The 144179-nt window shown below is 31.7% G+C and overlaps 1 protein-coding gene and 2 long non-coding RNA genes across 4 annotated transcripts; all 3 read right to left on the bottom strand.

Moving 5' to 3' along the window:
• Positions 1-1321: 1321 nt before the first annotated feature.
• Positions 1322-6994, bottom strand: LOC143080124 (uncharacterized). Its single transcript, XR_012979631.1, has 2 exons — positions 6923-6994; positions 1322-3203 (listed from the first exon to the last, which is right to left on the bottom strand). It is a non-coding gene; the product is annotated as an uncharacterized LOC143080124 (long non-coding RNA).
• Positions 6995-24964: 17970 nt separating this feature from the next.
• Positions 24965-28424, bottom strand: LOC143077403 (uncharacterized). The gene is made up of 2 exons (XR_012978944.1): positions 28268-28424; positions 24965-27389 (listed from the first exon to the last, which is right to left on the bottom strand). It is a non-coding gene; the product is annotated as an uncharacterized LOC143077403 (long non-coding RNA).
• Positions 28425-38217: 9793 nt separating this feature from the next.
• LOC143077377 (uncharacterized) lies at positions 38218-137880 on the bottom strand. Of its 2 annotated transcripts, XM_076252969.1 has the most exons (8): positions 137763-137862; positions 137223-137266; positions 136212-136305; positions 57397-57467; positions 56492-56632; positions 51004-51118; positions 46582-46654; positions 38218-38980 (listed from the first exon to the last, which is right to left on the bottom strand). In XM_076252969.1, exons 3-8 carry the CDS (start codon positions 136302-136304, stop codon positions 38712-38714), a joined length of 762 nt encoding a protein of 253 aa, XP_076109084.1. In that variant the 5' UTR covers position 136305; positions 137223-137266; positions 137763-137862; the 3' UTR covers positions 38218-38711. The 2 variants fall into 2 exon arrangements, with proteins under 2 accessions (XP_076109084.1, XP_076109085.1); XM_076252970.1 differs by lacking the exon at positions 137223-137266 and having other exon boundaries at positions 137763-137880.
• Between the last annotated feature and the right edge of the window lie 6299 nt (positions 137881-144179).

The raw sequence follows: 144179 nt of genomic DNA, 5'->3' as shown, positions 1-144179 counted from the left end.
GTTATAGGCCAAAATCTACATTTCACCCCTATGTTCTATTTTTAGCCATGGCGGCCATCTTGGTTGGTTGGCTAGGTGACGGGCCACAATTTTTAAACTAGATACCCCAATGATGATTGTGGCCAAGTTTGGTTTAATTTGGCCCAGTAGTTTCAGAGGAGAAGATTTTTGTAAAAGATAACTAAGATTTACGAAAAATGGTTAAAAATTTACTACTAGTATAAAGGGCAATAACTCCTAAAGAAATCAACAGACCATTTTGGTCTTGTTGACTTATTTGTAGATCTTACTTTGCTGAACATTTTTGCTGTTTACAGTTTATCTCTATCTATGATAATATTCAAGATAATAACCAAAAACAGCAAAATGTCCTTAAAATTACCAATTCAGGGGCAGCAACCTATCAACGGGTTGTCCAATTCATCTCAAAATTTCAGGGCAGATAGATTGTGACCTGATAAACAATTTTACCCCCATGTCAGATTTGCTCTAAATGATTTGGTTTTTGAGTGATAAGCCAAAAACTGCATTTTACCCCTATGTTCTATTTTTAGCCATGGCGGCCATCTTGGTTGGTTGGCCAGGTCACAGGACACAATTTTTTAACTAAATACCCCAATGATGATTGTGGTCAAGTTTGATTTAATTTGGCCAAGTAGTTTCAGAGGAGAAGATTTTTGTAAAAGATGACTAAGATTTACGAAAAATGGTTAAAAATTGACTATAAAGGGCAATAACTCCTAAAGAAATCAACAGACCATTTTGGTCCAGTTGACTGATTTGTAGATCTTACTTTACTGAACATTTTTGCTGTTTACAGTTTATCTCTATCTATGATGATATTCAAGATAATAACCAAAAACAGCAAAATTTCCTTAAAATTAACAATTCAGGGGCAGCAACCTATCAACAGGTTGTCCGATTCATCTCAAAATTTCAGGGCAGATAGATCTTGACCTGATTAACAATTCAACCCCCATGTCAGATTTGCTCTAAATGCTTTGGTTATTGAGTTATAAGCCAACAACTGCATTTTACCCCTATGTTCTATTTTTAGCCATGGCGGCCATCTTGGTTGGTTGGCCGGGTCACCGGACACAATTTTAAACTAGATACCCTAATAATGATTGTGGCCAAGTTTGGTAAAATTTGGCCCAGTAGTTTCAGAGGAGAAGATTTTTGTAAAAGCTAACGACGGACGACGACGGACGACGACGGACGACGACGGACGCCAGGTGATGAGAAAAGCTCACTTGGCCCTTTGGATATCTACAATAGGGCCTATAAGTAATCAATTTACATATATAGAAATAACAATTTCTTCCTATAACGTATCTGCATTTTCTTCCAATAAAACTGTACGTTTTTATCCAATTTTCCATCCTCTGACAGCCCATAAAAATTCTTGCTGTAGTATTCAATATACAAATGCGACTTGAACGAAGCAATTTTCCGAAAAAGATGTTGATCACCTCTTAAATGATATTGTTTAAACAATTTAAAGCTTTCCTACCGACACAAAATATATCAGAACAAAGTCATAGCACAAATTCGCAGATGTTGTATTATTTCTGATTAAACACGGATATAGTGCGTCCTCGTGAAAGAATCATTTTTGTAAATTGAATATTAAAGCAAATTCCAACAGAATAACGATGGTTTTTATCCTTGATAACGATGTCCATTAATTTACCGTCTGGCTTAATTCTGTATACTCCTCTCTTCTGAACAGCAACATAAACATAACCATTGTTGTCAACTGCTAACTTCCACAGATTATCGTTATCTGGTGCGGAGTATGTATAAACTTCTGTACCATCGCTTCTTATACAACACAGTTTGTTTTCGCCGGTGTAATAGATGTTTTCAGATTTATCCAATGTCATAAACCAAGGTTCCACTTTCTCATTTTTTAATTTTATTGACCGAATAAATCTTCCCTCAAGATCCAGAATGTTAATGTTCCCTTTGCATCCAACATATATGTTTTTATTTAAGACAGCAACGCCTCCCTGACTACTTTTCTTTATTGGCACTGTTCTAGAAATGTTTTTCTTATCAAAGTCAACAAACTCCAAGACGTCTTCATGCTCAGATGTCAGAACACCTAAGTTTTTTCCAGGGATTAGAGCTATATCCCAAGGTTGATGTTTGGTCTCAATTTGATACTTGAAATTATCATTTTTGTCATATACTAATATTCCACCCAATCCGAATGGGTCAACTAATATGACTTCGTTATTATCATTTATTGTCATTCCGTAAATGCGTGTGTTCTTTGTGTCTAAATCTTGTTTATATACAAATTGTGGCATACTCTGAGCTTGAACAATTGGCATTTGAGATTGACATTTTTTCTTCTGAACAAATTTTACGTTGGAGGGTACTTCGCTAAGTTTTATTGACCCGATAGAATGTATACATTCCTGTAACTTCTGCGGATTTAGATTTATTGTAAATCTGGTCGACTTTTCTGTGATACCAGTTACTCTTTTCTCTAGATCTGTGAGATCTTGTTTGTACGCATGAACAGCAATAAATGCTTGCTTATCAGAACCATGTTTGTTCACAAGATCAAATATATCTTGTTTGTCTTTTGTACTCTTTTTGATATCTTCCGTTTCTTTTATTGTTGTCTTTGATTTTTGTATTATCTTGTCTTTTTTTAAATCTAAATCATGAAGAAGTGACTTTTCTAGTGCTTCAATATGCCCGATTGCTTCTTCTTTTACTATCCTAACAGCCGTTTTGACTGAATTAGTTTCCTTCACGATATTTTCAATAAAATCCTGTTCGTCTTTATCAATAGTATGTGTTGTTTCTAAAACATGGTCTACAAGTTCCGTTGCATCTATAAATGACTGAGATTGTTTCGCACCTTTACATGCTATATCAACTGACATTACTTTCTGACAAGAACGATGGCTTTCTGCAAGACATTCTTTACAAGATAGAACATCATGGTCGATACAAAAATATTCAAATGACAAGTTATCGTGTTTAAAACAGCATTGTTCTGCGATATTTGTTTGTATAGGCATTCGGTTGATATCGATGAGTTCATGATTTCGCGATATTTTCATAGAGCGATGGTTTTCTGTGCAGTCTGAACATAAAGACTCTTCACAAATTACACACCAATGAATAGAAACGTTATTTCTGTTACGTACTTTGCATGGTTCACACTTAACTTTCTCCATTTTCTAAAACAGAAAACAAAATGAAATGGAGAAAGTTAAAATTGCAGAATTATTTATCGTTTGGAATTGGTTCGCTGCAATGCAGACCAATGGTGATCACTAAATAGTAAACTGTGTACTTAATTTACTTTAATTTACAAACATTTCCGGCTTTGATTACAAATAGATCTACCTTCAAAGGCAACAGTCCATTTCCAATTAATATTAATCAAATAATACCTTTAAATCAACCGGTGCGCCTATAGTAGAAGGTCCGCTGTTTCGCATGTATCACCCAATATGCGAATCAAAATATTCAGTCAGAGTTTCTTAATATATAATAGGGCATAATCGATAAAATTACATATCATAATATATTTTTTTTTTAATAACATAATAATTTTATTCATCAAATATTGCTTGTTACAAAAACTATAAAGATTCCAAGCTTCTCTTGATGTACCCTGTTACACTCCACTGACTACCCATAATATATTGGGTATCTGATGATTAATTTTTTTGTGTAAAAAGCACACATCTTATACACGGGTGTCATTCGGTTTAATGAGAAAAATGATCGTGAAAGAATATCTAACGGTGGTCAAGTATTGCGAGACGATCGTGAAAGCTCTGGTACCGGATCGTGAAAGATATTTAATCGAGAAGACATATGAAAGGTCATTTAAATAATCTAATTTAACTTATTACACAGACAAATTTACAACAAAATAAAACTGTCTGTCAAAATGGTTCAACATTATGATCAGTATGTGATAAAATCCCGTTTTAAAAGTATATAGTTTAATTTTACAAAACAACAAAAGGCAGGTTGCTTCTCGACATTTCAATGACATAAAAAATGTAAACAAACATGATTTTTTCACAAATTCGAATAAAATAAACTACTTCTATCCGAATAAGAGCATTCTATTTGAATGAATCAAATGGTTCTCATAGTTATTTTGTATAAACATAATCTGAAACTTGGTAAAAAAAGAAACATTTACACAAAATTGATTTTTATGATCGTGAAAGATCAAGTTCCGCTTTTTTGAAGATCGTGAAAAGGATCGTGAAAGATCTGATGCTATAAAGACGTTCAAATTATTCTTCAATCATATGATAATTAACATTTGTTATGGGTATTTAGAAAAACTAGATAGGCCAAGATCCTTAATAAATTGAAGCATATATTGCTATTATCCTGTAAGTTACTCCCGGCACTTGAAACTTTTGTTCAAACATAGACCTCGAAGAGGAGCCAAAAATGAATTGATACTCATAAAGACAACCCATATTATCGCTTGCTCAAGATAAAAGCGGGGTAACAGGAGATTTTATTTGTACAAGTATAGATAATGCAAACAAATTATTATTTGTGCATTTGTTAACAAGTTTTTTGTATAATAATTGGCTGATTGTAGGATGAAGTTTTTATTGTCATGTAAAGTACTCACTTATCACGAGTTATATGATAACTACATTTTGTATATTAGATCCTATAATCTACATGTCCGTCAGACAAGATTCACCTGACCTCGACTTTGCCTCATTTCATGGATCAAGATTTAGTATCGTGGTCAAGTCCATATCGCGGATTCGTTGAGCTTTAAGATAACTCTGCTATTATGATTGTAAGGTGTACATTTTTTACTTCTGCAAGGTTTCAAATAACATTGACCTCATTATCATACATCATTTGACAATGTTCGTTTTATGTTGTTTGGCCTTTTATACCTGTATGCTATAGCGCAACGGTATTTTGGTGTATGTTGTACATGTCTGTCTGCATGTTTCATATATGACGTCAACTGTATTTGATATATTGAATGATAGTAAGATGTCTATGTCCGGCTGTCTGTCAGGGTTTATCTACTTTCGACCTTATGTTCCGAATTAATTGGCCAAGCATAACTTTTACATTTGTCAGTTTATAAGGTACTGTGAGGATCGGAACACCTATATTTGGTGTATGGGCTGTTTGTAGATATCTGTATGGCATGGTTCATCTGACCTTGACCTCTTTTTATGAACCGTTGACAATCTTAAGCGTATTTGACACTTCTAGTAAAACCCTTGATATTACAGACGTTGAACAAATATACTATCATAACTAAAGCAGACGAGACATTCCAGCATTTGCGCTCTGGTATTCTTAATTAGTCTGTAGTATATAGTTATCACTTTGGAAATCAATTCACATCTGCTACGTTGTATATAAAGACAAATAGAACTTAAGAAAGTACTGTTGCACACAATGTTGGTTATCGGTCAATCTCAAATTGTGCATGAAAGATGCTGTTTTTGCTGCAAGTTTTTGGTTGATGGTTAATATTTTGGTTTAAACGTTGCATACCCATATTATTGGCTAAATAGTGGCGGTCTGCCTGAACTGTAATTGACCGATTCTCAGAGCCGAATTTGTCACACTAATTTAGACACGTTTTTAGTTGTTTTTTTTTTTTTAACTTTCGATGTTAAGTGTTGAATTAAAATAAAATAATAGCTTTAATGTTCATTCTTATCAAAATAGTTACAGGTTTCAACCAGTTGCAGGTATATAAAATGGTAAAAGAAATATTGATTTTTTGATTACTTGTATTAAGTCTGGTCACGCATTATCTTTCACGATCAAAATAATGCGTTGTCTGATCTTTCACGATCATGTTTAATGAAAATTCAACAAAATTCAAGGTTTTCGTAAACAAATTAACGCGTTTAAGGGAGGAACATACTTTTAATTTACTGTACTATCAGATACACCAAAGATTAAATTTCAAATATATCATGATATATTGAAATATGACCATTATAGGTACAAATAGCGTGTTTTTTCTAATTATTTCCATAGACATGCATTGCGCCTTTTGTGGTTTTTTTTGTAAAGTACTGCATATTTTCTTTATCTTATTGCACAGTAATGTTGAGGAAGTTGAACCATTTTGACAGACATATTTTTTTGTTCCGATTCGTTCCGCGTTTTGAAAATTAAGCGAATTTTTCACAGATTCTGACCTAGAATTTACATAAAAATTCTTTCACGATCCGGTACCAGAGCTTTCACGATCGTCTAGCAATACTTGACCACCGTTAGATATTCATTCACGATCATTTCTCTCATTAAACCGAATGAAACCCGTGTTATAGTACATACAGTGAACATTCACAAGTAAAACGTATAAACTGATATGACAAGTTAATGCCAAATTGGAAAAGTAAAAAGTTGAAAAATCATGTTTGTCATTGTTTCTAACTTAAAAATCACTAATCGTTTACTATACTGAGCGTCAGTGCATCGAAGAATATTGTCAGGTGATAAAAAAAAAAGAGAAATATCAACATGATCATGATCAACATGATCAAACAGGCGTTTTAAAATCGAAAATCAAAAGTCCTTTGAAATAAAAAAAAATATTGGCGTAATTAGTCTCTTGCAACTACTTAATATTAAATTCATAGTTTTTACAAGTATTTGTTGAAAATGGATGTAATGTTAAAAATGTATATCACCTGTTGGGTGTCCAATAACAGAACCAACTTAGTATAAGGTTCAAAGTCTATTTATTACATTTAAACCCAACCCATAGATATGTGTGTTTACTTGTATGGTGAATAATAATTTATTCATCTATATAGATAGGGCTTAGTTGATGAAAACGAATAATGTCACAAAAAAAACTGACAATATATAATCATTATTGTGTGGTATGACATAGATATTTATTTAAAGTTATCAAACTTACCTAGTAAGCTTTATCAATTTTAAATATGGCTACCAGGAAAGAAAAACAACAAACCTACCAGTTGTCATGTATGGTCGATCAATTCTAAATATAGAGGAACATATATTAAGTATTGCCAATTTGTCGTTCTTTATCATTCATTGATTCATGTTTCGTTAATCGTGTTAATCAGGTGAATTGAGCAAATTTTCTTATTGTAAGTGAATTAGCAGTCACGTAAATGAAAATCATATAAAAAGTCTTAAAAAATATATCATTGAAATGGGATACGTTTCTGTGTAACAACATGAACAATATTATTAACTTTTTCAACAACAAAAATATAACTAATATGAAAATTTGACAGATTTTGAAAAATCGTTAATATGTATTCCAAAAATGAAGAACATCGCTTATCAACATCCAAGTTATTTTCGAAGTTTGACAAAATGTGCAGCTTTCGGATAAAACATTAAATTTATTTCAGTTTGCAACATCTTTAATGCAAAGGGATAACGCCGATATTTTAAGTCAAGCGCTATAGATTTAAGACAGACAGCTAGATACCATAAACATACTATGTATACACATGCCAGAGTCTGAGCTTGATTTGCTATATGATATAAAAACTAAACTGACGAAAAAAGGTCATTAATTTTATTCAAAATCATAAAATGCAAAAAATACATTTTGCAAATAAAACATTTGACATAAAAGTTCATATTTAATATGAAATAATAATACATAATTAATACGAAATTACATCAACTAATATCATGTCAATTGAATAAATGACAAAGAATAGCAAAGGTGGGGAGAAAAATCTGCCACAAATCCACTCTTAGGCTGAAAGAGTGGATCTGAAATCCACTCTACGGCTGAAAGAGCGGATCCCCCACCCGAGGACTCTGGCGACGTGAATACATTTATATATACTTGAAAAAAAAAATACATTCACATACATGTACACCAAACACATATCACTTTATTATGTAAATCGTTTCCACATTTAGCAGAAATATTAAAAGTTCATATTATCATATACCAAGATATTACTTTAAAAATAATTAAAGGTGTAAATCTTATTCCGGCCAGTGAAAATTCAAACAAAACTAAAGTACATTTTTACGAAGCCCTGGATCCTTCCTAAATACGAAGTTTTATATCTGACTATTTCTGTAAGGGATCATGAGTAAACTTAAGGATTCTCATACTACACTTGACATTTTTCAATCGAAGATGTATAAATATAAAAAAGAAGATAGTATGATTGCCAATGAGACAGTTCACCACAATGACCAAAATGACACGGAAATTAACAACTATAGGTCATCGCACGGCCTTCAACAATGAGCAAAGCCCATAATTGCATAGTCAGCTATAAAAGGCCCCAAACTGATCATGTTAAACAATTCAAACGAGAAAACTAACGGCCTTATTTATATAAAAAAAAAATGAACGAAAAACTTAAATGTAACACATAAACAAACGACAACCACTGAACTACAGGCTCCTAGCTTGGAACAGGCACATACATACATAATGTGGCGGGGTGAATTCCATAGGGTTAAAGTTTTTAAATTGAAATTAGTAAATAAGTATTTAGTGTAAACCTTTTTTAACTCTCAGTTATTTTTGTTGTCATCCGAATTGATATGAGACTATAGAAATAATTTTCGTAACTCATGATACGGTAAAAAGAAAAGTTTTAGTCACAATTTTTTTAAATACAGCTTTTTAGAAATTTAATGACTGGTGAACATCATCAATATCAATAGTATTAATTTATATCGATAATATCACTATAAAAAAGGGGGAATACACCAAACTTACTTAAAACTTACATAAAATAAATTCATTTCTTCCTCGCATGCTACAGAACTTATTTTAACAAACTGTTATTCCAATGCAATACATTTAAAAGGTTTGTATTGTATGGTAGTAAATAAAGTTGTTAAATGAAAAATATAATATTCCAGCTTTAAGTGATGTTTCATATATATTTTGTTTGTACCTTAATTGCGATAAAAGTTAAAAGATGTAAGTTTTAACCGAGTAAATATTTCTAGCTTTTGACACATACTATAATGCCCACGTCACACTGTCCCGATTTTTATATACGATGGACACCCGAATGCGAAAATTGTATGTTCGTACGAAGTTGGTCCCGATCTCGTTAAAATACCAAAAAGTGACCGAAGCAAGTACGATGAATAACGAAGTCTATACGATGGTGGCGAAATTATATACGATAGCAAAAGATGGACATACGAAGGTTAACCGAAGACGGGTATTTAAGCTTCATATCTCAGCCGAAGCCTACACGATGGATCACGAAGGCTACACGATGGATTACGAAGGCTACACGATGGATTACGATGATGGCGCGATGGCCATACGATGTCTAAAAGACGTCGTGTACAGCTTACGATGCATTTAAATTATATGCCGAAGGCATCACGCGTTTTAAATTGTTTGATCAATATTGAATATATATTATATGTACATTTCATTTCTGGTTTAATCATAAGACGGAAGACCGTTGGCTTGAAGGGTAAAACTTGACTCTGAGTCTCTGCATATAATGCCAACTGTACAAGTCTGCCATACATGGCGGGAAATCGATCTTTTTGTCTAATTCTTATAAAACTTAGTTTATTATCCCCTCGCCTACTACATGTAAGTTGCGTGTAGAACCAAAATGCTCAGAACTTGGTATTGTGTTACTCTTTAAGAATATCTTAAGCGCTTTAAAATTCAAGGGTGACAGTGGCAGTTGTAATACAAGGCAATATCACCCTTGTGGACACTCTAAAACCACTATGCTTCAAAAGATTTTAACCACATTTGGTATATTGTTCCTCCTTGTAATAATCTGACGTTTTTTACGTTGAAGGCCGAAGGTCAAGGTCATGCAGATGGACTTGTTTTTTCTCCTTCAAATAGCATAATACACAGCATAATACACAGGCAATTGGTTGCTCATTTTTTACCTGCTGGTTCTAAAGACAATATTAAAGGTATTTCCAGTTACTGAATGTTTTGGTCGATTTCTAAAAAAATAGTTTATGTATCAAATATGCATATTCAATTTACCATTTTCTGCATGTGTCATATACAAATATATAGTGTCCATATTTGTCCCCAATATGTTACATACGAGGGGATGCCACGCTCGGCATTGCCTTGTTTGAACTGTAAAATGTGTGCACTAGTCTGAATAATTACCCATAATTATGCCCATGTTTACTGATCTATCTTAAAGGTAAGGTAATGGGTTCGTTGATCCCTTTTATTCAAAAAGAGCTCTTTTCATGAGAATATCATAATAATATACTAGACAAAAGGAAGGATGTGGGGAAAGCAACAAATGCGGCAAAATATGACATATAGAAAACAAAATGGTTATGGAGTAAACATTCGTGTGACAACAACTCAGACGATACATAAAAAATCAGAATAATGAAGAAAAAGTTGGTTTCCCTATATAGGTGTACCTGCAGTGTTGGTGTACGAGGCGCGTTTATGATTTTCATTATGTTACTTGATATGAAAAATTGACACAAAATAATATTTTACTTGTAAAAGAAAATCCTGAGCCTGTAATAGCTGCTCTTCTTGTTCCATTTGAATTAATAGAAACAACGCTGTCGCCTTTCTTGTTCTCATAGAATCATATGAAATGAGCTCCATGTTTTGTGAACGTCTTTCTTAACTGTCGTATTACACTGACCAGTGAATATCGCGCATGCCACTTTAAATGTATTTTAGCGCGAAAATTAACTTACATTTAGCTGGATTTATTGCCGTCGTAGTTCCATCTTGTCGCCTTCGTACTTTTATTCGATGGCAACACGACGGGATTACGAGGTCTTCACGAAGTCGTGTTGCCATCGTAAGACCTTCGGGTAGCTTCGTGATTCATTCGTGTAGACATCGTAATGTCAAAACTGCCCGATGGAAACACGAATGCAATACGATGTTCAAAGATGCATTCCCGGTGACATTACGATGGTGAGGATGGTGATACGAGCTCAATACGAACCCTCAACATCGGACGCACCTTCGGGGATTTTTTAACATGTTAAAAAATTTAGAACCCTTCCCGAAGTTGTCACCGAAGGCTAGAAAAAGTGGCCGATGGTTAAAGATGGCACTACGAATTGCCCGATCTGGATACGATCAGTCCCGATTTTGAAAATTTCCATAATCGTGTTGCCATCGGCGTAAAAATCGGGACAGTGTGACGCGGGCATAAACATTTAACCAAAAGAAAAATTCAATTTAGTTAATAACCAGTTTAGTTAAAAAGAAAAACTTTGGTTTGTGATGGATTTACCTCTAAAGACCATAGCATTTAGACAACATTGGAATAAACCATCAAGTCTTTTTATATATATAATTTGAATAATTAATATGAATTAGATAGGCAACATTAAAAACCATAACATGATTTACGAACTATTCATGTATACAAACAGGAAGTTAAACCGAGTCATGAAATTAAAAAGTAATTTTAAGATAGCCTTTCGAATGATCCCATTGACACCCCGACAATGTGTATAGACAGCATCGACAGGAGGGCGGCAATAAAAACACAAATCGTATGAAATAAAGATCACAAACGTTTAAACAGGCTTTACTGACCCAAAACTAGATACGGTTGAAATTATGTGAAATAAAGATAAAAACCGTTTTGGCAGCCAATGCTGGCCCAAAACAAGACAGTTGTAATTATATGAAATAAAATCATAAAATGTTTTGGCAGGCAATGCTGACCCAAAACAAGACAGTTGTAATTATAAGAAATAAAGATCATAAAACGTTTTGGCAGGCAATGCTGACCCAAAACAAGACAGTTGTAATTATAAGAAATAAATATCATAAAATGTTTTGGCAGCCAATGCTGACCCAAAACAAGACAGTTGTAATTATATGAAATAAAAATCATAAAATGTTTTGGCAGGCAATGCTGACCCAAAACAAGACAGTTGTAATTATAAGAAATAAAGATCTTAAAACGTTTTGGCAGGCAATGCTGACCCAAAACAAGACATGTACAGTTGTAATTATAAGGAATAAATATTATTAAACGTTTTGGCAGGCAATGCTGGCCCAAAACAAGACAGTTGTAATTATAAGAAATAAAGATAATAAATTGTTTTGGCAAGCAATGCTGACCCAAAACAAAACAGTTGTAATTATATGAAATAAAGATCATAAAATGTTTTGGCAGGCAATACTGACCCAAAACAAGACAGTTGTAATGGTATGAAATAAAGATCATAATGTTAGTCAGGTAATACTGACCAGCAACAGCTGAAGTATAAAGTTCTGATACTAAATTTATTCTTTTTAGCTGTAAAATTCCATAAACGTATTTGGCTTCAATCCTTGAATCACGGATACTAATAGGACCATTCCATCCATGAACTGCGGCAGAAGTCTTTGTTTGTTTTATTTTCCTTCCTCTAAAACTAAGTGCTGTAATTAAGTAACGAGAGTCCTGGACAATTAACGACATAGTCAACTTTAAAGAGATGGTGGAATAACAATAGGTGCTTTGAGCTTTCATTGTAACTAGCCTAGGGTCTAGTTGTCATGTTGTGTATCAAAATGCTGATCGAAGTCGTATTTTGTAAATTTGTATTTATAAAACAGTAAAATTAGGCTTTGGTTAGTCAATTTTGATACGACTCGCACTTCTGGATCAAAATTCGAATCTAAATTAGGTATGTGTCATTAATGTCAGTGAAACAGCAACCCATCAATATTCGTATGTTTGTATTATCGGACTTATGGCATCTCGCTGACAAATGAAAGTATATGTAAGTTGTTGATATCACGCTTTATTGCACATGTCCTTCAATGGGGAAAGTTCTTTCGTAGATGAATACCATTCTTAGCGCTCTTCGTCCATAGTTAAGGCATGAAATATCCAAAAACAAAAGAATATAAAATAATGGATGAAATTTAATTCCCATTAAAAAACAAACTTGGTCTTACTCAAGGACCACAAACATAACAAATGTTAAGGAATAATATGCGATAATTAAATAATCATGATAGTTTCTCTTCTTTTATAATCAACCAATAAACAGAAAAGATGTTTTTATCATGTATTAAAAAAAGAGTATGAACATATATACATATGACTTGTCCAATGTTATGTTTATTAATAAATCTAGTATATAGAAAAAAAGCGAACGACCTTACAGTGCATAAGTATCGGCATAAAAATTATCAATTACGTTCATCGCATCCCAAACTATATCATGTACATGAATTATACTAGTAAAGATAAATAAAATAATACATTAAAAACATGTATTACAAACTGACAAACATGTAAATCTGGCTACATGTCTCAAAATACTGGCAATTTTGTATGTAGCTAAAGAATTGATTACAAAATTAATTTATTCCAAACCAATCACCATGACGAAAAAATAATTAAAAGTAGTTTAGCATGAGTTTCATGACGAAGCATAAAACAATACACAGATCATAGACCAAGCTACTACGACCTCTGTAAAAATATAACATGCGTTTCATGACGAAGCATAAAACAAAACCCACTACATATTAACTTTACAAAAGCAAATACACAGAGGTCATAGACCAAGCTACTACGACTTCTGAAAGAGTAGCATGAGTTTCATGACGAAGCATAAAACAATACAGAGATCATAGACCAAGCTACTACGACCTCTGCAAAACCAAAGCAGCATGAGTTTCATGACGAAGCATAAAACAATACCCACTACATACTACAATATTTGCAAAAGTAAATACACAGAGGTCATAGACCAAGCTACCACAACCTCTGAGAAAAATACTACACAGAGGACATAAGTACAAGCAACCACGCCCTCTGCGAACATTTAAATATCGTCCACATTACCCAAACAGGCAAAGACAGGTAAATTGGTTCGTAATAAATAAGCATTGGGTTGCGATATAGGTAAGAGACATATCCTTTTTATACCGATTACATAAAGCAAACAAGGTACACTTGCATAAATTAAAATACTAACAATTATAGCGATAAGGCTAACTTGCAAAATTATAATAAGCTCAAAGCAAACTGCCGTGACGAGATTTACGAAAGTAGCATGAGTTTCGTGACATAGCATAAAACAATGAACTCTACATAAAACGTAATTGAAAAAGCACATACACAGAGGTCGTACGTACAAGCAGTCAAGTTCACTGCACCAATTGAAATATCGTCAACCTTACCCAAACAAGTAAGGCAAATGGGTTTGTAACACAATAGCTTAGCATTAAAACTTAAACTGTCTTGCTCTTTCATATAAGAGTACTTATAATGTATGGAACCGTTAATAACATCGTATAAATTATAAGTGTATAATTTTGCATTCTATCATATATGGTATTATTATCGTTATACAATAATCCAATTTTTAATTGTAGTTAAATTTAAACGAATCATGTATCTTACAAAAAAATAAGGCAGATATACGTTCTCCAAACATAATGATGCTGTAAAGGATTCAGTCCCCTGTAAAATTACAGCATCAGGTTAATCATCAGATAAATGATAAATAATTACATTTTGATCGCAAACGCACAGTGTCGCCACCCACATGAAAATCAATTTGACCCACTATCTCTTTGACAAAGAAATGAATTTGACCAACTGCTCATGTTTGGCATAAATCTAAATCGTGAGCTCTATCCGAATGGAATAATGTTAAAAAAATAATTAACTGTACGTTTGTTCACAATGTAAGCATAGAATAGCTTAAAAATATAAGTATAGTTCGATTTTACCTGAAATAGCTAAAATGAAATAACTCCAGTCCAAAATTATCCAAATAACAAACCAGATGCTCGCAGGGCGCAGCTTTATACGACCGCAGAGGTTGAACCCTGAACGGTTGGGGCAAGTATGGACACAACATTCAAGCTGGATTCAGCTCTAAATTTGGATTGTGATTAAATAGTTGACAAAGCATAGGTTTCTGACACAGAATGAATGTGGTCTAATGAACTTAAAAAAAATATGTTTGCCTTTGAACAATTCACTATGCTGTTGAATATTAATCCTCTCAAAAAAATGTTTGAAGAAATTTTCTTTTTATTTATGAAATCTGAAATGAAAAAAATTGACCCCCAAATTTTTTTTTTCACATCCCCCTTTCCCTTATTTCAAAACTGATCTCAATTCAAATTTCTAATGAAGTTTGCAACAATAACTACTCATTTAAATACATCATAAAATATTAAAATGTAAAAAAAGTGCTAGTTATTACTAAATGGTAAAGATTGTTTTAATCTATCAGTTGGTAGTAAAAGTGAATATACATTGTATATTGTATAAAACAATGATTTAAGTTGATTCAACTACTATTCTGGACAAAGAAAGATAACTCCAATTGAAATCCAATTGGAATTTCTTGCTATTGCACAATATTTTGCAATTATATATTTCTTGCTATTGTGCAATACTGTGCAATTGAAAATATTTGCTATTGCACAATACTGTGCAATTGAAGATTTCTTGCTATTGCACAATACTGTGCAATTGAAGATTTCTTGCTATTGGTGAATACTGTGCAATTGAAAATTTCTTGCTATTGCACAATACTTAATATAATAATTTTGGATCCTGATTTGGACCAACTTGAAAACTGGGCCTATAATCAAAAATCTAAGTACATGTTTAGATTCAGCATATCAAAGAGTCCCAAGAATTCAATTTTTGTTAAAATCAAAATTAGTTTAATTTTGGACCCTTTGGACTTTAATGTAGACCAATTTTAAAACGGGACCAAAAATTAAGAATCTACATACACAGTTAGATTTGGCATATCAAAGAACCCCAATTATTCAATTTTTGATGAAATCAAACAAAGTTTAATTTTGGACCCCGATTTGGACCAACTTGAAAACTGGGCCAATAATAAAAAATCTAAGTACATTTTTAGATTCAGCATATCAAAGAACCCCAAGGATTCAATTTTTGTTAAAATCAAACCAAGTTTAATTTTGGACCCTTTGGACCTTAATGTAGACCAATTTGAAAACGGGACCAAAAATTAAGAATCTACATACACAGCTAGATTTGGCATATCAAAGAACCCCAATTATTCAATTTTTGATGAAATCAAACAAAGTTTAATTTTGGACCCTTTGGGCCCTTTATTCCTAAACTGTTGGGACCAAAACTCCCAAAATCAATACCAACCTTCCTTTTGTGGTCATAAACATTGTGTTTAAATTTCATTGATTTCTATTTACTTAAACTAAAGTTATTGTGCAAAAACCAAGGTTATAATGCTTATTTGGGCCCTTTTTTGGCCCCAAATTCCTAAACTGTTGGAACCAAAACTCCCAAAATCAATCCCAACCTTTCTTTAGTGGTCATAAACCTTGTGTCAAAATTTCATAGATTTCTATTAACTTCAACTAAAGTTATGGTGCGAAAACCAAGAAAATGCTTATTGGGCCCTTTTTGGCCCCTAATTCCTAAAATGTTGGGACCAAAACTCCCAAAATCAATCCCAACCTTCCTTTTGTGGTCATAAACCTTGTGTTTAAATTTCATAGATTTCTATTCACTTTTACTAAAGTTAGAGTGCGAAAACTAAAAGTATTCGGACGCAGGACGACGACGACGACGACGACGACGACGACGACGCAGACGCCAACGCGATAGCAATATACGACGAAAAATTTTTCAAATTTTGCGGTCGTATAAAAACAAAATCACATATAATGTTGAACAAATTGTTTGATAAGAATCACAAGTTAACACATCAAATGCTAATGATAAAAGGAAGTCACCACAATACACTTACACGTGAACTCGTACTGACCCGCAAGATCATTGACCAATAAGAAAGATGATATCCAATCATGCATTGGTCATAAGTGAAATTTCTCTGCACGTTAAAACATGTTATCTAATTTCAACAATTTATCATTTAATTAAGTAGGACACTCTGACCCTTTGACCAGACTAGAGACATCATACATTTACAGTATTAAAAGCTGACTCTTTTATTTAAGTCGGTTACAAATAACCAATTAAAACAGAATTATCTTCTCTGCCGTCTTAAATTATTTTATTCCGTTTAATTTTCAATTAGCAAATAAAATTGGTTATTGAGTCAACCGCTAACATTACATGTCAAGTGCATGACTTTAAAAAAACATACATGTAACTCTTTATCTGTATAATATATACCAACGAGGCTCTGTTAAATATTAAACATGAGTCAACGACTCGTCGATTGAGTTGTTTATACATGATACAAACAATATATAGATTGTCTAACTATGTAATTTTAACACACTATAGAGTATGTAAATATAAGAATGTTTAAAATATTTACAAAATGATAAAACTAAACCAATATTTCGCTAGACAAACTAGCTTTATCAAGCGTGCATCTATTCAGATGAAATCGGATGTAGATGATAAGAAACTTTTGCAGCTCAATGTACATGTTGCACTTGAATTTAGCTGCCCTGAAAATAATACATAATTTGGATGAAATTCAAGATTATTTACAAACGTGGTGGTTGAAGTTAGCAACGTCCATTGACCAATTTTACAGGATAAACAGAACGATGCTGTGAATTAAATTATTCTTTATCTTTCCTTTATCTTTTCTCGTCTTTTTCAGTAAGACCACCAGGTTCTCAAGTGTGGAGCTTGTGGATCCAAAAGTTTTCTCTTCTACTTCTCGCCGTGGTGTCCCACTCAGTGTTGACTTCTATGATTTGGAAAGTAACATTATCAAAAGGATATATCTTTGAACGAAGATGTATTGTGAGAGGACATATTTTACTGGTTTTGTACTATGAACGATGGTTATTGAGCCGATATTGAATTTGTCCATTGTTTCTCCCACACACAAGTGTCACATTTTAATATATAAATTGAGTTCTCCTTTTTACAGTTGGAATTTGAGTAAATGATATAATTTTGTTTAGTAACGGAGTTGATGAAAGAACTACTTGTATTGGCAGTTTTACAAAATAAACACTTCCATCGACAAAATTGTTTGTAGGAACTGGGAGGCGGAGTAGGCTGCTTTGCTAATAAAGACGGCATTAATTTTTCACGGATTTTTTATGTCTTCTGAAGGCCATGACTGGTGACGAGGAAAATACTTTCTTTAGATTTGAGTCATTTTCTATAATTTCCCATACTTTTGAACAATTGATGACACATTTTTAAAATCAGGATGGTAAGTGAGTACAAGAGGTATTCTGTTGACTGTTTTATTGTTATCCTTGACCTTTAGGAGTTCTTGTCGACTAGTTCTGTTTGCTCTTTCGAAAAGTATGTGTCAATGATGTTGTTATTGTATCCTTAAACATCTAGATGTTTACGTAGTTGTCCAAGTGTAGCATTTTGCTTATTTTCGGTAGAGCATATTCTCTAGATTCGCAATGCCTGACTGAATGAGATACCACGGGAGCTGTGTTTAGGATGGCAACTTTGATGATAAAGGAATTGATGTGTGTCTGGGTTTTTTGGTATGAAGGTCCGTTATAATGGTTCCGTTCTGGATGTAACACATAGTATCGAGGAAGTTTATTTTCTCCATAGATGATTCATACGTAAACTTTATTGAAAAATGTCTACCTGGCGATAGTGTTTGTCATGTAAAGAGAAGTTGTTGTTCTCCAGCACAAGTTTCAGAAGTGTAACAAAGCACTCCGTTGGAGGATTTTTTTCACTAAGAGTGTTCCATGCCTCTTCACACGCTGCATATAAAGAAGACACGTCCATGGATGGAAGTATAGTATTGTTTCGTGGAGTATAGAGGCTTTCCATTTTCTTTAGATAATCAGTCATATGAAATTTGAAAATGCCTGTACCAAGTCAGGAATGTGACAGTTCTTGTTCATTCGTTTTTTATGTGTTTTGTTATTTGATTTTGTCATGTGATTATGGACTTTCCGATTATATTTTCCTCTAAGTTCAGTATTTTTGTGATTTTACTTTTTTTTTATATCCTGAATGTAAAAGGGTAGTTCTTTCACATGAAGTCTTAGATGATGGTCTACAAATCCTGATATCTTTTCAGTTGGGTGACTTTTCGCTGAAACAATTGGTCGACCTGGATTGCCCGTTTTGTATATTTTAGGCAACATATAGAATCTTCCAGTCTTTGCTTCGTTCTCAAGAGGTCGAAGATAATCAAAGGTATCATTGTCTATCATGCTTTTGGTCGAACATCTCTTGAAGGATGGTGTTGATCCTTCGAAAAGTATTTAGTGTTGGGTCTGTGGTTAATTGTTTATAAATAAAATGAAGTTTGAAAGTTTGGGATTCCCCTCTGCTTTGTTATCTGTTTTATTCATGACAACCATAACGCCCCTTTGTCGGCAGGTTTTATTACAATATCCTCTTCTTCTTTTGACGCTTTCAAAGCGATGCTTTCTGACTTGGATAAATTATAATTTCCTTTATTTGTTATACAGGGCTTTATTTCAGACCTCACGTAGTTAATAAATGACTCCAAGTTATCGTTTTTACTCTTTGGTGGTTTCCATGAACCTTTTTTCCTCAATTTTTGGATGGGTGTGACTTCTTCATTTTTGTCAGTATCTGAATATGTTAATCCGGCTTTTTTAATGTTTTTCTTGTCCCTATTGTAGAACAAATCTTTCAAGCGTAAACGTCAAGCGAATTATTCTTTAGTTGTCGGTGCTTCAATCGATGACCTCCGGCTTATTTCACCAAAACAAGTGGCCGCCCAAAAAAATATAACATTTTTGATAGAGGAGTTAAGCACCAAATATATCTATCAATCAACTTTTCATTTGCAGTTAAACAAAACCGGGTTTTTTTTTTTTTATATCGAAAATGTTTTTAAATCTACGATAGGTTCTTGTCTCGTTTACAACAGCGGAATGCTTAGAAGTATTTTTTGGATGGAAATATATAGAATGATTTAAAAACATGTAGATATATAAAGAAAGGTATATAATCTGTAATACTAAAATTACGAGGTCCAATTTGTCAGTCGTCATCGGGTAAAAACGACAAATCACAGAATTCAACTCTATATATAACTAATATAGGACAATGGTGAAGATTAAAAATTATACCACTCCAGACCCTTTTATTTTCAGCATAATTAATATTGCCAATAATTAACAAGTTCCGGGTCGAATCCGATACCGATACAAATAGTATATTCAGCTATTACCTTATCTGTACGTTCCGCATTTGACAGGCGCACCACCAAACGGTGTATTTAGGATTTTGCTGTATACACGGGTCATAATCAAAGGACTGACACTACTAAATTCAATCATTGTCAAATTGCTCCCTATTGTAGTTTTATTCAGCAATCAGCAAGACTTTCTAAGATAACTAATATAGGACAATGCTGTTGATTAAAAAATACTCCATTCCTGGATAGCCAGGACCTTTTGTTTACCAAATAATTAATATTTCCAATAACTGATAAGTTCCAGGTCGACGGGTTCAAACAGAAAGATTTGAAAGCAGAGAAAATTGTGTATCTTATAATCGACATGACTTATCAGATGACAATACCAATTACTAAAATAAGGCTTAGGCATAGTTATATACTTTAATTCAGTCACGGACCCGCGATATCACGGGTGTGTACTTGTATGTTTAAAGATTTTGTAAAATACAACTGCCTTTTTAATTTGACCAGATTCATGTTTTGGCTCTCTGAATGGAACAAATACATTGGATAAGCATTGTTTCTATATATAGCGTTCAGTCAATTGGTCTGAGCTGAGTAGTCCGTCCTTCTCGTTAATCATAATTTTTATTTCTAAATCTTTTTCAGACAAATGCTACTTTAGTAGTATTTTTGTTGTAAGATACCTCTTGGTCATATAGCTCGTTAGCATGTCATGTGCAAGATATCTTTTTTCTCCTTTTATTTTTGTTTTCCCCTTTTTTTTAATATAAATTCTAAGTCAATACCGCTGCTTATGGACTGTTAATACCATATATCGGTTATATGATTGATACCAGACATTTCCTTAATTTTCCTTGGATGACTTTATAAATTATTATTGGTATAAGATTACAACTCATTCATTAAAATCTATAAAGAATTGGGGTTTTGGTTTTGTTTTAAAATAATAGCTTTATCTGAATAAGTAAGAAACGCAAAATAACTGTTTATTTTCAATAAAAATAACTTAATTAAAGTTTTATAACAAAACATATGTTCTGTTTATATAAATGTATTTCGAATAAAACATTTCAGAAAAGGGGTCCAAATGTGTATACAATTCAGACTGGCGAAGAAATCATTTCTGCTTGGTGTAGTCGTATCTATATAGATGTTCCACTGTGTCCAGTCAAAATCTGTTAAAATCATTGGCATAGGAAAAATCAAAAGCAAACTTATAATTAAAATAAAATTATTATGAAAAAGAAGCTGATATGATATATAATGCCACCACTACATGTATGTAAAATGAGGCTAACCTGATGTTCAGTGGTTGTCGTTTGTTGGTGTGGTTGGTACAATGTAAGTGTTTCTCGTTTGTATATAGATGAAACCGTTCGTTTTTTTCCGTTTTAATGGTTTTAAACTAGTCATTTGTTGGGCCTTTTGTAGCTTGTTATTCGTTGTAATCCAATGCTCCGTGTTGAAGACCGTACTTTGACCTATATATGATGGTTAATTTTTACAAATTGTTACTTGGACGGAAAGTTGTTTCATTGGCAATCGTACCACATCTTCTTATATCGATTAATAAATCGGACAAAAACGAATTCTAATACTAGTAGTATATCCTTTTCATGTAGCTCTGAATATGCACGACCCGTCCTTTAAGCAGGGCACAGGTCTTTTCCGCTTTTATACTTGTTTAAAGCCCCAGTCCCACTAGACCACGATCGCACCACGCTCACCGCGATCTAAAATGAATTCAGATCGTGGTAAGGTCGTGGTATGAGCGGCATGAAAATGTAAAGTTTCGTTGCTTTCACGATGCTACTACGTCCTCATTACGCTTCTACAACGATCCCGCTACGTTTATACCACGTTTATTCTGCGACCTCACTACGATAATCTCGATCTTTCCAGGCTCATCACGTCCTCACTACGACCATACCACAATTTATCCGATTGCAACACGATCTTACCACGCTTTTACTGCGATTATACCACGACCGTACCACGTTCATATACTGAGATCTTACTACACTCCCTGTAATATATCGTCAACATCGTGTTTCATATAAATACTGTATCATTCCTTCTATTTCTCATTGATGCGTAAAGTTTTTCGGAAACAACGTAGTCATGCAACAAAAATCTACCTGAACTCGTGGGCGTAGTGGTAGGGGTAGAGGCAGAGGCAGAGGCAGATCTGATAGTAACGAATCATGATCCAGTAGAGATGACTAATCAACAAATCCAACCAGAATTTATTGCTGGTCCATCAAGCTCAAATGATGATGTTTTAGTGAACGATAGCAGGGATGACACAGATGTGTCAAGCATGGTTGAACCGTTGGATAAAAAGGACAAGAGGTCCAAATTACATGTACATACAAACAAAATTTAGAGAGCTTTTATGTATTTCATGTGAAAATGATAATGTGCATGATTGTCGTAGTATGAACGTAGTAAGGTCGTAAGAAGAGCGTGATGAGGACGACATGGGCGTGTTAGAATCGTTCTATGGTCTTGAAAAGCGTAGTGTAAACGTGGTATAGTCGTAGTGGAAGCGTAGTTAGGTCGCGATGAGAACGTAATGGTCGTAGTGAGGTGGTAACGTCGCTGTGAGAGCGTAGCGAAGTCTATCCGAATAGAATCACGCTTTCGCTACGCTTTCGCTACGCTCTCGCTACGCTCTCGCTACGATGGTACAGTGACCTTTGCGATCTTATCACGACCGTACCGCGCTCTCACTACGCTTCTACTACGACCTGATTTCTCCACGACCGCACCACGATTGTTTTGAACATGTTCAAAGTTGACCACGCTCATCACGATCTTGAAGACCTCACCACGACCGTACTACGACCTTACTGCGATCTGCATCATCGCGCTACGACCATCAAAATTTTCATTTTATTCACATATCGTAGTGTGATCGTGGCCTAGTGGGACTGCGGTATGCCAACGACATTTGCGCTCACAAACTATGGACATTTGCGCTTTATAATTTGATACACCTATGTGAAGTTGAAGGGAGATTTGCGCTTTTTATCTATAAAATTAATGAAAAACGGATTTATAGATTTTACACATACGACAACCTAAGTGGTTACTGTTTTTTTTCAAAATTGGTTGTTAATAATTGTATATTAAGGTTGCTGGATATTTTGTTTGAAAAGATTGTGGTATGTTTCAGACTTTATGTGTGGAATATTCAAATAATGCCAAGAACTCTACAAACATGTTTATGCGATTCACGGAATGAAAAATGGAAACTGTACTCCGCTTGTCTTTATGCAGAAAATAGACTTTCAAGAATGATGTATGCCTCGTTCACACGTACATTTAATTCGAATCGAATGCGAATCGAATTCGCTAATCGCGTTCACACACTCTTTTATTTATTCGAATTAATTCGAATTGGCTAATTCGAATTATCCAATTCGCATTTGAAAAACGTTTTTGTTAATACGCATTAAAAGTTAACGCAATTAGGACAGTAAGCGAATTTGACGCGCATTGCAATTCGCATTAGAATTGACGTAAGGACGTAAAGCGTTTCGAATGCGAATTAAACTAATTCGAATTAGTTAATGCGAATCGAATTCGAATTACGTGTGAACTCAGCATAATGGTAGTTTTAAAAAAAAAAGACAAACCTAGACATTATAAAACATTCAAAAATTAAATTGTTTTTAACTACATCTTTGCCAGGGAATATTTCGATAAATTTTCCTTTGATAATGGTTTCTCGTCTTGGTTGGGCATTAATAATACATATCAACCCAATCAATTTTTGAAATAAAACTTTATGACGGTGTTTCGGCACTTTTCCAAAATATTCGTTGGTTGGTTACTAAGTTAAATCAAGATAAATTCTAATTATTTGAACCGTTTTCTTTTATTTGAATATTTTTTTTATCCCATCAACAGTTCGACTTTACAATAAAACCCAATTTTTTTTCAATATTTCGTTTCTATTGTTTAACACCAAAACTTTCTATGTAGTAACATTATTCCATTCTGGACAAATAAGAATTATACGAGGACAGTAGACAAGGTCATGAATTATACATCAGTACTATGAGTAGTAGTACTACGTGAAATATCATGATTTATCGACAAATTTTGATAATTTCTGTGAAACCGGACTTTTTCCTACTGGAACAACTCTAGCAGGGGCGGAGCCAGCCATTTTAAAAAGGAGGGTTTCCAACCCAGGATAAAAGGGGGGTTCCAATCATATGTCTCCATTCAAATGCATTGGTCGTCCAATAAAAAGGGGGTTACAACCCCCGGACCCCCCCCCCCCCCCTGATCCGCCATTGTCTAGCATGGAAGCGTATTGTGTATTTTGATGATGACTTTGCTGCTTTTAAAACCACCAAAAAACATATGTACCTCACTCTGCATGGACTACATAGCATTGAAGCATCCAACCCTACGAAAATATGCACATTATTTGATTTCTGTTTGCTGTTAAGTAAGAGACAATGCCAATGGGCAATACATTCTCTGTTACAGGTGTGGTCAAATGTTTTTGGATCCACAAGTTCTCGCTCATGTGACTATCTCGACGAAAACCCTGTTATCTTTTGGTGCGAAATTATAAATATAAATGCAATAACTTTCAGTATCTCCGTAGCAAACATGTCTGATGCAGAACTTTTTTTATAACTTACTATCCTACAATTCGGACAATATCCCACTAGAAACTGACCAATTAGAGACATTCCAAGCAATATGCGTTCGTTTTATTTAGAAATTTGGAACTTTACTAAGAGATTAAAATCACTGTAATATCCGTTACTGAAACTCACTCATTTCAACTGATCATGACATTCTAATTTAACTTGCCTATTTTGTTCAATTGTTAAATTTGGTGTTGGTAATCCGAACTTTTCAGATATATGCAACAAAGTTTTTATTGAACAAAACTATATATTGAAAACTAAGAGATTCACATAACAATTCTTAAAGACTTAACTACAATTTCTAATCCTTGAATCGTATAATGTAATTGGTATTTTTAAATTTTTTTCTGAATAAATATTGATTATACTATAAATGATAAGTTAATATTGACATAAAAATACATCTGAACTAAAATAAAAAAATAAGGTAGTTTTTTTAAAAGCAGCCTCATAACTTCTTATGAACTTTACCATTGTTTACTATTGGCACTAGAGCTATCAAGGTTCAGACACAATTTATTTCAAAAATGAAATTTTAATAAATTATTCTTCAAGTTGCAGCATACATTGTAGGCACACCGTATCTTCTTATAGCGACCGGGTTCAATGGCGAACTTTTACGTTTACTACAATGGCATGCAATGTAGTTCATTTTTTTCTAAATTACAATTATTTTGAATTTTAATCAAATTGGCAAATGACATACAAAAGGAAGATGTATTATTGCCAATGCAAACTCACCACTAGAGACCAAATAACACAAAAATTAATAACTATAGGTATTCAACAATGAGCAAAGCCAATACTGCATAGTCAGCTATAAAGTTATTAGTATTTTCTGTGTTTACATCTGGAAGATAAAAGTATATATTGTATAGAGTATCTAAACATCCAAATTATACTATTATGACTATGAAGCCCTTCACTTTTTAGAAACCGAAAACAAAAATATGATATAACAACAAAAAACTCTTCAACTACTTGATCATCTTTTTCATGTTTTTTTTTTTACAGGAAACACAGACATGTTTGGAACTATTTCTATTCAAAAACAGAAAAACTACTGCATCGGTATAGGACCATTTTTGTGCAGGCATTATTAAAGCAAATAGCAGTATAGGAAAGCGACTCTTCATAACTTTCTACGACGTCCAAGAATGTTCCATCCGGCTTCAGTCTATATATACCTTTCGAATCTACACAAACGTAAACGTAACCATTGTTGTCAACTGCTAGCTGCCACAGAGTATCGTCATCTGGTGCGGAGTATGTATAAACTTCTGTACCATCGCTTCTAATAAAACTCAAGACTTCTCTGTCGGTGTAATAGATGTTTCCAGTTTTATCCAAAGTAATGAACCAAGTTAGTTTCCTATGATGTGCTTCTATTAAACGAATAAATTTTCCTTGAAGATCCAGAATTTTAATGTTACCTCTGGTTCCAACAAATATGTTTTCATTTGAGACCGCAACTCCTCCTTGGTGAATTCCTTCAACAGTTACGGTTCTTGATATGCTCTTTTCTTTAAAGTCAACAAATTGTAGGAAATCGTCATGGTGCGATGTCACAACGGCTTCATTTATACTTGAGATAAAAGCAATATCCCACGGTCTATATTTAGTATCGATTCGGTACTTGAAGATATCCTTATTATCGTATACTAATATTCCACCAGTTCTTCTACCATCAACTATGAGTACTTCATCATTATCATTTACTGTGATGCCGTTAACACTATGATCGTCCTTTATGATAAAATCACTTTTATGAACAAATTGTGGCAAATTCTTAGGCTTCTCACATGGCGTTAGGGCAGAAGGTACTTCGTTAAGTTCTATTGACCCGATAGATTGTATAGTTTCCTGTAACCTCTCTGGAGTCAGTTTAATTGTAGCATTTGTCGACTGCCCTTTCATACCAGTTATCTTTTTCTTGAGATCTGTCAGGTCTTGTGTGTACGCATGCGCAAAAAGAAATGCTTGCTTCTCGGAACCATGTTGATCTACAAGATCAAAGACAACTTTTTTGTCTTTTGCTATCTTTCCAACATCTTCGGCTTCAATAATAGTTGTCTTTGACTTTTGCATTATTTTGTCTTTTTTTAGATCAATGTCAGAAAGTAGTGACTTTTCTAGTGATTCAATATGACTAATTGCTTCTTTCTTCAACTCCCTTATTGCATTTTTGACTGAATTGGCCTCTTTTTCAAAGTTTTCAATAAAACTCTCTCTGTCAATGACAATGGTATGTGTTGTCTCTACTAATTCACCCACAAGTTCCAAGGCATCTATAAATGACTGAGACTGCTTGGCACCTTTAGATACCGCATCAACAGACACTACTTTATGACAAGAGCGATGACTTTCTGCAAGACATTCTTTACAAGAAAGAACATCATGATCGATACAAAAATACTCAAATGGCAAGTTTTCGTGTTTGAAACAGCATTGGTTTGCGATATGTGTATGCATCGGCTTTCTGTTGATATCGACGAGTTCTTGGTCTCGCGATATTTTTTGGGCATGATGGTTTTCTGTGCAGTATGAATAAAAAGACTCTTCACAAAAAACACACCAATGAGTTGATTCGTGTTTTTTGTCGCGGGTTTTACATGGTTCACATTCAACTTTCTCCATTTCCTGCAATAAAAACAACATAAATAATGTTTTATCTGCCGTGGAATATTTGAAGATGAAAACCTTGAAGGTGAACATTTGATTTCATTAAGGAGTTCCTCCATATTGACTTAAAATAAGATCTTGTCCTGGTGATATTTTTTTTGCTTATTCAAGTTTCGATACATCTATAATTATTATTTTGAAAATATCAGCTTCTAATTCTATGATCGTATATCTGGTCAATTCCGGTCCTCAATTCCTTTCAAAATATGTTTTCTTTTAAAGATGTTTAAAATGAAGCATTTTTTTTTAATCCAAATTCGTAAGAATTTAGAAATCTTATAAACAATAAATATTACAACAAAAAATGTGTACGATTAAATAAGTCTAACCGTATAATTATAATTCCATTCAGGCCTTTCCATATTATTCTCATTCAGCTCCTAGTTTTTGGCGCATTTTCAATTATTGTATTTCGATTTTAATACTTTTCCTTTAAACGAACGAATGCAAATTTAAAAGTATTTCCTCTATTTATATACTTTCGAGTCATTTCAGGTACGCGTTCCAGTCTTTAGTGTAACCCTATTAATTTCGCTTTCAGTTCATGTTTATTTATAGCAACAATCCAATCACGAATCCCAATATGCGACTGTTTTTTATACAACTACACTAAACTATTATCAAGTTTTGACATTTTTGTTCATGTAAAAAAAAAAGTTTATTTAATTTTTACGTGTGCATGCATGCAGACGACGAGCAACCAAGAACTGAAGAAGTTGTGTAAAAACTTGCCACTCCCAGTAAATAATGGCAGTATACGCGTGTATTTCTTAAATTTGGCACAAAAAAAGTATACTTACAGTCGCTATCCAGTTAATAGAATGCATTTAATTTACCTCTTTAACTTAGGCTATCACTAATATATCATATCAGGTTAATCATAAGTAGATTAATGTAGAAAGATCACCAAGGTCATCCTTCATGGTCAATGAAGCACACAATATGACAACAGTGGTCAACAGCCTAATGATCTCCGATCAGGACAGTCAACGGATAGTAGTTATATATATGCTCGGGGGGGCCACTTTAAACTTTTTTTGGTAGGGGTGAGCAGCTGAGACATCAAGTACCCCACCCTTTTCATATATTTTGTTAATCAAAAATATATACCTTGTCATATATTAATTAACAAAAAACAGACCTATAGATATATTTCAATATTTTTCCCGCTCATCATCACGTCCTTGTTAAGAAGCAAAATAGTCGCAATAATATCACCTTCTTTTCCAATAAATTTGTCACATCTTAAACACTTTTTTCTTATTGCCCATTTTACATCTTTCATTATGAAGATATTTCAATTCCAAAATACAATACATATAAAAGACGTTTGGTCAGATCATCTATGGTCAGATAACTGTAATATCACCCCAGAGTGTAACACCTTCATTGATTTTAATATGTTTAAATATTAATTAAAAACTGATAAAAAAGTTCATTGCCGTTCCCTCGTAAAGGACGCTGTCACAATGGAATTTCTTTAAATAATTGTTATCATGTTTTATGTATACAAACCCTTGAATGTTAACTAGGTGCAAATGTCAAAATAGTTAGATTTATTGCATCTATCACTGGCGTCAGTGGCAATACAACATCAGAGTTTAATTGGTTTGACAAATAACTGATGCATTTACGACTGTGGTTTAACCGCATCAAGAATAAATACGGACATCTGATTAGTTTCAGATACTTTTGATATAATCAAGCAAGTGATAATATCAACCTATTGATATATATTTAATCTGAATTTCTCACCCTTTTCATATATCATAGAGCATGAAAAAGTGACCTATTCCAGCGGCTCATCCCTACCACTAATTATATAGGAAGTGGCCCCCCCGAGTATATATGTCGAGTTATCTCGCCTACAACAATGTTAGTATTTCGCATTTATATTATTTTTGTAAAAACAAGGATTTGTATCTCGGGGGGGCCACTTCCTATGTAATGACTGGTAGGGATGAGCCGCTGGAATAGGTCACTATTTCATGCTTCATGATATATGAAAAGGGTGAGAAATTCAGATTAAATATATCAATAGGTTGATATTATCACTTGCTGGATTATATCATAAGTATCTGAAACTAATCAAATGTTCGTATTTATTTTTGATGCGGTTAAACCACAGTCGTAAATGCATCGATCAGCTATTTGTCAAACCAATTAATTCAATGTGGTATTTCCACTGAGGTTAGCTATAGATGCAATAAATCCAATCATTTTGACATTTCCACCTAATTAACATTGAAAGGTTTGTATACATGAAACATTTAAAGAAATTCCATAGCATAGTGTCAGCGTCCTTCAAGAGGGAACGGCAAATCAGTTTTTAATTAATGTTAAACTCAGTAAAAGTGATACTATCTGAAGTATTACTACATTTATCTGACAAAACATATGTTATTGTCTTTTGAAATTGAAATTTCATCATAATTAAAGATATAAAAGTGGCAAATAGCACTGGCAAATAGAGGAGTGAAGAATTTATTGGAAAAGCAAGGTGTGATTATTGCGACTGCGTTGCTTCTAAACAAGAACGTAAAATGAGCGGGACCGCAAAATTTTTTGTAAATACTAAAGTACAAGAAGATGAAAAATATCCAAATATATCTATAGGTCTGTTTTTTGTTCATTAATATATGACAAGGTATATACTTTTGATAAACAAAATATATGAAAAGGGTGGGGTACTTGATGTCTCAGCTGCTCACCCCTACCAAAAAAAGTTTGAAGTGGCCCCCCCGAGATTTGTATAGTACAAAATATATATACAAATTGTAAGAATAAATAAATTATAGTTTCTATCATAAAAAAAATACAACTGAAATATTAAAGGATTAAACGCCTTTTTAAAAAGAATTCATTGGTGTATAAACTCTACAAATTCACTCACCTTGAAACGCGAAAAAATCTTTCGGACTTTTACATTGTTTTATGATATGATCTGATATGTTTGTGACTGACTAAGTCACGGGGGGGGGGGGGGGGGGGGTAACTTCCTATTATTGGGTATACGGGGATGTGCCAAAAATATGGGTCATAATTTTGCGAGATTTTATATAAAAATGACCCTCCTTTTTAATGACATCCTATATTAAAATGCATTTACGTTTGATAACTGTATATTGATTTGGGGTATGATCTACGTATCATATATAAATATCTCACACCCACTTTAATATGCAATTTATCCAACAATCCATGCGTATATATAACGATAAACTACATGTGCACCAAATGATGTCAGTTCTATGATGCTTTATTTCCATAAAATGGGCTCACAAGGAGCATAATATGATATCATTGTAATATTATCGAAATTCTTTTACAAATATAAACAATTATACAGTATACATAGTCACAAACACAAATAAGAAACAATACTTTTCACATATCAGTATATATATAAAACCTTTGTCTCAGGCAAACCTCTAGAAAGTAACATCTTTTTCGATTCATGCAAGTTACTTTAAATATGTTAAAAGTTTTTGTTATTATCAGTCAATCTTAGGAAACTAATTGAAAGCGAGATAACTATGACACATTTCAAATATATAATACAGACACAGTTATCTTTCCTTAGCGTCCTCTCCGTGGACTAACGTTCTCAGCGATGACGTTCCCAGCGATGACTACGCTGTTGACCCCTTATCCAATATGAACCATTCTGTTTTTGGTTCAGTGATTCAGTCAATATTTAAATATATATAAAATATCGATGGGCATGTATTATATTTCGGTATTTTAAACGTTAATAATTTAATTTAAATAATTACATAACAAAAATGAATATAAATTAAACCATGGATTTATATAATAAGATTATAATAAGATTATAATAAATCATAAATCATATACACCTAATCGCTATTTATTCCATTCCGGATAAGTTCTAAAATTACACAACTTTTTCATCCAGTTGAAGCTATCTGGGACCCTGTTTTAACAATTCACCATGCATGATACTTTTTAATGAGACCTGTTTAAACTACTGTAAATACTTCAAACAAAAATTTTTTACTTCAATTTTAATTTCGAAAAAAGTGGATCATACAATATCAAAGTTTCTTGATGATCACTTTCTAAAGTTTTTTCTTCCTCAGCTCACTACTGATGACCTCCATTTTTCGGCCGGTGACCTCAAACAGGAAGTTGTATAAATGCCTGTTTTTCCCGGAATGGACTAAATAGCGATAAGGTGTATTGATCGAACAATCGAATAAGAAGTAACAACTTTTTCAAAAACATAAAGTACTGGAACTTTTAATTCAAACCGTTAATGCACACACACACAAAAAGCATAATTATATTTTGTTGTATAGAATTACATAACAAAATGCCAGGGGACAGTTTCACGAAGCTGTCTGACTAAGACATGTCTTAGTATGGTCTTACGACATATCTTAGTCCTAAGTTGGTTTCACAAAGCGGTCCTAAATTAGGACATCTCTGTCACAAAGTTAGGACTACATGGGAGGTGTCTGATGATGGTCTTAGGATATATAGTCGTACGTTTATTTATACAAATTACACTCATATTTATATTAATTTTACCAATTATCTTATCAATTTTCTATTCTCCTTTTCCTGCTTATACCTAAATATTTATAGGTTGACGAATTATATATCATGATTGTTTAACAATGAACAGTTGATTTATTTATATCACGAATGCACGATTTTATCCTTTAACCTATTTTATAACCAATGCAGTGACAAATTCAATTCAACTCATTGGTACAGGTTTTTTTTCTTCATTTTATTCTTTTTTCATAATTTTTATATTTAAAGTTTTCTATGTATATTGGTGTACTATTTGTAGATTATTTATATCGGTTGCACTTATTTTTCATGATACTTTGTAAACTTTCGGATTATATTAACCAATACGTTTAGTAATTAATGGGAAAGACATTCTACATTGACATGAATTTGTCTATACATCCATGTTTTTCCATCAATCCATTTGTAAATTTATAGAACTTGCGACAAGTTTCGGATTTTTTTTTAAGATCATCCTAATACAGCTTCGAGACGAGGTCAGAGATATGTCCTAGGATAGTCATAAGAGGATCTTAAGACATGTCCTAAGACATACATATCTTATGACATGTCTTATATAGGACAGCTTCGTGAAACCGGTCCCAGAACTTTTTGTTATACATTTTAGATCTTTAACTATCGTTTATATACAAATTCCAGTAGGTTTATAAAATTGAGAATGGAAATGGGGAATGTGTCAAAGAGACAACAACCCGACCAAATAAAAAACAACTGCAGAGGGTCACCAACAGGTCTTCAATGTAGCGAGAAATTCCCGCACCCGGAGGCGTCCTTCAGCTGGCCCCTAAACAAATATATACTAGTCCAGTGATAATGAACGCCATACTAATTTCCAAATTGTACACAAGAAACTAAAACTGAAATAATACAAGATTAACAAAGGCCAGAGGCTCCTGACTTGGGACAGGCGCAAAAATGCGGCGGGGTTAAACATGTTTGTGAGATCTCAACCCTCCCCCTATACCTGTAACCAATGTAGTAAAGTAAACGCATAACAATACGCACATTAAAATTCAGTTCAAGAGAAATCCGAGTCTGATGTCAGAAGATGTAACCAAAGAAAATAAACAAAATGACAATAATACATAAATAACAACAGACTACTAGCAGTTAACTGACATGCCAGCTCCAGACTTCAATTAAACTGACTGAAAGATTATGATTTCATCATATGAACATCAGGCACAATCCTTCCCGTTAGGGGTTTAGTATCATTCCATCATAACATATATGAGAAGAACATAACCCGTGTCATGCCAACAACTGTTTTTAGAATAAATGTGGTTAGTTCCGATGCAAAGACCTTATCAGTGACTCAATATTAACGCCAAAATATGCAATCTTTAATGACTTGACAACAGTATCGTAATTATATCCCTTCTTAATAAGTCTATTCAAAGGTTTTGTAAGTTTCTGAGGTGAATACTGACACCTTTGTGCTTTATAAAGAATATTACCATAAAAAATTGGATGTGAAATACCTGAACGTATTAGAAGTCTGCATGTTGAGCTATATTTACGAATGATGTCTTTATACCGATGATAAAATTTAGTAAATGTTTTGACTAGTTTGTGATATCGTAAACCCTGGTGTAATAATTTTTCAGTAATACATAAATTTCTCTCGTTAAAATCGAAAACATTGTTACATACACGAGCGAATCGTACAAGTTGAGATATATAAACACCGTAAGATGGTGACAAGGGAACGTCACCATCTAAAAACGGATAATTAACGATAGGAAATGAAAAATCATCCCTTTTATCATAAATAACATGTATAACAAGTATTTGTATTGAAACTTTGAGAGATACAAACATTTTTTTTTATCAATTTAGCCAATCATTCTCTATTCTTTGTAAAATGTTACCCCAATATGCTGTATTCTTTAATTCTTTTGCCTGATTTGAGTTTGTTATTTTGCCTTTTATTTTACACTCTTTGTCTATTAATTTATTCTCTATTCTTTAGAACCCAAACAGTTTATATCGCGCAATTGTTCATTTAATATAAAGGGAAATCAGTAATTACTAGTATTCATTTCCATCCATTGTTAGTATTATTTTCTGTGTGCTACTCAACTGAATAAATTGTTGATTCATTGTTTACTTTACGTCCAGTGTGAAATATTTCAGATAAAATTGATAAAATTATTATTTTGTTCCGGGGGTTCGATTCCCCCTTTCAAAATGATTGGATCCTCGCCTGATCTGAAATTTTCAGTATATCAATCGGCTAATTTACAAAAACGTACACAAAGAACATATAACAACAAGGACAGGAGAAGCACTTTTGAAATTAAAACAACAGCGCAAGTTCAACGCAATTATTTTTTTCACATCAAATAGCATTTTAAACCCCGCTGATAAAACCCTTCCGTCTTGAAATATAATTTGCTGTTCTCATACAGCAGTGGGTGTTTTCCTCCTATTCCCACTTTTTAAAAATCACTTTTTCTTCTATTCCCACATACAAAGAACAATAGCTGTTTTGATCATTAATTTGTTTTTATAACAATCAAGGTTTATTAAAAATTCACCTAAGTTTTACCTGTATTTTTAAAAGAAAACATATTCTTACACTCTTAGTATACTAGTATATTATTCAATAAATTTAAAATTAATTCACTGTTTATTTGTAAGATGAGTTTTCTTCGTCATAGGATTACCTTAGAATAAAGAAGAAGTCAGATAAACAGAAGTAATATCAGACTAAAAAGTCATTGAATTTGTAAACATAAAAAATTGCCATCCGAACACATAAATTGAGGATAGATAATAAAATAACAAACTTCCCATCTTGCAAGATTTCCATGTACAAGAAATGACAAACGAACATAGTACCAGTTTTATCAAAAAAACAAAGGTGGCACATTCTTTCTAATAGACGACAACACAATTTGGTGTGTGTTAATCCTCAGTACTCGAAAGAATCTAACACATTAGCAGCAGCAGCAGATATCATATACTAGTATGGTAAAGGTACATTTTACTCCTGTTCAAGCCTATTTTTCAGAATTTACACATATCACGCAAAGGTTGACGGCGGTATATGAACGGATATGAACACTGATCGACTTAATAAAAGATTTTATAAGGCAGCAACCATTTGATTTTCTGGGGGGGGGGGGGGGGGGCTATGGTTTTTTTGGGGAAAAAAAGTTTGATTCCAGTTTTTGGAGAAAAAACTAATTTGTTTTTGATTCTGAGAAAAAAAAAATGTTTGTTTCACCCTCAGCTGCCACTATATGTAATGCTAAAATTGAAAGAAAAAAATTATTTCGACTTGTCGCGAAAAAAATTGATTGTTTTTCGCCGTAGGCGAAAAAAAAAATTTGTCCAGAAAAAAAAACCATAGCCCCCCCCCCCCCTCCCCCCAGAAAATCAAATGGTTGCTGCCTAACTGGGCTGAAAATAGTTTAAGACGTTATAAAGCATGTAACAATTCATTTTACAGACTTTTTAAATCGTCACTTCGAATCGTGTAATATAAGTGACTGGTATAATGACACGAACATTCATAAGACTACAGTGTTAGCTAAAATAGAATATAAACTTTTTACTAATTTTAAAAATAAATGGTCGGTTTATCTACTACTCGAATGTCAGTTTTAAAGCATAAACAATACAGGGAATCACTTTCTTGCCCAAAACAAACTATTGAAGGTCTTACTTCTTACCTATTAAAGTTGTCCACTTAAACTTAATTTGGTCTTTGGTGGAGAGTGATTTCATTGTCAACCTTATTCCATCTTTCTAACTTTTATATATTGAGAAAAACAAAACAAAAATTACAATTTTTACAAGGCCAAGTGTCTATATCCTTATAAAACACATGCATTTGACTATCTGTTTACACTTCATCTTGGTCGACAAAATGTTCAACTTACCTATTGGATTTATTTATTGTCGTCCTGAATATGCATGATTGAAATATTTGCTATTTGATATTAAGCTAACAATCATAAAACAAATTTTAATTTGACATATTAAAAGCACATGAACAATCAAACATATAAAAAAGAAGATGTACTATGATTGACAATCAGAAAACTCTCCACAAGAGACTTCACTTGTTTGTGTTAACATGTCTTTTGATTTAAATTGAAATTTTACAGTGGTTCTTTCTATGTTGTAATGGTATACTATAATTGTTTCAATTCAGGGTGAAGATTGGTACCTATTTAAACTTTTATCAACCCTGTGCATTTTTTGCACCTGTCCGAAGTCAGGAATGTGATGTTCAGTGGTTATCATTTGTTGATGTGGTTCATAATTGTTTCTCGTTTTTTTATATAGATTAGACCGTTGGTTTTCCTGTTTGAATGGTTTTACACTTGTCATGTTGGGGCCCTTATCATGCAGCTTTCTCTTTGATGTGAGCCAATGCTCAGCAGTGTTGAAGACCGTACTTTGACCTTTAGCAGTTTACTTGTGTGGCTTTGATGGAGAGTTGTCTCATTGGCACTCATACCACATCTTCTTATATCTATAAAGTACTATCAACAATCTCAATATGCACCATATCCTTGTGGTACATGTAAGTGTCACGCTGTTGACAATGTGCACAACGGTAATATTTTCAAATGGATTTTTAACGGACTATAAATGTACATGCAGTGCATTTTATCATTTAAAGGATACCTTAAATTCTAAAACAGTTTTGAAGGAACGTGGTTTGTCTATAATTATATTGTGTTCGTCTGATTAAATTTTTTAATGAAAAGTGCAAATCTTTATAAGAGACATTTCATATTTCAGGTTGTTGCAAAATATTTGTTGAACTGCACTTTGAAGATTAATATAATAAAAATACGGAAGTAAGGTCCAAAATTATTCATTTCACGCTTTCCAAAAATTAAGGTGTCTTCCTCCATCTTGGATTTTGAAAAAGCAGATCTGAACAATCGTTCTGGATTTTTAATGAAATGGGCTAGAGTAGTATGTAATTCGTTTACAAGACTTTTTGTGTTAATATAGAAAATCAAATATTTCATCATATTAACGGGTGTATTCTACAAAAACAGAAACCAGAGTTTGATTCCCATCTTTTTAACTTTGCAACATAAGGGGAGGTAACTCAGATATAAGGGAAGATAAAAGAAATTGTGTTGTGAATTAATCTTTTTCATTATGTAGGAAAAACACGAGTCCGTTGACCCCATTTTTTTTCTTTTTCTTATCTGAAAGCATATCATTTTAGCTATCTCCTCATATTTTATCTTTAAATTCTATGGTGAAGTTTTCTTTTTATCATACAAGATTGGGTTTTCCAGGCATCTATACCAAATCTGACAATTTTGCAACACCTGTAGCTTGAAAAAAGCCCGATGACCCATACTTATAAATTATATTTTTGAAAAAAAACATTATTTAAACTACATTTTGACAAAAAAAAATAAAAAATCTATGGATTTTAATTAATAATTTCCCCATCTACCTTAATTTCCCTTCAGTGATGCCCGTGGCGTGAAAGCAAATTTCAACAAACCTTTACAGGTAAACTCAGGTAAAAAAGGGTATATAATCATGATAATGAAATATGAATAATATAAAATTTCATTAACTTTGAAAAATATATTTTAATCAAATATTGTTCATATTGTATTCTAAGACAAAATATAAAGTGTGCATGATAAATTCTGTTATAACTTAAGGCATACATGTAACTTTTTTCAGGGTGCTCAAGTACCCCGAATAGTGATCTCTTTAAAATTCGAAAATAATTTATTGTAAGTTAGATTGTAAAGTTTTGTTAAGTAACGAACATTTGAAGTTTTTTTTTATAGCAAATCGGGGGAGAAAATCATTAGTATGTGATGAGTATAAAAATTTCCGGATTGATAGAATATAATGCAACCGACTTATCCTGCTTGTATCCAACTTCTACCTCCTCGTGGGTGAGTAGGTGATTTAGTCTAACGGAAAGGGTACTTTTAATTAAAATAATTGAATAAATTCATAGATAAATAAGAGTTATTGCCTAAGCTTGCCTGAGTTTACCTGTCAAATAAATGCGCGCAATAGTAATGAAAAGCTGCGCGCAAATGTAATGGTAATGCGCGCAAACATAATGCACCGCCTTTATCAATATTTGTCGCAATTTGTCAGTATCGAATTCCTTGCTACTTTGCTGGTGATACAACCGAGGATTATCAATTAACAAACAGTTTGATACACTATTGTGGATAGCGGCTACGCTATACTAAATTGAACAAATGTACTCATTTTCTTTAACTTTAATATAAAGCAATAAAACATAGTTTAAAATACATCTACTTAAATATATTAAATTTGATGGAGGGTTAAAAACAAATGAAACGAACATATACTTAAATATCACATAAAAAAATAACACAAAATAAAAAAAAACAATTTTGAGCTTATAATTAATAACAACATCATGAACAACGAGTAACATTAAAAAGATTAACATCATATAATTGAATATCAATTATGAATTATTTAAACAGTTGCAAAAACATAACAAAAAAAAATACAAGATGTATATATCACGGATACAAAAAGAATATGAATGTACTTTGAAAAGATAATACTATCATCAACATCATCAAAAATGGCGTTTCTGATCGCTTTTTATATTGCATACCCCATGCGCCAGAAGATTCAGACAATAACCATACTCTTAAACCTGAACAAATGAAGAATGAAGAAGGGCGAATATTAAAATCACAGTAGCTTTCTATCACAAAAATTTCACCCAAATAGTTTACTAAGAAAATTCGACTTTTTCTTAGTATTTTCTGTTGTTGAAAGATCCTTCGACGTTTCACTTGATTGAACACTCTCTGTGGTTTGTGAATGCTGAGTGTCTGATTCGCTTTGGACTGTCTCTGTATCTGTTACCTTCCTTGGCTTTGATATTGTAGCTGAATACATAACATCAGTCCTTATTGCATATTTTCTTCCAGCAATAAGTTCAGACCCTTCATGGAGTATAGGATGTTCAAAGACAAGTACGGAACCTAAAACAAAAACAAATTAAAAACCAATTCTTCAGAGAACAATTGAAGGTCTTTCCACCTCGATAATAAGAATGAAATTGAAACTAGAGGCTCTCAAGAGCCTGTGTCGCTCACCTTGGTCTTTGTACATATTAAACAATGGACACAAATAATTCACGACAAAATTTTGTTTTGGTGATGGTGACGTGTATGTAGATCTTACTGTACTGAACATTCTTGTTGCTACAATTATCTCTATTTATAATGATCTTAGCGCAGTAAATACAGTGGAAAATATTTTTTTTAAATTTACCAAAATTTATGAAAAATGTTAAAAATTTACTATAAAGGGCAATAACTCCTTTTAAAAGGGGTCAATTGACAATTTTGGTCATGTTGTCTTATTTGTAGATCTTATTTTGCTGAACATTATTGCTGTTTACAGTTATCTCTATCTATATAAATATTCAAGATAATAACCAACCAGATGCTCCGCAGGGCGCAGCTATATACGACCGCAGAGGTTGAACCCTGAACAGTTGGGGCAAGTATGAACACAACATTTAAGCTGGATTCAGCTCTAAATTTAGATTGTGATTAAATAGTTGACACAGCATAGGTTTCTGACACAGACTGAATGTGGTCTAATGAACTTAAAATATTTTTTTTTTGCCTTTGAGCAATTCACTATTCTGTTGAATATTAATCCTCTCAAAAAAATGTTTGAAGAAATTTTCTTTTTATTTATGAAATCTGAAATGAGAAAAATTTACCCCCCCCCCCCATTTTTTGTTCACATCCCCCTTTCCCTTTTTCCAAAACTGATCTCAATTCAAATTCCTAATGGAGTTTGCAACAATAACTACTCATTTAAATACATCATAAAATATTAAAATGTAAAATAAAGTGCTTATCACTGAATGGTAAAGATTGTTTTAGTTGATTCAACTACTGTTTTAGTTGATTCAACTACTATTCTGGACATAGAAAGATAACTCCAATTGAAAATTTCTTGCTATTGCACAATATTGTGCAATTAGATATTTCTTGCTATTGCGCAATACTGTGCAATTGAAAATATTTGCTATTGCACAATACTGTGCAATTGAAGATTTCTTGCTATTGCGCAATATTGTGCAATTGAAAATTGCTTACTATTGCACAATACTGTGCAATTGAAGATTTCTTGATATTGCTGAATACTGTGCAATTGAAAATTTCTTGCTATTGCACAATACTTAATATAATAATTTTGGATCCTGATTTGAACCAACTTGAAAACTGGGCCCATAATCAACAAGAGGCTGTCACAACGACAGCAAACCGGATTTATTAATATTTATTTGTGTCCTGGCAATATCACAAGAACCATTACTGATGAATGGTGAAAGTGAAAATCGGCAATATCAAATTTGACCTCCATTTTGTCATCAGTATCAACATCTTAAAATTTGAAAAGCTTAGATTGAATGGTTCATGAATAAATGCAACAACGTGAATGAAAACGCCATTTCACAATCTTTCAAGAACCATAACTCCTGAACAGTAAAAGTCAAAATCATCATAATTGAACTTGACCTTTTTAAAATTTGCCATCAGTAACAACATATAAAAATTTTAAAAGCTTTGGTTGAATGGTTCATGAGAAAATGCACGGACACGACTGGAAACACCATTTTTCAATCTTTCAAGAACCATTACTCCTGAACGGTAAAAGTCAAAATCGTCATTATTGAACTTGACCTCCATTTTGTCATCAGTAACAACATATTAAAATTTGGGAAGCTTAGGTAGAACAGTTCATGCATAAATGCACGGACACGACTTGAAACTCCATTTTTCAATCTTTCAAGAACCATAACTCCTGAACGGTAAAAGTCAAAATCGCCATTATTGAACTTGACCTCCATTTTGTCATCAGTAACAACATATTAAAATGTGGGAAGCTTAGGTAGAACAGTTCATGCGTAAATGCACGGACACGACTGTAAACTCCATTTTTCAATCTTTCAAGAACCATAACTCCCGAACGGTAAAAGTCAAAATCGTCATTATTGAACTTGACCTCCATTTTGTCATCAGTAACAACATATTAAAATTTGGGAAGCTTAGGTAGAACAGTTCATGCATAAATGCACGGACACGACTTGAAACTCCATTTTTCAATCTTTCAAGAACCATAACTCCTGAACGGTAAAAGTCAAAATCGCCATTATTGAACTTGACCTCCATTTTGTCATCAGTAACAACATATTAAAATGTGGGAAGCTTAGGTAGAACAGTTCATGCGTAAATGCACGGACACGACTGTAAACTCCATTTTTCAATCTTTCAAGAACCATAACTCCTGAACGGTAAAAGTCAAAATCGCCATTATTGAACTTGACCTCCATTTTGTCATCAGTAACAACATATTAAAATTTGGGAAGCTTAGGTAGAACAGTTCATGCGTAAATGCACGGACACGACTGTAAACTCCATTTTTCAATCTTTCAAGAACCATAACACCTGAACGGTGAAAGTCAAAATCGCCATTATTGAACTTGACCTTCATTTAGTTGTCAGTAACAACATATTAAATTTTTAAAAGCTTTGGTTGAACGGTTCATGAGTTAATGCACGGACAACATATGATTCCCGCCCGCCCGCCGTACATCCCCAAACCAATAACCGACATTTTTGTCACAAAAATCCGGTTAAAAATCTAAGTATATGTTTAGATTCAGCATATCAAAAAAGCCCAAGAATTCAATTTTTGTTAAAATCAAACTTAGTTTAATTTTGGACCCTTTGGACTTTAATGTAGACCAATTTGAAAACGGGACCAAAAACTAAGAATCTACACAGTTAGATTTGGCATATCAAAGAACCCCAATTTTCAATTTTTGATGAAATCAAACAAAGTTTAATTTTGGACCCCGATTTGGACCAACTTGAAAACTGGGCCAATAATCAAAAATCTAAGTACATTTTTAGATTCAGCATATCAAAGAACCCCAAGGATTCAATTTTTGATAAAATCAAACTAAGTTTAATTTTGGACCCTATGGACCTTAATGTAGACCAATTAAGAATCTACATACACAGTTAGATTCGCATATCAAAGAACCCCAATTATTTAATTTTTGATGAAATCAAACAAAGTTCAATGTTGGACCCTTTGGGCCCTTATTCCTAAACTGTTGAGACCAAACCTCCAAAAATCAAACCCTACCTTCCTTTTATGGTCATAAACCTTGTGTTTAAATTTCATAGATTTCTATTTACTTATACTTAAGTTGTGGTGCGAAAACCAAGAATAATACTTATTTTGGCCCTTTTTTGGCACCTAATTCCTAAACTGTTGGAACCAAAACTCCCAAAATCAATCCCAACCTTCCTTTTGTGTTCATAAACCTTGTGTTTAAATTTCATTGATTTCTATTTACTTATACTAAAGTTATTGTACGAAAACCAAGAATAATGCTTATTTGGGCCCTTTTTTGGCACCTAATTCCTAAACTGTTGGAACCAAAACTCCCAAAATCAATCCCAATCTTCCTTTTGTAGTCATAAACCTTGTGTCAAAATTTCATTGATTTCTATTTACTTAAACTAAAGTTGTAGTGCGAAAACCAAGAAAATGCTTATTTGGGCCCTTTTTGGCCCCTAATTCCAAAAATGTTGAGACCAAATCTCCCAAAATCAATCCCAACCTTCCTTTTGTGGTCATAAACCTTGTGTTAAAATTTCATAGATTTGTATTCACTTTTACTAAAGTTAGAGTGCGAAAACTAAAAGTATTCGGACGACGACGACGACGATGCAGACGACGACGCCAACGTGAAAGCAATATACGACGAAAAATTAAAATTTTTGCGGTCGTATAAAAACGGCAAAATTTCCTTAAAATTACAAATTCAGGGGCAGCAACCCAACAACGGGTTGTACGATTCATCTGAAAATTTCAGGGCAGATAGATCTTTACCTAATAAACAATTTTAATCATTGTCAGATTTGCTCTAAATGCTTTGGTTTTTGAGTTTTGAGCCAAAAACTGCATTTTACCCCTATGTTCTATTTTTAGCCATGGCGGCCATCTTGGTTGATTGGCCGGGTCACCGGACAAATTTTTTAAACTAAATACCCTAATGATGATTGTGGCTAAGTTTGGATTAATTTGGCTCAGTAGTTACAGAGAAGATTTTTGTAAAAGATAACTAAGATTTACGAAAAATGGTTAAAAATTGACTATAAAGGGCAATAACTCCTAAAGGGGTCAACTGACCATTTCGGTCAGGTGACTTACTTGTAAATCTTACTTTGCTGAACATTATTGCTTTTTTCAGTTATCTCTATCTATAATAATATTCAAGATAATAACCAAAAACAGCAAAATTTCCTTAAAATTACAAATTCAGCAACCCAACAACAATTTGTCCGATTCATCTGAAAATTTCAGGGCAGATTGATCTTGACCTGATTAACAATTTTACCCCCATGTCAGATTTGCTCTAAATGCTTTGGTTTTTGAGTTATAAGCCAAAAACTGCATTTTACCCCTATGTTCTATTTTTAGCCAAGGCGGCCATCTTGGTTGGTGTGTCGGGTCACCGGACACATTTTTTTTATAATAACCCCCATGATGATTGTGGCCAAGTTTGGTTTAATTTGGACCAGTAGTTTCAGAGGAAAAGATTTGTGTAAAAGTTAACGACGACGGACGACGGACGCCAAGTGATGAGAAAACGATGTTAGAAAATGTCACTCCGTGTTGATAGAATGTGGTAAATCAAACTGATATAAAAATAAACAGCTATGCCATGAGCGCATGATACGCCCGACGTCTTGTGTGGAAGTTTTATGCAATAATCATCAATAGTTTCTGAGAAAGTTTTAAGCAATAACCATTTATTGTTTTTGAGACACGGCGGGACATGTGACCCCACCTCCCCCCCCCCCCAAACCCTGTCTTTTTTTTACAAAAAACTAAATATCACTAAAATAAAATTTTGATTCAAACCAAAAAGTATACAGATCTTTAGATTAACATAACAAAGAAGTGTGTACAGTTTCAAGCAATAATCAAAAAGTGTTTTCGAGATACGGCGCGACATGTAAAAAAACATCCCCTTTTTTACAAAATACTCAATAACTCAAAAATAAATGTTATCACCAAAAAGTATACAGATCTTAAGATTAATATAACAAAGAAGTGCGTAAAGTTTTAAGCAATGATCATAAAACGTTTTTGAGATACGGCACGACATGTAAAAACTCCCTCCCCTTTTTTACAAAATACTCAATAACTCAAAAATGAAATTTTGAATCATCACCAAAAAGTATACAGATATTAAGATTAATATAACTAAGAATTGTGTGTAAAGTTTTAAGCAATAATCAAGAATATTTTTTGAGATACGGTGCGACATGTGAAAAAAAACACACCCCGGTTTTAGTTAAAAAGTGCCGTAACTCAAAAAGTTTAAATATTATATTCACCAAAAAGTATACAGATCATTTGACCATTATAAGAAACAACTATATTAAGTTTCATGAATTTTGGATAAGTCGTCCTCAAGTTACGGTGCGACGTGTTTACGCTGGACAGACAGACGGACAGACGGACAGACGGACGGACGGACAGACGGACGGACAGACGGACGGACACCGGACATTTGTATACCATAATACGTCCCGTGAAAATTTTGACGGGCGTATAAAAATATGATTAATAGGTTTAAGCAGAAGACTTTAATTGTTTAATAATCAACCAGAAAGAATTTTTAGCAAAGGTCAAAATCTAAAACGTTCAATTGACCTTTGACCTTGACCTCATGACAATTTTGAGTTCATTTGTCAGTGATCTCAAATGAAAAGATTCCAGGTCAATCACTTGTATGGTTGTTGAGAAATACTGATTTCAAATACATATGTAACAAAAACTCTTCGTCTTAAATAGGTTGAAGTTGCGCCTTATTGTAAACAGTTTTTTGGCGAACACATCATATCATTTACTGAAACAGTTTTTTTTTTTGTAAGGATAACAAGCAAAATTCAAAATTTATAACATGACCTTGACCTTCGACCTTGATCTCAATTTCAAGGTCATAGGACAGTGAACTCAAATCAAAAGACCCCAGGTCAATTATTTGCATGGTTGTGGAGAAATACTGATTTCAAATACAAAAGGGTCAACCAAAACTCTTCGACTTAAATAGGTTGAAGTTGCGCCTTTTTGTAAACAGTTATTTGGCAAAGACATCATATCATTTACTGTCACAGTTTCTTTGGAATAACGATAACAAGCAAAATTCAAAATTTATTACATGACCTTGATCTTTGACCTTGACCTCAATTTCCTTCAAATGGACCAAAGACTTCATATCAAAAGACTGTAGGCCTCTACGACTTATAACGTATGAATTTATCCAACAAATCGCCTATCGTAAATTTTCAAAGGGAAATAACTCTCATAAGATGTCTTCTGATCACTCAAGTCAAAACTAACCAAATCATTCTTAAGAGTAGACGAACAATTTGGTGAAAACAGTATGCTAAAATCTTTTACGGTTTTAGAGAGATATAGCGATAACAAGAAAAAGGGGACATGGGGAGATAACTCCCATAGGAATAAGTGTTCGGTCACACAGGGTGAGTTTTGAATCCCCATTACTGTACAACATCATTGGCCAAAAATCCATTTGATATGTTGTAAGACAAAAAAGCATCTCAGACGGCAGAAGACGAAAGAAAGAAAAAAATCAGAAGAAACACAAAAGGTCTTTCCACGAAAAGTGTAAAGACCTAAATAACATCAAGTTCAAAATCTAGGACAGAATATAATTAATTGCTTCGCCGGAATACGACTGCAGAGGTCCAACCCTGAACAGTTGGGTTGAAAATGGACACAATATTCGCACTTGTTACAGGTCTGAATTTGGATAGTAATTAAATATTTGACACATAATAGGTTTCTGTCACAGAATAACTGTAGTCAAAGAACTTGAATTGATTATGCTTTTATGCAACACACTTTTTTCCCCAAAAATATATATATCTTGCCCCCCTCCCATCCCCCCCCCCACCCCTCTCCCTTTTTTTTGGCAAAAAAAAATATGTGAAGAAATTTTCGTTTTGAATTTTAAAATCTTGAAAACACAAATTGTCCCTAGTACCCCAACTTAAACTTTCTTTACCCCCACCCCCCTTTTTGCAAAAAAAACCACCGTCTTTCCCTCAAGATATAGTGAATTGGATTGAAAAGAACATTGCAAAACATCTAATTCATGTTTGGGGGTAACTTATGCATTCATTTTTCAGTTGTTACTTGCTTTTAGTTACAATTTTTATGATTTCTAAATATCTAGCGAATGCAGTGGTGGATTCATATGAAAAGGCGTAGAGGACAAATGCCTTCCAACACCCCCACACCATCCCATCAATCAATGAAAATATAATTTTATAGAATAACGCCCTTTTCAAAAGCCTGTATCTGCCCCTGTACTGTATGTCTAGCTCAGCCGTTTCAAAATAAATATTTCTGAATATCAGGTGCATAATATTAAAAGCTGGTGTTAAAAGAATAATCTTATAATTTTGTCATTTTTCTTTTCTTGTTTTCATTTTATTATAAAAGTTACCTGTTTTTGGTACAACTTCAACTCGTTCTTCTATATGATTTCCTATAAATGTGGTACTTCCACCTTCAAAACCCTGTAAATCAAAAAAGTACTTAAACGAATCTTGTTAAAATATTACTTGCATACCAAATTGTTCTAGCCAACCATTTTACATGGGTGTTTTACAATAATGTTTTGTTTTATTTGATTGCATCATACATGTACATAACTGAATTTGATCTCATTTCTTTAAGATGTACAGCTGATTATAAGCATGCAATGTATCGTTTTTGTACGACTTTGCCCCCCGCAGAGCTATAGAAAAACAGTACATTAACGGGTGTTACACGGACTCTTTTTAGACGATACACGAACGGGTGTTACACGGACTCTTTTTAGACGATACACGGACTCTTATTAGTTGTTACACGGACACTTTTTATGAATAGAATCACTCCATGATTAGTGAGTTCATGGGCACTTTAACTTTCAATTAGATGTGAACTTTTTGGTTCACCGACTTATTTCCTTTCTTTTTATTGAACAAAATATTTACATTAGCATCAATATCTTTTTTCAAACATTTCCAGTAAATACTATTCAATTTCATATCAATACACTAAGGGATTAGACATTTAACTTCAAAACGGGGGGCGGGGGTATGGTTTTCTCCTAATAGATATTTGGATCCCAAATTTTATGAGAAAAAATATATTATGGTAAAGCAGATGACAAACTAATGTTTTGCATGAATCCTGATTTTCCGAAGAAACAAAAGAAACAAGCCGGTTACAACCAGTCGAACAGTTTTTCTGCACTTGTAGTCAGGGTAAGGTCCTGACCTGACTACTCGTGCAGAAAAACTATCCGGCAACGGTTGTTACCGGCCTGTTTCTTTTTTTTTCCTCTTGATTTTCCTCTGAGTTCAGTATTTTTGTGATTTTACTTTTTGTTACCTTTGTATTTTATCTAATACATGAATATACGGTTTTACCTTATCATTTCTATTAATTAGACAGTTGTTATCTAAAAAATGTACGGTAGATATACTTCTGCATAATCATCGTGTAGAACGCCACATGCGGGGTGTCGGCTATGTTTGACATGGGGTGGCAATTTTGAAGCGACGAAAAAGTAACAAGGTAAGTTCAAGCATCAAAATTTCTTATTTTTAGAACTCTCAGTACCATATAATGTATTGCACGGAAGGAACCGCAACATAATCTATTTCCTGAAAGCAGAAGCAGTCGTTTTCAGTGCTCAGTATTCTCAAACACCTCGCCCTAGTTTTCCGTGTTGCAAATTTTGAGGCTTCATATGCAAATTTCGGTTAAAAAAAACTACTTTACACAGCTACCCTCCGTATCATTTATATAGAATTGTATTCCTCTCATTGATTTATACCAAATACCAGTTTCTTAGTTAAAATCAATTGGTTTTAAAACTGTTATTCATCAAAATATAAAGTGTCGCTCGGGGTGTCAGATTTTGCGTCGTATTTTTATCAGTGAAATCTGTTGTCTCCTTTTGTAAGATTTTTACAATTTCTTATGAGCTACTTTTGATGCCCATTGAATTTGAACCTCAAATTAGTACCTATCCATTAATACAATTTAAATGACATCTTTCACGGCTTCTCCATTTTAGGTAATATCCTTTTGGCGTGACTCGGTATTTATACACATTTTACTAAAGTCATTTTTTTTTTTTTGTTCTTGTCTTTCATTTTTGCGTATATGTCATTTAGTTTATCTATGTTTTATAGTGATTAAGGTTATTACACAGTATTTACTGCTGTACCCTAATTTATTACATTTTTACCTATTAATGTCTGTTTTGATCACAAATTGATGTCAGTATAATGAAATTTTATGCGACTGTCATACAAGTGAGAGGTTTAGCTAGCTATAAAGCCAGGTTTTATCCATCATTTTCTACATAAGGAAATGCCTGTACCAAGTCAGGAATATGAGTTGTTTTCCATTCGTTTGGTGTGCTTTTGATTTTGCCTTTTGATAAGGGACTTTCCGTTTTGAATTTTCATTGAGCATGTTGAGTTCGGTATTTTTGTAATTTTACTTTTTTCTCAATATATAAAAAAGAAGATGTGGTATGATTGCCAATGAGACAACTATACACAAAAAACCAAAATGACACAGACATTAACAACTATAGGTCACCGTACGGCCTTCAACAATGAGCAAAGCCCATACCGCATAGTGAGCTATAAAAGGCACCGATAAGATAATGTAAAACAATTCAAACGAGAAAACTAACGTCCTTATTTATGTAAAAAAAATGAACGAAAAACAAATATGTAACACATAAACAAACGACAACCACTGAATTACAGGCTCCTGACTTGGGACAGGCACATACATAAATAATGGGTCAAGACTTCTTGCATTAAAGATAAATTTTGCCAAAAAATATGTATGAATTGGAAAATTTTGGTCAAATATGCAATTAATGATATGTTGTTACTGTGACAATACAAATTGAATTCGAACTCCCGACCTCGATGTTGACAGGGTAAAGATATATTAGTTCGACTACTTAGAGCACTCGGACATACAGTGTATGGGTAATTTATAATTAACCAGATGCTCCGCAGGGCGTAGCTTTATACGACCGCAGAGGTTGAACCCTGAACGGTTGGGGCAAGTATGGACACAACATTCAAGCTGGATTCAGCTCTAAATTTGGATTGTGATTAAATAGTTGACACAGCATAGGTTTCTGACACAGAATGAATGTGTTCTAATGAACTTAAAATTTTTGTTTTCTCTTAGAGCAATTCACTATGCTGTTGAATATTAATCCTCTCAAAAAAATGTTTGAAGAAATTTTCTTTTTTATTTATGAAATTTCAAATGAGAAAAATTGAACCCAATTTTTTTAATCACATCCCTCTTTCCCTTATTCCAAAACTAATCTCAATTAAAATTTCTAATGGAGTTTGCAACAATAACTACTCATTTAAATACATCATAAAATATTAAGATGTAAAAAAACTGCTTGTTATCACTGAATGGTAAAGATTATTTTAATTTATCAGTTGGCAGTAAAAAGTGAATAAACATTGTATATTGTATATAACAAAGATTTAAGTTGATTCTGGACAAAGAAAGATAACTCCAATTAAAAAAAATCTTGCTATTGCACAATATTTTGCAATTAGATATTTCTTGCTTACTATTCTGGACAAAGAAAGATAACTCTAATTAAAAAAAAAATTGCTATTTCACAATATTGTGCAATTAGATATTTCTCGCCATTGCGCAATACTGTGCAATTGAAAAGACTTGCTATTGCACAATACTTAATATAATAATTTTAGATCCTGATTTGGACCAACTTGAAAACTGGGCCCATAATAAAAAATCTAAGTACATTTTTGGATTCAGCATATCAAAGAACCCCAAGATTTCAATTTTTGTTAAAATCAGACTAAGTTTAATTTTGGACCCTTTGGACTTTAGTGTAGACCAATTTGAAAACAGGACCAAAAATGAAGAATCTACATACACAGTTAGATTTGGTATATCAAAGAACCCCATTTATTCAATTTTTGATGAAATCAAACAAAGTTTAATTTTGGACCCCGATTTGGACCAACTTGAAAACTGGGCCAATAATCAAGAATCTAAGTACATTTTTAGATTCAGCATATCAAAGAACCTAACTGATTCATTTTTTGTCAAAATCAAACTAAGTTTAATTTTGGACCCTTTGGACCTTAATGTAGACCAATTTGAAAACGGGACCAAAAGTTAAGAATCTACATACAAAGTCATGACAGTTAGATTCGGCATATCAAAGAACCCCAATTATTCAATTTTGATGAAATCAAACAAAGTTTAATTTTGGACCCTTTGGGCCCCTTATTCTGTTGGGACCAAAACTCCCAAAATCAATACCAACCTTCCTTTTATGGTCATAAACCTTGTGTTTAAATTTCATAGATTTCTATTTACTTAAACTAAAGTTATTGTGCGAAAACCAAGAATAATGCTTATTTGGGCCCTTTTTTTGCCCCTAATTCCTAAACTGTTGAAACCAAAACTCCCAAAATCAATCCCAACCGTTCTTTTGTGGTCATAAACCTTGTGTCAAAATTTCATAGATTTCTATTAACTTAAACTAAAGTTATAGTGCGAAAACCAAGAAAATGCTTATTTGGGCCCTTTTTGGCCCCTAATTCCTAAAATGTTGGGACCAAAACTCCCAAAATCAATACCAACCTTCCTTTTGTGGTCATAAACCTTGTGTTAAAATTTCATAGATTTCCATTCACTTTTACTAAAGTTAGAGTGCGAAAACTAAAAGTATTCGGACGACGACGACGACGACGACGACGACGACGACGACGACGCCAACGTGATAGCAATATACGACGAAAATTTTTTCAAATTTTGCGGTCGTATAAAAAGTATGCTTTACCTCGTTCAGATAGATCTGTACCGTTACATAACTTCTCTCTCCATTATTTCGTTTGTACATGCCATCATAATGGGGCCTGAAATATTCGCCTGGATCATATCTAAGAATCCTTAATCTAGAAAATAAAAAGTAAAATGATTTTAGACCTTTGCTCCGTGTGTTACTTCGTCTTAAAATTGACAAAACAAGAATGTTTCCATAGTACACGGATGCCCCACTCGCACTATCAATTTCTAAGTTCTGTTGACCGTAAAATAGGGGTCAAAACTCTAATTTAGCATTCATATCATAGGCAACATTTTAGTCCGGCGGCTACAAGCATATTTCAGACGAATTGTGCACATCCTGTTACAAGCATGAAATTTGGCATAGACCTTCCTCAACTATTACTCTTTTATTTCAGATAGGGAGGCATTTGAAAAAAATGTCTCATTTCCGGTAAAATCCAAAATGGTGGACGTCATACTTAAATCAGCCCAATATCGAAGGCTAGCGTGTAAAAATGTGTTATTATCATGCTACTATCATAATATTTGGTACAGACCTTTGTTTTTTACTACTTTTGGATAAATTAAATAGATTAGATGTCTTCAGAAACCCCACTTTCGGTTAAAATCCAATATGGCTGACATTGTACTTAAATAAGCTTATTTTTTAGGGAGGGTAACTGAAATGTGTTTTAACGTATTGCTACTATCATTACATTGTGTATGAACCTTTCTTTGGTGTTTCTGATGGATACAATGCATAAGATATATGTCTTAAAAACCCTTTCTTCCGGGTATATCCAAAATGGCGGACAGAGAAATATCAATTTTTTATTCAAATTTTCATTTTTTTCAATATGTAAAGAAATGATTTTATTTTGTGCTGGTCATTAAACTTTTGGCTTAAAGTTATCCTCAAAACCACTTATTCTAGCATGTTGTAAATATTTAGATATAAAGTTGACACTTCCGGTTAAAAATATGACGTAAATTTCAAAGATGAGTCCTCAATCTATTTCTTCGATTTAGAGTTTTGGATAGATTGATTAAAACAAAATAAAATCACTATAGTACTAAAAATTATTTAAAATTATTACTATTTGGCCAAGAATACATGTTTATTCACAGTCACCATGACATGCACACATCGCAGTGCACGGGATACCCGATTTTCCACATTAAAAATGACCGCGGAATCCTTTCTTACATCCACAATGTATAAGCTTTTGACAAAATGATGAGGCCTCAAAAAGAGTTTTTCAAAAGTTATCCTCTTTGTCCCCGTCTGGAGTGGGTAGCATAAGAGCCAATCCCAAGCTCGTCTCCCTAAACACCTGCCTAAGTATATTGCATTATTTACATGCTGGAAAAGACTAGACCAAGTTGAAGGAATAGCCTCGAAAAGCCGTCCCTGTTGCGCAAATAGTTATTTTCTTGCTTCGTTAACCATGTTATACCCATCTGCTAAGTTTGTGCCATCTTACAGTAAAACCCTGGTGATTTAGTCTGATTAATCATCATTCTTTTTGTTAAAGTCACATCTTCAAATGCAATCAATGTCTCCCACATAGTCTTTTCCTCCCTTTCAAGCAAAGAGAGAACCATATCACAACAGGTAAAGACATGGATAACAATAAGTGTTTCAGATCACCCAGATCACTCATTGCCTAGTGCATTTGAAAGGCCATTGATAGATATTAATCCAAAGTCTTTTGCCCTCCCAAACACAACGTCTACCCCTATGTCACGGAATAGCGAAACAGTATTGACAACATCATCATTAACGACTGTTCGAATCATGACTCGTTTAAGTGCGTGTTTCACTGCATCAGACACATGCACCATGATTTTAGTGTCTGCCTCTAAATGTGAACTTGGTGCTGAACTTGAAATACATTACGTGGTGGATAAGATAGAATATCCTGACCATTTGTTGCTATAACTACCATACGCATCCAAGACTTCATCCACTCGTATTTCAGTTTCAAGGTATTTTATTTAGGTAAGGACATAATACCCAATCAGCATACTCAGTAGGCCGCAATTCACAATCGGAGAGCAGATTTCCAACATTTACAAAGACTGTGGTATTGTTTCTCACATCTTAATAAATTCTGCAAAAACACATATTTTCTTGCCTTGTTAACCTAATCTGTTTCTTTTTTTTTTTTTTATCTTCCAACAAAACCACGTTTCGTTTTCAATGACATTAAACATCAAATCCATATGGTGATGTTGGCTGGTCAATCATCATTCTAAATGCTATAGTCACATCTTCAAACTCCATTAATGTCACCAACGCAGTTCCTTTTCCAGCGAACATGTTATCTTTTAATGCCTAGTGCATTTGAAAGGTCATTGATTGATATATTTCTTATACTTTTCCCCTTCTAAATGCAAACCAAAGTTTGTCTGCCCTATGTCACGGAATAGCGAAACAGCAATGACATCAGTATCGACTGTTTGAGTCATGACTCAGTTAAGCCTATGTTTCACTGCATCAGACACATCTATCTTGATTCTAGTGTCAGTCTCTTCGTGTAAACATGGTGCTAAACTTGAAACATCATCAAGTGGTGGATAACACTAAACATCCTGAGCATTTGTTGCTTCAACTACCTTGTACTCAAAATTGTATTGAGCAAGCTCCTGTGAATGAAAACTTAAAAGTTCTTTCTTACTGTCGTCATCTCTCAGAAAACTTTCCCATCTTTGAGGATGTTTTTAATCCTGGGTTCGTCTGTGTATTCCCTTTCCCCTAAATGTTGCCCTTGCTTCTTTTAGCAGCTTTAAAACTACCAGTATTTCGCTATTCCGTAACAAAGGGGCAGACAAACTATTGATTGTATTTGGGGAGGCAAAAATCTTTGGATTAATATCTATCAATGGCCTTTCAAATGCACTAGGCAATGAGTGATCACACACTTTTATTTCTGACCAATACCTTATGACGGGTTGTGATACTGTTCTCTCTTTGCTTGAAAAGGAAAAAAAAGACTGCGTGGGAGACATTAATGGTATTTGAAGATGTGACTTTAACATTAAGAATGATGATTGATCAGCCTAAATCACCGGGGTTGTACTGTACAAACTTATCAGATCTAACATGATTAACAAACCAAGAAAGTCAATTTTTGCACAAAAGGGAAATCTCATTTTAAGTGAGGCTATTCCCACGACTTGTTCTAGTCTTTTCAAGCATGTAAAACGTGAAACATACTAATGCAGGTGTTTAGTGAGAAGAGCTTTGGATTGACTCTTATGCTACCTAGTCTTGTCACTAATGGATTGCGAAGGGACAAAGAGGGTCCCTTTAAAAAAAAACTCTTTCTGAGACCTCATCATTTTTTCAGAAGCTTGTACATTATGGATGTAAGAAAGGATGCCGCGGTTATTTTTAATGTGTAAAATCGGGTCTCCCGTGCACTGCCTTGTGTGCATGTGGTGGTGATTGTGAATAAGCATGTATTCTTGGCCAAATAGAAGTAGTTTTAAATATTTTTTAGTACTATAGTGATTTTATTTTGTTTAAATCAATCTATCCAAAACTCTACAGCGAAGAAATAGATTGAGGACTCATCTTTAAAATTTACGTCATATTTTTACCGGAAGTGTCAACTTTATATCTTAGCATTTACAACATGCTAGAATAAGTGGTTTTGGGGATAACTTAAAGCCAAAAGTTTAATGACCAGCACAAAATAAAATCATTTTCTTTACATTTTGAAGAAAGTTGAAAATTTGAATAAAAAATTGATATTTCTCTGTCCGCCATTTTGGATACTTCCGGAAGTAAGGGTTTTTAAGACATATGTCTTATACATTGTCTGCATCAGAAGCACCAAAGAAAGGTTCATACACAATGTAATTATAGTAGCAATACGTTAAAACACATTTCAATTACCCTCCCTAAAAAATAAGCTTATTTAAGTACAATGTCCGCCATATTGGATTTTAACCGGAAGTGGGGTTTCTGAAGACATCTAATCTATTTAATTTATCCAAAAGTAGTAAAACACAAAGGTCTGTACCAAATATTATGATAGTAGCATGATAATAGGACATTTTTACACGCTAGTCTTCGATATTGGGCTGATTTAAGTATAACGTCCGCCATTTTGGATTTTACCGGAAGTGAGAAATTTTTTTCAAATGCCTCCCTATCTGAAATAAAAGAGTAATAGTTGAGGAAGGTCTATGCCAAATTTCATGCTTGTAACAGGATGTGCACAATTTTTTACAAAGCCGCCGGACTATTTGTGCTAAGTTTCAAGTTGATTGGACTTCAACTTCATAATAAAATACATTGACCAAAGACTAAAATATAAAGCCGGGCGGACGGACGGACGGACATACAGACAGAAATACATAATTCCCCTAGGTTGGGCATACAAATGACTGTATAACAATATTAATACATGTATACACTCTACGCGTAGAATAAGAGTTCAGGTTATGTCGTCAATTTATTTTTTTCAATACAAGTAAGAGTATTCCAATTCAAGATATCAAAGTATAGACGGTCCCAATGCGACCTTAAATATGCGTCACACGACAAAAACTGGGCGGTCCAAAAGTGTGTGAATGTTTCGGTATTGAACTTTGAATTTTGTCATACTTTTTTTTTTATTAATTTTACATCTGATTAACTATTAAAGTTTTGTAAAATCTTAAATTTTAAACTGCTTCCGATTTTTTACTTCTAGTTTTTACTTTTTCTTACTTTGTATTACAATTGTCGTTCTTTAACAGAGCTTCAACTTTGACCCGTAATGACAAACAAAAAATAATCAGAAAAGAACATTTGCTTTTGTTGATTAACCTCGTCATAGAAATTGTCATTAAAATGAATTTTATCCGTGTTGGGTTGCGTTGTTTAAATGATCGCGGTACCTACTTGTGACATTTTCTATTTTTAAAGGCATCGGCCGAACAGTCAGTCTTGTGCCTCTTTCGATTTTAACTAATATATTAACATATTTATCATTCTGTTCAATTACAAAATGGTCTTTATATGATATCCGATATCACAATAGTATAGATAAATATTCTAGCAACAGTGGCGGATCCAGAAATTTTCATAAGTGGGGGCCCTCTGACTGACCTAAGAGGGGGCCCGCTCCAGTCACGCTTCAATGATTCCCTATATAAGCAACCAAATTTTTTCCCAAAAAGGGGGGGCCCGGGCCCCCTGGGCCCCCCTCTAAATCCGCCTCTGAGCAATGTCTTTATAATATCAGTTATTATAGTTTATTCCAAATTTAGTCATGCAATTACATGTGCAACTTTACATTCACGATAAAGTTTTGATCGTCAGAATTGTATAGTTTCAAAGAACGGATATAAAAATTCGACCACATAAAATTAAATTAAAAAAGTTCAATGTGTGCATGCAAAAGATTCTCATAGGCAATCATACCACATCTTTCCTTTTTCAAATATATTTTTTGAGAATAAGAAAAAAGTTGTTTCGAATAATAAATTTTCCTAAAATATTGCACCTTTCATTCAATCCCATGACCTCTCTGTGACACCATACATCAGGAACATATTCTTTGATTCTTTTCCATATCTTATCAACCTCTTCTTTGGTATCCCATATACACCTTGAACTATTTCTTACATCTGTGGCTAATACTTGTCTGTAAATAATCACTGTTGTATTTTTATACATGTTATTTAACAAGACAGTTTGCTGTGTGGATGTCCCCTTGAAGATTTTGTCAAATCTCTAAATAATACAAAATGTGTATTATACGATTTTATGAAGAAAGATGTATATAGCCATGCACTTTCCCTGTAATCTGTTTTATACAAGATTGTGTACTTTTGACGGAAACGCCCGACCACTATTCAGAGGATTACAGTAATGCTAGATGTCAACATGTTTTATTCCTGCCACATTTCTAATGAGACTGTCCAAAGCCAGCTAGAGCCTCACACAGTTGTTCAGGGGTTCATGTCTGTCAAATTTTGTGGGCGTAAATTGTTTTGTTATAAATAAGACCATTTAATTCTCAATCGAATTGTTTCAAATTTTTCATGCTGATGCTTTTTATAGCCTACTATACGGTATGGGCTTTTCTCATTGCTGAAGGCCGTGCGATTGCCTATAATTGCTTACGTCCACTTCATTTAAACTTTAGTGGATAGTTGTATTATTTGACAATCATACCATATCTTCTTATTTTTATGTCAGCTATATATAGAATGACATCATGACAGACTTCATGTTAACTCGTTCATCTTCTTCTACCAGACTAATTTACTTTTTTGTGCAACATTTGATGAATATTTTCGAATTCAGATATTACGGTTCAAAAAGTGAATTTCATCTATCAATACCCACTATTTGTAGAAGAAAATCACATGTCAATCACAGCTATATATTACATGTGTATTTTACCTATCTCCAGCATTCAGAAGTGCAACTTCAAAACCTTTTTTCTCTGCAATTTGTATGTATTCTTCGCATTCCTGAAAATGAATATGTTTATATAGATAATTTATTATGTTTATGTGAAATGCCACTGAATCTCCGTGCGGATTCACAATTGAATCGTGTGAGATTGGTCCAAATTCTTTAATAAAAATTCATTGTTTTACACTGAGCCGCAACGTGCAATGTCATACTGAGATATACATATATATATACACAACTCGTCTAAACATCAACCCAACAATGTTAGATCTGTAAAATTGCTTTCGCATATATATATATACAAATAGACTAATCTAAACATGCAATCATTTTGTTACTATGACAACCTTAAATCATTTAAAACTAATATTCCCCCAAAAGATTCACTTTCGCAAATAATTTCTTCTTAAGTGATGTTCCCAATGTTTTATGGTAAAGAATATGGTTATATTAACTTCTTCAACCTGGTAATAAAATCTATAGTATAAAGAAGGGCATCGTATGAATTTTCATTGCGGTTTACATAAACACACAGTCACAGCCACTTAAATAATTGAGCTGCTATTTCGAGACTCGTGCAATCAGAACGTCGCGCTCTCTGCACGTTTAAAAACATTTACAGTGGTAGGCGGAGTTTTTCATCAGTAAACCAGGTCCACATTAATCGAAAAGACCACCAATTGTTTTCGCCCTGAATATGCCAGAACTATTTTCCACTAGACTTGAAGATGATAACAATTAGTCGATCACATAATACATGTAAAAATAGCAATCAATGTAACGCGATAAAGTATAATTTATAATACTTTATCGCTTTACATTGATTATATATATTTAAGTACAAGAATTTTGAAATCTAAGTTAAGCTGCCGGGATTTAAGTGGCGTTTTTCTGGTAATGAAAAAAAAAATCTGACATTAATGTATGCAAAAGTATTTCTACGTAAACAAAGATGAATTTGCTCATACATGTAGTATATAAATTAAACCAGATGCTCCGCAGGGCACAGATTTATACGACCGCTGAGGTCGAAACCCTGATCAGTTGGGGCAAGTATGGACACAACATTCAAGCATGACACAGCTCTGAATTTGGATTGTGATTAAATAGTTGACACAGCATAGGTTTCTGACACAGAATGAATGTGGTCTAATGTTTTTGAGCAATACGCTATGCTGTGGAATATTAATCCCGTCAAAAAAAGTATTTGGAGAAATTTTCTTTTTAATTTCTGAAATCTGAAATGAGAAAAATTGTACCCCCCCCCCCCTCCATTTTTGTTTACGTCCCCCTTTCCTTTATTCCAAAAAGAATCTCAATTCAAATTTCTGGCCCAAGACCACAATTAATGACCCCGCTTTTCGTTGTTCACGAATATAGTTCCCTTTAATTATAGTGTATTTTTTCTTTATTTTTTTTCTTTCCCTTTCTCATTCATTTCTTAGCTTTTCTGGGGTGGGAATGAAAGAAGAGAGCTGAAATAAACTTTTGGATGTTTTATTTTAACTGATTTTAATAAGGAAAGAGTGATTAGGCCAGGTGCAAAAAGGTTATATTTACACTTTTCGGAACATCTCTTGACTTGCCTATAGGGGTATGGATGTGTATTGGCCAAATTTGTATGATGTAAACATGCAATTTTTCTGAAAATTGCATATGGTTTGGGACTTGAACTGTACATTACTCACACAAAAAATTAGACAAAAAGAACAATTCAATTTTTTTTAATGCGACAAAACGTTGTAAAGAAATGATAGAAGAATTAATTGTGGTCTCGGGCCTAAGAGGTGCATTTCAGCAAATTTTGAATTTATACTTTGACAACTTCTCTGAATGATCTATTGGTATTTATTTGTCAAACTATATGAGAAGAAATGGTTTCCACTTTTATTTGATAGAAATTTGTAAAAAAAGTCACTTTTCAGCTAATATGCCCAAAAAGTAGGTTTTTCACTTTTTTCAATATTTTTGCAAAAGCAGCATTCTTAATTTTTCTCTGACATTTTTTTTCTGATATCTATTTGTGTTTGTGGTATTTATTTCATGTGTTTTACTCATTTGTGAACTCTGAACACAAAGAAAGGTGGATAAAAGCATAAAAAGAGTGCAAAATGTGCTGTTTTAATAGTCTAGGTCTAGCGGTCCGTACGAAGCAAGTGAAACATGAAGTTCTATGCACTTAAAAATTGTATTTCTTTAAACAGATTGCACTGAATCTATATCAAAAGCACTTATTACTGGTTGTTTAAACTTGTCTGTTTCACAGAATACCTTTATTTTCTTCTTTTGGATGGCTGGTGGTTAAAATATTGGCATTTTAAGACTGAAATTTCATGCAGGTTTTAAACAGTAAATTGAAAAAACTTTGCATCAGACCATACTGTCTACATATATAGTTAAAAGCAACAGTCTTGTTACATCCATGCTTCATATTTGATCATATCTTAGCAAGGATTTGGGCAAAAAGAAGCATATTTCCATCTCCAATATCATTTATATGCAATTAAATATGGATATACAGGGAACGGCCTAAATTGACAACTTGTTATTTTAAGCTTGACATTGCTTAAGACCAAGTTAAACTCATGTGTTATACTATTTGAAACTTATATTTACATGAAAAGAATATTTATGATATGTTAAATGTTTTGTTTTAACTTAACAACTTCAGAAAATTGTTGTAAGTGGAAAATATTACATTTCATATAAGGCCTCGCTTCATTTGAAAACCTCTATTTTTTGGCATAGGCACATATAAAATTAACTTTTGTCAAATTTTTATAAGTCTCATACATTAAGTATGCTATCCTTTACTTTGAATAGATAATATCTTATACATTGAGACATAAAAAAGTGCAATTTGGTGTTTTGGGGGGATTTTTGAAGCCAAAATTTGAAAGTTGAAATTTTTCTATCTATACGTCATAATTCAGCAACCAAAGTTGAGATATAAAAAATATCACATTTTCTAAAATATATATCATATGGCTATGAAACTTTGTGAACTGACTCATAAAACACTAAGCTTAAATCATGCCAAGTTTTATTGGAATTGGTCAAGTTTTTGGCCCCTAATAGGCCCAAGACCACAATTAATGACCCCGCTTTTCGTTGTTCACGAATATAGTTCCCTTTAATTATAGTGTATTTTTTCTTTATTTTTTTTCTTTCCCTTTCTCATTCATTTCTTAGCTTTTCTGGGGTGGGAATGAAAGAAGAGAGCTGAAATAAACTTTTGGATGTTTTATTTTAACTGATTTTAATAAGGAAAGAGTGATTAGGCCAGGTGCAAAAAGGTTATATTTACACTTTTCGGAACATCTCTTGACTTGCCTATAGGGGTATGGATGTGTATTGGCCAAATTTGTATGATGTAAACATGCAATTTTTCTGAAAATTGCATATGGTTTGGGACTTGAACTGTACATTACTCACACAAAAAATTAGACAAAAAGAACAATTCAATTTTTTTTAATGCGACAAAACGTTGTAAAGAAATGATAGAAGAATTAATTGTGGTCTCGGGCCTAAGAGGTGCATTTCAGCAAATTTTGAATTTATACTTTGACAACTTCTCTGAATGATCTATTGGTATTTATTTGTCAAACTATATGAGAAGAAATGGTTTCCACTTTTATTTGATAGAAATTTGTAAAAAAAGTCACTTTTCAGCTAATATGCCCAAAAAGTAGGTTTTTCACTTTTTTCAATATTTTTGCAAAAGCAGCATTCTTAATTTTTCTCTGACATTTTTTTTCTGATATCTATTTGTGTTTGTGGTATTTATTTCATGTGTTTTACTCATTTGTGAACTCTGAACACAAAGAAAGGTGGATAAAAGCATAAAAAGAGTGCAAAATGTGCTGTTTTAATAGTCTAGGTCTAGCGGTCCGTACGAAGCAAGTGAAACATGAAGTTCTATGCACTTAAAAATTGTATTTCTTTAAACAGATTGCACTGAATCTATATCAAAAGCACTTATTACTGGTTGTTTAAACTTGTCTGTTTCACAGAATACCTTTATTTTCTTCTTTTGGATGGCTGGTGGTTAAAATATTGGCATTTTAAGACTGAAATTTCATGCAGGTTTTAAACAGTAAATTGAAAAAACTTTGCATCAGACCATACTGTCTACATATATAGTTAAAAGCAACAGTCTTGTTACATCCATGCTTCATATTTGATCATATCTTAGCAAGGATTTGGGCAAAAAGAAGCATATTTCCATCTCCAATATCATTTATATGCAATTAAATATGGATATACAGGGAACGGCCTAAATTGACAACTTGTTATTTTAAGCTTGACATTGCTTAAGACCAAGTTAAACTCATGTGTTATACTATTTGAAACTTATATTTACATGAAAAGAATATTTATGATATGTTAAATGTTTTGTTTTAACTTAACAACTTCAGAAAATTGTTGTAAGTGGAAAATATTACATTTCATATAAGGCCTCGCTTCATTTGAAAACCTCTATTTTTTGGCATAGGCACATATAAAATTAACTTTTGTCAAATTTTTATAAGTCTCATACATTAAGTATGCTATCCTTTACTTTGAATAGATAATATCTTATACATTGAGACATAAAAAAGTGCAATTTGGTGTTTTGGGGGGATTTTTGAAGCCAAAATTTGAAAGTTGAAATTTTTCTATCTATACGTCATAATTCAGCAACCAAAGTTGAGATATAAAAAATATCACATTTTCTAAAATATATATCATATGGCTATGAAACTTTGTGAACTGACTCATAAAACACTAAGCTTAAATCATGCCAAGTTTTATTGGAATTGGTCAAGTTTTTGGCCCCTAATAGGCCCAAGACCACAATTAATGACCCCGCTTTTCGTTGTTCACGAATATAGTTCCCTTTAATTATAGTGTATTTTTTCTTTATTTTTTTTCTTTCCCTTTCTCATTCATTTCTTAGCTTTTCTGGGGTGGGAATGAAAGAAGAGAGCTGAAATAAACTTTTGGATGTTTTATTTTAACTGATTTTAATAAGGAAAGAGTGATTAGGCCAGGTGCAAAAAGGTTATATTTACACTTTTCGGAACATCTCTTGACTTGCCTATAGGGGTATGGATGTGTATTGGCCAAATTTGTATGATGTAAACATGTAATTTTTCTGAAAATTGCATATGGTTTGGGACTTGAACTGTACATTACTCACACAAAAAATTAGACAAAAAGAACAATTCAATTTTTTTTAATGCGACAAAACGTTGTAAAGAAATGATAGAAGAATTAATTGTGGTCTCGGGCCTAAGAGGTGCATTTCAGCAAATTTTGAATTTATACTTTGACAACTTCTCTGAATGATCTATTGGTATTTATTTGTCAAACTATATGAGAAGAAATGGTTTCCACTTTTATTTGATAGAAATTTGTAAAAAAAGTCACTTTTCAGCTAATATGCCCAAAAAGTAGGTTTTTCACTTTTTTCAATATTTTTGCAAAAGCAGCATTCTTAATTTTTCTCTGACATTTTTTTTCTGATATCTATTTGTGTTTGTGGTATTTATTTCATGTGTTTTACTCATTTGTGAACTCTGAACACAAAGAAAGGTGGATAAAAGCATAAAAAGAGTGCAAAATGTGCTGTTTTAATAGTCTAGGTCTAGCGGTCCGTACGAAGCAAGTGAAACATGAAGTTCTATGCACTTAAAAATTGTATTTCTTTAAACAGATTGCACTGAATCTATATCAAAAGCACTTATTACTGGTTGTTTAAACTTGTCTGTTTCACAGAATACCTTTATTTTCTTCTTTTGGATGGCTGGTGGTTAAAATATTGGCATTTTAAGACTGAAATTTCATGCAGGTTTTAAACAGTAAATTGAAAAAACTTTGCATCAGACCATACTGTCTACATATATAGTTAAAAGCAACAGTCTTGTTACATCCATGCTTCATATTTGATCATATCTTAGCAAGGATTTGGGCAAAAAGAAGCATATTTCCATCTCCAATATCATTTATATGCAATTAAATATGGATATACAGGGAACGGCCTAAATTGACAACTTGTTATTTTAAGCTTGACATTGCTTAAGACCAAGTTAAACTCATGTGTTATACTATTTGAAACTTATATTTACATGAAAAGAATATTTATGATATGTTAAATGTTTTGTTTTAACTTAACAACTTCAGAAAATTGTTGTAAGTGGAAAATATTACATTTCATATAAGGCCTCGCTTCATTTGAAAACCTCTATTTTTTGGCATAGGCACATATAAAATTAACTTTTGTCAAATTTTTATAAGTCTCATACATTAAGTATGCTATCCTTTACTTTGAATAGATAATATCTTATACATTGAGACATAAAAAAGTGCAATTTGGTGTTTTGGGGGGATTTTTGAAGCCAAAATTTGAAAGTTGAAATTTTTCTATCTATACGTCATAATCACTAGTAGCACGATTTCAGTCTGAAACGGTCATTTTGGTCTGATCGTATCTTAATTGACTGGATTTACCGCTAGAGGAAAACGTCAAGATTTGTCAGATCGTTCAGTCTCCATTCGGATCGATAGTCTCATTAGGTAAATTAGTCCCGTTAAGGCATGTCAAGATATTTAAGACTGTATCTTCTAGCGAGCTGTTTAGATCCGTTAAGACCGTGTCAGACCAAAACAGACCATGGATACAAACTGACGTCAAGATGTTGTCAGACCGTGTCCAGTCGTGTTCAGATTTTAATAATTTGGACACAAAACGAGTGAAACTTTCCCATTATTTATCAGGGGTTGCTCCCCTTTCAAGAATAAAATAAAACTGTGAAAGAAGACGATTTTTTTAACTGAAAGTCTACTACGTCCCCTTAATCATGTTATTTAAATAAAACAAATATTCAATTTCAATTCTAACTTCTTCCTATTTAATTATTTAACACTGTTTTATAATTATATAAATAAAAAAAGTAGCTCAAAGTCATACTGCTGCACAAATCGCCGCGAATTGACTAAACAAAATCAACAGATTGCCGAAATAATATTTGATTATTGAATATAAGCACCTGGACCTTTGTATTTAATGGTTTACAAGTGATTGCAATACGTTTTATATGCAATTACAGACTGCCGTACGTGGTGAAGAATTTGTCATTCATTTTACACCCTTATTTAATAATAACGGATGTCGGCCGTGAACACTTGAAAACGTGATCTTAATATGTTAAATTAAATTTAAGATGTAACTATTTTTAAATATTGTAAATGAATGCATTATCATTTATCTTTTATGTTACCTATATAAATTGCATTTGAGTAAATTTGAGGCAGGGAAAAAAATATATAGATATAACTCTGTCTTTTATCGTTTTCTGTTTATTGTCATGACATTGTCCGTTAACTTTATTTTTGCCAGACTCATGCGTTTGACTTTCCATCTTTATTTTTTAATGTGTCTATAATTCGAGAGCCTTTTGTAAAAAAAACTACATACCAGAAGCCTTCGTTAAAAAATAAAGTTTGAATATTATAGCAGAAAAAGGCTTATAAATTCATTCAAATTTATATTTGAAATAGGATAAATAATCAAGAAAATGTTTATAAATACGTCAGACACTGTACTTAAAGTACATTTAAAGACCAGGTTACATATATATTACATGCATACAGCATAATAAAGCTGGTTTAATTTGAATGACTATCCATTAGGGACATTTTTCGACGATAATTAATCAAATCTGACAAGTTTAATTAAAAACGGAAAATAATTCTTCGCCCGTAAACGATTTAACGTTACCGTACCCTCTTTATTTTTGTTGCATTCATGTCGCATGTGTGTCGGCAGTGTCAGCGCTTCTAATAGCTAACTTATTTTACATAAAATCGTTGACATGGTAGAAGGAAACTATAGTACAATATAAGCTGAGCTGGAAATTGCAATTGGTGAGTAGAAATGAATATTTTAATACATGTCTATCAGAATAATCATTGATCATGGATCATCACCCAAGAATTTGAAGGAAAAATGTTCACATTTGTTAAATATGTGCATACAGGTATGAATCGACGTTCCAATACTCCACACTCTTGGATTGTAGCCTGTTCAAAGGCAAAGTAAGAATTTGGGCTTGTTAAAAAATTGTTCCTGTGATTGGACCCCCCCCCCTTTTTTCATGTTTTTTGGAAGATCAATGCATGATTTAAAAAGTTACATATAAACTAGTATGGTTTAAACCTCCTTTTAAAAATGGCGGGATCCACCCCTGTTTATTGCCTAACATGCATTGACATGTGGGGTATTCACAATGGTATGGTTGTGCGGGATGGCCTATACAACAGTTACAAGACCTAAACCCCTGATCGAGTAATCCTATATATTGTATGTTAATGTATTGATAACTGTCACGTACTAAATTTGCATGAAATATTTGTCACTTTTTTTTATTAACCAATAACCAACCAATCTTCACATGTTACGATGTAGTCCGAGACAAGCTTGTCTGGCAAAACAGCCGTTTGGACGTCAGAGTAATCTCAGACTAGTTACGACGATGATATACCTATTTATATAGCCACTGGTGGGTGATGTACAATAATTATAATTTGTCACATATGTGTTATGAATACCTTCAACATGTTCAAGGCTTGGGTTTATATATGGGTCATTTTCAAAAAATGTCGAATTTTCAGTACACCCATGCTAAAAGTTTTATTTCTAATGGAAATTTCAGTTGTAATGGTTTAAATGAAAGCTTGTCGGATTTGTGATTCAGAACATTAATAATAAACAAACCTTACATCTATTTTGATAAGATTAAACTGCATTTAAGGCCGATTTTGGGGGTATTTGTGTGCGTACATTGTCAGAAAAACACATTTCAAATGATTTTTTTCCGATTTTCTGATCGCCTTGATATCTGCAAAAGAGACTTTTTAAGAACGTTAATTATAATTCTAACGAAAAATCGTAGCTTCTTTATCATTGTATGTAACAGATTATCTACAAACTAAATTCAATCAGCGTACAGGAGGTTCATGTCTATCCTGTTACCGCTACTTAAATCAGTCGTTAAATTATTCTCCCTATGAATATTGAATCAGTCAGTGTTGATTTCAAAAATGCAAAGTAATCTTTACATCTAAAACGCCTCGTTTCTTGAACGACAGTGTAGAGAAAAGAAATTTCAAGACATTTAGTGAAAAAAAATAGAGCGTACTTTTTTTCATGTCTATGCTGTTACCGACCATTTTGATTAATTACACTAACAGTATGGTTGTAAAAAGTGCAATAACGTGTTGGAAACCAAATTCACAATAGAAAACCATAATCACTTCACCAAAGAGAGTAGTTATTTCACAACAGCAATCAAAAACGAAGAAATTTGTCTATCCTGTTATGTCTATCCTGTTACTATGGTTGCTATGGTTACAGTAACAGGATAGACAATTATAGACAAACACGTCGTTAATTTTTTTTATCTTAACATGTAGGTGGAAAACGAATGAAATATTTCATTGTTTGAACTCATCTTAAGGTTATAACGTCTTAATCTTCCCAATTAAGCATTTGCAGGTGCAATACTGATATCGGTAACAGGATAGACAAAAAGGTAACAGGATAGACTTTTATATAGTGATATATCAGAAACGTACGTTCCTGTTACCAACGAAATAAAGAGAAAAGTAAATTAACTTATGAGGGATTTACTTGATGTTGGGTTTATTCGAAAGGGTGGAAAAAGGCCGAACAATATAAATTGCTATCTTAGACTTGCATTACTGGTGGTAATTTTTACAATCTTTGAAAACCAATTTTTAGAGCCATTTTTCAGTACAACCTAGAAAATTGGCAAATAATCTATTATTTTACAGAATGAATATATATAGAAGTTTATTCTCTTGAAAACCATCTAATTGGTAACGTTAAACAAGCTTAACATTTTATCTAAACCTTTTCTTAATAACCCAAAATTTCTTTTGAAAATGGTAACAGGATAGACAAAATATTGTACCACCGATCAAAAAATGTTTCAAGATATTCTTGTATGACATCATTAAGATTGCATCTTTTAATATGTTGTTCTTAAAGTACTGTTTGTTTTGATTTGCTTATGTAGAGGGTTGTTTGAATAAGTAACTTTTAATAAATTTTTCAATTTCAAAATTCGACATTTTTTGAAAATGACTCATATATGCAATAACCTCAAAATTGCCCGGGGCAAAAAAAAGAGTATATTGATATTGTGCCCTGACATGCCTGATTCCAAATGATGAGACGACATTGCGTCCTTAACAATAATTTTTAACACTTTTCATCTTTTGTGATAAGAAATTTAAGATTTTACCGGGTATGATTCATTATTTTGTTATAAATGATTTGTTATGCTCTAAATTTTGTAGAACTTAAATATATGTTATAACAAGAAAAAGAAATTATGTTGAAATTTTTATTTTTATCTTTTGTATATTAATTATTATTCACTGTCATGACTAAATAAAAATTAGATCCCACGCATGCGCGGCATAGTTACTGTAAATAAGTGCCGGACACGTTATCATCAGTATGTTGATGGATTATAAAGAAGAAGAAGAATCTTATAAATACTATTTGCTTTGTCACCATGTCACGTTGGTAGTAATATTCAACAAATTCTATTTTAAAATAAAAAAGTATTATAAATTGATCACAACAAGTATAGTGCTATACAATGCTATAGCCTCTATTAGACAGTAACCCTTCAATGAAGTATACACCTAAGAAAACATTGATGTAGAAAGAGAGAACATTTTGTTTTAGAAATAGAACCTCAAAAAAGGGTTTTATTCTTCTTCTCATAAGGGACTTATCAATTAAATTGTATAAGTCATAAATTCATTTCTTTACATCATTAAACTTTGTTGTCAAGCAAATTATGATTGCTAGTTTTTCTTGTAGATAAATTATACAAGTTTATATATAATAAATACTTAATTCTTAATGTATGTTTTTTTTTGTAGATAAGATATCACAAATATTGGTTTGAGCATGATTCCCAGCCAGATTATGAAGCGGCATATATCATGTATATCAATGTATATATAGGAAATATATAGTGTCACTAAGTTACTCTCATATGGTACCTCATTTGTACCTGTAGCTATAAATTGTGAAATGGTGGATTCATTCATAATTTTGTGTTACTTATTGGTTTGGAAATAACGTTGATAGAGCTAACAGCATTATGTCATGATGTACAGTTGATGGGATGATCTGATTGGACAAAAAGAGAATTGTGAATTGAACAAATAGCAAACTTACAATTCATAGACAAAATGTAGGAAATACAATGTACTACATTACTTGGTGACAGAGCATACCTTTGATATATATATATATATATTTGAAATAAGTAATATTAACAATTTGAAATAAAGAGAATTTAAAGTTTTCTAGGAATATTAGTAGTGCATCATATCTTAATTCCATGATTATCTTGGATAGTTATATCATTTAAGAATAGAAAATTGGAATAATGGAAATTTCTAGTTTCAGTGAATATCAATCATTGTCAATACTAAACGTGCAGCATCATGATCATACATCATCTGATTCACCTTGGATAATTATTCATTTGAAATAAGAATTTGGATATAATAAGAGTTTCTATGCTGCCATTGCTATTGTTGGCTACATGTACCACCAGGGAGTGTTAAACCTCCTTTACTTTCCATGAGGGTCTGTCACGGTCCATCACTATTGGTTAGTGTCATATATATGCATGATGATGGAAGTTTTTACCAACCTAGACAAGCTTTAGTTTACAGCCCTGGCATGGTTGTTGGTTAGAGTCGAATGACAGCTTGCTGTATAGTTATAATAGTCTGAATGTATCTACATGTATTTTAATAATCTTCTAAATTACTGTTCATTCTGAAACTGGCATTTTATAATAGTAGTCAAACATATTAAACAATACATGTACTTCAAAGTATCATTTTATTTTGTCTCGCCTTACACAAAAGTCATGAAAGTTGGTTGTATACAAGAAATTTGTATTACAGTCTTGGGGTGATGATGTAAGCTATTTTATAGAGCTTTACATTTTAAAAGCTAAAAGAGCTGGATGTTTCTTGTCTTGTATTCAGATGCTAGTAGGTAATTAATATGTTATGATGTTTCAGTTTGCCATTATATGTACATTGCACCTGACCTCATTTTCATGGTTCAATGACTGCATGTAAAATATACTGTTACTTAATCAATGAAATGCTCTTTTATACTGTAATTGGATACATTTTATTGTATATGAGTATCTTGAAAGATCTACTTGTCTATCAGGTTGGGTTGACCTGACCTTGACCTTCATGGATAATTTAAGTGATTAAGGTTATTTCAGTTTGATACAATGTTAACATGGTTAGGTTTGTTTCTCAGTTTATACTTCCTAATCATTCTAATAAAATTGACACTGGAAATGGGGAATGTGCCAAAAAAGACAACAACCCAATTTCAGAGCAGACAATAGCCGAAGGTCATCAATGTTTCTCATAAGCTATAAGCTACATTGTACATGTATAGGATCACTACTTTTGGCATAATTATGGAATAAATGTAAGTTGTACATGTTTGACATTTTTGAATGGCTTATTTCATCTGACAATGACACCATTTTCATGGTTTTTATGTTTAGTCTTTTTCTCTGTTTCTATGGTTACTATAAATGTTTAACCATAAATTTGGGGTATGGAAGAACTGTGAAATTCAAAAATTCATGAAATTCATGAAATTATCTGTCCTATATCTGTCTGGCATGGTTATTTTGACTGGACTTTTAAATGGATTATTGATAATGTAAAGTTTATGTAATACTTATAGACTAGTAAAATCTTCTTATTTCAGAATTTCAATAAAAAGATCATGAATAAGTCCACATTTAAAAGAATGTCTGTTTCCCATCCCAGGGGGCTTATTTTTTACCTGGGTGTGGGGAGGGGAAACAAACAATTTTTATTTTGGCCTAAGGAGATATGGTGAGACGACTATCAACCATTTAAACCATGTAGACCAAGTGATTTACTTGTTAGTCACTATATAATAGGTCACTGCACACCCTTCAACAATGACCAAAAACTAAAACTTTATAATGAGCACCCTATAAAAGGTTCAGCCTGTAATGAGGCATCTGACACAGTTAATGTAAAATATTCAGACGAAAAACCCAACAGTGATGACAATTTGATTTATTATACCATACCCTCCCCCCTCCCTTGAAGTTAAATGTCTAATCCCTTGGTGTACTAATATGAATAGTATTTTACTGGAAATGTTTCGGAAAATAGATATTGATGCTAACGTAAATATTTTATCCAATAAAAAGACAGGAAATAAGTCGGTGAACCAAAAAGTTCAAATCTAATTGAAAATTAAAGTGCCCATGAACTCACTGATCATGCACGAGTGATTATATTCATAAAAAGTGTCCGTGTAACAATTAAGAAGAGTCTGTGTATCATCGAAAAAGAGTCTGTGTAACACCCCTTAATGTACTGTTTTTCTATAGCTCTGCAAAGGGGGGGGGGGGGTCAAAGTCGTTCAAAGGTCACTGTACGGCCTTTAACAATGAGCAAAATCCATACAGCATTCTAGTACGGCATACGTTTTACCTCAGCGAACTCACTGTCTTGGTGATGTATCAATCATTTGCTTCAGGTCGATCCATTTCGCATCTCGTCATGAATATGCGTGATATATTTGCCACTGGACATTAAGGGAGCAATCAATTTATCAGTTTCATTTAGTGATGCATGCTAATTATATATAGTTCTCAAATGATAATTGTCTAAAACTGTTTCCATTTTTGTGTATTTTATTTTTTAGCGTAAATTTTAGAATTTCTTTCCGAATCTTTCTCTTTGCATTTATTTGTTTGTAAACATTTAATAAAGTAGTCCATGTCAGGGGTTAGATTGTATACAGCCAATCTAGGACCAGGGCAGTAGAACAGAAAACAGTCTCCATTGTATACATACATATGCATTTATGTTGAAGCGTAAAACAACGACATGTAGTTGAGCTCGTTTTGGTGAAACAATTACTGTCAAATCTTTATATATATATATCTGGTAAAGTTGTCATAAAAGCAAAAACGGACGAAAAAGTTGGCAACAATTTATAATAAGACTAAACTTATTTTGGCCGTTTCGTTTCTTCTAAAGTGTTAAATTCAAGTTGACAACCATGCGACTGGCTTACTTGGAGATTCAGGTGACCTTTTTCGTTTTTTAGAAATTTCAATCAAAGTTCGTATATCCCTTCAACGATTTATTCACTTTTTTTTAACGTATAGATAGCGCGAAACTCTCACTACACCATGCATAGACTATTTTTTTTTCGACCAAATGCGGCTGCTTATTTATACAACCGAACAACCAAACGTCCGCACCCAATTTTAGCAAAGATATACTGTCGAACGGGAGATGTGAATATTTCTATACCCAATCAATCATTTGGTTTTGAAAACAATTTTAAAGGTATACATTAATACGACATCAACCCAACGACACATATCAATCAAAACATTAAGAGTCAACACACAGATTTTTGTTATAGAAAGAAACCTATACAGAATAAAAAGCCTAAACCGCAACAAGACTAAATAATACGGGAGCAGTGATTTTTTTTAGACAAAAATGCAAGTGTTCCGTAGAAATATTTCACGTACCATTTTTTTTTATTTCGATCGTTGAAAATTATAGCAGGTGTGATATAAATCAGTAGATTCAGGCCAAAACTATAATATGGAAATATAATATGAAAATTAAGCCTGTTTTGTACTAGACCGACACACTGAGATGGATTTTTAACGTGTAAGTTCACAAGCTAACAGTTCGAAAGAAAGAAAAAAACTCTTTGTTAGACCCGTTTGGGATTCGGACTAAAGTCCTCTCGCTGTTGAGGTGAACTTATTCTCACGAGACCAACCAGTAGAGAGGTCGCATAGTCATACCATGGAAGTATTATATTGACGTCAATATAATACTTCCATGGTCATACCAAAAACTCGAGCATAATAAACAATACAGTTTAACAGAATTATCACCGTTACTAATGCGATTTTAAAGTCATGATCTTATCTAAATTAGATACCGTTATGTGATGTTGGTATCTACACGTATGAATAGAGATGGCCGACATCAGAGTAGATTGAGAGGACCATCGCTCTCTGCAAATTGAAAACTCTTCCTCAATGATGTTAGTGGTCCCACTGTAGCGAGCTGTTGCAAGGCTAAATTTCTATCCTTATTAAATCTTCTCTCATTATTCAGTGGTTACCGTATTTCAAGTTTACTTTTAATCTTATTGTCGAACGACTATTTGAAGTGCTTCCTATTATATTTAAAACTTGTGTTCTCGTTATGAACACGAATGAAATATTTGCCACTGGAGGTGACTGAGGCAAACAACAATGAATCACCATCACTAAAATATAAGTAGTTGTTCTCACAAAATACTTTGTAATTAATTAGAAGAATGATGACAATTTCTCATCTATTCACGTTTTGATCGAGCCGCTTCAACCTCAAATCTTGCTGCATTGTTTTACATTTAGGCTACTAGTATTAAATACTATTGTATTCATTGAAGTTTACATGCGTAGTTTTTTTTATTCAAAAGAATAAATTAATATTTATAAATAAATTGGACTGAACAAACAACACTAATTATTTCGCATTTGCATGTAACGCAGTTTAGAAAAATAAAAGATTGGATTTTTTTTTTAGATTAGCACACATGCAACGCATCCCCACTTAGGAGTCCTCCAAAAAGGTAAAATTTACCTGTAAGGGAACATGTATGTCTGGTGTATGTATATCACTCGTTCCATCTACAATATACGGAAATGACACGACCGGGTATTGTAAAGCTTTGAGGGACTTTTAATGTCAAATTCATATCCCTGGGCGAAGAAATTACCAAGTTTGGAAAACACCGTGTGTACACTGACTTATAAAAGTGTTTATGTCTTTCATGCTGTCTAGTCTGAGAATAAAAGTTTGAGCAGTTTTTGAAGGTAAAAAATATAGGTTTAATATTATTGCAAAAGTCTGTGAATAATTGAAAATAGGACGTTCCGGAAAACACAAGACGCTATATTAAATGCTTGTAAATCTCTGTTACATGTGGTGCGCTTCTATTTAAATACCTTTCTGTTAATTAAGAAAGTGTAAAAACAGTTATTGAAATCCGGCTGAAAAAAGGGAAAACGAATAGTGACTATCTAACTTATTTTTCAAATATCGAATACACAAATAAATCTCTAACCATCCACGCTTACAATTTGTTTTTACTGACAGGTGTCTGCTGGCATTCGATTGGATATCAGTTTTATGTAGGCGTAACAATTCATCCCATTTATCCAATCAGCTGTCTTGTGTGCGATCTCATACGGTTCACATGGTCTAGTTTTTTATAATGATAGCGATAAAAATTATTCGTGCAGAATATACATACACTATAAAACAAAAATATCCTTTCCAGAAATGACTTACGAGACACCATATTAACCAAATAACTATTTAAAAAATTAGACAGCATACATGTAAAATATTATCATTCATAACAATTACTATTTAAAAGGGAAATATTATACTATTAGTATCATGGTCCCAGCATTTTAACAAATTTATCAAAACAGGACGTTGTTGCAATGGTGTGACTAGGACTTTACGGTGCGTCTAAAAATAACCTAGGCCGCCTCGGTGCACTATAAGCTCTCGAAACTGCACTAAGACCATGATGGAACACTATAGCGAACTTTCTATACTAATGAAATGTCCATGTGTGGAAAAAAGATCTTACTATACACTGTACGGACATTTAGACTAATTCACTCGCTGTGATATACAGTAGAAGATTTAGCAAGGATAGCAAGGATACAAAAATTACGATATTAATAACGCTAAAAATTAAAAGGAAAGTGTACGCTATGTCGCCCGGAATCCGACACTGACCTAGCAAATTACGACATAATTAAACCATTAGCAACTTTGTAAAAAAATATATAGAAAAAATGTCTTTTCTTTTCCTTAAACTGGGAATATTATGATAATCAGATAAAGGTAATGTCTGTCAAAAAACGTATTTTACGAAATAATTGAAATGGATTTAGATTAGATTTGTGATCGTTGGAATTTAAATAATCTATCTCTTTATAATTACCTTTTTTAATCAAACGGAACACATACTATAGGAGATGTGGGATATGTTTCAATTTGACAGCAACCAAACGACAAAAAATCATAAATGAATCAAGAGCGCATGTTTAGTCTTCAACAAGAAACAGGTGTCTACACAAAAGGTCTGACAGCGTGAAAGACCAAAACCACACTATTATAAGTCATGGTATTCGAAAGCAGGAGATTAGTACTCTATCAGACAAAACTGCAATCACGTTTACCAAATACTTAACCAACGCACCACAAAATAATACCTGCACCAAGTTAACGTATAATTGTGATATGAAGAGATGGCAGATACCAACAACCAACTTGGAACCACCACCAGACAGAAGGACAAATAAGCATTTAAAGGGCTGGCACCCCATATGGAATTTACTGACCCCATATATACCGTATTAGGTCACTAGCACACTGTGTCACTAATAATATTCAGTATGGTGATGCAGCATCTTACATCCTCTAACTTGGAAACTTGATGAACATTGAACATTCATATGTGTATATCAGTGCCTTGTACTTGTATGATATTTGTCTGTATTTATTCATTAAAATATAAATCTCTAATAAGACTTTATTTACAAAATATAACACATGAGTAAAAAAAAAACAATTTCAGAAAAAAAAGAGTAACTATAAAAAGTGCGACCCCAAAAATTAAAAAAAATATCTTTCCTTTAAAAAGTATTTCATGGTAGAATTTGACATCAAAATGGGTTAAAATAACAAATATCAACTTATTGCAATACTAACAAAACTTAACTTAATTACATTGTTTACAGAAGCTCCCATTTCACCTTAGTTAATTCTTGTGTACCTAAAAATTTATACTAAGGCAAACTGGGATTAATTATATATATATATATATTTTGACAACTAAGGCGAAATGAGAATAAGCCGTTCACACAGTGTTTTCACAAACCGGTAATTTCTTCGCCCAGGGATATGAATTTGACATTAAAAGTCCCTCAATAGCTTTACAATACCCGGCCGTGTCATTGCCGTATATTGTAGATGGAACTAGTAATATATGTTCCAGATCGTATGAGTATTTGGGCCGTACGCGTACGGTCTGGACCGTATGCGTACTTTTTCAAAATACTCATACGGTCGGACCGTACGCGTACGGTCTGACTAATATTAAGAAGTTGTCAAAGTTAATTAGATCCATATAACTGATCAATATAACTTAACTCTCAAATAGATATAAAAAAAGTTTAATTTTATAATTGAAAAAAAACAAACTATATATTTAATGATTTAAATTTAATCTCTTGTATTTTAAAACATGTCGATCACTCAGTAAAATAATTGAATTATGATCACTAAAATTGAAAATATCGGAAGTAAATATAATGTGGGAGGACAATTGTTTTAGAATATTTAGCAACTTTACCAAAAAATATTTTTGCTAAGGAACATACAGAACTGCAAAAATGTAAATGAAAAAATATTAGTACGTTACTTGTGGTAGCAAGTGTAACATTGGTTGAGAGTACCAAAATTAGGATTAAGATATACAATTAAACAAATATTTTATTTCAATTGTTCATTTGTTCATTTTATCCGTGTAATTGTAATAATATTAAATTAGTAAATCTGAAAATAAAGATTGTGATTAATGTTAATTTTTTTGAAAGGAGTAGGTTCAGTAAGACCCCTTTTTGGCCCAAAAATATAGCAGTTTTACAAAATGTTTAAAATGTAAACTATAAGTTATTTTTTGAACAGTAGAATGCTTCTGCTACATAGATATAGGCTGTTTTTGACAATACAATGCACATATATCGGGTACTAGCACCATTAAGTCATGCTAAATTACTGAAATCTTCATAATTCTAGCATTTTCGTTAAATTTTAGACGGTTTCCGTGTAAAACGAAAGTGGCCGCATTCGTGTTCATCCTTAATATTGAAATGTAAGTTGTATTTGGTGATAATACTTAACATATATAAAGGGTGAGGATGAACACGGATGCGGCCACTTCAATTTTTGACAAAAACCATCTGAAAAGTGACATTTTCGGCATATTTGGTAGATTTTTCATATTTGAGCTTGAATCGGGTCGTTTTTAATGACTAAATCAGTTAAAATCTTTCACATCAACTAATTGAATAAAAAAAAAATAAACACTTAAGTGTTTAAAAAGTGGTCAAAATCTTTCGTTAGATGAACCTGAAATTTGAGGCCAAAATCGGTCCTTACCGGACCTACTCCTTTAACCCATATGATCTAATAACATGTATGGTCAGCTCGTACTGGACCATACGCGTATACTCATACGGTCCGACCGTACGCGTATGGTCGGACCGTACGAGTAAACGTATACGGTCCGGACCGTACGCGTACGGTCCAAATACTCATATGGTCTGGAACATATACACAATGAATTTCATACACCAGATATACAAATACAGGTGAATTTTACCTTTTTGGAGGACTCCGAAGAGGTGGTGCATTGCATGTGCGTTAAGTTTGAAAAAAAATCCAATCTTTTATTTGGGGTACGTCTGAATACCGCTAATGACCTCCTGAGTGCACTCAGGACATACAATGTGCACTCAGGATCCTTCATATTCATCGTATTTGCAGGATGGATGCATATATTTGGTACACGCTGCTTATCTAAGAGTTAAATTTTGGTAGAATTTGAAATCGAACTAAGATAGATTTGTTAATTCTTTTGAAAAAATGACACCAATTACTGAGCCGTGAATTATCCAACCAAGCAGGAAAGTCCCTGAATCAACAAAATTGATCGGATTATCTTATTTTTGTTTATGAATTGTGTTGTTAGTACTGGTCCGGGAACACAATTATCCCCCTTCAATTTTCGTTGTCAATTTTCGTTCACAAATATAGTTCCCTTTAATTTCAGTATATTTTTTCTTAAATTTTTTTTTGCCTTTCCTTTGAATTTTTCTCAATTCAGAGTTTGAACTTTAAAAAAATGATTAAGTGTGTATTAATATAGTACATAATAGTATAGAATGTGAAAGCGATTCCTTTGATATAAAATTTGCAGCAATATTCCAGTATAAAATGTCAGTCTATCTGTAGCTACATCCAACACTTAACATGTCATGATATAATGATATTCGTCACAGATATCTCTTGAGCCGCAGAAATGACAAAGTCTGTCTTGAAAGGGGTTAGTTATTATAACTTTATGAAGTTAATCTCTTTTCATGCTTTTGGAGAGTTGTCTCATTGGCAATCAATACCACATCTCGATCTTTTTTTTATTTTTTTTTTACATATTTTAAGTTAGACTTCAATGCCCCCCCCCCCCCATTTTTCTTGAAACTCCTCGTAGATTTATAATAGATAGCTTACATATAACATATGTTTTGATAACTAATAATAAAGATCTTATTTTAGTTTAAAAACTTTACGAATGGCCAGGAAAGATTAAGTTTGTTAGATTCGAAGTGATCAGACTACCGCTAGGCCATTTCAACTCAAAATATATAAAATATCGTTGCATCGGTAAAACTTTGAATCATTTTTGACAAAACTATTGGAATTTAAGACTGCTCTGCTTTTACAATAACTGTTTACTTGTTATCATTTCAATGAATATCGAGTAATATTTGTCGATGGACGGTTGTTGAGTTAATGCACGGTATTGTGATTTTTTCACAATTGAATTTATAGAACCTTTTGTTAAGATTCATTGTCATATGTATCAAATCAAAATAGCTTTCTATTACCAGTTCCTTGGCGTTGCAACACCACTGCATGGTCATCCAATCAAAAAAGGAAAGTTATAATATTTATTTTATTAATAATATAATCTTTTATTCGTAAGCAATACAACTTACAGAAAACAATTATTACAAATATTCAATTACATCAGTGAAACATATTTACATTTAAACAATTAGTCAAATAATCATATAAGTATAGGTATACCATTATAACAGTACAGCAGAATAGGATCAAATGGATTTTTAGCATTAATGAATGAATTTAATTTCGTACCTTCTCAGTCAGAAATAAAAACTTCCCTTTAATTGGTTAGTTCCTTTACATTATGAACAGATACGGGTGAGAACCCAACCACTTTAAAAGGGGGTCCCAACCGAGCATAAAAAAGGGGCGAGTTCCAACTGTATATATATGCCCCCTTTCAAATGCATTGATCGTCTAAAAAGTTTAAGATTCGACGGTTTTCTCCAACAATATGGTTTGATAAATTTCTTTCGAAGTTCATTATACTTTTCACATACTAAAATAAAATGATATTCATCTTCAATTACTTGTTTATCACACCATATTACAAAATCTCGGATATCTCTCAATATTATAAAATCGACAAGTTTCTATATTCAAACAGTGAACAGACTGATTTATGCGGTATTTACAAATAAATGGTTTTATAAATATAATTTACAGCATGATCTAATACATCTATGCAACATACATTTAGGCGAGTCTTCAAAAAAATAGTTCATTTCACTATTAAGGCAGCAACCATTTGATTTTCTTGGGGGGGGGGGGGCGGATTTTTTTTCCAAACATTTTTTTGGCGACAAATTTTTTTTCTTTCAATATTAGCATTACATATAGTGTCAGCTGAGGGTAAAACAAACATTTTTTTTCTCAGAGTCAAAAACAAATTATTTTTTTTCCAAAACTCGAAACAAACTTTTTTTTCCAAAAAAAAACATAACCCCCCCCCCCCCCCCTTTCCACCCCCAGAAAATCAAATGGTTGCTGCCTAAAGCTACCGTTTAATCTATCTTTGAATTCAATTAAAAACAAGTTCACATTTTTTTTATCCCTAATGTAACCGTATGTTAAAGCGTTGTCATCCGTATCAATAAATTGTTTATCAAAATTGAAGTGCATGAGTATTATTAACGTCTGGGATGAGTGTGATATTTCTCTGTTGATGGGAATAAACAAAATTTAGCTGAATTTGTATTATTCAAATTAATGAAAAGGCAAGCTAGTGTGTGTTTAAAATGATATTGTTGGAATGGATTTATAACATTAAAAATGTGTGTAACCGATTTTAGGTTGACTTGGACTGCGAATTTGAAAATAATTTATTTGTGAAATCACATTCTTTAAGATGACATATTTTGTAAGTACGTTAACCTTTTATTCTAATTATAGTATCTTTGAAATGCATTTTATAGCTGACTATGCGGTATGTGCTTTGCTCATTGTTGGCGGCCGTACGGTGACATATAGTTGTTAATGTCTGTGTAATTTTGGTCTCTTGTGGACAGTTGTCTCAATCGCAATCATACCACATCTTCTCTTGTATATTTATATAGCTGTTACTTACAACAGTCATGTGTACATGTTCCAGGCTCGTGCCGCTGAAAGAGGTCCCTTTTCAAGTTTGAAAATAGGTGAATAGGTCGGGAAAACTATCAGAAATATATATGATAAAAAAAACAGTAAAGTTCCCACTACTTTTTTGGTAAACTTTCTTGCTATTCCCGAATGTGTTTTTGTGATTTATGCAATTTTATTCATGGACTAGCTAGCATAAAGAATTACATATACTTTAAATGTATAAAATAAATTTTTTCTACAATGATATATAATTAGGAATGGAAATTAAAAGCCTAATTCAAAAACATAAAAAGGATTTTTTTATTTGTATCTTTAAATATCCTCGAAAATAACTGCGTTTGAAAGCTTCTTTTAATATAATTTACACGTATATCGAAATGTGTTCATACCAATTGTCCCGCTTAATACCGAACCCGCGTAACCTTAAAAATTAAGACATTACACAATCAAAACATTACAATTTTGTTTATTACAGATATATTTTATCATATCCACGGTTGAATGCACAATATCCCCACCAAGAGAACCGTCTACGGTTAGAGGTGGGACGACAGCCTAGATGTCGGTTGCAAAAATAATAATCACTTGGTACGGTTTCAGCTTGCGTATTGTAATTTTAAATAGTATAGATCGATTCGTGTTTTAAAATCAAACAAACGCTACTGCTTGCACTGATGATCAAAAATTACTTTTATATATATTTATATAAAAACAATGTATTTGTTACATGTTATTGGTATTAAATAGTATATTTTGAAGATCATATTCCGTAATGTTATGCCCTGAATTCTATTCGATGTCTATAAAGCAAATAAAATCTATTTGTACTCGTAACAAGAAGGAGAAAAGATTGGGCTGCCTCTCTTCAATTTTGTCCAGTTACCAAAGTAAAATCAAAATTAAATTCTCCGACAATGCACATGTTGATATATTGTATATGTCATTCCAACACTTACACTTGTTCTTTTATTTGTGTGGCAAATTTAATGACCATTTTAATTCAAAGCTTGGATTTGCATCCTTCATTCTCCAGTACGTTTGAATTTCTACATACATCCAGTCAGTAATTAAAGTTGTGTGTTAAACGTCAATACGAAAGCAAACAATCCATAGTAAAAAAAAGATATTTAGAGGGCACATAGGTATCTTTCGTCTGACAGCACGTATACACCACAGTTATCGTAAATTATATAAACATATAAAAAAAAATCGTTTTTTTTTTTTTTTTTTAAGACAAAAAAGAGAAAAGAACTGATAAGTGCGGGTAATCCATGCGCCTTGCCTCCTTCATGTTTCGATATCTTAAAAATTAATTATTCTTTTATCTATTATAACACGTGAAAACTACACCGGTGAGTTCCATACATGTCATAAACTTACAGCTGGTCCTGAACATGCATGAAGTATTTGCCACTGGACTTTAAACAACAATCAATCACACTACAACTTATAGTATATATAGTTGTGAAATACAAAATGTATATTATAATGATACATTTAGATGAATAAATAGAATACAAATACACACTACTTTATATAACTGACACAATTTAAAGGAATACTCTCTAAACTATATAGAGAAGCGAAACGTTTCTTTTGAATACTAAACAAACTTCCTAACAGTACATGTTTACATGCGGCGCTCAAATATTTTGCATGGTCTTTTGGTATATGATATTGTAAGAACCTTTAACGTTTAATAGATTCACATTCGTTACTTTGCTCAATATAAAAAAAAACACATAAGCATTAATTTATATTAAAAACTGAAGGTCAGACATCACTAATACGTGTTCATTCATTCTTTATTAAAGTTTAGACCTTTTTATCAAGAATGATGATGAGAGTAATAAAAAATTCCCGAGGCACATAAGTATAACGGGAATTGATTGTCTTCTTGCGCATGTGTAATACATGTACGTGTAGGCGTAGGAATTTTTGGCGCCAAAAAATTAGGTTGTAAAGTGACTGTTTTATATAGTTAATTCTAGCCTGTACTTCGTACTGTGAACATCGTATTTTTAAGGGTTTTTTAAGGAAAAAAGATTTGCATAATTTTGAATTTGATAAATATATTGAACTTTATGTAGGTTGATTGGCTATACAAACGTAATCGTATTTAGACTTTTGTACCAAAAAGTTTCATAGCCCTTGAGTCCTAATGACTCGCTTTCTTTTCTATTTCGATATTTACAAACAAAATTATGTTTTTCTTTTTCTCATTTGATAAGTGAGGTCCAACACTTAGAGTTTCGTTGGCATGGACAAAAGGACACAGGTTTCCTAAAAGGGTTTTTCCTGGGCGGCCACGAAACATTCATTTATTCAGTTATTCTAATACATAAGGTCAACATTGATGAGTATATATTTTTGTTGAACAATGATGTTATTGTTTTCACATTGTATAGTGTATAATATGTTTATATTGATCATTTGTCTTATTAAATCGGCAGCTCACAATATGCAGTACTCGAGCTAGTCAACAACATAAGTTTGTGTTGTGTTTTTCTTTAAATAGTTTAGATGTATTAAGTGGAAAGAAGACTTGTAAAATAAAATAGGCATGTACTTTCTTACGTTATGGATCATTGATTTTGTTACCTGTTGACCCGGTTGATTACTAGCACGTGCCATTGAACTCGACCGTTTTAACTAAAACAGATTTTATTTCAAATCAACGCCATATATATATACAAAGTATATACAAAGTACTATATACATATTATATGGATAAGAAAATAAATATTATAAGGATATATTGTTTGAATGAAAATTTTTATACGGTGATATTTTAACACCGTCCCGACAGAGACTGAATGCAGTATATGATCAGGTTTCGGGATCCGGGAAGTCTTTTTTCGAATTTCCGAATGTCGGGAATATTTTTTTCCAACTTTAATAGAGTAACTCGCACGAAAAAAAAAATAAACATACCAAAAAAGCAACAGCTTCAACGGTAAACTAGGACATATATCAACAGAAAACGAATTAAAGAAACTGTCATGCAGAAAACAAAAATATGCATGACTGTGTTAATTTGCTTCCGCTGCATTTCTGTGGATTGTCTCATTGGCAATCATACCAAATCTCCTTAACTTTTTTAGGTTACGTTTAGGATTTTCCGTTACTAATCTTCAAATACAAAAAAAACATTTTTACCGGTGTTCACAACATTTCAAGGTTAAATTTATGGCATACATTCTGGTGTGTATACAATTAACGTACGTCCTTGCATTTAACTATCAATATATATTTATATAAACTAACATTTATTAAAAAATAAACAACATATATATATAGAAGAATAATTTATTAGTTTTTAACAAAACAAGAAAAGAAATAAAGAATTAACACAAGATTTAATCTTTTTTTTTTAATTAATCAAAATATACTTCAAATTCTAATAATAAAATACATATATACATGTATTAATCTAAAATGCATTATCGAGTAGAAGGGGCGCAACTCGTGGTATCAAACCGGTATACTGAACGGATCAAAACAGGGTCTGAAAATTTTGAACGTTCTTTTGTATCCATGGTCTGTTTTGGTCTGACACGGTCTTAACGGGTCTAAACAACCCGCTAGACGATTCAGTCTTTTCCGTCTTGACACGCCTTAACGAACTGATTTACCTGATGAGGCTATCGATCTGAACGGCGACTTAACTATCTGAAATATCTTGACGATTTTTTCTAGCGGTAAATCCAGTCAATCAAGATGTGATCAGACCAAAATGACCGTTTCAGACTGAAATCGTGCTACTAGTGAATTCAGCAACCAAAGTTGAGATATAAAAAATATCACATTTTCTAAAATATATATCATATGGCTATGAAACTTTGTGAACTGACTCATAAAACACTAAGCTTAAATCATGCCAAGTTTTATTGGAATTGGTCAAGTTTTTGGCCCCTAAGAGGTGCATTTCAGCAAATTTTGAATTTATACTTTGACAACTTCTCTGAATGATCTATTGGTATTTATTTGTCAAACTATATGAGAAGAAATGGTTTCCACTTTTATTTGATAGAAATTTGTAAAAAAAGTCACTTTTCAGCTAATATGCCCAAAAAGTAGGTTTTTCACTTTTTTCAATATTTTTGCAAAAGCAGCATTCTTAATTTTTCTCTGACATTTTTTTTCTGATATCTATTTGTGTTTGTGGTATTTATTTCATGTGTTTTACTCATTTGTGAACTCTGAACACAAAGAAAGGTGGATAAAAGCATAAAAAGAGTGCAAAATGTGCTGTTTTAATAGTCTAGGTCTAGCGGTCCGTACGAAGCAAGTGAAACATGAAGTTCTATGCACTTAAAAATTGTATTTCTTTAAACAGATTGCACTGAATCTATATCAAAAGCACTTATTACTGGTTGTTTAAACTTGTCTGTTTCACAGAATACCTTTATTTTCTTCTTTTGGATGGCTGGTGGTTAAAATATTGGCATTTTAAGACTGAAATTTCATGCAGGTTTTAAACAGTAAATTGAAAAAACTTTGCATCAGACCATACTGTCTACATATATAGTTAAAAGCAACAGTCTTGTTACATCCATGCTTCATATTTGATCATATCTTAGCAAGGATTTGGGCAAAAAGAAGCATATTTCCATCTCCAATATCATTTATATGCAATTAAATATGGATATACAGGGAACGGCCTAAATTGACAACTTGTTATTTTAAGCTTGACATTGCTTAAGACCAAGTTAAACTCATGTGTTATACTATTTGAAACTTATATTTACATGAAAAGAATATTTATGATATGTTAAATGTTTTGTTTTAACTTAACAACTTCAGAAAATTGTTGTAAGTGGAAAATATTACATTTCATATAAGGCCTCGCTTCATTTGAAAACCTCTATTTTTTGGCATAGGCACATATAAAATTAACTTTTGTCAAATTTTTATAAGTCTCATACATTAAGTATGCTATCCTTTACTTTGAATAGATAATATCTTATACATTGAGACATAAAAAAGTGCAATTTGGTGTTTTGGGGGGATTTTTGAAGCCAAAATTTGAAAGTTGAAATTTTTCTATCTATACGTCATAATTCAGCAACCAAAGTTGAGATATAAAAAATATCACATTTTCTAAAATATATATCATATGGCTATGAAACTTTGTGAACTGACTCATAAAACACTAAGCTTAAATCATGCCAAGTTTTATTGGAATTGGTCAAGTTTTTGGCCCCTAATAGGTGCATTTCAGCAAATTTTGAATTTATACTTTGACAACTTCTCTGAATGATCTATTGGTATTTATTTGTCAAACTATATGAGAAGAAATGGTTTCCACTTTTATTTGATAGAAATTTGTAAAAAAAAGTCACTTTTCAGCTAATATGCCCAAAAAGTAGGTTTTTCACTTTTTTCAATATTTTTGCAAAAGCAGCATTCTTAATTTTTCTCTGACATTTTTTTTCTGATATCTATTTGTGTTTGTGGTATTTATTTCATGTGTTTTACTCATTTGTGAACTCTGAACACAAAGAAAGGTGGATAAAAGCATAAAAAGAGTGCAAAATGTGCTGTTTTAATAGTCTAGGTCTAGCGGTCCGTACGAAGCAAGTGAAACATGAAGTTCTATGCACTTAAAAATTGTATTTCTTTAAACAGATTGCACTGAATCTATATCAAAAGCACTTATTACTGGTTGTTTAAACTTGTCTGTTTCACAGAATACCTTTATTTTCTTCTTTTGGATGGCTGGTGGTTAAAATATTGGCATTTTAAGACTGAAATTTCATGCAGGTTTTAAACAGTAAATTGAAAAAACTTTGCATCAGACCATACTGTCTACATATATAGTTAAAAGCAACAGTCTTGTTACATCCATGCTTCATATTTGATCATATCTTAGCAAGGATTTGGGCAAAAAGAAGCATATTTCCATCTCCAATATCATTTATATGCAATTAAATATGGATATACAGGGAACGGCCTAAATTGACAACTTGTTATTTTAAGCTTGACATTGCTTAAGACCAAGTTAAACTCATGTGTTATACTATTTGAAACTTATATTTACATGAAAAGAATATTTATGATATGTTAAATGTTTTGTTTTAACTTAACAACTTCAGAAAATTGTTGTAAGTGGAAAATATTACATTTCATATAAGGCCTCGCTTCATTTGAAAACCTCTATTTTTTGGCATAGGCACATATAAAATTAACTTTTGTCAAATTTTTATAAGTCTCATACATTAAGTATGCTATCCTTTACTTTGAATAGATAATATCTTATACATTGAGACATAAAAAAGTGCAATTTGGTGTTTTGGGGGGATTTTTGAAGCCAAAATTTGAAAGTTGAAATTTTTCTATCTATACGTCATAATTCAGCAACCAAAGTTGAGATATAAAAAATATCACATTTTCTAAAATATATATCATATGGCTATGAAACTTTGTGAACTGACTCATAAAACACTAAGCTTAAATCATGCCAAGTTTTATTGGAATTGGTCAAGTTTTTGGCCCCTAATAGGCCCAAGACCACAATTAATGACCCCGCTTTTCGTTGTTCACGAATATAGTTCCCTTTAATTATAGTGTATTTTTTCTTTATTTTTTTTCTTTCCCTTTCTCATTCATTTCTTAGCTTTTCTGGGGTGGGAATGAAAGAAGAGAGCTGAAATAAACTTTTGGATGTTTTATTTTAACTGATTTTAATAAGGAAAGAGTGATTAGGCCAGGTGCAAAAAGGTTATATTTACACTTTTCGGAACATCTCTTGACTTGCCTATAGGGGTATGGATGTGTATTGGCCAAATTTGTATGATGTAAACATGCAATTTTTCTGAAAATTGCATATGGTTTGGGACTTGAACTGTACATTACTCACACAAAAAATTAGACAAAAAGAACAATTCAATTTTTTTTAATGCGACAAAACGTTGTAAAGAAATGATAGAAGAATTAATTGTGGTCTCGGGCCTAAGAGGTGCATTTCAGCAAATTTTGAATTTATACTTTGACAACTTCTCTGAATGATCTATTGGTATTTATTTGTCAAACTATATGAGAAGAAATGGTTTCCACTTTTATTTGATAGAAATTTGTAAAAAAAGTCACTTTTCAGCTAATATGCCCAAAAAGTAGGTTTTTCACTTTTTTCAATATTTTTGCAAAAGCAGCATTCTTAATTTTTCTCTGACATTTTTTTTCTGATATCTATTTGTGTTTGTGGTATTTATTTCATGTGTTTTACTCATTTGTGAACTCTGAACACAAAGAAAGGTGGATAAAAGCATAAAAAGAGTGCAAAATGTGCTGTTTTAATAGTCTAGGTCTAGCGGTCCGTACGAAGCAAGTGAAACATGAAGTTCTATGCACTTAAAAATTGTATTTCTTTAAACAGATTGCACTGAATCTATATCAAAAGCACTTATTACTGGTTGTTTAAACTTGTCTGTTTCACAGAATACCTTTATTTTCTTCTTTTGGATGGCTGGTGGTTAAAATATTGGCATTTTAAGACTGAAATTTCATGCAGGTTTTAAACAGTAAATTGAAAAAACTTTGCATCAGACCATACTGTCTACATATATAGTTAAAAGCAACAGTCTTGTTACATCCATGCTTCATATTTGATCATATCTTAGCAAGGATTTGGGCAAAAAGAAGCATATTTCCATCTCCAATATCATTTATATGCAATTAAATATGGATATACAGGGAACGGCCTAAATTGACAACTTGTTATTTTAAGCTTGACATTGCTTAAGACCAAGTTAAACTCATGTGTTATACTATTTGAAACTTATATTTACATAAAAGAATATTTATGATATGTTAAATGTTTTGTTTTAACTTAACAACTTCAGAAAATTGTTGTAAGTGGAAAATATTACATTTCATATAAGGCCTCGCTTCATTTGAAAACCTCTATTTTTTGGCATAGGCACATATAAAATTAACTTTTGTCAAATTTTTATAAGTCTCATACATTAAGTATGCTATCCTTTACTTTGAATAGATAATATCTTATACATTGAGACATAAAAAAGTGCAATTTGGTGTTTTGGGGGGATTTTTGAAGCCAAAATTTGAAAGTTGAAATTTTTCTATCTATACGTCATAATTCAGCAACCAAAGTTGAGATATAAAAAATATCACATTTTCTAAAATATATATCATATGGCTATGAAACTTTGTGAACTGACTCATAAAACACTAAGCTTAAATCATGCCAAGTTTTATTGGAATTGGTCAAGTTTTTGGCCCCTAATAGGTGCATTTCAGCAAATTTTGAATTTATACTTTGACAACTTCTCTGAATGATCTATTGGTATTTATTTGTCAAACTATATGAGAAGAAATGGTTTCCACTTTTATTTGATAGAAATTTGTAAAAAAAAGTCACTTTTCAGCTAATATGCCCAAAAAGTAGGTTTTTCACTTTTTTCAATATTTTTGCAAAAGCAGCATTCTTAATTTTTCTCTGACATTTTTTTTCTGATATCTATTTGTGTTTGTGGTATTTATTTCATGTGTTTTACTCATTTGTGAACTCTGAACACAAAGAAAGGTGGATAAAAGCATAAAAAGAGTGCAAAATGTGCTGTTTTAATAGTCTAGGTCTAGCGGTCCGTACGAAGCAAGTGAAACATGAAGTTCTATGCACTTAAAAATTGTATTTCTTTAAACAGATTGCACTGAATCTATATCAAAAGCACTTATTACTGGTTGTTTAAACTTGTCTGTTTCACAGAATACCTTTATTTTCTTCTTTTGGATGGCTGGTGGTTAAAATATTGGCATTTTAAGACTGAAATTTCATGCAGGTTTTAAACAGTAAATTGAAAAAACTTTGCATCAGACCATACTGTCTACATATATAGTTAAAAGCAACAGTCTTGTTACATCCATGCTTCATATTTGATCATATCTTAGCAAGGATTTGGGCAAAAAGAAGCATATTTCCATCTCCAATATCATTTATATGCAATTAAATATGGATATACAGGGAACGGCCTAAATTGACAACTTGTTATTTTAAGCTTGACATTGCTTAAGACCAAGTTAAACTCATGTGTTATACTATTTGAAACTTATATTTACATGAAAAGAATATTTATGATATGTTAAATGTTTTGTTTTAACTTAACAACTTCAGAAAATTGTTGTAAGTGGAAAATATTACATTTCATATAAGGCCTCGCTTCATTTGAAAACCTCTATTTTTTGGCATAGGCACATATAAAATTAACTTTTGTCAAATTTTTATAAGTCTCATACATTAAGTATGCTATCCTTTACTTTGAATAGATAATATCTTATACATTGAGACATAAAAAAGTGCAATTTGGTGTTTTGGGGGGATTTTTGAAGCCAAAATTTGAAAGTTGAAATTTTTCTATCTATACGTCATAATTCAGCAACCAAAGTTGAGATATAAAAAATATCACATTTTCTAAAATATATATCATATGGCTATGAAACTTTGTGAACTGACTCATAAAACACTAAGCTTAAATCATGCCAAGTTTTATTGGAATTGGTCAAGTTTTTGGCCCCTAATAGGCCCAAGACCACAATTAATGACCCCGCTTTTCGTTGTTCACGAATATAGTTCCCTTTAATTATAGTGTATTTTTTCTTTATTTTTTTTCTTTCCCTTTCTCATTCATTTCTTAGCTTTTCTGGGGTGGGAATGAAAGAAGAGAGCTGAAATAAACTTTTGGATGTTTTATTTTAACTGATTTTAATAAGGAAAGAGTGATTAGGCCAGGTGCAAAAAGGTTATATTTACACTTTTCGGAACATCTCTTGACTTGCCTATAGGGGTATGGATGTGTATTGGCCAAATTTGTATGATGTAAACATGCAATTTTTCTGAAAATTGCATATGGTTTGGGACTTGAACTGTACATTACTCACACAAAAAATTAGACAAAAAGAACAATTCAATTTTTTTTAATGCGACAAAACGTTGTAAAGAAATGATAGAAGAATTAATTGTGGTCTCGGGCCTAAGAGGTGCATTTCAGCAAATTTTGAATTTATACTTTGACAACTTCTCTGAATGATCTATTGGTATTTATTTGTCAAACTATATGAGAAGAAATGGTTTCCACTTTTATTTGATAGAAATTTGTAAAAAAAGTCACTTTTCAGCTAATATGCCCAAAAAGTAGGTTTTTCACTTTTTTCAATATTTTTGCAAAAGCAGCATTCTTAATTTTTCTCTGACATTTTTTTTCTGATATCTATTTGTGTTTGTGGTATTTATTTCATGTGTTTTACTCATTTGTGAACTCTGAACACAAAGAAAGGTGGATAAAAGCATAAAAAGAGTGCAAAATGTGCTGTTTTAATAGTCTAGGTCTAGCGGTCCGTACGAAGCAAGTGAAACATGAAGTTCTATGCACTTAAAAATTGTATTTCTTTAAACAGATTGCACTGAATCTATATCAAAAGCACTTATTACTGGTTGTTTAAACTTGTCTGTTTCACAGAATACCTTTATTTTCTTCTTTTGGATGGCTGGTGGTTAAAATATTGGCATTTTAAGACTGAAATTTCATGCAGGTTTTAAACAGTAAATTGAAAAAACTTTGCATCAGACCATACTGTCTACATATATAGTTAAAAGCAACAGTCTTGTTACATCCATGCTTCATATTTGATCATATCTTAGCAAGGATTTGGGCAAAAAGAAGCATATTTCCATCTCCAATATCATTTATATGCAATTAAATATGGATATACAGGGAACGGCCTAAATTGACAACTTGTTATTTTAAGCTTGACATTGCTTAAGACCAAGTTAAACTCATGTGTTATACTATTTGAAACTTATATTTACATGAAAAGAATATTTATGATATGTTAAATGTTTTGTTTTAACTTAACAACTTCAGAAAATTGTTGTAAGTGGAAAATATTACATTTCATATAAGGCCTCGCTTCATTTGAAAACCTCTATTTTTTGGCATAGGCACATATAAAATTAACTTTTGTCAAATTTTTATAAGTCTCATACATTAAGTATGCTATCCTTTACTTTGAATAGATAATATCTTATACATTGAGACATAAAAAAGTGCAATTTGGTGTTTTGGGGGGATTTTTGAAGCCAAAATTTGAAAGTTGAAATTTTTCTATCTATACGTCATAATTCAGCAACCAAAGTTGAGATATAAAAAATATCACATTTTCTAAAATATATATCATATGGCTATGAAACTTTGTGAACTGACTCATAAAACACTAAGCTTAAATCATGCCAAGTTTTATTGGAATTGGTCAAGTTTTTGGCCCCTAATAGGTGCATTTCAGCAAATTTTGAATTTATACTTTGACAACTTCTCTGAATGATCTATTGGTATTTATTTGTCAAACTATATGAGAAGAAATGGTTTCCACTTTTATTTGATAGAAATTTGTAAAAAAAAGTCACTTTTCAGCTAATATGCCCAAAAAGTAGGTTTTTCACTTTTTTCAATATTTTTGCAAAAGCAGCATTCTTAATTTTTCTCTGACATTTTTTTTCTGATATCTATTTGTGTTTGTGGTATTTATTTCATGTGTTTTACTCATTTGTGAACTCTGAACACAAAGAAAGGTGGATAAAAGCATAAAAAGAGTGCAAAATGTGCTGTTTTAATAGTCTAGGTCTAGCGGTCCGTACGAAGCAAGTGAAACATGAAGTTCTATGCACTTAAAAATTGTATTTCTTTAAACAGATTGCACTGAATCTATATCAAAAGCACTTATTACTGGTTGTTTAAACTTGTCTGTTTCACAGAATACCTTTATTTTCTTCTTTTGGATGGCTGGTGGTTAAAATATTGGCATTTTAAGACTGAAATTTCATGCAGGTTTTAAACAGTAAATTGAAAAAACTTTGCATCAGACCATACTGTCTACATATATAGTTAAAAGCAACAGTCTTGTTACATCCATGCTTCATATTTGATCATATCTTAGCAAGGATTTGGGCAAAAAGAAGCATATTTCCATCTCCAATATCATTTATATGCAATTAAATATGGATATACAGGGAACGGCCTAAATTGACAACTTGTTATTTTAAGCTTGACATTGCTTAAGACCAAGTTAAACTCATGTGTTATACTATTTGAAACTTATATTTACATGAAAAGAATATTTATGATATGTTAAATGTTTTGTTTTAACTTAACAACTTCAGAAAATTGTTGTAAGTGGAAAATATTACATTTCATATAAGGCCTCGCTTCATTTGAAAACCTCTATTTTTTGGCATAGGCACATATAAAATTAACTTTTGTCAAATTTTTATAAGTCTCATACATTAAGTATGCTATCCTTTACTTTGAATAGATAATATCTTATACATTGAGACATAAAAAAGTGCAATTTGGTGTTTTGGGGGGATTTTTGAAGCCAAAATTTGAAAGTTGAAATTTTTCTATCTATACGTCATAATTCAGCAACCAAAGTTGAGATATAAAAAATATCACATTTTCTAAAATATATATCATATGGCTATGAAACTTTGTGAACTGACTCATAAAACACTAAGCTTAAATCATGCCAAGTTTTATTGGAATTGGTCAAGTTTTTGGCCCCTAATAGGCCCAAGACCACAATTAATGACCCCGCTTTTCGTTGTTCACGAATATAGTTCCCTTTAATTATAGTGTATTTTTTCTTTATTTTTTTTCTTTCCCTTTCTCATTCATTTCTTAGCTTTTCTGGGGTGGGAATGAAAGAAGAGAGCTGAAATAAACTTTTGGATGTTTTATTTTAACTGATTTTAATAAGGAAAGAGTGATTAGGCCAGGTGCAAAAAGGTTATATTTACACTTTTCGGAACATCTCTTGACTTGCCTATAGGGGTATGGATGTGTATTGGCCAAATTTGTATGATGTAAACATGCAATTTTTCTGAAAATTGCATATGGTTTGGGACTTGAACTGTACATTACTCACACAAAAAATTAGACAAAAAGAACAATTCAATTTTTTTTAATGCGACAAAACGTTGTAAAGAAATGATAGAAGAATTAATTGTGGTCTCGGGCCTAAGAGGTGCATTTCAGCAAATTTTGAATTTATACTTTGACAACTTCTCTGAATGATCTATTGGTATTTATTTGTCAAACTATATGAGAAGAAATGGTTTCCACTTTTATTTGATAGAAATTTGTAAAAAAAGTCACTTTTCAGCTAATATGCCCAAAAAGTAGGTTTTTCACTTTTTTCAATATTTTTGCAAAAGCAGCATTCTTAATTTTTCTCTGACATTTTTTTTCTGATATCTATTTGTGTTTGTGGTATTTATTTCATGTGTTTTACTCATTTGTGAACTCTGAACACAAAGAAAGGTGGATAAAAGCATAAAAAGAGTGCAAAATGTGCTGTTTTAATAGTCTAGGTCTAGCGGTCCGTACGAAGCAAGTGAAACATGAAGTTCTATGCACTTAAAAATTGTATTTCTTTAAACAGATTGCACTGAATCTATATCAAAAGCACTTATTACTGGTTGTTTAAACTTGTCTGTTTCACAGAATACCTTTATTTTCTTCTTTTGGATGGCTGGTGGTTAAAATATTGGCATTTTAAGACTGAAATTTCATGCAGGTTTTAAACAGTAAATTGAAAAAACTTTGCATCAGACCATACTGTCTACATATATAGTTAAAAGCAACAGTCTTGTTACATCCATGCTTCATATTTGATCATATCTTAGCAAGGATTTGGGCAAAAAGAAGCATATTTCCATCTCCAATATCATTTATATGCAATTAAATATGGATATACAGGGAACGGCCTAAATTGACAACTTGTTATTTTAAGCTTGACATTGCTTAAGACCAAGTTAAACTCATGTGTTATACTATTTGAAACTTATATTTACATGAAAAGAATATTTATGATATGTTAAATGTTTTGTTTTAACTTAACAACTTCAGAAAATTGTTGTAAGTGGAAAATATTACATTTCATATAAGGCCTCGCTTCATTTGAAAACCTCTATTTTTTGGCATAGGCACATATAAAATTAACTTTTGTCAAATTTTTATAAGTCTCATACATTAAGTATGCTATCCTTTACTTTGAATAGATAATATCTTATACATTGAGACATAAAAAAGTGCAATTTGGTGTTTTGGGGGGATTTTTGAAGCCAAAATTTGAAAGTTGAAATTTTTCTATCTATACGTCATAATTCAGCAACCAAAGTTGAGATATAAAAAATATCACATTTTCTAAAATATATATCATATGGCTATGAAACTTTGTGAACTGACTCATAAAACACTAAGCTTAAATCATGCCAAGTTTTATTGGAATTGGTCAAGTTTTTGGCCCCTAATAGGTGCATTTCAGCAAATTTTGAATTTATACTTTGACAACTTCTCTGAATGATCTATTGGTATTTATTTGTCAAACTATATGAGAAGAAATGGTTTCCACTTTTATTTGATAGAAATTTGTAAAAAAAAGTCACTTTTCAGCTAATATGCCCAAAAAGTAGGTTTTTCACTTTTTTCAATATTTTTGCAAAAGCAGCATTCTTAATTTTTCTCTGACATTTTTTTTCTGATATCTATTTGTGTTTGTGGTATTTATTTCATGTGTTTTACTCATTTGTGAACTCTGAACACAAAGAAAGGTGGATAAAAGCATAAAAAGAGTGCAAAATGTGCTGTTTTAATAGTCTAGGTCTAGCGGTCCGTACGAAGCAAGTGAAACATGAAGTTCTATGCACTTAAAAATTGTATTTCTTTAAACAGATTGCACTGAATCTATATCAAAAGCACTTATTACTGGTTGTTTAAACTTGTCTGTTTCACAGAATACCTTTATTTTCTTCTTTTGGATGGCTGGTGGTTAAAATATTGGCATTTTAAGACTGAAATTTCATGCAGGTTTTAAACAGTAAATTGAAAAAACTTTGCATCAGACCATACTGTCTACATATATAGTTAAAAGCAACAGTCTTGTTACATCCATGCTTCATATTTGATCATATCTTAGCAAGGATTTGGGCAAAAAGAAGCATATTTCCATCTCCAATATCATTTATATGCAATTAAATATGGATATACAGGGAACGGCCTAAATTGACAACTTGTTATTTTAAGCTTGACATTGCTTAAGACCAAGTTAAACTCATGTGTTATACTATTTGAAACTTATATTTACATGAAAAGAATATTTATGATATGTTAAATGTTTTGTTTTAACTTAACAACTTCAGAAAATTGTTGTAAGTGGAAAATATTACATTTCATATAAGGCCTCGCTTCATTTGAAAACCTCTATTTTTTGGCATAGGCACATATAAAATTAACTTTTGTCAAATTTTTATAAGTCTCATACATTAAGTATGCTATCCTTTACTTTGAATAGATAATATCTTATACATTGAGACATAAAAAAGTGCAATTTGGTGTTTTGGGGGGATTTTTGAAGCCAAAATTTGAAAGTTGAAATTTTTCTATCTATACGTCATAATTCAGCAACCAAAGTTGAGATATAAAAAATATCACATTTTCTAAAATATATATCATATGGCTATGAAACTTTGTGAACTGACTCATAAAACACTAAGCTTAAATCATGCCAAGTTTTATTGGAATTGGTCAAGTTTTTGGCCCCTAATAGGTGCATTTCAGCAAATTTTGAATTTATACTTTGACAACTTCTCTGAATGATCTATTGGTATTTATTTGTCAAACTATATGAGAAGAAATGGTTTCCACTTTTATTTGATAGAAATTTGTAAAAAAAGTCACTTTTCAGCTAATATGCCCAAAAAGTAGGTTTTTCACTTTTTTCAATATTTTTGCAAAAGCAGCATTCTTAATTTTTCTCTGACATTTTTTTTCTGATATCTATTTGTGTTTGTGGTATTTATTTCATGTGTTTTACTCATTTGTGAACTCTGAACACAAAGAAAGGTGGATAAAAGCATAAAAAGAGTGCAAAATGTGCTGTTTTAATAGTCTAGGTCTAGCGGTCCGTACGAAGCAAGTGAAACATGAAGTTCTATGCACTTAAAAATTGTATTTCTTTAAACAGATTGCACTGAATCTATATCAAAAGCACTTATTACTGGTTGTTTAAACTTGTCTGTTTCACAGAATACCTTTATTTTCTTCTTTTGGATGGCTGGTGGTTAAAATATTGGCATTTTAAGACTGAAATTTCATGCAGGTTTTAAACAGTAAATTGAAAAAACTTTGCATCAGACCATACTGTCTACATATATAGTTAAAAGCAACAGTCTTGTTACATCCATGCTTCATATTTGATCATATCTTAGCAAGGATTTGGGCAAAAAGAAGCATATTTCCATCTCCAATATCATTTATATGCAATTAAATATGGATATACAGGGAACGGCCTAAATTGACAACTTGTTATTTTAAGCTTGACATTGCTTAAGACCAAGTTAAACTCATGTGTTATACTATTTGAAACTTATATTTACATGAAAAGAATATTTATGATATGTTAAATGTTTTGTTTTAACTTAACAACTTCAGAAAATTGTTGTAAGTGGAAAATATTACATTTCATATAAGGCCTCGCTTCATTTGAAAACCTCTATTTTTTGGCATAGGCACATATAAAATTAACTTTTGTCAAATTTTTATAAGTCTCATACATTAAGTATGCTATCCTTTACTTTGAATAGATAATATCTTATACATTGAGACATAAAAAAGTGCAATTTGGTGTTTTGGGGGGATTTTTGAAGCCAAAATTTGAAAGTTGAAATTTTTCTATCTATACGTCATAATTCAGCAACCAAAGTTGAGATATAAAAAATATCACATTTTCTAAAATATATATCATATGGCTATGAAACTTTGTGAACTGACTCATAAAACACTAAGCTTAAATCATGCCAAGTTTTATTGGAATTGGTCAAGTTTTTGGCCCCTAATAGGTGCATTTCAGCAAATTTTGAATTTATACTTTGACAACTTCTCTGAATGATCTATTGGTATTTATTTGTCAAACTATATGAGAAGAAATGGTTTCCACTTTTATTTGATAGAAATTTGTAAAAAAAAGTCACTTTTCAGCTAATATGCCCAAAAAGTAGGTTTTTCACTTTTTTCAATATTTTTGCAAAAGCAGCATTCTTAATTTTTCTCTGACATTTTTTTTCTGATATCTATTTGTGTTTGTGGTATTTATTTCATGTGTTTTACTCATTTGTGAACTCTGAACACAAAGAAAGGTGGATAAAAGCATAAAAAGAGTGCAAAATGTGCTGTTTTAATAGTCTAGGTCTAGCGGTCCGTACGAAGCAAGTGAAACATGAAGTTCTATGCACTTAAAAATTGTATTTCTTTAAACAGATTGCACTGAATCTATATCAAAAGCACTTATTACTGGTTGTTTAAACTTGTCTGTTTCACAGAATACCTTTATTTTCTTCTTTTGGATGGCTGGTGGTTAAAATATTGGCATTTTAAGACTTAAATTTCATGCAGGTTTTAAACAGTAAATTGAAAAAACTTTGCATCAGACCATACTGTCTACATATATAGTTAAAAGCAACAGTCTTGTTACATCCATGCTTCATATTTGATCATATCTTAGCAAGGATTTGGGCAAAAAGAAGCATATTTCCATCTCCAATATCATTTATATGCAATTAAATATGGATATACAGGGAACGGCCTAAATTGACAACTTGTTATTTTAAGCTTGACATTGCTTAAGACCAAGTTAAACTCATGTGTTATACTATTTGAAACTTATATTTACATGAAAAGAATATTTATGATATGTTAAATGTTTTGTTTTAACTTAACAACTTCAGAAAATTGTTGTAAGTGGAAAATATTACATTTCATATAAGGCCTCGCTTCATTTGAAAACCTCTATTTTTTGGCATAGGCACATATAAAATTAACTTTTGTCAAATTTTTATAAGTCTCATACATTAAGTATGCTATCCTTTACTTTGAATAGATAATATCTTATACATTGAGACATAAAAAAGTGCAATTTGGTGTTTTGGGGGGATTTTTGAAGCCAAAATTTGAAAGTTGAAATTTTTCTATCTATACGTCATAATTCAGCAACCAAAGTTGAGATATAAAAAATATCACATTTTCTAAAATATATATCATATGGCTATGAAACTTTGTGAACTGACTCATAAAACACTAAGCTTAAATCATGCCAAGTTTTATTGGAATTGGTCAAGTTTTTGGCCCCTAATAGGTGCATTTCAGCAAATTTTGAATTTATACTTTGACAACTTCTCTGAATGATCTATTGGTATTTATTTGTCAAACTATATGAGAAGAAATGGTTTCCACTTTTATTTGATAGAAATTTGTAAAAAAAGTCACTTTTCAGCTAATATGCCCAAAAAGTAGGTTTTTCACTTTTTTCAATATTTTTGCAAAAGCAGCATTCTTAATTTTTCTCTGACATTTTTTTTCTGATATCTATTTGTGTTTGTGGTATTTATTTCATGTGTTTTACTCATTTGTGAACTCTGAACACAAAGAAAGGTGGATAAAAGCATAAAAAGAGTGCAAAATGTGCTGTTTTAATAGTCTAGGTCTAGCGGTCCGTACGAAGCAAGTGAAACATGAAGTTCTATGCACTTAAAAATTGTATTTCTTTAAACAGATTGCACTGAATCTATATCAAAAGCACTTATTACTGGTTGTTTAAACTTGTCTGTTTCACAGAATACCTTTATTTTCTTCTTTTGGATGGCTGGTGGTTAAAATATTGGCATTTTAAGACTGAAATTTCATGCAGGTTTTAAACAGTAAATTGAAAAAACTTTGCATCAGACCATACTGTCTACATATATAGTTAAAAGCAACAGTCTTGTTACATCCATGCTTCATATTTGATCATATCTTAGCAAGGATTTGGGCAAAAAGAAGCATATTTCCATCTCCAATATCATTTATATGCAATTAAATATGGATATACAGGGAACGGCCTAAATTGACAACTTGTTATTTTAAGCTTGACATTGCTTAAGACCAAGTTAAACTCATGTGTTATACTATTTGAAACTTATATTTACATGAAAAGAATATTTATGATATGTTAAATGTTTTGTTTTAACTTAACAACTTCAGAAAATTGTTGTAAGTGGAAAATATTACATTTCATATAAGGCCTCGCTTCATTTGAAAACCTCTATTTTTTGGCATAGGCACATATAAAATTAACTTTTGTCAAATTTTTATAAGTCTCATACATTAAGTATGCTATCCTTTACTTTGAATAGATAATATCTTATACATTGAGACATAAAAAAGTGCAATTTGGTGTTTTGGGGGGATTTTTGAAGCCAAAATTTGAAAGTTGAAATTTTTCTATCTATACGTCATAATTCAGCAACCAAAGTTGAGATATAAAAAATATCACATTTTCTAAAATATATATCATATGGCTATGAAACTTTGTGAACTGACTCATAAAACACTAAGCTTAAATCATGCCAAGTTTTATTGGAATTGGTCAAGTTTTTGGCCCCTAATAGGCCCAAGACCACAATTAATGACCCCGCTTTTCGTTGTTCACGAATATAGTTCCCTTTAATTATAGTGTATTTTTTCTTTATTTTTTTTCTTTCCCTTTCTCATTCATTTCTTAGCTTTTCTGGGGTGGGAATGAAAGAAGAGAGCTGAAATAAACTTTTGGATGTTTTATTTTAACTGATTTTAATAAGGAAAGAGTGATTAGGCCAGGTGCAAAAAGGTTATATTTACACTTTTCGGAACATCTCTTGACTTGCCTATAGGGGTATGGATGTGTATTGGCCAAATTTGTATGATGTAAACATGCAATTTTTCTGAAAATTGCATATGGTTTGGGACTTGAACTGTACATTACTCACACAAAAAATTAGACAAAAAGAACAATTCAATTTTTTTTAATGCGACAAAACGTTGTAAAGAAATGATAGAAGAATTAATTGTGGTCTCGGGCCTAAGAGGTGCATTTCAGCAAATTTTGAATTTATACTTTGACAACTTCTCTGAATGATCTATTGGTATTTATTTGTCAAACTATATGAGAAGAAATGGTTTCCACTTTTATTTGATAGAAATTTGTAAAAAAAGTCACTTTTCAGCTAATATGCCCAAATAGTAGGTTTTTCACTTTTTTCAATATTTTTGCAAAAGCAGCATTCTTAATTTTTCTCTGACATTTTTTTTCTGATATCTATTTGTGTTTGTGGTATTTATTTCATGTGTTTTACTCATTTGTGAACTCTGAACACAAAGAAAGGTGGATAAAAGCATAAAAAGAGTGCAAAATGTGCTGTTTTAATAGTCTAGGTCTAGCGGTCCGTACGAAGCAAGTGAAACATGAAGTTCTATGCACTTAAAAATTGTATTTCTTTAAACAGATTGCACTGAATCTATATCAAAAGCACTTATTACTGGTTGTTTAAACTTGTCTGTTTCACAGAATACCTTTATTTTCTTCTTTTGGATGGCTGGTGGTTAAAATATTGGCATTTTAAGACTGAAATTTCATGCAGGTTTTAAACAGTAAATTGAAAAAACTTTGCATCAGACCATACTGTCTACATATATAGTTAAAAGCAACAGTCTTGTTACATCCATGCTTCATATTTGATCATATCTTAGCAAGGATTTGGGCAAAAAGAAGCATATTTCCATCTCCAATATCATTTATATGCAATTAAATATGGATATACAGGGAACGGCCTAAATTGACAACTTGTTATTTTAAGCTTGACATTGCTTAAGACCAAGTTAAACTCATGTGTTATACTATTTGAAACTTATATTTACATGAAAAGAATATTTATGATATGTTAAATGTTTTGTTTTAACTTAACAACTTCAGAAAATTGTTGTAAGTGGAAAATATTACATTTCATATAAGGCCTCGCTTCATTTGAAAACCTCTATTTTTTGGCATAGGCACATATAAAATTAACTTTTGTCAAATTTTTATAAGTCTCATACATTAAGTATGCTATCCTTTACTTTGAATAGATAATATCTTATACATTGAGACATAAAAAAGTGCAATTTGGTGTTTTGGGGGGATTTTTGAAGCCAAAATTTGAAAGTTGAAATTTTTCTATCTATACGTCATAATTCAGCAACCAAAGTTGAGATATAAAAAATATCACATTTTCTAAAATATATATCATATGGCTATGAAACTTTGTGAACTGACTCATAAAACACTAAGCTTAAATCATGCCAAGTTTTATTGGAATTGGTCAAGTTTTTGGCCCCTAATAGGCCCAAGACCACAATTAATGACCCCGCTTTTCGTTGTTCACGAATATAGTTCCCTTTAATTATAGTGTATTTTTTCTTTATTTTTTTTCTTTCCCTTTCTCATTCATTTCTTAGCTTTTCTGGGGTGGGAATGAAAGAAGAGAGCTGAAATAAACTTTTGGATGTTTTATTTTAACTGATTTTAATAAGGAAAGAGTGATTAGGCCAGGTGCAAAAAGGTTATATTTACACTTTTCGGAACATCTCTTGACTTGCCTATAGGGGTATGGATGTGTATTGGCCAAATTTGTATGATGTAAACATGCAATTTTTCTGAAAATTGCATATGGTTTGGGACTTGAACTGTACATTACTCACACAAAAAATTAGACAAAAAGAACAATTCAATTTTTTTTAATGCGACAAAACGTTGTAAAGAAATGATAGAAGAATTAATTGTGGTCTCGGGCCTAAGAGGTGCATTTCAGCAAATTTTGAATTTATACTTTGACAACTTCTCTGAATGATCTATTGGTATTTATTTGTCAAACTATATGAGAAGAAATGGTTTCCACTTTTATTTGATAGAAATTTGTAAAAAAAGTCACTTTTCAGCTAATATGCCCAAAAAGTAGGTTTTTCACTTTTTTCAATATTTTTGCAAAAGCAGCATTCTTAATTTTTCTCTGACATTTTTTTTCTGATATCTATTTGTGTTTGTGGTATTTATTTCATGTGTTTTACTCATTTGTGAACTCTGAACACAAAGAAAGGTGGATAAAAGCATAAAAAGAGTGCAAAATGTGCTGTTTTAATAGTCTAGGTCTAGCGGTCCGTACGAAGCAAGTGAAACATGAAGTTCTATGCACTTAAAAATTGTATTTCTTTAAACAGATTGCACTGAATCTATATCAAAAGCACTTATTACTGGTTGTTTAAACTTGTCTGTTTCACAGAATACCTTTATTTTCTTCTTTTGGATGGCTGGTGGTTAAAATATTGGCATTTTAAGACTGAAATTTCATGCAGGTTTTAAACAGTAAATTGAAAAAACTTTGCATCAGACCATACTGTCTACATATATAGTTAAAAGCAACAGTCTTGTTACATCCATGCTTCATATTTGATCATATCTTAGCAAGGATTTGGGCAAAAAGAAGCATATTTCCATCTCCAATATCATTTATATGCAATTAAATATGGATATACAGGGAACGGCCTAAATTGACAACTTGTTATTTTAAGCTTGACATTGCTTAAGACCAAGTTAAACTCATGTGTTATACTATTTGAAACTTATATTTACATGAAAAGAATATTTATGATATGTTAAATGTTTTGTTTTAACTTAACAACTTCAGAAAATTGTTGTAAGTGGAAAATATTACATTTCATATAAGGCCTCGCTTCATTTGAAAACCTCTATTTTTTGGCATAGGCACATATAAAATTAACTTTTGTCAAATTTTTATAAGTCTCATACATTAAGTATGCTATCCTTTACTTTGAATAGATAATATCTTATACATTGAGACATAAAAAAGTGCAATTTGGTGTTTTGGGGGGATTTTTGAAGCCAAAATTTGAAAGTTGAAATTTTTCTATCTATACGTCATAATTCAGCAACCAAAGTTGAGATATAAAAAATATCACATTTTCTAAAATATATATCATATGGCTATGAAACTTTGTGAACTGACTCATAAAACACTAAGCTTAAATCATGCCAAGTTTTATTGGAATTGGTCAAGTTTTTGGCCCCTAATAGGCCCAAGACCACAATTAATGACCCCGCTTTTCGTTGTTCACGAATATAGTTCCCTTTAATTATAGTGTATTTTTTCTTTATTTTTTTTCTTTCCCTTTCTCATTCATTTCTTAGCTTTTCTGGGGTGGGAATGAAAGAAGAGAGCTGAAATAAACTTTTGGATGTTTTATTTTAACTGATTTTAATAAGGAAAGAGTGATTAGGCCAGGTGCAAAAAGGTTATATTTACACTTTTCGGAACATCTCTTGACTTGCCTATAGGGGTATGGATGTGTATTGGCCAAATTTGTATGATGTAAACATGCAATTTTTCTGAAAATTGCATATGGTTTGGGACTTGAACTGTACATTACTCACACAAAAAATTAGACAAAAAGAACAATTCAATTTTTTTTAATGCGACAAAACGTTGTAAAGAAATGATAGAAGAATTAATTGTGGTCTCGGGCCTAAGAGGTGCATTTCAGCAAATTTTGAATTTATACTTTGACAACTTCTCTGAATGATCTATTGGTATTTATTTGTCAAACTATATGAGAAGAAATGGTTTCCACTTTTATTTGATAGAAATTTGTAAAAAAAGTCACTTTTCAGCTAATATGCCCAAAAAGTAGGTTTTTCACTTTTTTCAATATTTTTGCAAAAGCAGCATTCTTAATTTTTCTCTGACATTTTTTTTCTGATATCTATTTGTGTTTGTGGTATTTATTTCATGTGTTTTACTCATTTGTGAACTCTGAACACAAAGAAAGGTGGATAAAAGCATAAAAAGAGTGCAAAATGTGCTGTTTTAATAGTCTAGGTCTAGCGGTCCGTACGAAGCAAGTGAAACATGAAGTTCTATGCACTTAAAAATTGTATTTCTTTAAACAGATTGCACTGAATCTATATCAAAAGCACTTATTACTGGTTGTTTAAACTTGTCTGTTTCACAGAATACCTTTATTTTCTTCTTTTGGATGGCTGGTGGTTAAAATATTGGCATTTTAAGACTGAAATTTCATGCAGGTTTTAAACAGTAAATTGAAAAAACTTTGCATCAGACCATACTGTCTACATATATAGTTAAAAGCAACAGTCTTGTTACATCCATGCTTCATATTTGATCATATCTTAGCAAGGATTTGGGCAAAAAGAAGCATATTTCCATCTCCAATATCATTTATATGCAATTAAATATGGATATACAGGGAACGGCCTAAATTGACAACTTGTTATTTTAAGCTTGACATTGCTTAAGACCAAGTTAAACTCATGTGTTATACTATTTGAAACTTATATTTACATGAAAAGAATATTTATGATATGTTAAATGTTTTGTTTTAACTTAACAACTTCAGAAAATTGTTGTAAGTGGAAAATATTACATTTCATATAAGGCCTCGCTTCATTTGAAAACCTCTATTTTTTGGCATAGGCACATATAAAATTAACTTTTGTCAAATTTTTATAAGTCTCATACATTAAGTATGCTATCCTTTACTTTGAATAGATAATATCTTATACATTGAGACATAAAAAAGTGCAATTTGGTGTTTTGGGGGGATTTTTGAAGCCAAAATTTGAAAGTTGAAATTTTTCTATCTATACGTCATAATTCAGCAACCAAAGTTGAGATATAAAAAATATCACATTTTCTAAAATATATATCATATGGCTATGAAACTTTGTGAACTGACTCATAAAACACTAAGCTTAAATCATGCCAAGTTTTATTGGAATTGGTCAAGTTTTTGGCCCCTAATAGGCCCAAGACCACAATTAATGACCCCGCTTTTCGTTGTTCACGAATATAGTTCCCTTTAATTATAGTGTATTTTTTCTTTATTTTTTTTCTTTCCCTTTCTCATTCATTTCTTAGCTTTTCTGGGGTGGGAATGAAAGAAGAGAGCTGAAATAAACTTTTGGATGTTTTATTTTAACTGATTTTAATAAGGAAAGAGTGATTAGGCCAGGTGCAAAAAGGTTATATTTACACTTTTCGGAACATCTCTTGACTTGCCTATAGGGGTATGGATGTGTATTGGCCAAATTTGTATGATGTAAACATGCAATTTTTCTGAAAATTGCATATGGTTTGGGACTTGAACTGTACATTACTCACACAAAAAATTAGACAAAAAGAACAATTCAATTTTTTTTAATGCGACAAAACGTTGTAAAGAAATGATAGAAGAATTAATTGTGGTCTCGGGCCTAAGAGGTGCATTTCAGCAAATTTTGAATTTATACTTTGACAACTTCTCTGAATGATCTATTGGTATTTATTTGTCAAACTATATGAGAAGAAATGGTTTCCACTTTTATTTGATAGAAATTTGTAAAAAAAGTCACTTTTCAGCTAATATGCCCAAAAAGTAGGTTTTTCACTTTTTTCAATATTTTTGCAAAAGCAGCATTCTTAATTTTTCTCTGACATTTTTTTTCTGATATCTATTTGTGTTTGTGGTATTTATTTCATGTGTTTTACTCATTTGTGAACTCTGAACACAAAGAAAGGTGGATAAAAGCATAAAAAGAGTGCAAAATGTGCTGTTTTAATAGTCTAGGTCTAGCGGTCCGTACGAAGCAAGTGAAACATGAAGTTCTATGCACTTAAAAATTGTATTTCTTTAAACAGATTGCACTGAATCTATATCAAAAGCACTTATTACTGGTTGTTTAAACTTGTCTGTTTCACAGAATACCTTTATTTTCTTCTTTTGGATGGCTGGTGGTTAAAATATTGGCATTTTAAGACTGAAATTTCATGCAGGTTTTAAACAGTAAATTGAAAAAACTTTGCATCAGACCATACTGTCTACATATATAGTTAAAAGCAACAGTCTTGTTACATCCATGCTTCATATTTGATCATATCTTAGCAAGGATTTGGGCAAAAAGAAGCATATTTCCATCTCCAATATCATTTATATGCAATTAAATATGGATATACAGGGAACGGCCTAAATTGACAACTTGTTATTTTAAGCTTGACATTGCTTAAGACCAAGTTAAACTCATGTGTTATACTATTTGAAACTTATATTTACATGAAAAGAATATTTATGATATGTTAAATGTTTTGTTTTAACTTAACAACTTCAGAAAATTGTTGTAAGTGGAAAATATTACATTTCATATAAGGCCTCGCTTCATTTGAAAACCTCTATTTTTTGGCATAGGCACATATAAAATTAACTTTTGTCAAATTTTTATAAGTCTCATACATTAAGTATGCTATCCTTTACTTTGAATAGATAATATCTTATACATTGAGACATAAAAAAGTGCAATTTGGTGTTTTGGGGGGATTTTTGAAGCCAAAATTTGAAAGTTGAAATTTTTCTATCTATACGTCATAATTCAGCAACCAAAGTTGAGATATAAAAAATATCACATTTTCTAAAATGTATATCATATGGCTATGAAACTTTGTGAACTGACTCATAAAACACTAAGCTTAAATCATGCCAAGTTTTATTGGAATTGGTCAAGTTTTTGGCCCCTAATAGGTGCATTTCAGCAAATTTTGAATTTATACTTTGACAACTTCTCTGAATGATCTATTGGTATTTATTTGTCAAACTATATGAGAAGAAATGGTTTCCACTTTTATTTGATAGAAATTTGTAAAAAAAGTCACTTTTCAGCTAATATGCCCAAAAAGTAGGTTTTTCACTTTTTTCAATATTTTTGCAAAAGCAGCATTCTTAATTTTTCTCTGACATTTTTTTTCTGATATCTATTTGTGTTTGTGGTATTTATTTCATGTGTTTTACTCATTTGTGAACTCTGAACACAAAGAAAGGTGGATAAAAGCATAAAAAGAGTGCAAAATGTGCTGTTTTAATAGTCTAGGTCTAGCGGTCCGTACGAAGCAAGTGAAACATGAAGTTCTATGCACTTAAAAATTGTATTTCTTTAAACAGATTGCACTGAATCTATATCAAAAGCACTTATTACTGGTTGTTTAAACTTGTCTGTTTCACAGAATACCTTTATTTTCTTCTTTTGGATGGCTGGTGGTTAAAATATTGGCATTTTAAGACTGAAATTTCATGCAGGTTTTAAACAGTAAATTGAAAAAACTTTGCATCAGACCATACTGTCTACATATATAGTTAAAAGCAACAGTCTTGTTACATCCATGCTTCATATTTGATCATATCTTAGCAAGGATTTGGGCAAAAAGAAGCATATTTCCATCTCCAATATCATTTATATGCAATTAAATATGGATATACAGGGAACGGCCTAAATTGACAACTTGTTATTTTAAGCTTGACATTGCTTAAGACCAAGTTAAACTCATGTGTTATACTATTTGAAACTTATATTTACATGAAAAGAATATTTATGATATGTTAAATGTTTTGTTTTAACTTAACAACTTCAGAAAATTGTTGTAAGTGGAAAATATTACATTTCATATAAGGCCTCGCTTCATTTGAAAACCTCTATTTTTTGGCATAGGCACATATAAAATTAACTTTTGTCAAATTTTTATAAGTCTCATACATTAAGTATGCTATCCTTTACTTTGAATAGATAATATCTTATACATTGAGACATAAAAAAGTGCAATTTGGTGTTTTGGGGGGATTTTTGAAGCCAAAATTTGAAAGTTGAAATTTTTCTATCTATACGTCATAATTCAGCAACCAAAGTTGAGATATAAAAAATATCACATTTTCTAAAATATATATCATATGGCTATGAAACTTTGTGAACTGACTCATAAAACACTAAGCTTAAATCATGCCAAGTTTTATTGGAATTGGTCAAGTTTTTGGCCCCTAATAGGCCCAAGACCACAATTAATGACCCCGCTTTTCGTTGTTCACGAATATAGTTCCCTTTAATTATAGTGTATTTTTTCTTTATTTTTTTTCTTTCCCTTTCTCATTCATTTCTTAGCTTTTCTGGGGTGGGAATGAAAGAAGAGAGCTGAAATAAACTTTTGGATGTTTTATTTTAACTGATTTTAATAAGGAAAGAGTGATTAGGCCAGGTGCAAAAAGGTTATATTTACACTTTTCGGAACATCTCTTGACTTGCCTATAGGGGTATGGATGTGTATTGGCCAAATTTGTATGATGTAAACATGCAATTTTTCTGAAAATTGCATATGGTTTGGGACTTGAACTGTACATTACTCACACAAAAAATTAGACAAAAAGAACAATTCAATTTTTTTTAATGCGACAAAACGTTGTAAAGAAATGATAGAAGAATTAATTGTGGTCTCGGGCCTAAGAGGTGCATTTCAGCAAATTTTGAATTTATACTTTGACAACTTCTCTGAATGATCTATTGGTATTTATTTGTCAAACTATATGAGAAGAAATGGTTTCCACTTTTATTTGATAGAAATTTGTAAAAAAAGTCACTTTTCAGCTAATATGCCCAAAAAGTAGGTTTTTCACTTTTTTCAATATTTTTGCAAAAGCAGCATTCTTAATTTTTCTCTGACATTTTTTTTCTGATATCTATTTGTGTTTGTGGTATTTATTTCATGTGTTTTACTCATTTGTGAACTCTGAACACAAAGAAAGGTGGATAAAAGCATAAAAAGAGTGCAAAATGTGCTGTTTTAATAGTCTAGGTCTAGCGGTCCGTACGAAGCAAGTGAAACATGAAGTTCTATGCACTTAAAAATTGTATTTCTTTAAACAGATTGCACTGAATCTATATCAAAAGCACTTATTACTGGTTGTTTAAACTTGTCTGTTTCACAGAATACCTTTATTTTCTTCTTTTGGATGGCTGGTGGTTAAAATATTGGCATTTTAAGACTGAAATTTCATGCAGGTTTTAAACAGTAAATTGAAAAAACTTTGCATCAGACCATACTGTCTACATATATAGTTAAAAGCAACAGTCTTGTTACATCCATGCTTCATATTTGATCATATCTTAGCAAGGATTTGGGCAAAAAGAAGCATATTTCCATCTCCAATATCATTTATATGCAATTAAATATGGATATACAGGGAACGGCCTAAATTGACAACTTGTTATTTTAAGCTTGACATTGCTTAAGACCAAGTTAAACTCATGTGTTATACTATTTGAAACTTATATTTACATGAAAAGAATATTTATGATATGTTAAATGTTTTGTTTTAACTTAACAACTTCAGAAAATTGTTGTAAGTGGAAAATATTACATTTCATATAAGGCCTCGCTTCATTTGAAAACCTCTATTTTTTGGCATAGGCACATATAAAATTAACTTTTGTCAAATTTTTATAAGTCTCATACATTAAGTATGCTATCCTTTACTTTGAATAGATAATATCTTATACATTGAGACATAAAAAAGTGCAATTTGGTGTTTTGGGGGGATTTTTGAAGCCAAAATTTGAAAGTTGAAATTTTTCTATCTATACGTCATAATTCAGCAACCAAAGTTGAGATATAAAAAATATCACATTTTCTAAAATATATATCATATGGCTATGAAACTTTGTGAACTGACTCATAAAACACTAAGCTTAAATCATGCCAAGTTTTATTGGAATTGGTCAAGTTTTTGGCCCCTAATAGGCCCAAGACCACAATTAATGACCCCGCTTTTCGTTGTTCACGAATATAGTTCCCTTTAATTATAGTGTATTTTTTCTTTATTTTTTTTCTTTCCCTTTCTCATTCATTTCTTAGCTTTTCTGGGGTGGGAATGAAAGAAGAGAGCTGAAATAAACTTTTGGATGTTTTATTTTAACTGATTTTAATAAGGAAAGAGTGATTAGGCCAGGTGCAAAAAGGTTATATTTACACTTTTCGGAACATCTCTTGACTTGCCTATAGGGGTATGGATGTGTATTGGCCAAATTTGTATGATGTAAACATGCAATTTTTCTGAAAATTGCATATGGTTTGGGACTTGAACTGTACATTACTCACACAAAAAATTAGACAAAAAGAACAATTCAATTTTTTTTAATGCGACAAAACGTTGTAAAGAAATGATAGAAGAATTAATTGTGGTCTCGGGCCTAAGAGGTGCATTTCAGCAAATTTTGAATTTATACTTTGACAACTTCTCTGAATGATCTATTGGTATTTATTTGTCAAACTATATGAGAAGAAATGGTTTCCACTTTTATTTGATAGAAATTTGTAAAAAAAGTCACTTTTCAGCTAATATGCCCAAAAAGTAGGTTTTTCACTTTTTTCAATATTTTTGCAAAAGCAGCATTCTTAATTTTTCTCTGACATTTTTTTTCTGATATCTATTTGTGTTTGTGGTATTTATTTCATGTGTTTTACTCATTTGTGAACTCTGAACACAAAGAAAGGTGGATAAAAGCATAAAAAGAGTGCAAAATGTGCTGTTTTAATAGTCTAGGTCTAGCGGTCCGTACGAAGCAAGTGAAACATGAAGTTCTATGCACTTAAAAATTGTATTTCTTTAAACAGATTGCACTGAATCTATATCAAAAGCACTTATTACTGGTTGTTTAAACTTGTCTGTTTCACAGAATACCTTTATTTTCTTCTTTTGGATGGCTGGTGGTTAAAATATTGGCATTTTAAGACTGAAATTTCATGCAGGTTTTAAACAGTAAATTGAAAAAACTTTGCATCAGACCATACTGTCTACATATATAGTTAAAAGCAACAGTCTTGTTACATCCATGCTTCATATTTGATCATATCTTAGCAAGGATTTGGGCAAAAAGAAGCATATTTCCATCTCCAATATCATTTATATGCAATTAAATATGGATATACAGGGAACGGCCTAAATTGACAACTTGTTATTTTAAGCTTGACATTGCTTAAGACCAAGTTAAACTCATGTGTTATACTATTTGAAACTTATATTTACATGAAAAGAATATTTATGATATGTTAAATGTTTTGTTTTAACTTAACAACTTCAGAAAATTGTTGTAAGTGGAAAATATTACATTTCATATAAGGCCTCGCTTCATTTGAAAACCTCTATTTTTTGGCATAGGCACATATAAAATTAACTTTTGTCAAATTTTTATAAGTCTCATACATTAAGTATGCTATCCTTTACTTTGAATAGATAATATCTTATACATTGAGACATAAAAAAGTGCAATTTGGTGTTTTGGGGGGATTTTTGAAGCCAAAATTTGAAAGTTGAAATTTTTCTATCTATACGTCATAATTCAGCAACCAAAGTTGAGATATAAAAAATATCACATTTTCTAAAATATATATCATATGGCTATGAAACTTTGTGAACTGACTCATAAAACACTAAGCTTAAATCATGCCAAGTTTTATTGGAATTGGTCAAGTTTTTGGCCCCTATTATAAGAGGTGCATTTCAGCAAATTTTGAATTTATACTTTGACAACTTCTCTGAATGATCTATTGGTATTTATTTGTCAAACTATATGAGAAGAAATGGTTTCCACTTTTATTTGATAGAAATTTGTAAAAAAAGTCACTTTTCAGCTAATATGCCCAAAAAGTAGGTTTTTCACTTTTTTCAATATTTTTGCAAAAGCAGCATTCTTAATTTTTCTCTGACATTTTTTTTCTGATATCTATTTGTGTTTGTGGTATTTATTTCATGTGTTTTACTCATTTGTGAACTCTGAACACAAAGAAAGGTGGATAAAAGCATAAAAAGAGTGCAAAATGTGCTGTTTTAATAGTCTAGGTCTAGCGGTCCGTACGAAGCAAGTGAAACATGAAGTTCTATGCACTTAAAAATTGTATTTCTTTAAACAGATTGCACTGAATCTATATCAAAAGCACTTATTACTGGTTGTTTAAACTTGTCTGTTTCACAGAATACCTTTATTTTCTTCTTTTGGATGGCTGGTGGTTAAAATATTGGCATTTTAAGACTGAAATTTCATGCAGGTTTTAAACAGTAAATTGAAAAAACTTTGCATCAGACCATACTGTCTACATATATAGTTAAAAGCAACAGTCTTGTTACATCCATGCTTCATATTTGATCATATCTTAGCAAGGATTTGGGCAAAAAGAAGCATATTTCCATCTCCAATATCATTTATATGCAATTAAATATGGATATACAGGGAACGGCCTAAATTGACAACTTGTTATTTTAAGCTTGACATTGCTTAAGACCAAGTTAAACTCATGTGTTATACTATTTGAAACTTATATTTACATGAAAAGAATATTTATGATATGTTAAATGTTTTGTTTTAACTTAACAACTTCAGAAAATTGTTGTAAGTGGAAAATATTACATTTCATATAAGGCCTCGCTTCATTTGAAAACCTCTATTTTTTGGCATAGGCACATATAAAATTAACTTTTGTCAAATTTTTATAAGTCTCATACATTAAGTATGCTATCCTTTACTTTGAATAGATAATATCTTATACATTGAGACATAAAAAAGTGCAATTTGGTGTTTTGGGGGGATTTTTGAAGCCAAAATTTGAAAGTTGAAATTTTTCTATCTATACGTCATAATTCAGCAACCAAAGTTGAGATATAAAAAATATCACATTTTCTAAAATATATATCATATGGCTATGAAACTTTGTGAACTGACTCATAAAACACTAAGCTTAAATCATGCCAAGTTTTATTGGAATTGGTCAAGTTTTTGGCCCCTAATAGGCCCAAGACCACAATTAATGACCCCGCTTTTCGTTGTTCACGAATATAGTTCCCTTTAATTATAGTGTATTTTTTCTTTATTTTTTTTCTTTCCCTTTCTCATTCATTTCTTAGCTTTTCTGGGGTGGGAATGAAAGAAGAGAGCTGAAATAAACTTTTGGATGTTTTATTTTAACTGATTTTAATAAGGAAAGAGTGATTAGGCCAGGTGCAAAAAGGTTATATTTACACTTTTCGGAACATCTCTTGACTTGCCTATAGGGGTATGGATGTGTATTGGCCAAATTTGTATGATGTAAACATGCAATTTTTCTGAAAATTGCATATGGTTTGGGACTTGAACTGTACATTACTCACACAAAAAATTAGACAAAAAGAACAATTCAATTTTTTTTAATGCGACAAAACGTTGTAAAGAAATGATAGAAGAATTAATTGTGGTCTCGGGCCTAAGAGGTGCATTTCAGCAAATTTTGAATTTATACTTTGACAACTTCTCTGAATGATCTATTGGTATTTATTTGTCAAACTATATGAGAAGAAATGGTTTCCACTTTTATTTGATAGAAATTTGTAAAAAAAGTCACTTTTCAGCTAATATGCCCAAAAAGTAGGTTTTTCACTTTTTTCAATATTTTTGCAAAAGCAGCATTCTTAATTTTTCTCTGACATTTTTTTTCTGATATCTATTTGTGTTTGTGGTATTTATTTCATGTGTTTTACTCATTTGTGAACTCTGAACACAAAGAAAGGTGGATAAAAGCATAAAAAGAGTGCAAAATGTGCTGTTTTAATAGTCTAGGTCTAGCGGTCCGTACGAAGCAAGTGAAACATGAAGTTCTATGCACTTAAAAATTGTATTTCTTTAAACAGATTGCACTGAATCTATATCAAAAGCACTTATTACTGGTTGTTTAAACTTGTCTGTTTCACAGAATACCTTTATTTTCTTCTTTTGGATGGCTGGTGGTTAAAATATTGGCATTTTAAGACTGAAATTTCATGCAGGTTTTAAACAGTAAATTGAAAAAACTTTGCATCAGACCATACTGTCTACATATATAGTTAAAAGCAACAGTCTTGTTACATCCATGCTTCATATTTGATCATATCTTAGCAAGGATTTGGGCAAAAAGAAGCATATTTCCATCTCCAATATCATTTATATGCAATTAAATATGGATATACAGGGAACGGCCTAAATTGACAACTTGTTATTTTAAGCTTGACATTGCTTAAGACCAAGTTAAACTCATGTGTTATACTATTTGAAACTTATATTTACATGAAAAGAATATTTATGATATGCTAAATGTTTTGTTTTAACTTAACAACTTCAGAAAATTGTTGTAAGTGGAAAATATTACATTTCATATAAGGCCTCGCTTCATTTGAAAACCTCTATTTTTTGGCATAGGCACATATAAAATTAACTTTTGTCAAATTTTTATAAGTCTCATACATTAAGTATGCTATCCTTTACTTTGAATAGATAATATCTTATACATTGAGACATAAAAAAGTGCAATTTGGTGTTTTGGGGGGATTTTTGAAGCCAAAATTTGAAAGTTGAAATTTTTCTATCTATACGTCATAATTCAGCAACCAAAGTTGAGATATAAAAAATATCACATTTTCTAAAATATATATCATATGGCTATGAAACTTTGTGAACTGACTCATAAAACACTAAGCTTAAATCATGCCAAGTTTTATTGGAATTGGTCAAGTTTTTGGCCCCTAATAGGCCCAAGACCACAATTAATGACCCCGCTTTTCGTTGTTCACGAATATAGTTCCCTTTAATTATAGTGTATTTTTTCTTTATTTTTTTTCTTTCCCTTTCTCATTCATTTCTTAGCTTTTCTGGGGTGGGAATGAAAGAAGAGAGCTGAAATAAACTTTTGGATGTTTTATTTTAACTGATTTTAATAAGGAAAGAGTGATTAGGCCAGGTGCAAAAAGGTTATATTTACACTTTTCGGAACATCTCTTGACTTGCCTATAGGGGTATGGATGTGTATTGGCCAAATTTGTATGATGTAAACATGCAATTTTTCTGAAAATTGCATATGGTTTGGGACTTGAACTGTACATTACTCACACAAAAAATTAGACAAAAAGAACAATTCAATTTTTTTTAATGCGACAAAACGTTGTAAAGAAATGATAGAAGAATTAATTGTGGTCTCGGGCCTAAGAGGTGCATTTCAGCAAATTTTGAATTTATACTTTGACAACTTCTCTGAATGATCTATTGGTATTTATTTGTCAAACTATATGAGAAGAAATGGTTTCCACTTTTATTTGATAGAAATTTGTAAAAAAAGTCACTTTTCAGCTAATATGCCCAAAAAGTAGGTTTTTCACTTTTTTCAATATTTTTGCAAAAGCAGCATTCTTAATTTTTCTCTGACATTTTTTTTCTGATATCTATTTGTGTTTGTGGTATTTATTTCATGTGTTTTACTCATTTGTGAACTCTGAACACAAAGAAAGGTGGATAAAAGCATAAAAAGAGTGCAAAATGTGCTGTTTTAATAGTCTAGGTCTAGCGGTCCGTACGAAGCAAGTGAAACATGAAGTTCTATGCACTTAAAAATTGTATTTCTTTAAACAGATTGCACTGAATCTATATCAAAAGCACTTATTACTGGTTGTTTAAACTTGTCTGTTTCACAGAATACCTTTATTTTCTTCTTTTGGATGGCTGGTGGTTAAAATATTGGCATTTTAAGACTGAAATTTCATGCAGGTTTTAAACAGTAAATTGAAAAAACTTTGCATCAGACCATACTGTCTACATATATAGTTAAAAGCAACAGTCTTGTTACATCCATGCTTCATATTTGATCATATCTTAGCAAGGATTTGGGCAAAAAGAAGCATATTTCCATCTCCAATATCATTTATATGCAATTAAATATGGATATACAGGGAACGGCCTAAATTGACAACTTGTTATTTTAAGCTTGACATTGCTTAAGACCAAGTTAAACTCATGTGTTATACTATTTGAAACTTATATTTACATGAAAAGAATATTTATGATATGTTAAATGTTTTGTTTTAACTTAACAACTTCAGAAAATTGTTGTAAGTGGAAAATATTACATTTCATATAAGGCCTCGCTTCATTTGAAAACCTCTATTTTTTGGCATAGGCACATATAAAATTAACTTTTGTCAAATTTTTATAAGTCTCATACATTAAGTATGCTATCCTTTACTTTGAATAGATAATATCTTATACATTGAGACATAAAAAAGTGCAATTTGGTGTTTTGGGGGGATTTTTGAAGCCAAAATTTGAAAGTTGAAATTTTTCTATCTATACGTCATAATTCAGCAACCAAAGTTGAGATATAAAAAATATCACATTTTCTAAAATATATATCATATGGCTATGAAACTTTGTGAACTGACTCATAAAACACTAAGCTTAAATCATGCCAAGTTTTATTGGAATTGGTCAAGTTTTTGGCCCCTAATAGGCCCAAGACCACAATTAATGACCCCGCTTTTCGTTGTTCACGAATATAGTTCCCTTTAATTATAGTGTATTTTTTCTTTATTTTTTTTCTTTCCCTTTCTCATTCATTTCTTAGCTTTTCTGGGGTGGGAATGAAAGAAGAGAGCTGAAATAAACTTTTGGATGTTTTATTTTAACTGATTTTAATAAGGAAAGAGTGATTAGGCCAGGTGCAAAAAGGTTATATTTACACTTTTCGGAACATCTCTTGACTTGCCTATAGGGGTATGGATGTGTATTGGCCAAATTTGTATGATGTAAACATGCAATTTTTCTGAAAATTGCATATGGTTTGGGACTTGAACTGTACATTACTCACACAAAAAATTAGACAAAAAGAACAATTCAATTTTTTTTAATGCGACAAAACGTTGTAAAGAAATGATAGAAGAATTAATTGTGGTCTCGGGCCTAAGAGGTGCATTTCAGCAAATTTTGAATTTATACTTTGACAACTTCTCTGAATGATCTATTGGTATTTATTTGTCAAACTATATGAGAAGAAATGGTTTCCACTTTTATTTGATAGAAATTTGTAAAAAAAGTCACTTTTCAGCTAATATGCCCAAAAAGTAGGTTTTTCACTTTTTTCAATATTTTTGCAAAAGCAGCATTCTTAATTTTTCTCTGACATTTTTTTTCTGATATCTATTTGTGTTTGTGGTATTTATTTCATGTGTTTTACTCATTTGTGAACTCTGAACACAAAGAAAGGTGGATAAAAGCATAAAAAGAGTGCAAAATGTGCTGTTTTAATAGTCTAGGTCTAGCGGTCCGTACGAAGCAAGTGAAACATGAAGTTCTATGCACTTAAAAATTGTATTTCTTTAAACAGATTGCACTGAATCTATATCAAAAGCACTTATTACTGGTTGTTTAAACTTGTCTGTTTCACAGAATACCTTTATTTTCTTCTTTTGGATGGCTGGTGGTTAAAATATTGGCATTTTAAGACTGAAATTTCATGCAGGTTTTAAACAGTAAATTGAAAAAACTTTGCATCAGACCATACTGTCTACATATATAGTTAAAAGCAACAGTCTTGTTACATCCATGCTTCATATTTGATCATATCTTAGCAAGGATTTGGGCAAAAAGAAGCATATTTCCATCTCCAATATCATTTATATGCAATTAAATATGGATATACAGGGAACGGCCTAAATTGACAACTTGTTATTTTAAGCTTGACATTGCTTAAGACCAAGTTAAACTCATGTGTTATACTATTTGAAACTTATATTTACATGAAAAGAATATTTATGATATGTTAAATGTTTTGTTTTAACTTAACAACTTCAGAAAATTGTTGTAAGTGGAAAATATTACATTTCATATAAGGCCTCGCTTCATTTGAAAACCTCTATTTTTTGGCATAGGCACATATAAAATTAACTTTTGTCAAATTTTTATAAGTCTCATACATTAAGTATGCTATCCTTTACTTTGAATAGATAATATCTTATACATTGAGACATAAAAAAGTGCAATTTGGTGTTTTGGGGGGATTTTTGAAGCCAAAATTTGAAAGTTGAAATTTTTCTATCTATACGTCATAATTCAGCAACCAAAGTTGAGATATAAAAAATATCACATTTTCTAAAATATATATCATATGGCTATGAAACTTTGTGAACTGACTCATAAAACACTAAGCTTAAATCATGCCAAGTTTTATTGGAATTGGTCAAGTTTTTGGCCCCTAATAGGCCCAAGACCACAATTAATGACCCCGCTTTTCGTTGTTCACGAATATAGTTCCCTTTAATTATAGTGTATTTTTTCTTTATTTTTTTTCTTTCCCTTTCTCATTCATTTCTTAGCTTTTCTGGGGTGGGAATGAAAGAAGAGAGCTGAAATAAACTTTTGGATGTTTTATTTTAACTGATTTTAATAAGGAAAGAGTGATTAGGCCAGGTGCAAAAAGGTTATATTTACACTTTTCGGAACATCTCTTGACTTGCCTATAGGGGTATGGATGTGTATTGGCCAAATTTGTATGATGTAAACATGCAATTTTTCTGAAAATTGCATATGGTTTGGGACTTGAACTGTACATTACTCACACAAAAAATTAGACAAAAAGAACAATTCAATTTTTTTTAATGCGACAAAACGTTGTAAAGAAATGATAGAAGAATTAATTGTGGTCTCGGGCCTAAGAGGTGCATTTCAGCAAATTTTGAATTTATACTTTGACAACTTCTCTGAATGATCTATTGGTATTTATTTGTCAAACTATATGAGAAGAAATGGTTTCCACTTTTATTTGATAGAAATTTGTAAAAAAAGTCACTTTTCAGCTAATATGCCCAAAAAGTAGGTTTTTCACTTTTTTCAATATTTTTGCAAAAGCAGCATTCTTAATTTTTCTCTGACATTTTTTTTCTGATATCTATTTGTGTTTGTGGTATTTATTTCATGTGTTTTACTCATTTGTGAACTCTGAACACAAAGAAAGGTGGATAAAAGCATAAAAAGAGTGCAAAATGTGCTGTTTTAATAGTCTAGGTCTAGCGGTCCGTACGAAGCAAGTGAAACATGAAGTTCTATGCACTTAAAAATTGTATTTCTTTAAACAGATTGCACTGAATCTATATCAAAAGCACTTATTACTGGTTGTTTAAACTTGTCTGTTTCACAGAATACCTTTATTTTCTTCTTTTGGATGGCTGGTGGTTAAAATATTGGCATTTTAAGACTGAAATTTCATGCAGGTTTTAAACAGTAAATTGAAAAAACTTTGCATCAGACCATACTGTCTACATATATAGTTAAAAGCAACAGTCTTGTTACATCCATGCTTCATATTTGATCATATCTTAGCAAGGATTTGGGCAAAAAGAAGCATATTTCCATCTCCAATATCATTTATATGCAATTAAATATGGATATACAGGGAACGGCCTAAATTGACAACTTGTTATTTTAAGCTTGACATTGCTTAAGACCAAGTTAAACTCATGTGTTATACTATTTGAAACTTATATTTACATGAAAAGAATATTTATGATATGTTAAATGTTTTGTTTTAACTTAACAACTTCAGAAAATTGTTGTAAGTGGAAAATATTACATTTCATATAAGGCCTCGCTTCATTTGAAAACCTCTATTTTTTGGCATAGGCACATATAAAATTAACTTTTGTCAAATTTTTATAAGTCTCATACATTAAGTATGCTATCCTTTACTTTGAATAGATAATATCTTATACATTGAGACATAAAAAAGTGCAATTTGGTGTTTTGGGGGGATTTTTGAAGCCAAAATTTGAAAGTTGAAATTTTTCTATCTATACGTCATAATTCAGCAACCAAAGTTGAGATATAAAAAATATCACATTTTCTAAAATATATATCATATGGCTATGAAACTTTGTGAACTGACTCATAAAACACTAAGCTTAAATCATGCCAAGTTTTATTGGAATTGGTCAAGTTTTTGGCCCCTAAGAGGTGCATTTCAGCAAATTTTGAATTTATACTTTGACAACTTCTCTGAATGATCTATTGGTATTTATTTGTCAAACTATATGAGAAGAAATGGTTTCCACTTTTATTTGATAGAAATTTGTAAAAAGTGTCACTTTTCAGCTAATATGCCCAAAAAGTAGGTTTTTCACTTTTTTCAATATTTTTGCAAAAGCAGCATTCTTAATTTTTCTCTGACATTTTTTTTCTGATATCTATTTGTGTTTGTGGTATTTATTTCATGTGTTTTACTCATTTGTGAACTCTGAACACAAAGAAAGGTGGATAAAAGCATAAAAAGAGTGCAAAATGTGCTGTTTTAATAGTCTAGGTCTAGCGGTCCGTACGAAGCAAGTGAAACATGAAGTTCTATGCACTTAAAAATTGTATTTCTTTAAACAGATTGCACTGAATCTATATCAAAAGCACTTATTACTGGTTGTTTAAACTTGTCTGTTTCACAGAATACCTTTATTTTCTTCTTTTGGATGGCTGGTGGTTAAAATATTGGCATTTTAAGACTGAAATTTCATGCAGGTTTTAAACAGTAAATTGAAAAAACTTTGCATCAGACCATACTGTCTACATATATAGTTAAAAGCAACAGTCTTGTTACATCCATGCTTCATATTTGATCATATCTTAGCAAGGATTTGGGCAAAAAGAAGCATATTTCCATCTCCAATATCATTTATATGCAATTAAATATGGATATACAGGGAACGGCCTAAATTGACAACTTGTTATTTTAAGCTTGACATTGCTTAAGACCAAGTTAAACTCATGTGTTATACTATTTGAAACTTATATTTACATGAAAAGAATATTTATGATATGTTAAATGTTTTGTTTTAACTTAACAACTTCAGAAAATTGTTGTAAGTGGAAAATATTACATTTCATATAAGGCCTCGCTTCATTTGAAAACCTCTATTTTTTGGCATAGGCACATATAAAATTAACTTTTGTCAAATTTTTATAAGTCTCATACATTAAGTATGCTATCCTTTACTTTGAATAGATAATATCTTATACATTGAGACATAAAAAAGTGCAATTTGGTGTTTTGGGGGGATTTTTGAAGCCAAAATTTGAAAGTTGAAATTTTTCTATCTATACGTCATAATTCAGCAACCAAAGTTGAGATATAAAAAATATCACATTTTCTAAAATATATATCATATGGCTATGAAACTTTGTGAACTGACTCATAAAACACTAAGCTTAAATCATGCCAAGTTTTATTGGAATTGGTCAAGTTTTTGGCCCCTAATAGGCCCAAGACCACAATTAATGACCCCGCTTTTCGTTGTTCACGAATATAGTTCCCTTTAATTATAGTGTATTTTTTCTTTATTTTTTTTCTTTCCCTTTCTCATTCATTTCTTAGCTTTTCTGGGGTGGGAATGAAAGAAGAGAGCTGAAATAAACTTTTGGATGTTTTATTTTAACTGATTTTAATAAGGAAAGAGTGATTAGGCCAGGTGCAAAAAGGTTATATTTACACTTTTCGGAACATCTCTTGACTTGCCTATAGGGGTATGGATGTGTATTGGCCAAATTTGTATGATGTAAACATGCAATTTTTCTGAAAATTGCATATGGTTTGGGACTTGAACTGTACATTACTCACACAAAAAATTAGACAAAAAGAACAATTCAATTTTTTTTAATGCGACAAAACGTTGTAAAGAAATGATAGAAGAATTAATTGTGGTCTCGGGCCTAAGAGGTGCATTTCAGCAAATTTTGAATTTATACTTTGACAACTTCTCTGAATGATCTATTGGTATTTATTTGTCAAACTATATGAGAAGAAATGGTTTCCACTTTTATTTGATAGAAATTTGTAAAAAAAGTCACTTTTCAGCTAATATGCCCAAAAAGTAGGTTTTTCACTTTTTTCAATATTTTTGCAAAAGCAGCATTCTTAATTTTTCTCTGACATTTTTTTTCTGATATCTATTTGTGTTTGTGGTATTTATTTCATGTGTTTTACTCATTTGTGAACTCTGAACACAAAGAAAGGTGGATAAAAGCATAAAAAGAGTGCAAAATGTGCTGTTTTAATAGTCTAGGTCTAGCGGTCCGTACGAAGCAAGTGAAACATGAAGTTCTATGCACTTAAAAATTGTATTTCTTTAAACAGATTGCACTGAATCTATATCAAAAGCACTTATTACTGGTTGTTTAAACTTGTCTGTTTCACAGAATACCTTTATTTTCTTCTTTTGGATGGCTGGTGGTTAAAATATTGGCATTTTAAGACTGAAATTTCATGCAGGTTTTAAACAGTAAATTGAAAAAACTTTGCATCAGACCATACTGTCTACATATATAGTTAAAAGCAACAGTCTTGTTACATCCATGCTTCATATTTGATCATATCTTAGCAAGGATTTGGGCAAAAAGAAGCATATTTCCATCTCCAATATCATTTATATGCAATTAAATATGGATATACAGGGAACGGCCTAAATTGACAACTTGTTATTTTAAGCTTGACATTGCTTAAGACCAAGTTAAACTCATGTGTTATACTATTTGAAACTTATATTTACATGAAAAGAATATTTATGATATGTTAAATGTTTTGTTTTAACTTAACAACTTCAGAAAATTGTTGTAAGTGGAAAATATTACATTTCATATAAGGCCTCGCTTCATTTGAAAACCTCTATTTTTTGGCATAGGCACATATAAAATTAACTTTTGTCAAATTTTTATAAGTCTCATACATTAAGTATGCTATCCTTTACTTTGAATAGATAATATCTTATACATTGAGACATAAAAAAGTGCAATTTGGTGTTTTGGGGGGATTTTTGAAGCCAAAATTTGAAAGTTGAAATTTTTCTATCTATACGTCATAATTCAGCAACCGAAGTTGAGATATAAAAAATATCACATTTTCTAAAATATATATCATATGGCTATGAAACTTTGTGAACTGACTCATAAAACACTAAGCTTAAATCATGCCAAGTTTTATTGGAATTGGTCAAGTTTTTGGCCCCTAATAGGCCCAAGACCACAATTAATGACCCCGCTTTTCGTTGTTCACGAATATAGTTCCCTTTAATTATAGTGTATTTTTTCTTTATTTTTTTTCTTTCCCTTTCTCATTCATTTCTTAGCTTTTCTGGGGTGGGAATGAAAGAAGAGAGCTGAAATAAACTTTTGGATGTTTTATTTTAACTGATTTTAATAAGGAAAGAGTGATTAGGCCAGGTGCAAAAAGGTTATATTTACACTTTTCGGAACATCTCTTGACTTGCCTATAGGGGTATGGATGTGTATTGGCCAAATTTGTATGATGTAAACATGCAATTTTTCTGAAAATTGCATATGGTTTGGGACTTGAACTGTACATTACTCACACAAAAAATTAGACAAAAAGAACAATTCAATTTTTTTTAATGCGACAAAACGTTGTAAAGAAATGATAGAAGAATTAATTGTGGTCTCGGGCCTAAGAGGTGCATTTCAGCAAATTTTGAATTTATACTTTGACAACTTCTCTGAATGATCTATTGGTATTTATTTGTCAAACTATATGAGAAGAAATGGTTTCCACTTTTATTTGATAGAAATTTGTAAAAAAAGTCACTTTTCAGCTAATATGCCCAAAAAGTAGGTTTTTCACTTTTTTCAATATTTTTGCAAAAGCAGCATTCTTAATTTTTCTCTGACATTTTTTTTCTGATATCTATTTGTGTTTGTGGTATTTATTTCATGTGTTTTACTCATTTGTGAACTCTGAACACAAAGAAAGGTGGATAAAAGCATAAAAAGAGTGCAAAATGTGCTGTTTTAATAGTCTAGGTCTAGCGGTCCGTACGAAGCAAGTGAAACATGAAGTTCTATGCACTTAAAAATTGTATTTCTTTAAACAGATTGCACTGAATCTATATCAAAAGCACTTATTACTGGTTGTTTAAACTTGTCTGTTTCACAGAATACCTTTATTTTCTTCTTTTGGATGGCTGGTGGTTAAAATATTGGCATTTTAAGACTGAAATTTCATGCAGGTTTTAAACAGTAAATTGAAAAAACTTTGCATCAGACCATACTGTCTACATATATAGTTAAAAGCAACAGTCTTGTTACATCCATGCTTCATATTTGATCATATCTTAGCAAGGATTTGGGCAAAAAGAAGCATATTTCCATCTCCAATATCATTTATATGCAATTAAATATGGATATACAGGGAACGGCCTAAATTGACAACTTGTTATTTTAAGCTTGACATTGCTTAAGACCAAGTTAAACTCATGTGTTATACTATTTGAAACTTATATTTACATGAAAAGAATATTTATGATATGTTAAATGTTTTGTTTTAACTTAACAACTTCAGAAAATTGTTGTAAGTGGAAAATATTACATTTCATATAAGGCCTCGCTTCATTTGAAAACCTCTATTTTTTGGCATAGGCACATATAAAATTAACTTTTGTCAAATTTTTATAAGTCTCATACATTAAGTATGCTATCCTTTACTTTGAATAGATAATATCTTATACATTGAGACATAAAAAAGTGCAATTTGGTGTTTTGGGGGGATTTTTGAAGCCAAAATTTGAAAGTTGAAATTTTTCTATCTATACGTCATAATTCAGCAACCAAAGTTGAGATATAAAAAATATCACATTTTCTAAAATATATATCATATGGCTATGAAACTTTGTGAACTGACTCATAAAACACTAAGCTTAAATCATGCCAAGTTTTATTGGAATTGGTCAAGTTTTTGGCCCCTAATAGGCCCAAGACCACAATTAATGACCCCGCTTTTCGTTGTTCACGAATATAGTTCCCTTTAATTATAGTGTATTTTTTCTTTATTTTTTTTCTTTCCCTTTCTCATTCATTTCTTAGCTTTTCTGGGGTGGGAATGAAAGAAGAGAGCTGAAATAAACTTTTGGATGTTTTATTTTAACTGATTTTAATAAGGAAAGAGTGATTAGGCCAGGTGCAAAAAGGTTATATTTACACTTTTCGGAACATCTCTTGACTTGCCTATAGGGGTATGGATGTGTATTGGCCAAATTTGTATGATGTAAACATGCAATTTTTCTGAAAATTGCATATGGTTTGGGACTTGAACTGTACATTACTCACACAAAAAATTAGACAAAAAGAACAATTCAATTTTTTTTAATGCGACAAAACGTTGTAAAGAAATGATAGAAGAATTAATTGTGGTCTCGGGCCTAAGAGGTGCATTTCAGCAAATTTTGAATTTATACTTTGACAACTTCTCTGAATGATCTATTGGTATTTATTTGTCAAACTATATGAGAAGAAATGGTTTCCACTTTTATTTGATAGAAATTTGTAAAAAAAGTCACTTTTCAGCTAATATGCCCAAAAAGTAGGTTTTTCACTTTTTTCAATATTTTTGCAAAAGCAGCATTCTTAATTTTTCTCTGACATTTTTTTTCTGATATCTATTTGTGTTTGTGGTATTTATTTCATGTGTTTTACTCATTTGTGAACTCTGAACACAAAGAAAGGTGGATAAAAGCATAAAAAGAGTGCAAAATGTGCTGTTTTAATAGTCTAGGTCTAGCGGTCCGTACGAAGCAAGTGAAACATGAAGTTCTATGCACTTAAAAATTGTATTTCTTTAAACAGATTGCACTGAATCTATATCAAAAGCACTTATTACTGGTTGTTTAAACTTGTCTGTTTCACAGAATACCTTTATTTTCTTCTTTTGGATGGCTGGTGGTTAAAATATTGGCATTTTAAGACTGAAATTTCATGCAGGTTTTAAACAGTAAATTGAAAAAACTTTGCATCAGACCATACTGTCTACATATATAGTTAAAAGCAACAGTCTTGTTACATCCATGCTTCATATTTGATCATATCTTAGCAAGGATTTGGGCAAAAAGAAGCATATTTCCATCTCCAATATCATTTATATGCAATTAAATATGGATATACAGGGAACGGCCTAAATTGACAACTTGTTATTTTAAGCTTGACATTGCTTAAGACCAAGTTAAACTCATGTGTTATACTATTTGAAACTTATATTTACATGAAAAGAATATTTATGATATGTTAAATGTTTTGTTTTAACTTAACAACTTCAGAAAATTGTTGTAAGTGGAAAATATTACATTTCATATAAGGCCTCGCTTCATTTGAAAACCTCTATTTTTTGGCATAGGCACATATAAAATTAACTTTTGTCAAATTTTTATAAGTCTCATACATTAAGTATGCTATCCTTTACTTTGAATAGATAATATCTTATACATTGAGACATAAAAAAGTGCAATTTGGTGTTTTGGGGGGATTTTTGAAGCCAAAATTTGAAAGTTGAAATTTTTCTATCTATACGTCATAATTCAGCAACCAAAGTTGAGATATAAAAAATATCACATTTTCTAAAATATATATCATATGGCTATGAAACTTTGTGAACTGACTCATAAAACACTAAGCTTAAATCATGCCAAGTTTTATTGGAATTGGTCAAGTTTTTGGCCCCTAATAGGCCCAAGACCACAATTAATGACCCCGCTTTTCGTTGTTCACGAATATAGTTCCCTTTAATTATAGTGTATTTTTTCTTTATTTTTTTTCTTTCCCTTTCTCATTCATTTCTTAGCTTTTCTGGGGTGGGAATGAAAGAAGAGAGCTGAAATAAACTTTTGGATGTTTTATTTTAACTGATTTTAATAAGGAAAGAGTGATTAGGCCAGGTGCAAAAAGGTTATATTTACACTTTTCGGAACATCTCTTGACTTGCCTATAGGGGTATGGATGTGTATTGGCCAAATTTGTATGATGTAAACATGCAATTTTTCTGAAAATTGCATATGGTTTGGGACTTGAACTGTACATTACTCACACAAAAAATTAGACAAAAAGAACAATTCAATTTTTTTTAATGCGACAAAACGTTGTAAAGAAATGATAGAAGAATTAATTGTGGTCTCGGGCCTAAGAGGTGCATTTCAGCAAATTTTGAATTTATACTTTGACAACTTCTCTGAATGATCTATTGGTATTTATTTGTCAAACTATATGAGAAGAAATGGTTTCCACTTTTATTTGATAGAAATTTGTAAAAAAAGTCACTTTTCAGCTAATATGCCCAAAAAGTAGGTTTTTCACTTTTTTCAATATTTTTGCAAAAGCAGCATTCTTAATTTTTCTCTGACATTTTTTTTCTGATATCTATTTGTGTTTGTGGTATTTATTTCATGTGTTTTACTCATTTGTGAACTCTGAACACAAAGAAAGGTGGATAAAAGCATAAAAAGAGTGCAAAATGTGCTGTTTTAATAGTCTAGGTCTAGCGGTCCGTACGAAGCAAGTGAAACATGAAGTTCTATGCACTTAAAAATTGTATTTCTTTAAACAGATTGCACTGAATCTATATCAAAAGCACTTATTACTGGTTGTTTAAACTTGTCTGTTTCACAGAATACCTTTATTTTCTTCTTTTGGATGGCTGGTGGTTAAAATATTGGCATTTTAAGACTGAAATTTCATGCAGGTTTTAAACAGTAAATTGAAAAAACTTTGCATCAGACCATACTGTCTACATATATAGTTAAAAGCAACAGTCTTGTTACATCCATGCTTCATATTTGATCATATCTTAGCAAGGATTTGGGCAAAAAGAAGCATATTTCCATCTCCAATATCATTTATATGCAATTAAATATGGATATACAGGGAACGGCCTAAATTGACAACTTGTTATTTTAAGCTTGACATTGCTTAAGACCAAGTTAAACTCATGTGTTATACTATTTGAAACTTATATTTACATGAAAAGAATATTTATGATATGTTAAATGTTTTGTTTTAACTTAACAACTTCAGAAAATTGTTGTAAGTGGAAAATATTACATTTCATATAAGGCCTCGCTTCATTTGAAAACCTCTATTTTTTGGCATAGGCACATATAAAATTAACTTTTGTCAAATTTTTATAAGTCTCATACATTAAGTATGCTATCCTTTACTTTGAATAGATAATATCTTATACATTGAGACATAAAAAAGTGCAATTTGGTGTTTTGGGGGGATTTTTGAAGCCAAAATTTGAAAGTTGAAATTTTTCTATCTATACGTCATAATTCAGCAACCAAAGTTGAGATATAAAAAATATCACATTTTCTAAAATATATATCATATGGCTATGAAACTTTGTGAACTGACTCATAAAACACTAAGCTTAAATCATGCCAAGTTTTATTGGAATTGGTCAAGTTTTTGGCCCCTAATAGGCCCAAGACCACAATTAATGACCCCGCTTTTCGTTGTTCACGAATATAGTTCCCTTTAATTATAGTGTATTTTTTCTTTATTTTTTTTCTTTCCCTTTCTCATTCATTTCTTAGCTTTTCTGGGGTGGGAATGAAAGAAGAGAGCTGAAATAAACTTTTGGATGTTTTATTTTAACTGATTTTAATAAGGAAAGAGTGATTAGGCCAGGTGCAAAAAGGTTATATTTACACTTTTCGGAACATCTCTTGACTTGCCTATAGGGGTATGGATGTGTATTGGCCAAATTTGTATGATGTAAACATGCAATTTTTCTGAAAATTGCATATGGTTTGGGACTTGAACTGTACATTACTCACACAAAAAATTAGACAAAAAGAACAATTCAATTTTTTTTAATGCGACAAAACGTTGTAAAGAAATGATAGAAGAATTAATTGTGGTCTCGGGCCTAAGAGGTGCATTTCAGCAAATTTTGAATTTATACTTTGACAACTTCTCTGAATGATCTATTGGTATTTATTTGTCAAACTATATGAGAAGAAATGGTTTCCACTTTTATTTGATAGAAATTTGTAAAAAAAGTCACTTTTCAGCTAATATGCCCAAAAAGTAGGTTTTTCACTTTTTTCAATATTTTTGCAAAAGCAGCATTCTTAATTTTTCTCTGACATTTTTTTTCTGATATCTATTTGTGTTTGTGGTATTTATTTCATGTGTTTTACTCATTTGTGAACTCTGAACACAAAGAAAGGTGGATAAAAGCATAAAAAGAGTGCAAAATGTGCTGTTTTAATAGTCTAGGTCTAGCGGTCCGTACGAAGCAAGTGAAACATGAAGTTCTATGCACTTAAAAATTGTATTTCTTTAAACAGATTGCACTGAATCTATATCAAAAGCACTTATTACTGGTTGTTTAAACTTGTCTGTTTCACAGAATACCTTTATTTTCTTCTTTTGGATGGCTGGTGGTTAAAATATTGGCATTTTAAGACTGAAATTTCATGCAGGTTTTAAACAGTAAATTGAAAAAACTTTGCATCAGACCATACTGTCTACATATATAGTTAAAAGCAACAGTCTTGTTACATCCATGCTTCATATTTGATCATATCTTAGCAAGGATTTGGGCAAAAAGAAGCATATTTCCATCTCCAATATCATTTATATGCAATTAAATATGGATATACAGGGAACGGCCTAAATTGACAACTTGTTATTTTAAGCTTGACATTGCTTAAGACCAAGTTAAACTCATGTGTTATACTATTTGAAACTTATATTTACATGAAAAGAATATTTATGATATGTTAAATGTTTTGTTTTAACTTAACAACTTCAGAAAATTGTTGTAAGTGGAAAATATTACATTTCATATAAGGCCTCGCTTCATTTGAAAACCTCTATTTTTTGGCATAGGCACATATAAAATTAACTTTTGTCAAATTTTTATAAGTCTCATACATTAAGTATGCTATCCTTTACTTTGAATAGATAATATCTTATACATTGAGACATAAAAAAGTGCAATTTGGTGTTTTGGGGGGATTTTTGAAGCCAAAATTTGAAAGTTGAAATTTTTCTATCTATACGTCATAATTCAGCAACCAAAGTTGAGATATAAAAAATATCACATTTTCTAAAATATATATCATATGGCTATGAAACTTTGTGAACTGACTCATAAAACACTAAGCTTAAATCATGCCAAGTTTTATTGGAATTGGTCAAGTTTTTGGCCCCTAATAGGCCCAAGACCACAATTAATGACCCCGCTTTTCGTTGTTCACGAATATAGTTCCCTTTAATTATAGTGTATTTTTTCTTTATTTTTTTTCTTTCCCTTTCTCATTCATTTCTTAGCTTTTCTGGGGTGGGAATGAAAGAAGAGAGCTGAAATAAACTTTTGGATGTTTTATTTTAACTGATTTTAATAAGGAAAGAGTGATTAGGCCAGGTGCAAAAAGGTTATATTTACACTTTTCGGAACATCTCTTGACTTGCCTATAGGGGTATGGATGTGTATTGGCCAAATTTGTATGATGTAAACATGCAATTTTTCTGAAAATTGCATATGGTTTGGGACTTGAACTGTACATTACTCACACAAAAAATTAGACAAAAAGAACAATTCAATTTTTTTTAATGCGACAAAACGTTGTAAAGAAATGATAGAAGAATTAATTGTGGTCTCGGGCCTAAGAGGTGCATTTCAGCAAATTTTGAATTTATACTTTGACAACTTCTCTGAATGATCTATTGGTATTTATTTGTCAAACTATATGAGAAGAAATGGTTTCCACTTTTATTTGATAGAAATTTGTAAAAAAAGTCACTTTTCAGCTAATATGCCCAAAAAGTAGGTTTTTCACTTTTTTCAATATTTTTGCAAAAGCAGCATTCTTAATTTTTCTCTGACATTTTTTTTCTGATATCTATTTGTGTTTGTGGTATTTATTTCATGTGTTTTACTCATTTGTGAACTCTGAACACAAAGAAAGGTGGATAAAAGCATAAAAAGAGTGCAAAATGTGCTGTTTTAATAGTCTAGGTCTAGCGGTCCGTACGAAGCAAGTGAAACATGAAGTTCTATGCACTTAAAAATTGTATTTCTTTAAACAGATTGCACTGAATCTATATCAAAAGCACTTATTACTGGTTGTTTAAACTTGTCTGTTTCACAGAATACCTTTATTTTCTTCTTTTGGATGGCTGGTGGTTAAAATATTGGCATTTTAAGACTGAAATTTCATGCAGGTTTTAAACAGTAAATTGAAAAAACTTTGCATCAGACCATACTGTCTACATATATAGTTAAAAGCAACAGTCTTGTTACATCCATGCTTCATATTTGATCATATCTTAGCAAGGATTTGGGCAAAAAGAAGCATATTTCCATCTCCAATATCATTTATATGCAATTAAATATGGATATACAGGGAACGGCCTAAATTGACAACTTGTTATTTTAAGCTTGACATTGCTTAAGACCAAGTTAAACTCATGTGTTATACTATTTGAAACTTATATTTACATGAAAAGAATATTTATGATATGTTAAATGTTTTGTTTTAACTTAACAACTTCAGAAAATTGTTGTAAGTGGAAAATATTACATTTCATATAAGGCCTCGCTTCATTTGAAAACCTCTATTTTTTGGCATAGGCACATATAAAATTAACTTTTGTCAAATTTTTATAAGTCTCATACATTAAGTATGCTATCCTTTACTTTGAATAGATAATATCTTATACATTGAGACATAAAAAAGTGCAATTTGGTGTTTTGGGGGGATTTTTGAAGCCAAAATTTGAAAGTTGAAATTTTTCTATCTATACGTCATAATTCAGCAACCAAAGTTGAGATATAAAAAATATCACATTTTCTAAAATATATATCATATGGCTATGAAACTTTGTGAACTGACTCATAAAACACTAAGCTTAAATCATGCCAAGTTTTATTGGAATTGGTCAAGTTTTTGGCCCCTAATAGGCCCAAGACCACAATTAATGACCCCGCTTTTCGTTGTTCACGAATATAGTTCCCTTTAATTATAGTGTATTTTTTCTTTATTTTTTTTCTTTCCCTTTCTCATTCATTTCTTAGCTTTTCTGGGGTGGGAATGAAAGAAGAGAGCTGAAATAAACTTTTGGATGTTTTATTTTAACTGATTTTAATAAGGAAAGAGTGATTAGGCCAGGTGCAAAAAGGTTATATTTACACTTTTCGGAACATCTCTTGACTTGCCTATAGGGGTATGGATGTGTATTGGCCAAATTTGTATGATGTAAACATGCAATTTTTCTGAAAATTGCATATGGTTTGGGACTTGAACTGTACATTACTCACACAAAAAATTAGACAAAAAGAACAATTCAATTTTTTTTAATGCGACAAAACGTTGTAAAGAAATGATAGAAGAATTAATTGTGGTCTCGGGCCTAAGAGGTGCATTTCAGCAAATTTTGAATTTATACTTTGACAACTTCTCTGAATGATCTATTGGTATTTATTTGTCAAACTATATGAGAAGAAATGGTTTCCACTTTTATTTGATAGAAATTTGTAAAAAAAGTCACTTTTCAGCTAATATGCCCAAAAAGTAGGTTTTTCACTTTTTTCAATATTTTTGCAAAAGCAGCATTCTTAATTTTTCTCTGACATTTTTTTTCTGATATCTATTTGTGTTTGTGGTATTTATTTCATGTGTTTTACTCATTTGTGAACTCTGAACACAAAGAAAGGTGGATAAAAGCATAAAAAGAGTGCAAAATGTGCTGTTTTAATAGTCTAGGTCTAGCGGTCCGTACGAAGCAAGTGAAACATGAAGTTCTATGCACTTAAAAATTGTATTTCTTTAAACAGATTGCACTGAATCTATATCAAAAGCACTTATTACTGGTTGTTTAAACTTGTCTGTTTCACAGAATACCTTTATTTTCTTCTTTTGGATGGCTGGTGGTTAAAATATTGGCATTTTAAGACTGAAATTTCATGCAGGTTTTAAACAGTAAATTGAAAAAACTTTGCATCAGACCATACTGTCTACATATATAGTTAAAAGCAACAGTCTTGTTACATCCATGCTTCATATTTGATCATATCTTAGCAAGGATTTGGGCAAAAAGAAGCATATTTCCATCTCCAATATCATTTATATGCAATTAAATATGGATATACAGGGAACGGCCTAAATTGACAACTTGTTATTTTAAGCTTGACATTGCTTAAGACCAAGTTAAACTCATGTGTTATACTATTTGAAACTTATATTTACATGAAAAGAATATTTATGATATGTTAAATGTTTTGTTTTAACTTAACAACTTCAGAAAATTGTTGTAAGTGGAAAATATTACATTTCATATAAGGCCTCGCTTCATTTGAAAACCTCTATTTTTTGGCATAGGCACATATAAAATTAACTTTTGTCAAATTTTTATAAGTCTCATACATTAAGTATGCTATCCTTTACTTTGAATAGATAATATCTTATACATTGAGACATAAAAAAGTGCAATTTGGTGTTTTGGGGGGATTTTTGAAGCCAAAATTTGAAAGTTGAAATTTTTCTATCTATACGTCATAATTCAGCAACCAAAGTTGAGATATAAAAAATATCACATTTTCTAAAATATATATCATATGGCTATGAAACTTTGTGAACTGACTCATAAAACACTAAGCTTAAATCATGCCAAGTTTTATTGGAATTGGTCAAGTTTTTGGCCCCTAATAGGTGCATTTCAGCAAATTTTGAATTTATACTTTGACAACTTCTCTGAATGATCTATTGGTATTTATTTGTCAAACTATATGAGAAGAAATGGTTTCCACTTTTATTTGATAGAAATTTGTAAAAAAAGTCACTTTTCAGCTAATATGCCCAAAAAGTAGGTTTTTCACTTTTTTCAATATTTTTGCAAAAGCAGCATTCTTAATTTTTCTCTGACATTTTTTTTCTGATATCTATTTGTGTTTGTGGTATTTATTTCATGTGTTTTACTCATTTGTGAACTCTGAACACAAAGAAAGGTGGATAAAAGCATAAAAAGAGTGCAAAATGTGCTGTTTTAATAGTCTAGGTCTAGCGGTCCGTACGAAGCAAGTGAAACATGAAGTTCTATGCACTTAAAAATTGTATTTCTTTAAACAGATTGCACTGAATCTATATCAAAAGCACTTATTACTGGTTGTTTAAACTTGTCTGTTTCACAGAATACCTTTATTTTCTTCTTTTGGATGGCTGGTGGTTAAAATATTGGCATTTTAAGACTGAAATTTCATGCAGGTTTTAAACAGTAAATTGAAAAAACTTTGCATCAGACCATACTGTCTACATATATAGTTAAAAGCAACAGTCTTGTTACATCCATGCTTCATATTTGATCATATCTTAGCAAGGATTTGGGCAAAAAGAAGCATATTTCCATCTCCAATATCATTTATATGCAATTAAATATGGATATACAGGGAACGGCCTAAATTGACAACTTGTTATTTTAAGCTTGACATTGCTTAAGACCAAGTTAAACTCATGTGTTATACTATTTGAAACTTATATTTACATGAAAAGAATATTTATGATATGTTAAATGTTTTGTTTTAACTTAACAACTTCAGAAAATTGTTGTAAGTGGAAAATATTACATTTCATATAAGGCCTCGCTTCATTTGAAAACCTCTATTTTTTGGCATAGGCACATATAAAATTAACTTTTGTCAAATTTTTATAAGTCTCATACATTAAGTATGCTATCCTTTACTTTGAATAGATAATATCTTATACATTGAGACATAAAAAAGTGCAATTTGGTGTTTTGGGGGGATTTTTGAAGCCAAAATTTGAAAGTTGAAATTTTTCTATCTATACGTCATAATTCAGCAACCAAAGTTGAGATATAAAAAATATCACATTTTCTAAAATATATATCATATGGCTATGAAACTTTGTGAACTGACTCATAAAACACTAAGCTTAAATCATGCCAAGTTTTATTGGAATTGGTCAAGTTTTTGGCCCCTAAGAGGTGCATTTCAGCAAATTTTGAATTTATACTTTGACAACTTCTCTGAATGATCTATTGGTATTTATTTGTCAAACTATATGAGAAGAAATGGTTTCCACTTTTATTTGATAGAAATTTGTAAAAAAAGTCACTTTTCAGCTAATATGCCCAAAAAGTAGGTTTTTCACTTTTTTCAATATTTTTGCAAAAGCAGCATTCTTAATTTTTCTCTGACATTTTTTTTCTGATATCTATTTGTGTTTGTGGTATTTATTTCATGTGTTTTACTCATTTGTGAACTCTGAACACAAAGAAAGGTGGATAAAAGCATAAAAAGAGTGCAAAATGTGCTGTTTTAATAGTCTAGGTCTAGCGGTCCGTACGAAGCAAGTGAAACATGAAGTTCTATGCACTTAAAAATTGTATTTCTTTAAACAGATTGCACTGAATCTATATCAAAAGCACTTATTACTGGTTGTTTAAACTTGTCTGTTTCACAGAATACCTTTATTTTCTTCTTTTGGATGGCTGGTGGTTAAAATATTGGCATTTTAAGACTGAAATTTCATGCAGGTTTTAAACAGTAAATTGAAAAAACTTTGCATCAGACCATACTGTCTACATATATAGTTAAAAGCAACAGTCTTGTTACATCCATGCTTCATATTTGATCATATCTTAGCAAGGATTTGGGCAAAAAGAAGCATATTTCCATCTCCAATATCATTTATATGCAATTAAATATGGATATACAGGGAACGGCCTAAATTGACAACTTGTTATTTTAAGCTTGACATTGCTTAAGACCAAGTTAAACTCATGTGTTATACTATTTGAAACTTATATTTACATGAAAAGAATATTTATGATATGTTAAATGTTTTGTTTTAACTTAACAACTTCAGAAAATTGTTGTAAGTGGAAAATATTACATTTCATATAAGGCCTCGCTTCATTTGAAAACCTCTATTTTTTGGCATAGGCACATATAAAATTAACTTTTGTCAAATTTTTATAAGTCTCATACATTAAGTATGCTATCCTTTACTTTGAATAGATAATATCTTATACATTGAGACATAAAAAAGTGCAATTTGGTGTTTTGGGGGGATTTTTGAAGCCAAAATTTGAAAGTTGAAATTTTTCTATCTATACGTCATAATTCAGCAACCAAAGTTGAGATATAAAAAATATCACATTTTCTAAAATATATATCATATGGCTATGAAACTTTGTGAACTGACTCATAAAACACTAAGCTTAAATCATGCCAAGTTTTATTGGAATTGGTCAAGTTTTTGGCCCCTAATAGGCCCAAGACCACAATTAATGACCCCGCTTTTCGTTGTTCACGAATATAGTTCCCTTTAATTATAGTGTATTTTTTCTTTATTTTTTTTCTTTCCCTTTCTCATTCATTTCTTAGCTTTTCTGGGGTGGGAATGAAAGAAGAGAGCTGAAATAAACTTTTGGATGTTTTATTTTAACTGATTTTAATAAGGAAAGAGTGATTAGGCCAGGTGCAAAAAGGTTATATTTACACTTTTCGGAACATCTCTTGACTTGCCTATAGGGGTATGGATGTGTATTGGCCAAATTTGTATGATGTAAACATGCAATTTTTCTGAAAATTGCATATGGTTTGGGACTTGAACTGTACATTACTCACACAAAAAATTAGACAAAAAGAACAATTCAATTTTTTTTAATGCGACAAAACGTTGTAAAGAAATGATAGAAGAATTAATTGTGGTCTCGGGCCTTCTAATGGAGTTTGCAACAATAACTACTTATTTAAATACATCATAAAATATTAAAATATAAAATGATATACAGTCATGATTCCGGAAATCATTTGTTTTCGGACGACGCTGACGACGACGTGATACCAATATACGACCAAAAAGTTTTTAGTTTTTGCGGTCGTATAACAACAAATTAAAAACGTGTAGGTAATATATTACCTCTTTCGTGAAAACGTTGTACAACACAAATGCCAGACATTTCTGAAAGTCTTTTGGCAGCTGTACATCTTCTTTTATGATATTTGAAGCCATCCTGAAAACAGATAAATTATGTCATTACCATGATAACATGTATCGTATAAATTGTTGACCTAAACATAGGTACTTTCATTAACTATCGCTGCATGATACTGCCCTTTCTGGCAAATCAAACAAAAAAAAAAGTTAAAACAAAAAGGTGTCAATTATAAGGACACCATTAATTTTCATCTTCGCTTATTCACTTTGCAATGTTCGGTGGAACATGAAATCTTGATCAAAATAAAGTTTTTTCTTTCTACTTTTTATTAAGATCCACCCTTACCATCCCCGTACCTTCGCTGAATAAAATTAAGACGAAGCCCTGGCTATTAATGAAATATGTGTTACTGGGTGTTAAGCAATCAGCATTTTTTTAACAATATCATTCATTCTATAAAATATTGGCGAATATACATGTAAAAATTCTAATTTATAGATTAAACTTATCGAAAGAATATACATCCAATTTCTAAATTCACATGTGTAAGTAAGAAAACATTTTCAATGGTATAGATATAGGGTTGACATTTTTATACCTGGATTTCTCCGTCGAAATTGAAACTTTTGCTACATTGAAGTGCTTAGTACGAGAACTGGTGTAATTAATGCATACCAGAAATTTGATTTATAAAAGTCGGAGTTCCCACTTGATATAGTTGCATATTCATACATCAAACATAGTCAAACGGACACTTGCATATTATATCATATTATATAATCAAATATACCAGCAGGAAAATATATAATAGAAATTTTTCGTTTGTTAATTAAAATTTTCAAGCACCGTCAGTAAGAATAATGTCCTACACTGAAGAGTCCCAAATAACCCTTTCCTTCTTAAAGAGATAATCTTAAAATGAAAATGTATATCAAAGACATATACATAGACATATACTATGTAAATATAAACTGCATTTAAGGTATACAAACCTCGGCTCTTCTAATCTTTTATCACCGCTTTATCTATCAAAAATCTGTTTTAAAATATATTTGCAGTAGTGCACGTAACGTTATTGCGATAATTCTTTACTTCACTAAATTACGCGTAAATGTAGGAAAAAAAGGAAAGGAAGTCTTCCTGTTTTAACAATTTAATACGCATTAATTTAAAGGTGGGACAGCATTGTTTACTCTCATGGCCCTCATGCAGTGTTTACTTCTGTACAGGGATGGTTGGTTTTGGATTTCAAATTTTGAAGGAAACATAATACCTTAAATAGTACCCTTCAGAAAGTGGGGAATTTACAAATTATTTTAAAATTCTAAATTGTTTTTTTTTTTAAAGATTTAAGTGCAATTTTATGATCCAGGACTTAAAATACAAATTGTAAACAACATTGTCAGCAGTAAAAATGTCGATATTGTTATATTCAACGAAATCAGTGTTACGTATCTTATCAAGTATATTTTTTTATTTACATTGTACTACCTCAGTCCTGTGATCGTATTAACGTATAAATCATTACATACCTGTTTGAAATGTAGTAGCCGTTCTATTGTACCTGTTTGATCTAAAAATATTTCCTGTTTTGACTGTATTTATTGGTGTTGTTTATATCATGGCTATTTATAGATGAGAGGTTAATCCCAGTTTGAATCATTAATTTATCCAGTCAAAACAGTATGAATTATCTCCCTTTTCATACTTTAAATACAATAACACTTTTTTGGGAATTTCCATTGGGAAGTACAAATATGATGATCTTGTTTTAACAAAATCCCGAAAATGGGGCATAATTTTGTTTCTTGTAACTTAATACTTGCATGTATTTTATTAGGTGGAATTAATGGCTATATAATAAATGAGTATATATGTTGACATATTCAATTATCATTCCATAAAGATTTTTCGTAAAATATATCATATCATGTCTGATAAAAATAGAGATAGGTGATAATAGGTATATTTTATATTCAAGAGTAATAGTCTATCTCCTTGAACATATGATGTATGAGATTTCTACACTCTAAGAGTTTTTTGTAGTAAGTTCAAACTGAACTGCAATGCGTAGGCCTCGGGGGGGCCACTTTAAACTTTTTTTGGTAGGGGTGAGCAGCTGAGACATCAAGTACCCCACCCTTTTCATATATTTTGTTAATCAAAAATATATACCTTGTCATATATTAATTAACAAAAAACAGACCTATAGATATATTTCAATATTTTTCCCGCTCATCATCACGTCCTTGTTAAGAAGCAAAATAGTCGCAATAATATCACCTTCTTTTCCAATAAATTTGTCACATCTTAAACACTTTTTTCTTATTGCCCATTTTACATCTTTCATTATGAAGATATTTCAATTCCAAAATACAATACATATAAAAGACGTTTGGTCAGATCATCTATGGTCAGATAACTGTAATATCACCCCAGAGTGTAACACCTTCATTGATTTTAATATGTTTAAATATTAATTAAAAACTGATAAAAAAGTTCATTGCCGTTCCCTCGTAAAGGACGCTGTCACAATGGAATTTCTTTAAATAATTGTTATCATGTTTTATGTATACAAACCCTTGAATGTTAACTAGGTGCAAATGTCAAAATAGTTAGATTTATTGCATCTATCACTGGCGTCAGTGGCAATACAACATCAGAGTTTAATTGGTTTGACAAATAACTGATGCATTTACGACTGTGGTTTAACCGCATCAAGAATAAATACGGACATCTGATTAGTTTCAGATACTTTTGATATAATCAAGCAAGTGATAATATCAACCTATTGATATATATTTAATCTGAATTTCTCACCCTTTTCATATATCATAGAGCATGAAAAAGTGACCTATTCCAGCGGCTCATCCCTACCACTAATTATATAGGAAGTGGCCCCCCCGAGGCGTAGGCTGATCCAGGAGGTCTTGGGGCCTGCATGGACCCCCTTTCTTGGGAAAAATGTGGTTGATTATATAGGATGTCACTGAAGCATGACTGGAGTGTGCCCCTTAGGTCAGTCAGTGAGCCCCCCCCCTTTATGAAAAGTTCTTGATCCGACACTGCAATGTTTTATCTCCAAACTCCGATTGGATAATAATGGTTTATATATCTCTCGTTATAATTCCGAGAACATTATACAGACTTCGTTATACATACAGACATTTCTTACACTGAGCTTACAGAGAAACTTTACTATAGCTAGTTCCCAATATTAACGGGCAAGATGGATATTAGATCCCGGGTACACAGATCCAAAATAATGACATAGTCCCAAAACAAACACAAACAGAATAAAGCCCCGTCACATTTGTCCTACATTTTTGTTAATGAACTTTGTCTATAATAGAGTGTCTATAATATGTCATTTTGCTTTTCTTTTGTTGAGATAGTAATTTTTTTATTAATTAAGATTAGAACACAGTGTTTACTGCTCTAGCCCAAATTTTGATATTTAAACCTTTTAAATTTGTTTGCCTTGCTGCCTCAATATAATAGAGTTCTTTACTAGTGATAGGTTTAGCTAGCTAAAACAAGGTTTAATCCACCATTTTCTATATAAGCAAGGGCAACTTCCAAGCATGGACTGAAGCTCATAAAATCGTCAATTCTGATTCCCGGATCCCGCTTACTGTTTTGTCAGATTCAAAATCATCAATCTTTTTCTTATAAAAATGTCGATTTTGTAGATACTTTTAATCTATAATTGACTTACTGCGGAAATTGGCGTTTTCCAGTGCCATGTACACCCAGTAGAAAAATACGCGTTCTTGGTCACATCATGTGCATGAAGAGTGACAAAATAACTTTATCTAAGTTTCTTAAAAACGTTTTTTTGTTGAGGGTTTTTTCCGAAAAATTGTTATGTTTACTCAAAAATTGTTTTTGTCAGGAAAATTGTCATGTTTACTCAAAAACAGTAACGTCCTAGTAAAGAACAAGCAACACACTGAAGAGTTGAATTTCACAGTCTTTGCAGGAAAGGTTATGTTTACCATTGTATAAGACTATATAAGTTTTATTAACTTAATAATTGTGTCTCATTCTTTTTTGCATATGTAAGCAAATAAAATATGTTTAAACTCAAAACTATTATATTTTATGCGGAATATTATATATAAAGATGAAACAGGAGTATTTACGTCCCCCTAGACCCAGTGGATTCATACCAAAAATCTCTCTATTTGCTTAGCTATGTTAGTAAAACCTTTAGTGGGTTCATTTGATAGAGAAAAGTGGTAATTTAGCATGATCTAGGCTCATATTGAAAAAATCGTTTATAATGATCGGATGAGGTTTACGTTTTAGGTAACATGATCCTTGACACTGAAGCGTTGCTTTCCTTGTCCGAGTAGGTTTAATCATAGATGTAATACATCTATGGTTTAATACATCCTCAGCTTTTCGTTTTCATAGAGTTTAAATGTAACTGTGTCAGAGACCTGGGTTCAGCTCACGACTGGTATATGATAGTCGTCATGATCTTCCGATACATATGTTTTCAATATTAACATGCGCTAAACAGATTTAAAATCTGTAAATACAGATAATTTGTTCTGTTGCACCACTGTACCAGGTTAGGGGAGGGTTGGAATCACGCTTATATGTTTAACCCCGCCACATTCTGTATGTATCTGCCTGTCCCAAGTAATAATCCTGTAATTCAGTGGTTGTCGTTTGTTTCTTATTTTGTACATAAATAAGGCCGTTAGTTTTCTCGTTTGAATTGTGTTATATTTGTCATTTCGGGGCCTTTTATAGCTGACTATGCGGTATGGACTTTGTTCATTGTTAAAGGCCAAAAGGTGACCTATAGTTGTTAATTTATGTATGATTTGTTCTCATGTGAAGAGTTGTTTTATTGCTAATCATGCCTCATATTTTTTTCTTCAGATTTATAGTATTTTGAATTCTGAAATTCGAATCTGGTTCGCTATTTATGTCTAAATGTAGTCGAGGAACCACAAAGCAACATCTTTCTCCAGGTGTTTTGATGATATAATGCAGTACTGTGACGTATACTAGTTGTTAATTTCTGTGTCATTTACTCTCTAGTGAAGACATTGTCTCATTGGACATCATATATACCATATCTTCTTTTTCTATATAGACTTGCTCTGTTACATGATCACAGATTCTGCACAGTAAATTAACTTTTTTATAGGGCAGACAATTCCTATCTCATTTTGGGCCAAATTGTTTTGGAAATAAACAAGCCATCAATTATGGCCGATGAACAACCCACACATAATTATATTCCAACTGCAATCAATATCCATAATATAGAACAAGTGCTATTGAGACCTAACCATAGGGTCTTCAACATTAAACAAAATAGATAGATGCACCCTTTTTAGTACACACATGATAGTATTGCTTGAAAGTCTTACAAGGAATTTGCAATTCAATTGTAATATGTATCGACGCAGCCGTTATCTTAGAGTTGTTAACTATGTAAGTATATATATTTACGAAATGTATGGTTGGTCAAATAACATATTTTTCAGCCAGTAGCAAAAAGCCATGCTATAAGAATAAGATGTGGTATAATTGCCAATGAGACAACACTCCATCAGTTTGAGAAACCAAAAAACATAGACGTATGTACAAAAACGTGTGACACTTCAAATGATAAATTGTATATTAATGATACTGTTTGTGTGTGAGTATTCTTGTGATGCCATACCACAACATACTTCCATTGTTTTCATCACTTGTCCTGACACATTTAATTGAAAATTGTTTGTTAACTTTGGAAGTATAGTAGCTTTGTTTTATAACTTCTTCTTTAGATATTATTTTTGCCTTGACAGAAATTCGAAAAATGTCACATAAAAATAAACAATATGACTTAAAGACTGCCAAATCTGTATAAATTGGTCACCTATAACAGTCAATGTCAGTCAACTCGTATGTTTTCAGTTCGAGCCTTGCTGATTGATTGAAGTATTTTTTATCCAGAAACTCTGGCTTTCTCCACCAATACCATGAGGACATACATGTAGACATTTCTAAAATGGATGCACCTACAAGTAAATCACACCACTTTAAAAGCGTTACTCCTTTTCAACCTCTCCCTTTAATTGAACTTGAACTTTGTGTTAATGTGTATAAATACTCATCATAGATACCATGGTGAAAATATTAGAGTTATTTAAGCATGTCCTTGTTTCTTCTTTTGTTGTTGATGGTAAAACAATATTTTGATTAATAGGCTTACTCTTCCGGCGCTGATTTGTTTTTTATAATGACAAGAATCTGGGTTCACTTGTAATTTGTAGGGTTTGTGTTGCTCATTTTTTTTCCTCTGTACAGTTCTTCCTTTTCTTCTTTTTCTTTTTGTCATGCATGGTATTTTCTAATTTATTCAACATAAGGTTTTGAATTGTACCTTGGTATTTTCTAAAGATGGTACATGGAAATAAAGGTCTATGTAATTTTATAGGACACTAAAACACACCAGCGACATCGCAGATACGTTACTTAATTAAAGTACCTTCGCCTTATTTTTAGCCTGGATTTTAAGTATTCGTAAATTTGTCATCGGATAAAGTCATGTTGATTATATATTATAAGGTGCAGTTTTCTCAGCTTGCAAAATCTATCTGTTTGAACCCGTCGATCCGGAACTTGATAATTATTGGTAATATTAATTATTTTGGAAAACAAAAGGGCCTTGGACTGGTGTATTTTTTTATCAACACTATTGTCCTATATTAGGTACATAGAAGTTGAATTCTTTGATTCGTCGTTTTACGTCATGCCGGGTCACAAATTGGACCTCGTTATTTTAGTAGTATTTTAGATGACCACTATACCATCGATCTTCATATGATTTAAGTCAGTAGAAAAATTGTATAATCTCTTGCATAGCAAAAAGTACTAGTTTTCTTGGAAAAGCGGTACCTTAAGCGTTTTTCTTTAATAATGTGTGTTATAGATTAACGCGTCATATCAAAACTGCCTTGTAATATTCAATGGCGATTCCAACTTATCAACTGTAAAAGCAATATTTATAAATTAAAAGTAATAAGAACAATTAGGAGTGACTCAAATTTCTTCCTTTTGAAAAATTACATACAAAGTTGTGTTACATTTGCGCTATCAAAATAAAAGGATTGTTATTTTTTTTAGCGGAGGCGGGGAATTACATTCCAGATAATTCCAAGCGATAAAGCCATTGTCCATGTACAGCGACCCACAAGTAGCCACTTTTGTCAATCGCCATAACTCCGGGTTTTTCGATTCCAACATGACATAAATCCATGACAGACAGCATATCACCGTGTTTTGACAGAATATGTAATGTATTAGTAAATTTATCAGAAACAATAATGTTTTCTGATTTTGTAGCAAGTACTTCAACAGCAGAAAATGGCTTTTCAGTTGTATTAATAGAAGGGTTTCCATCATATGTCCACTGAATAAATTGGTTTTCAGAAAACATAACTATACGCCCGAGATAATCATCTATTGAAAGACAGTCGATAAAACAAAGACCACCACTTTCGGTTGATGTGATACTTCGAGGAAAGTGGTAGATAAATAGCGGTTTGCCATTTCTATCATTTTCATATGTCACTTTTGTTTTGCCCGTGATTTCAAGAACAACTAGTTTAGCCTGAAGTTGAATTTGTGATTTCTTTCCTTTGTCCTCAATTACTCCTACCACGATATCATCTTCGGTAACAAGAAGGGTAGTTGGGTGGTGAGGTGAAAAATTGTGCAAAACTTTTGTTTTCTTATCAGGTGATAACATTTGAACCTGGTTTCCAGTTGTATAGAACAAGCAGTTGGATTTCCCTGCTGCAATTTCGATCGCATTAATATCGCGAAATTCATCTATCACGCTCATGTGTTTCTTCGGATCGACGTGCCTAATTCCTTCGTAGCTACCATAATATAACCAAAGCGAATTGTTGTCTTGAACTGTTATACTACAGACA

This window comes from Mytilus galloprovincialis, chromosome 1 (genome assembly GCF_965363235.1).
Source record: "Mytilus galloprovincialis chromosome 1, xbMytGall1.hap1.1, whole genome shotgun sequence".
NCBI classification, from domain to species: domain Eukaryota; kingdom Metazoa; phylum Mollusca; class Bivalvia; order Mytilida; family Mytilidae; genus Mytilus; species Mytilus galloprovincialis.
This window is presented reverse-complemented; position numbering and strand designations above follow the sequence as displayed.

What these genes read in the sequence shown, in the direction of transcription:
- LOC143077377 (XM_076252970.1), bottom strand. Translation starts at nt 136,304, where the DNA reads ATGGCTTCAAATATCATAAAAGAAGATGTACAGCTGCCAAAAGACTTT. An exon ending in ACAACGTTTTCACGAAAGAG is followed by an intron (nt 57,468 to 136,211) that starts GTAATATATTAC and finishes ATTCATTTTCAG; the next exon opens with GAATGCGAAGAATACATACA. An exon ending in TGAAGTTGTACCAAAAACAG is followed by an intron (nt 38,981 to 46,581) that starts GTAACTTTTATA and finishes TTTTTGTTTTAG; the next exon opens with GTTCCGTACTTGTCTTTGAA.